The sequence below is a fragment of the Harmonia axyridis genome, chromosome 1, assembly GCF_914767665.1.
Source record: "Harmonia axyridis chromosome 1, icHarAxyr1.1, whole genome shotgun sequence".
Taxonomy (NCBI): Eukaryota; Metazoa; Arthropoda; class Insecta; order Coleoptera; family Coccinellidae; genus Harmonia; species Harmonia axyridis.
Genome location: NC_059501.1, coordinates 10788612 through 10899057, shown reverse-complemented (window position 1 = coordinate 10899057; position 110446 = coordinate 10788612). Strand labels below are relative to the sequence as shown.

The following is a 110446-nucleotide window of genomic DNA, read 5'->3' as shown; positions in this document are numbered from 1 at the left end:
AATCTGCGATAATTTCCTATTTTTATTAGCGTCTAATGTCAAAGTTGGCAGGCCTCAACGCAAGATCTTACATTTTAGACAAAAACCACTTAAACGGCAATTTGAATTATTACATTATTCTAGATCTAGATAGTTTGTCTTTTAAAAAATCAATGAATTAGAGTTATTGAGTTAAAATATGGGAAATTACCTAGGGTCTTCCTAAATTGGAGGTACAAAGAAAAATGAGAGATTCCTTGGATACAAAAAAGTCCTATAACAATGGGTCAGCTTTGTTTTCGAGATACACAGTATTTCTCCTTTTTTGTGTTTATCGCATCTTTATGAATAATTGCTACATATAGGGAAAATAAGCGCCAAATTAAAAATTCATTCACTCATCACAGCTTACTGATTAATTTTTCATGATAATTTGAATTTTCCTCAGGATTATTAGAGAATTGTTTGAAAATTTTTCTCGAAATCGGTAGAAGATTCGACAAAACTACAAGAAACCAAAAAAAATGTACTACTGGACCAAAGCTTCTTTCTTTCTAAATTGACAGTGGTCCACAAAAGAAAAAGTTCTGGAGGAAAGAAGGGAGCAATGTTCTAGAAAAAATACCACCCTGTAGATTTCCATTCAAAATAAGCTTATCACATGATGGAAACTTTAAATTGGAATATCTATGCCAAATTTGAGTTCAATATCTTGTGAAGGGAAGGTGCTATGCGAAAAAAATTGAAAAAAAATCAAACTTTAACACCCTTTATATCGAAAACAAAGCGTTTGTGGGTCTATGTTGATACAAATTTTTTTCTTAAAATGTTCCGTGGAATCTGTCATTTCAATTTGTACCGGGTTTTTCACTATAATTTGACCCCCCTTTTACTTTGTTACTAAAAGAGGTACAAAAAAATGTTTTCTACAGAAGTTTCACGAAATGAACTAGTGTTTTTTAAAATGATTTCACAAATGAAATATATACAGAGTGGGCAACATATTGATTGCAACTTCATTTTTTCAAATGAAACACCCTGTATATTTTTCTATATTTGACTAGCTCTTTTCCCCCGACTTCAAATATATAACATATGTTTGGTCTAACTCTTTTATTGTGAGAACCACAGAGTTTCAAATTTTAAGATCCACCTGGCAAGATAAGTAATCAATTTTCAAGTGGAAGGCTGCGATAATACAAAATGCCTTTTTTTGGGTGATTTGGATGCAACTCCGTATGCTCTCTTATTTTTATTGTTATTCACATAAATATTTCAAATTTTTCCGCTTCTGTGTAGTGAATATTCGATGAATATGAATATGACAAACGACTGTTAGATATCGTTGCTTACGAGATAACTCAAAAAAGGCATTTTTCCTACAACTGCTATGAAAAGTAGCGTATTCTGCATAGTTTACTCAATTGCAAAACTATGTATTGCGCATACTGTGGGAAATATTATTCCCCACGCCACTTTGCCCACACCTCCTTTGGTAGACCAATGAAATTGGGTTTTTGAGTCGTTTCTATGGAAACGCAATAAATTAGCACATACTGTCAACGAAGGTCATTTTGATTTGAATCAAGTCCATTACTTGAATTATTGAAATTTGTGCAGTTGTAGGAAAAGTATAGTGTGCAACATGTGGAGAAAGTCCTTTTCTCGCTCGTGTGTTTGCGGCACTCGCCTTTCAGGCTCGTGCCACAAACTTCCACACTCGCGAGAAAAGTTGGACTTTCCCCACTTGTTGCACAATATACTATTGCATTAACGCAGCCTTCCACTTGAAAACTGATCACTCAGCTTGCCAGGTGGTTCTTGAAATTTGAAACTCTGTGGTACTCAGAATAAGAGAGATAGGCCAAACATATGTTATATATTCGAAATCAAGGGAAAAAGAGCCAGTCAAATATAGAAAAATATACAGGGTGTTTCATTTGAAAAAATGAAGTTGCAATCAATATGTTGCCCACTCTGTATATATTTCATTTTGTGAAATCATTTTAAAAAACACTAGACAATTTCGTGAAACTTTTGTAGGAAACATTTTTATGTACCTATTTCAGTAACAAAGTTGAAGGGGGGGTCAAATTATGGTGAAAAACCCGGTACCTCCAATTTAGAAATTCCCTGTATATGTGTGTCAATGAGAGGAAGACCTGACAAAACTCTTTGCTTTGCCTGTTGTTCACAAAATACAAAAAATTTGCATTTCAATATGACGATTCACTGAATAATTTGAAACTGAAAATTTTATAAACTCAAAACTTTGTAGAACTTTAGATCTTTCTTAGACTTCAGAGGGTGGTATGAAAATACGGAATAACCTATATGAAGATTTATCATACAACATGATGCCACCCTCAACGAAGTGTCGGAATGTTTACTAATGATCCAATAGAGATACCTTCTTCAGTATTCATTATCCATCCCCCTTGTCATCTACATCTTGAACAGCGTTTCTCTAGTTGATTGACGTTCCAGTAGATTAACGGGTTTAATATTTAGGGGATAAATGTTTCATTTATTCATTTCGCACAAGAGCTATTGTTTTGACATTTAATCAACACAAGAGAGTCTTTAGGAAAATGAATTATTCTATGCTGTCAGTGTTGATGAATAGGTAGCGATGATTCTTGAAGTTTTCCGCTGCATTTATTATTCAGTTTACTTGGTTTTAATTTACGTTTGGTGTTCGGCATCGCAAGATTTCTTCATCAGATTACTTTTAGGTGTTTCGAATACTGATTAATCTGAAAGTTTTCGAGAAAGAATAGGGTAAAAAATTCTTTTAGTTTCTTTTCGTTTGTTTGATTTTCTATTTGGTATCGTGTTCAACAACTCCAATTTCAATTAAGAAAAGGTTTTAATACCCTTTGGTATTGTAACATCGCCATTTTTCAGTTTTTATTTCGCCTTGATATCTTGATTGGTTTTTAAATATTCAATAGTTAATGTCGATTTCCAATAGGGAAATATTTATCGGAACACCGTTTAAAAGAGGCTTTAACTTTTTTATATTTCATATTCATATTTTTCTGATTTCTTGAGAAAAATCAGAAAGTAATCAATGTTTAAATTTTGATCAATGTTTAGGCAAATGGTGCAACTGGCCATAATGCTTCTATAATTAATTTCAATTCGATTTTAAATACACTGATCAACAATTGCTAGGGATCACTTATGAACTTCTCTTCATTTGTATTTTTTTCAAGTTATCTCGTGAATATCTGTACATTATATGTTCTCTAAGGAAAAAGTAAGATGTTTTGAGTTGATTATATCAAAGTCTTCCTCACTTCATCGGCTCTTGTTCACAAAATCGATTATTATCTGTAGGCTGTTATAGGTGGAGTGAAAAGCAATGTGGTATTTGTTATTAAATCTGTTTTTTTCTCTCGTTCAAACACATAAGGTGACAATAATTGAAGAAATGAGAACAATATCAGCTTATCAGTCATGCCGAGAAGACGTTTGGCTCCTGTGCAACTGGACCAAATCATACGGTGGATACAGGAAGGTTTGTCCCAGCGAGAAGTGTCCCGGGGGTTGAATGTTTCGCAAAGTGTCGTGAGTCGGGCTTGGAATAGGTTCATCCAAAACGACTCAGTAGCTTATGTTCATGGGGGAGGTCGGCAGCGCAGTACAACAGCTGCCCAAGATCGTCTTTTGATCCTCAATGCTAGGAGAAATCCCACTTACCCGGCGTCGCGGCTCAATAGATCACTGAGAGTTGCAACAGGAATTCTAATTTCGAACCAGACTGTAAGACGACGACTACATGTTCGTGGTTTGAGAGCACGTAGGAGGGTACAACATCCCCGTTTGAATAGGGAACACCGGGTTCATCGACGGCAATGGGCAGAACACCACCATGACCAGCCAGAGATATCACGATATGATTATTGAACCCATAATTGTTCCGTTTGCGGCTGCCGTGGGCGAGAATTTCATTTTAATTGACGATAATGCCCGTCCACACCGTAGTCGTCTGGTTAATGAAGCGCTAGAAACTCATGCTATTGATAGGATGGACTGGCCAGCTCGCTCTCCAGACATGAATTGCATCGAACATGTCTGGTTTGAGATGTCTAGACAATTGTCAACCTTAGAACAACCGATCAATAACCTGGAGGACCTTTCTAACTCTTTACGGGATATTTGGACGAATTTGCCCCAAAATTTTATAAATCGTTTGATCGAAAGTATGCCTCGTAGGGTAGAATGCTTGAGACGAGCTCGTGGGGGACCAACTAGGTACTAGCTTAACCGAAACTTCAGCCTTCTTGTGGTTTCATCATAAAATTTTTATGTTATTCAAACACAGAATTTTAAGTGTTCCTAATAAAGTCTCTTTTTCTCTCCAAATTTCCTTTTTTTCATTCTTTCCTCAAGTGAACCATATTATCAACTGAAAATACTCTGATATCTGACTAAATATATAATCTTGGAGCGAATATTTCAGAAATAAATTTAGAACAAGTAAATGATCTCTATCAATTGTTGAGCAGTGTATTTTAATGTAGGCGAATATTGTCAACTTGCATTTTCTCCTTTGAATTTGATAAAATTTCAGTTCAGCCATGAGACCATCAAGAATCCCTTGGATTCTACTCGTACTAACTTTTGCATGGATGACTTCCGCTGCTTCGACCACAAACCAAACCTACATAGAGAACGAGAATTCTCTTTGGTATGAAATTGGAGAAGTAACAGGCATGCTACTAAAAACGTGCCTTGATGTAGCCGCCACCACGAAAACAAGAATCGAGTTCTCTGATGTCTTCCAAAATTGTCTGAGACGTAAAAGTTTGCTTGTTCTGAATAGATCGTTAAGGGCAGACGTTATAAGTGTCGGCAATGGGATTCAATTGGTGAAATGTAGAGATGCGAATTTGACGCAATTCGACAGGTGAGCGAGATAAGAGCTTTTCGTGTTTCCAATTTTTCTTTTCCACTCTTCACTCGGCAATTGAATTTATTGCAGTGAATTTTTTATATTCGGGAATACGATGAAGAAATATTTCGAAACCAATTTTATGTTTCAAGTCTTTTCGACTCGAAATATTTCAGGGTCGGTCCTGGGAACTTTGTTTTCTTAATAATTGAAGAATTACCAATCCGATCGAACTGAAATGTTCCGGCAAAATATCCTGATAATTTAAAAAAAAATTTGTAAGCTGAAGTGACAACACTTCTTTTCACTTGAACGCTAATAGAAAATTCACGTGGACTTCAACTTTCAAATTCTGAGGATCCTATCATTGAATGATTAAAAAAAAGAAAATAATTATAAAAAAATCATGGGTCTCTTGTGATTTCGAAATTATCTTCTTAAACTGAATTAATATACAGGGTGGCCATTTGAAAACGAAACAGACGAGATTACAGACGAAATAAAGTTTTTCGATAGAAATGCTCGGACAGGTCGATTTCTGTTTCGAGAGGGACAACTTAAGATGTAGGTTTCGGACGCATAGCGCTTCAACCCTTGCTGCTACAACCCCCACCCCCAATTTTTGAATAGGGAAGATGGGGTGAGTGATACCTCAATTTAAAGGTATTTTTATACTGATTTCAGCACAGTAATTGTTTTTTCATTTTTTGCATTAGTTCTCGAAATATTCATGCGTTAGTTAGTTAGGAAGGAAGCCACAGTCATGGTTGTTTTGAAGCTCAAAATGTCGATTTTTCACAAAACACTACAAGTGCCATGAAAACGCCACTTCATTTTCAAATACTTAGTTAAGAATATTTCGAGAACTAATGCATAAAATGAAAAAACAATTACTGTGCTGAAATCAGTATAAAAATACCTTTCAAATGAGGTATCACTCACCCCATCTTCCCTATTCAAAATTTGGGGGTGAGGGCTGTAGTAGCAAGGGTTGAAGCGCTATGCGTCCGTAACCTACATCTTAAGTTGTCCCCTCGAAACAGAAATCGACCTGTCCGAGCATTTCTATCGAAAAACTTTATTTCGTCTGTTATCTCGTCTGTTTCGTTTTCAAATGGCCATCCTGTATATTTTTATTATTTCAAAACTACTTCGATACCTTTATTTAATTTTGAGAATTTTCAAATGAGGTTATACATTTTAATTTCAGATACAACGGTAGAGGTCGTTTCATAAGAGATCAAGTGGATTGGAACAACGAAGTTTCTCAGAAGCTGTACGATTTATTTGATACACATGAGCTAAAGATCAATTTAAACAGTGATGATGAAGTACAAGCAAGACATAGAGGTAAATAATATTGGTCTTTGAATTGTGGTTAGGCGACAAACATTTAATTTTGAGCCTTTGAAATTCGAAGATTGGTTTTTCGTTCATGAAAAAAGTTGAATTCCATATGCAAATGGAATTTATCTATTTAAAACTCCCTTCATTTATGATAATGTCATGTATATCTCTTAGTGAAAGCACATTCCCGAACTCCAATGTTTGGTACATTGTTGTCTGGAAGAGTATTGTTTTTACTACTACACCTTTTACAATTGTAGTTTAGAAAATGAAGTTCAGAAAAGGGAACAAGTATTTCATAATAGGAAAGTATAATTCAGAAAAGAAAATTTTGATTTCAGAATAGTTAATTTGATTTCAGAAAAACGAAATTGAAATTCAGATAAGGAAGTTGGAATTCAGAAACATAAAGTTGTAATAGCGAATAGTGAATTGAATTTGAGAAACATCAAATTATATTACCGAAAAAGAAAATTGTATTTCAGAAGTTATCAATCCAATTTCAGATAATGTGTTATGTAATTCAGAACAGAACCGAATATGAAGTACCAGTACAATATGCAACACAGGTATTACATAGATATGACTACCAGGGAATTGAGGTATTGAAGAAAACGAAAAAATCTTGAACTTAAAAAAAAAGCCTCGAGGTAAACACCGGTTGATCCTGAGCCTTTTTATGGACTTGGAAAAGACCAATATAAGACAGCGGTCCAACAATGGGAATGGGGCAATAGAATAACCCACTGGAAGAACACTCTTGGTCTTGGTCAGGCAAAGAAATTTGTGGTGTTTTCACTGACATAAACCAGGAAGCTCTTGAAGTTAATACGAGCTGAGTTTTTCGTAATGGTGGGACTGCTGACAGGACACTGTCGATGCAAATCCGTTTTGTACCGCATGATTTAGTTAGCAGATGAGATTTGCGATATCTGTGGAAAGGAGATGGGTGTGGACTGGCCTAAGAACCACTCAGATGGAAAAGTCTATCCTGGATAATCTCGGAGTAACAGCCAAGGCTTCAAAGGATGTCCTCGGCTCCGCTAACAGTATCAACGGCCTCCTTGGATTTGTTGAATAGGTATAGGGTTAAGAATAACAGATCAATTTGGTCACAGTTACCAAAAGCTAAAAGAGCCGCAACGATCCCGATTATAATAATATAACCTGATAATGATAATACTATGTATTAGGTACGATTCATTTTCATTGATTTTGAAGTAAAGGGTGTTTTTTTAGAGCTATAGAACTTTAAATTGCAATAAAACAACGATGGATTATTCGATTGACATGAATTTTATTTATCCGCAAGATAATCTTGTGGCATTACATTTTAAATATGATCTCTGGCATATGACCGTCACGGCTGGCTCGGATGTAGTGCCATCTGGACGTCCAATTTTCGATAACTTTTTCCAACATTTGTGGCCGTATATCGGCAATAACACGGCGAATGTTGTCTTCCAAATGGTCAAGGGTTTGTGGCTTATCCGCATAGACCAATGACTTCACTTAGCCCCACAGAAATTAGTCTAGCGGTGTTAAATCACAAGATCTTGGAGGCCAATTCACAGGTCCAAAACGTGAAATTAGGTGGTCACCAAACGAGTCTTTCAATAAATCGATTGTGGCACGAGCTGTGTGACATGTTGCGCCGTCTTGTTGGAACCACAGCTCCTGGACATCATGGTTGTTCAATTCAGGAATGAAAAAGTTAGTAATCATGGCTCTATACCGATCACAATTGACTGTAACGTTCTGGCCATCATCGTTTTTGAAGAAGTACGGACCAATGATTCCACCAGCCCATGAAGCGCACCAAACAGTCAGTTTTTCTGGATGTAACGGTGTTTCGACATACACTTGAGGATTATCCACACTCCAAATGCGTCAGTTTTGTTTGTTGACGGAGCCATTCAATCAGAAGTGCGCTTCATCGCTAAACAAAATAAAATGGACGTAGTGCGCGATACGTATTCCGCACAGAACCATTATTTTCGAAATAAAATTGCACTATTTGCAAGCGTGGTTCAGGCGTGAGTGTATTCATGATGAATTGCCAAAACAAACTGAGAATAAATCACTTGACAGCTGTTAAATCGGTCGTCATCTTGAACAGTAATGGCAACTTAAAGTTATATACCTCGAAAAAAACACCCTTTACATGTTACCAATTCAGAATTACAATTTCTTATTTCTGAATTCCAAATTATCAAATCCCAATTCCAATGTATATTTGCTGTATTCAATATCTTTTTTTCTGAATTATTTATTGCTATTCTGAAATATAAATTACCGTCTCTGAATATAAAGTTCTTTTTCTGAATTGCAAATTTTCTATTCTGAATAACAACTCCCCATTCTAAATTCTTCTAAAATTCAATTTGATTTTCTGAATTATATTTTACGCTTTCTGAATTACAATTGAAAAAAGTGTAGTTACACAATGAAGTATTATTATAAAACTTTTAGTATAAGCTAGAATCTATACTAATCAATTATCTGCTTTTTATACCTTACAATTTACCTATTACTTTTTACCCAAACTGACCAGCTTATAAAAATTTATTTCCAGATGACACCGTCTTTTCTCAAATTTCAGGCCGTCGACGGAAAGACAACATGATGGTATCCTTGCTTGTATTCGCCATAATTGCCGTTGGTTTGATAGTAATTCCGATGGGCTTCCAATTCCTCGCCGTGCTCGGAGGAAAAGCCTTGCTTCTAGCCAAACTGGCCCTTATACTCTCCTCCATACAGGGTTTGAAGAAGATTGCGACCAGCAGTTTGAATTACGGCCTCTACACTCACCACTCGGCGCCCGGAAATCCATGTAAGTGACTGGATTTTCTTCCGGACAAACTTTCCGCCCGCGGGCTACATCTGTCTAGAGCGATTCAGAAGAGATTACCGTGCAGATGGTATCGATTTCATCTTGAAGCTTTGTCCGCCTGTTGATTAGACGCTTTGAGGTTGGGGAATTTCACTTTGTCTTTCATGTGTCGCGTGTTTGCTATTTAGTCTATTATTCCAAGGCGACCAGACATCACTTATTATATTCTGGTTAACAAAATGTGTAGTACTGAGTGTGCTTGGTACACGCTACAATGAATATTCTTCAATACTTTGGCGAGGCGTTCTTAGATAATTTTGCGGTGTTTCAAACTGGGACTTTCATGGAATTGTCAGTTTGGCACTCAGTGTTCCCTACTTTACATGGTGTACCCAAATTGCAGGAACAAATGACAGATTCCACAGATCATTTTAAAGAAAAAAAGTCCTATAAAAGTAGGCTCGCAAATTCTTTTTTCCTTGAGAGAGAGGGTGTTGAAGTATGATTTTTTTCTCATAGCACCTTTCGTTCACAAGATACCTAAGTTAAATTCAGCATAAATATTTCAATTTGAAGTTTTCATTTTGTGATATGCACATTTTGAATACAAATATACAGGGTGATATTTTTTCTGGAGCAATGGCCGCTTCTTTCCTCCAGAACTTTTTGTTGGTGAACCACTGGTAGTCTAGAAAAATGTAAAATAAAACTTTGGTCATGTACGACACTTTTTGGTTTCTTGTTGTTTTGTTGTATCTGTTACCGATTTCGACAAAAACTTTCAAATAATTCTCTTGTAATCCTCAGGAAAATTCAAATGATTTTAAAGATCCAGTTATCAAGCTGTGATGAATAAAATAATTATTATATCTGGTACTTATTCACTTAACCTGTAGCGGAGATTACAAAAAATTCGATAAATTGGTTAAATCATTATAAAATTAAGGAAATACATCAAATAAACTGTATCTCGAAAACAAAGCGTTTGCGGGCCCATGTTTATAGGACATTTTTCACTCAATTATCCGAGGAATCTCTTATTTCTCTTAGTAGCTTCAATTTAGGAACACACCGTATTCACTTCCCAATTCCTTAACGCAGCATGGTTACTCTGCCGTAGAATGGTTCGGTTTATGCCTTAAGAGGAGCCGTTCTTCTGAGAAAAACGCAGTCCACGATGCCATCTTTTAGGAAAGAAATGAATCATAAGAATATGAAGCCTGAATTTGCACGCACTGTAGCACTACCTAGCTGGTAGATCCGCATAATTGCTTGATTTATCTAGTCGACTGATCCACCTAACATGCAGATCTATTCAGAATTCTAGATCCATCTTGACAATCGCTGTAACATTGTTGGTTTTGCCCGGTAGAAGAAATATATATCTCATATTTTGATTGCTGATTTTGTACATTCATTGAGAAAAACGAGGTTCTCAGTATAAGCAGAAGAAATGTAAACGATGCATCATACATTTTAACGTATGATAGAAGAATACAAACCTCAGCGAATACTCTGTCTCCCCATATGGGTGTAGTGATTGGTTTGTGTATTTGTTCACAGAATAAGCTGACATATGTATTTATATTGAAGGGCTTCTTCTTCATCCACACAAAATCTTTCCCATCCTTATGCTTCACCAAAAGTTGACTACATATAAATTAAATCTGAAATAAAAAGAGAAAACAATCAGAAAGGAGTAACAAATGAACCTATCTAATAGTTTCCATTAAACTCATTTAAAGTTAGCGTTTTGAAAAGAATCTGAAACTGAATGGATAGCTTGGAAACAATCATAAAATTTATAAATTGGACAAGTATTCTCCAAGTGCTAAATGGTAAACCACAGTGGTCACCAAACTCACATAGTGGGCTTTCAATAGAATGCCATTTGAAGAGAATTCTATTGCAACGACCTTGACCAGTCCTAAGTCGATTCCAAATACACCAAATTTTCCTAGGAAGATTGAAACCTGGAACTTTCTCTGAAGGATCAATGTTTAGACTTTCGTTGAAGACATTACAAGAACTCCATTCCCAACGCCAAATTTCCTTATAACTTTCATTAGATCGAAGGAAAGTTTTAATCCATAAAGGTTTGCGTGACTCTAATCTGGCAGTTTTAGTATCTGGGAGGTAAGATTCAATTGGAAATGAGTTCGGGTGGAAATGAAATTTATCCCAAGATTTCTTGACTGCAACCTGTTTACGAATATGAGGCGAAAGTACACTGGTAACCAATGTTAAGGTGTAGATCTAATAGTTTCATTGATAATTCTCATAGAAACGTTAAGCTGTTCAACAATTTTATGAACAGGACCACCATCGAACCAAACAGAACAACAGTAAACTAGCTAGTGTGGATATCTTCATAGTAAATATTAAAGGGTGTTTTTTTTAGAGCTATAGAACTTTAAATTGCAATAAAACAAAGATGGATCATTCGATTGCCATGAATTTTATTTATCCGCAAGATAATCTTGTGGCATTACATTTCAAATATGGTTTCTGGCATATAACCGCCACGGCTGGCTCGGATGTAGTCCAATCTAGACGTCTAATTTTCGATGAATTTTTCAAACATTTGTGGCCGTATATCGGCAATAACACGGAGAATGTTGTCTTCCAAATGGTCAAGAGTTTGTGGCTTATCCGCATAGACCAATGACTTTACATAGCCCCACAGAAAGTAGTCTAGCGGTGTTAAATCACAAGATCTTGGAGGCCAATGTACAGGTCCAAAACGTGAAATTAGGCGGTCACCAAACGTGTCTTTCAATAAATCGATTGTGGCACGAGCTGTGGGACATGTTGCACCGTCTTGTTGGGACCACAGCACCTAGACATCATGGTTGTTCAATTCAGGAATTAAAAAGTTAGTAATCATGGCTCTATACCGATCACCATTGACTGTAACGTTCTGGCCAAAATGGACGTAGTGAGCGATACGTATTTCGCACAGAACCATTATTTTCGAAATGAAATTGCACTATTTGCAAGCGTTGTCTTTTGTCTATTGTCTATTGATGATGAATTGCCAAACTAAACTGAGAATAAATCACTTGACAGCTGTGCAATCGGTCGCCATCTTGAATAGTAATGTCAACTTAAAGTTATATACTTCGAAAAAAAACACCCTCTACAACAATTCAGTACGAGACATTTTTTCAATCAGAAAATAACTAAAGATTAGTGATGGTGGGACGATACTCTATCCGGACGATACAGAAAAGATTACCGCTCGGATAGTATCGATTTCATCTCGAAGTTCTGCCCGTCTGTTGATTAAACACTAGAGATTCGGGGAATTCCATTCCGCTTGGCGTTTTTGCGTCGCGCGTTCTCCATTCAGCGTTTGTGACGCGTGCTGATGACTTGGCGGCGTGTTTGCTGATGTTTCTGAGGGTCTAATCCTTCGATGAATATGGAGGGACCGATTGATGGGGAAAATATGTGTGGGTTGATGTTGATCTGTTTGGAGAACTCAATAGAATGATGTTTCGGTTATTCCGTTTCCGCTTCGCGATTTTAAATTGAGATTATTGTGAAAAATATCGAAAACATTTTATGTTACAGTGAAGATGAGGCTGATTTTGATGATCGTTCGGACAGATGTACTCAAGGGCAGACAATTTTTTTCATGCTAACCATTATTGCACGATCCCATCTTTATGTATTACATGTAGATATTTTGTTTTGTTGGTTATTTAGTGACTGTATATTTCATTTATTGCTGTTTACTTGTTTAAATTCATCATATATTATACTGGGAAACGGAAATACTTCACAGGTGCATAGGTGGCACCAAGGCGGACCTGGAGATACGCCATTTATTGGGTCTTATTCTCTTCGTAGCCGAGATACAGGGTGTTTTATGAATGTTGCCCGTTTCTTTCTGAAGCCATATCAAACGAAGCACCCGGTATATTTTCTTCATATTTGGCGAATATGTTCCTAATTGAGAACCCAAACGTATCATGCAATAACCGCCTTGAAAATCAGGGCCGGGTTAACAAAAAATTATGAATCGTTTGAATCCTCGTAACAACACCCTGAACATCGCAATTTTGAAAATCTGTTTTAATATTCGGAAACACCACTAAAAACTAAACTGAGACCTGAACAAATTTTCGCGCAGAAAGTTTTACTGAACCAATTTTCAACGTAAAAGTGAAGTTTTTAAGAACTTGGATACCTGAAAGTGGTTTGAAGTGACTTTTAACAATGAATTATCAAAAATATTGAATCCAAAATTATTTCAAGATTACTTTCATAAACAAAGAATGTTAGCTGTGACTACTTTGATTGATACTCCGTACTGAATTTAGGTTATTTTGAAAATCGAAACTATGATTTTTAATTCGAAATACCGAGTGAGATCTTTGAATCAGGAATAATCCGGTCCTAGAATTTTGAAATTAATTAATATCTCCCTGACTCGTTTCCAGCATGTGCCAATAACATCACAAGTTTCAATAAATCCTGCCGATAAGTACGATTCTGATGATGGTCTCAATATTTAAATATATGAATAAGAGAACTAACCCTGTAGCTTTCTGAGGAAAGGCAGAAATCAATTTTTAATAGTCAATCCGTACTCCTCTAGTCCTACTCTACCTCCGATAAGAGTATGCACAGTTACTCCTGGGACGCCCTGTATGAAATGAGAATTGGCGATAAATAGTATTAACGATTATTTTGAAAATATTCGAATTCACATCTAAGGTATAAACTGATTCAGCCTGAAAAATAATTCATCTCGGTTGTAATCACCTCTTCCCACCAAATCTAATTAATAGATTATTCGAAATTTTATTGGTTGATATGAAACACAACTTCGTTGATCCAGATTCATGCGAATTTGATGAATTCCATAATTAGAGGCGAACAGAATCTATAAAATGTGACCTGCATAATGTGTTGGTTGAAAGCACTTAGTAGCACGTTTCCGGTTATGTAGTTAGGCACACTTTCCGGGTTATGGCTTTATTCCGTGGGTGGATGGGTGTATAATAAAGTTGAAATTAGGTTATGGTTAAATTTAATATTGCATGTTTTCGAATGAGTATTTCGCATTAATTTCTCCGGAAAAAGTTTATGTGATTTTTAATTTGTGGTTTTGTGAACAATCCTGAAATTCTGTCATGACATACTTCTTTGAAGCCCAGAAATAAGGATGATGAAATATATTTGTTGAAGCAATGGTCACCTATCAAGCATGGAACTCTGATGATATTGTTGTTGACAGTTATTCTTTCATCGAATCAAATTCAAAAAAATGTGACCTTCTCCTTAATATTTTTCCTAGTGTATCAATGAGAGTCAAATAATATAATCGAGCTCCATTTGTGCTGCTATCATTACTAAATTATTATTGATGAAGGATTGATAGAAATTATATGGTGACATGTTGTACATAGGCGTACAACTTCGCTTTCGCTGTTTTTTCCGAAATTCGAGGCTTTATTTAAAAAACTGGTTATACATTTATGATTCAGTATTGTCCATAGCTGGCCACTACTTCCTTCGATCTTTCGGGCAGCGTACAAATCCCGCGTTGAAAAAACAGGTCATCTTTTGAAGCGATCGACGAATCGATACAATTTTTTACTTCTCTTTAAGACTGGAAGTGATGGTCAGCCAGGTCGTATGACACGATCGAAACAAGTGATAGTCGAACAATTTCCTCGTTTCTGAATCATTTCCATGAGTTTCAGGCGTTTTGAATTGACTTGTTGCGTCACTTGTACTAAGTCTGCATCCTTGTTGCGTTCGACACGAGTCTTGATCAAGAAAATCCTTCAATTCTTCATCTTCGAAAAACTTTCTCTCTTCCACCGCCATGCTGATCTTCGAAGTCAAAATCACCGTTCTTGAATCGTTGAAACCAATCTAAACACGTTCTTTCACTAATAGCGTCCTTACCATAGTCATTTGAAAGTATTCGATGAGCCTCAGCGGCAGATTTCCTCATATTAAAGCAGAAAATTAAAACCTCCCGCGCTACTTACGGCTACAGTCATCTATTGCTAAACGGAGGAAGCAAAGTTGTACAACTAATTGTCCGATTGGACTAAGCTTTTCTTAACTGAAACCATTTTGATATTTTGTTCTTATACTCTTTTCGATCAATTCTAAGGAGACCTTCTATAGAGTATTAGTAAATCGGACAAAATCCTTAGTAGCTTTAGCTATAACATATACAAGTGGTTAGGTGTAATCAACTAATAGGAAATATAGTACTAATGAATATAAGAACTAATTTGTAATATATTTTTCACATATATTTACAAATGATAAGTAGGCTTGGTTCGCACTATGTAACATTACAAAGAGCCAAATTTTCAGGGCACTATGATAGAACATGGACTAGCCACCCATCAACAACTCATGACTCAGCTCAAGGAGGATATTACAGCAGTCATGAGCCTTATAGCTATTTTCTTCATCCCCGAATCGATGAGGAATAGTGAATTTCAATTACTACTATATTGGAAAGGAAAACCTTCTTCTTTTTTGGTTTTCATTTCTCATAGAAGACGATTATTACAAGTTAGATCTTTCCTCTTATCAACCGAATGGTTTCGATAAAAAAACAGAATAGAAAAAAGATTGGATAACTTCGAATTTTGTTTGTCATTACTTAATAAGAATCTAGTTGCCTTCCAGTTCATAATAAACACTTTATGTTGTTTTTTATTTCATAAATGGATAACTTATACGTTTCGAAAAATTGTAATAAATACTAATCTTTCTACTAAAAAGGTATTGAAAAGTTATAGTGAAGTATTAATACTCCATTGAAACTGAAATAATGAATATTTATTATGATAAATTTTGTGAAAAAAGTTTATGTTTCCAATCTTTGGGTCTTTATCTGAAAAAATTGTAATGTACAAAAAAGCGTCAGGTATCCATTTATTGTAAAATAGAAATCAACACGAAGTGAGGGTTATTAACTAATTCTACGAAAGTCTGATAGAGAAGGCTATGAATTCTACAAAACCTAATAATTCATAGAGCTCTTTAAAGCTCAATTATTTCTCATCCGAATGAAAATTTCATGAATTCTACTTCTACTTATTCAACCTTCACTGACAATACATCAAAGACAAAACACTATGTTAGAAGTCGAGAGAAATTTGATGTAAGCTTCTCTGGGAAGATTTTCTGATCTGAATACCAATAAACCGACATCAATCCGTCACTGAGACTTAGATGAGAGTTAATCGAGGTCTTCACACCTTAGAAACCAGGTCACAACCGAATAGAAGCATTTTTACGTGCTACCCATGAATAAATGCTTTCTTTGATTTAGCGGTGGCTATTGAGGTTTTATATTAGTTGAATGTAAAAAAATTCTCGATTCAGAATTGTATATGCGTAATTTTAAAGTTTAAATGAAAATGTTCGCGAACAATTATTGCTCATTTTAGAGAGAACACAACAATTTTGAAATTTTTATAAATAAATGTGGGATGTTCATTAGTGTAACTTTATTTTTAGTTGTATAGTTAGTGATGAAGTAATATATGATAGATTCTAAGAATATGATGGAAACATTTTTCGATTTCCTTCAATGCTCAATTTATTATTTTATGTGTGAAACCAAGAAAAAATATTCCATGAAAAAAAAAATTCTTTCTACGAAATTGAGAAATTTGAGTTTTCTGCGCATATTGTGTTTGGAATCTGTAAAATGATATTAAGAAAATACATGAAAAAATATCAATTATAATCAAATAATAATCAAAAAAGAAATACCAATCTCATGTGAGTTCGACGAATAGGTATAATGAAATTCTAAAAGCTAACAATAATAAAATTTTTGTATTGTTATGTTTGGCATTTAGCATGAAATTCATTCGAAAAAACTGATTCTTGAATATATGCAGAATTTCACGAAAACTCTTGAGCTATAGATAAAAAGTAATATTTTATTTCATCATCGAAAAGGTGATTAATTTAAGGCATAATTCACTTTTTTTATGTTTTTATTTATTACTCTTTTGAATATTCTTATCATGAAAGTTGTGTACAAAGTGAATTATATTTATTTAAGATGTATTGTTATCGTTCTGAATCAGTTAGTGACAATATTTATTAGTCAATTTTTATTGTGTTATTTATTGAAGTTATTTATTTTAAAATAGGAAATAAAGTTCATCAAATGAAGTGTTAGATATTTATTTTACATAACTATTGTATACAGGGTATTATTTGGAATTGAAGTGTTTGTTGAATTTTAAATGATTTTTATTTGTACTTACTCCATAGTCCATATAATTTTCACATATTAATAGAAGAGCAAAATAGTTCCTTCCAACAATTATTAATTCTGTTAATTATTTTAATGATTCGATGCTCAGTTTATTTTGTCCAATTGAGAGTTTCTATTAACCTATATGACAATTCGAAACTATTGAACAGACATTACTTTTCAATCTTGGATATCAAGTTATGTATCACATCACCAATCTAGAGGCACCTCGTAGCAAAAACAAGATTCCACATGCACCTGAGCACTCCACTACTAGTTCTCGCACACACAAAAATGAGGTGTTTTTCAATAAGGACTATTTTCAGGGGATGGAGAGGAAAAGTGGAATTATCCCCATTTTTCGAGTAGCGGAATGTCGCAAGGATACAATTACCCTCAGCCTCACCAAGACCCGATGATGTACCACAAAAACTCCTATAAACGAAACGACGATGTCTGAAATTACAGGATGATAACAATAAATTATAACTCGAAAGACAACCCTCAATTATGTAATATTCATTTTGTAGGGATGTCGAATTGTTGTTACCTTTCCTTGAATAGTCCTTTTAAACTCATTTTCCAGACATCATCCATATAGATATCACCTTAGCTGGTTTTGTGCGAGACAGAACACAAAAATCTTTAAATTGCCTATAAAATTCTTCAGGACCTGAATTCACATTTTTTTTTCAAAAAAATCACAATAAAAAAATTTAAATCCTAAAAAGACAACTAATTGTTTGCACACACGTCTGAAAAAGTAACTTTCAAAAGCGTAGATAACTTCTAGTAACTGCACTTTCAGAGTATGGCCATTGGTGATGTTTGTCTACTGAACCTTGAATCACCCTGTAGATGCATTTTTGGATCTCATATTCGTAAAAATCTTTCAAGATGATGGATTTTCAAACACAAAATTCGCTTCCTATATTTCGTTCAAAAATTTTCAATCATAGTCTTTCTTTAGGATGACGAAATTGAATTCGAATTATTAATCATTTTATAGCGAGTCTAATCTGATAAGTTGGTCCATTTCAAGCATATTATTTTTGCGAATTAGGCACATATCATCCAAATGATGAATGAATCGATGTGATATTAAATAAATGCCCAAAAATTTTAATAATCGATAATGAATAGAGGTATGAAGAACTAAATTCACAACTGAGTAACTGAAATTGGATGGATAGAGCTTAAACACGGAAGTTTCTGATCAACAAAGCTCTCATTCATTAGTGACCTTTGAGCGCTCATTTCTTCCTCTTCGCCCTGTCCATTCTATCGAGTGATTAATTTCCCCTATGCTGAGATGTTACCACTATTTTTTCAACATGATAGAAATTCTAACTGGGTCTCTTTCATCCGTATTTTTTTAAGGTAATGAAAGCTGGTCCTCAAAATAAAGAGCGAATTTTTTGCATCGAGGGTTAGGGTAATTCTATATGCATACTGGGCTGGTAAAATATCACCCGAAAAACGATAACGAGCACTCGAAAAACCAGTGGCAAAAAATCAATAGATTTTATTCTTTTATTTTGTCGGAGAACAAAAGGTGGTATCCGGCTTGATAGACATTGAGTGTATTTCGAATTATATCTTAATGGAAGTGAAAAGGAGATGTTTTTTTTGGTCGAAATATTTCACTGTGTAATATTTAGTAATCTTTATGAGTAACTCTAAAAATAGCTTTGCTATGTTAGAGCTCATCTTGAGAATTAAGATTCTGCCGTACACATCGGAATAATCCAATGGTCGATTAAAAAAAAATAGAAAAAAATTGAACTAATTAAAAATTCACTTGTATCTGGGTTTCTGGTCAGTTGGAAATTAAAGGAAATGAAGAGGCTAACATATTTGCCAGAAAAGGAGCCAAACTCCTTTCACTGATTCAGAACCTTTTTGTGGTATATAGGTAAATGTACCTACAAGAAAGATTTTCAGGAGAAAGAAAAACAATCTTTTGCCAAAGTGTTTCTCTTCAGTTTTCTGGGTGGATCATTCAAAAATTTTCTTTGGAACTTTGATACTGCGTGAACGAAGAATTACTTGGATCTCAGCAAGAATAAGCTGCACCTACTCAATGGATTCCTTACATCACTGAATGAGAATGAGTCTAGCAGAAAACGACTAGTGCAGATTCTGTGGAGAGGAGGAAGAAACTCCGGATCACCTGGTGACAGAAAGTTTTGCTATCGTTAGCCAACGCAAAAATGCATTGGACAAGAGATTTGTTGAAGTGAAGGAGTAACCTTCTTGGAGTGAAGAAGTAACCTTCTTGGAGTTATCCTAGATACTGGAGTTCATTAGGACTCTGGAAATGGGGGGGCGAGCTGTAGACTACATCGACTGAGGGTCAATAAGCAATTAGGTCGTGCTGCAATGAAATCGCCCCAAATCTAAAACTACTCCTCTTTGAAATCACCCGATAAAACATCACTTTGTTTTTTGAATCACTCCCGATCGAGTTCTTGTGTTCGTTTTTTGCTTCTTTATTCTGTTCAAATGAAAAAATAGTATCATTTACCAATTATATAAATAGTACTAAGAACAACATTGTCATATCGAAATGTCAGATGGAGGTTAACTTTGAGAAGTATGATGATGTACTTCAGCTTGAAAAGAATCAAACACTAAGTGAAAAAATTTCGAAGAAAACTTTTTCACAATATCTAATTTATACAGTTTCATAACGTTTCAGAGGGTAAGTTCAAAAAGAAGTACCTTAGCAATGTTTTACGCTAGAGATATTGATTTATATGTGATTTTTGCTTTTATTCATTTTAAAGAGTTCGTCAATACAGTCCTTTTTATTAATGTTTTCGGATTGAAAAAATAGATAACATTTTTATTGAGTGGATATATGAATGCTGTAATTTTCGGTAAAAAAATTTTTTTTATGAATTTTCATTTAAAAGAAAAATATAAAAATTCTTGCCAAAGGCTGAAATTCCGGTTTTTATAAAATTAAAAATGAAGACGTGGAAATTAATTGGATTCTTGCATGTGGTAGAAAAGGACGATAAATTAAGGGGACGTTTGAGATTGCTTCACTTATCCTGAAAAATAATGGAATATCAAAAACGCTTAAGGGAGAGGAGTAGGTAAACTTTGGCAGATCAAGAGAATATCATGTGGAATGAACCCCTTTTGTGGAATTTCATTTTTTCAGTACCTTTTTTTTGATTCCTACAAAAACAGACTATCAATCTGAATGAATGATCGATAAAAAATAAAAAATTGCCACAATTGTTTTAACCTAGAGACCACCTAAACACTTCTTGTGATATCTGAGTGTTCATCAAGTAGATTGACTACTTCCAGCAATTCCAGGTTTTTTTCATTGAGTCTAATCAAACTAATAGGTCATTCTGTAGATGAACAATAGCTTATTTTACGAATTAAGAAACAAGAAATCTCCATTCGAAGTAGTTATCCAGTTTAGATCCATTATGGTTCTTCAGAAAGTACAATAAAACGATCAAAACAATTCTGTGGCACTTAATCAACTGCTATAAACACTTTAATCTCCCACTAAAGTAATTAAAATACTCGAGAGTCAGCGACACCCAACATTTTCATTCGAAGTTATTCTTTCGTTGGATATAAATTTATGGAAATGATTTTGTAGAAGAAATTCATTTTGTGGTGTTTATATTGTCCTACGTTGAACTTGTTTTTAATGTTTTTTGGGTTTAGATGATTTGAATTCTCAACCTGAAAACACTTCAGTGAAATTCACTACAAGTAGATTAGACGAAAAAAAATCTATTTTGGGGTATTATTCATAATTAGTATCTTTCTGAATACCTTAAGGAACTATAAGAGTTAAATTGTATGTACCGTGTTGACGAAATTATTTGTTATATCGTATTCATCCTCTCAGCTTGACAAAACAATACTTTAATTTTGAAAAGCTGGTTACTTCATTGAAATCGAAAAACTGAAAGGTATCAATATAGCATTCTCGATGAAAACAAAATTTTGTCGACAGTGTTGATCTTGAACATTATTTATAGCTGCCAAGAACATATATAAATCAGAAAACTTGACAAAAAAGACTGACATGTTATAAAAGCACTCCGAAACATTGTTCAGTGATTAAACGCTTTATAATGCAGGTAAGTATTGGGATAAATTTTTTTTTGTGATGTGACATATATCTGAAAAAAATAGGAGAGCACTGACCTGAAGTCAGGAGCTTTTATGCGCTCATTCATGTGAAAATTGTTCCTTTGGATACCACATATACCTATATAATCGCGCATGAATGAATGAGCGCCCTTCTTTTCACATACCGAAGGAGAAATTTGGAATTTTTTGTCATTTACACTTGATGCTCAACCTGAGTTCTTCCTCAAAGAGTTATCTCTACATATTATACCGAGTATTAAAATTGCTGAAATCGTTTCCATATTGGAAAAACTTGAGAAATTTTCTCGCCAACCTATTACCTTTCCGAATCCAAAATTCTCTATTTGAACAACCCAAAATCATACTCATTTTCAAGATCATATCATTCAAATTTTTTTGTCGGAACTTTGAACATCCATGTCATTTTCCACGAACGAGGCATGTGGAGAAAAATAAGCGGGACAATATGGCTGAAACAAACACAATAAATTCTTCAACAGATAACGTCCACATAAATCCACATTAATGCAAAAGAATTCCTTATGAAATAACAGACAATGGCGATCTTTCTATCGAACAAGCCAACGGTAAATATTATTAACTCTACTCGTACGTCCGATCTTATCTCTTTGTCGTATTTACTAGCGTTCCTCATCTACGTTTAAAATTCTTTTTGTGTAGTGCGTTGAAGAAAAAGTGCTGAAAATAGGATAAACTAAAAATAGTAAGTAGATTAAATGAAATTTCCTTCAAATATATGTAGAGGAATAACCTAGTAGGTAGTTGTATTCACACTAGAAATTCTTTGTAATGGAATCAGGAAAAGAATTATTATTTTCATTTCCTCTTTCTTTAATTAGTTGCATTTCAACCTACCTCTTATCCTGTAAACTCTACAATAATATACTAGAATTTCTATTTATAGAAACACCTGGTGCACAATTGCACAAGATCAAACTTTACAACACCAATAATCAGAATAAGGTATTAGGAAAAGATTAAGTAGTCCACCTATGATTTGAAATTAAATATCATACCATAAGAAGGTTTCAGCATATAGTGCTGGCAAGTCAGTATCTCAGGATTCATTATCAATATCTTAGAAAGAAATGTATAAAGAATGCAGAAAGTCAATCGGAGAGAGACTTTTACCGCTGTCCCCTTCCATAAACATTGAAAGTCAAGAACAAACAAGAGAAGAGTACATCCGCTATCTCAGCAGATCTCTGCCTGCATCATATTCTTAGTATATTTTGATTAAGGCTAATCCTTTCGTGAAAGCTTTATGCAAATTAAGAATTGTCATTTTGTGTATTTCCGTGATCAAATTAATGAAGCATCTCTCAGTTATACTACTATACATATATACTATACTATATATCCAAAGAAACAAGGATATATAGTAAGAAAAACGGGGGTGATGGAAAACCTTGTGATCAAGGGGGAATTCAAGGGGAGAAGACCCAGAGGTGGACGGAGATAGATTGAAGGAAATGACCAGGCACTCAATACACGAAGCAATACATCCTGCACAAGATAGAATTGCATGGAAGTAGTCAATTCAAACACAAACTAGATAGTATCACTACACCTTCACGAGGGCAAAAAGACTGGGAAGGAAGGAAGTACTCCCGTGAAGAGAGCTGTCAGCGGTTGAGTGATTTGTTTTTGCTCATCCTGGTCAACATGTTCCGCTTGTTCAAACAAATTTGAATATTTTTCATCGTTTCGAGAAATCTGGTTGCATTAACGTAAACAGGTTTGGTGGATATATTCTTAGAGAAAGGATATCCAACGTTATTTTAGAGAATACTCATGAACTAGTTGAATAGTGGAACAATAAAACATCTGTGTAACACTATATCGAATAAACGAGTGTTCTTTTTCAATGGCGAAGTGGGGATGGTCACAGTTGTGGCCTGCTCCAGCATTACGACTTAAATATTAGTCAATCTACAAGTGTAGCATGGGTTACGACAATTCTTTTCCATTGTATGCGAGGAATTTATTTGCGATAAAGAAAGACACAAAGAATCTTCTCTCTAAAAATGTGTTCTCAGGTTCTTTTTCACGAAAATTGATTTAAAAACAAATTAAATTCTACGAAAGCAAGAAATATAATGGGAAACGAAAACAAATTCAAATTATAGAATGGTAATTTAGTGGTCAATCGATCGAAGAGGCAATAAATTACTTTATTGTTAACTTTAAAGATAGATCGATACCTTCAGGTTCCGCTATTTCATAAGTAATTACGAAATTTGAGAATGGCAGGTGCTTACAAACATGCAGTAATTGTACTTAAAACCATCAATGAAAATCATCTGAAAAATGAAGGAGAATTCGTCACCTTTTAGGGATGGACAGAAATGGTCGAACATTCAGTATTCAGTTCTCCTAATAGATCACAGGTTTATCATTTATAAAATCATATAGTATTTTTCTCTCCTATACTATGAATTTTATGAAACCCAATAGCGAGTACATAGGTTATCACTTTTTCTTCAAAAATAACCTAATAATATCTCTCGGCAAAGAAAAATCCAAATGAGTGGCGTCAAGTGGCCCTTTACAAGTCTTCCAGTCAATAGTTTGACTTCGAGCAGCTTTATCGATATGATAAATAACTATCATCTCCACTATGTTGTCACTCGATCGACTAAATTTCTTCATAATCAGATTTCATCTTAGATGTACCTTATTCTCGTTAACGATGATAGTTTAGTTTCTTCCTTGGATTACCTACCCCCTTTAGGGAAGTTTAACCATAGCGTGTTTGTACGAATCTCCAGTTCTCTAGAAAAAAGCAGTCTGACCTGCTGGAAGGGGAGTTCGTACTGTTCATTGGGATATTGTTTGGATTTGGAACAGCAGTGATATTATAAATATGTGGGACATATTAGGTTAACTTTGGGTGAAGTATGTCGGTATTAGTTTATTTTGTGCTTATTTTTGATTTCTGTTATTTTGTTTTTTTTTTGTTTATGATATGTAGGTATTCATATAAGTATTTTGTGGTGACTTTTATAGGATTGAAAGCCTCTACTCTGTATTCAATCATAAAGTTTTCCTGATGACAATTGATTCACACTGTATATCAACATATATTTAAGTTACTTTCTCTTCATTTGGGAGTAAAATCAATGCTACTAAATCCGCTACAGACATAATCCCACCGAACTAAAAAACTTTTCATCCACAGGATTTTGGCTCAGAGCTGTGTATCAGCCATACTGAACATGATCATTATCAGACAGTACACAAAGGTTAAAGTGATCAGTTTGAAGATAATCGACGTATTCCCTACGGAGGACCCTTAAGGAACACTCACACGAAGAAGAAAAACCTCATTAAGCTCACGCAAGACAGCGACTGAATATTCAATCAGCCCCTAAACAGCATATTGCCCCCTTTAACGTTGGCCCCGCAGAATTATTAGTGAATTATTAGTGAATTAGTGCTAGATAAACAGAGGCGACGAACATGAAGTAAACAGCGTAATTCTCACTACACCTATTTGTGCTAGGCGCTGATTATGAGATAAACTGTTGGTAAAGAAAGAGCATCCCTATAACATCCTCGTAGCGGAGGGGTGGTTGGTTGGCTACGGGGCGTCGGGGCGCTCTATTTAAACGCCGTCGCCGGCACGTTTAAGCGTCACTGTGCGTCGGAACTTGTGAGGAATATCCGGAAAAGTTCCTGCCACCTGTTAGGATGAACCATCGGCGAAATGTTGCAGCAGTAGTTTTGGTAACTTGTTGGCTGGTCTTGGCGGTGGATGGTCTGCCTCGGACCGGTCGGTTGGAGGTTGGGGGAGCCGCTGGATTGGTGAGTATTGCGTTCGGACTCATTTTTTTTTTTTCAAATTTTGTCAGCGGCTTCGACCGCGCCGTTAGTATTTTTTTTACTTCAATTTGACTGAGTTCAGTATTTACGAATGTGAGCTTTTATCAGGTATCCCAAATTTGTTGTCTAGTGAGGATATATCAGAAACCTTTTGCGCTAGAATAGTTATTTATGCAACAAGTGCAAAAAGTTGCTCGAGTTGCATACAACATTTTTTCTACGTTCATGCAAAAAGCAAAAAATGATTTATTGAGGTGCGGCACTAGTTTTAGGAAAATGAAAAGCCCAACTTGAATACTTTATTATTAATATCGATTTGCATTGAAACAGGAACTAATACGTTACGAACAATTCAACTCAAACTTTATTTTTACCCTCAATGTTGAAAGTGAATGAACGATTGTTGCAATTTTCAATATGAATATTTCGTAGTGAAGTACTTTTTAAATCCACTTTTTGATTTGTTACTGCTGTAAACGTACTAGTACTTGGTAACTGTACATCGTTATTTCCTTCAGGCTGAAATATTTATTTTGCAACACTGAGTTTGTTTGACAGATGAGTGCAATAAAAACTTTATTGCACTAGTGCAATAAAGAATTTCTTTTTCCACTAAATATAGTTCAATAAAGTTTTGCTTTTTGCATGAATGTAGAAAAAAAACGAATAGCACTTTTTCAGGCTCGATTTTTGAGAGAATTAATTGTGTGGAGTAAACCGCAGCCTTATAAATTTAGCTGTTTTCAAGATATGAGAGAATATTGGGAAATGACGTGAAATGAATAGTACTCATAACTTCTTCAATATTGAAGCTATAGACAAGAAACAAAAATATTCTTTAGTCATCGTCTTTCTTCAGAAGAAATTGGTGTAATCATTCGTTTTCTGTTGCTATTTCTTCTGAAACTATAATACAAACGCTACAAAATTTTGTACGAAGCTTGAAATTGACCTTTTAGATACAGGGTGTTTCCAAATTAGACGTGAACCTTGAAGGACGTGTAATTATGACTCATTTGCTGTCGCTTCAGCCATTTTAGATGATAACCAATTTATATTTGACTTCATGTGATTTTCAAAAGGTTTCTCACCTTACTTCATTTTTCGTCAATTTTTTCTGCGTTGACCAAATTTTGTTATAATTTTGGATTATTTTCGTGGTCAGTGAGAAGTCCGGATCTAACACTGTTAGAATCAATGAAGCAGCGAGAAGATTGTGAGTAAATTTCAGGCGGAAAGTAACAACCGAAGAAAGGAAATGAAGAAGGAATTTGGCAAATTTTTAAAATAATTTTGTTATTCATAAATTGTAGAATTCGAAAGTTGCATTTTAATTCAAATTAGAAATGTAATATTATTTTCTTCATACACCAACTTTCAAATCATACTAATTCTTATTCAACATCTAATACAGCATAGTTTTGCACTTTTCATACATATCATATCCTTTTCTGATGAACTTAATCCAAAATTTGAATCAAACTTGGTCAATGTAGAAAAAATTGACGAAAAATGAAGAAGGTGAGAAATTTTTATTGAAAAAAGTACATACCTCGAAAACTGTTGATTTTTGGTTATCAATAAATGTTGCTGAACCTACAGCAAATGAGTGATACTAACATCTCCTTCAAAGTTCAAGTCTAATTTGGAAACACCCTGTATATCGAGTGTTCCAAATGCGCTGTCTAGTGGGGAGATTTCAGAATCCTTTTGAGCTAGAAAAAAATGAAAGCTTCAAATAAGGGTTCAATTTTTGACAGCATTAATTGGGTGAAAACTGCAAGCTCATATAAGTGCAACTGTTTTGAAGCTATAAGAAAAAACAAGTTATTATACAAACTTGTGTTTTTTCCAAAAAAAATTTTTATCAGAAATAAAATCACTTTTTCTTTCTCTCTCAAAAATATGTAACAAGATATATAAACTTCTTATCAAACTATAAAAATCATCCAAAATTTCAGTTTCACCCGGAAAATCAACCAGGTGTTCATCAATCTATGATAATCTGTGACCTTCAGATAATTAAAATAATCGGTGGTCAAGAATAGAATATTTAGGAATTCGCTTTTTTCATGCTCTCATATTTTGTGATTCACTGAAACATATAGCCTCTTCACCGAATCATTTCACTCAGAAATCTTTTGGAAATCATCCCAAAACAATAATGAAATGATCAAAGTAGTTTTATATCAATCTCAGTTCTTTCGGCTCTGTGGCTGCGGCAATATTGAGTATTTTTTTTCGATTTTATTCTCAAATTTTATATGGTTCTGGTAAGGGGATAAAGATGAAATTTTGCATATCGCTGGAAACTGCCATTTTATCTCTAAATGCAGCTTTGAAGTAAACCGGAGAATACAATTTAGTCCATATTTACGGAACCTCTAGTCGGATTTTGTCCGTTACCCCGAGAATTTCCTTCCCATTGTTGAAAAATTATATTTAGTACGATATTGGCAAAACACATTTCGTATATTTATGGAATCAGTTTATGGAGTTTTGAATATTTCAAAATTCGATTCCTAAATTTTTAGTCTTCAAAATTGATCAATCAAGTTCTTCAGCTGTAGGATTCAATGCAATATAATGTTTCATTTTTGTTTGAAATTTCATAAGAATACATACAAAAGTTTCGGAGAAAAACATTGGAAGGCGAATGGAAAGACTGATTTTCATTGGGTTTTCCGATTCTACATATTCCAAAACATAAACTGTGAAAATTTGTAGAGGGTTGAGATAGTTTTCTTCTTGACTGATTCCGAAGGTATTTCAATGTTTCCTTTGAAATATAACCAGTATTTGATTGTAACTAATTTCTGCCAGAAGCTTTAATGCCTTATTTTAATCCAACTGTGATATCGCAGGTTCGATTCTCGAGGGAGAATTTCTTTTTATTTCATAAAGCCTCTTGTTCAGATAATTTGGTTAATTCTAAGAGTTCGTGGATTATAATTCACTATAGTGTGAAATATGCAGTATTGTTTCAATCGTCACGAATGAATGTTCTCTGGCAACACTCGAAAAAAAGTCCTCCTAAACTTTTTCAATATATAGTTTCGTACGGTTTCCCACAACTACATTTTCCACTTAAATTCGATCTGAGAATCTTCCCCTTATTTATCCTTGGAGTTTCTGAACGTCGGCGAGCAATTTTCCACAAGTTTTTCCGCTGATCAAATATTGAAAGAGTTATGAACGTTGTAACTTTTTGTACCTTTCAGCTCTAAATATGTTTCGATCAGGTTTTTCATTGATACGGGTAGAGTTAGTTTGTTCGTTTCCTACGAGTTCCTAAAAATTGAACTTTTTTGTTCCGCTTTAGGTTTAAGTGGTATGAATTTTGAATGGAAAACAAGAAAAAAAGAACTACCTTCTTTTTCTTGAATTATTGATACCTGCAAAGTGTAAAGCAATCGTCATGCTACCTTTTCTTTATAATTAGTGCTCCCATTTTTCTAACATTGACAATTTTAAGAACCTACAACTCTTCGTCCATCGCATTCCGGTACGTTTTAATTTATAAACTTACGATTGTGATGTTTTTATTTTATAATTGTCCTAAAGAAGGTCTTAAAAAATGATCGAAACGTTGACTAATAGAATGAGATAACAAGAATTTTCCTACAAACCTTCACACAAACATTCACTATTTCAGTACATCGGAAATTAACAAAATCGTGAATACATATCAATAAAAATAGGGTGGAGCATATAGCACATTTTAGAATATTTCTCAAGGAAGACAAGACTAAGACAGGTAAATATTTACAAAGAGGGGAATTTCTTTCGATCGTTACTTCATTCATGTAGGTGCATTTTATTTTATAAGACTTAGGACAAAATGTATGGCGAATAAGGTCAAGTTAACATAATTTTGGAGTGACAAAGTTTAGGAATGATAAAAATATTCAATTTCGGGTTGGTGAAGCTATCACCAATAATAATAGGCTCTTCAGAATCGTAAAAACTCAAGCAAAATATCGAAAAATACCTGGTGTTCTTCAAGAGTGTAATTGAGACATTAATGAACTAGCACTCAAAACCTTCTGACTTCTCGTCAACGCTGTCCCCTTTACAGTTACAAATGGGTCATGCTGAATAATCCACTATCTCATATAGTGCAGCATATTTGTTTATACAAATACATATTCATTAAATTCTGAAATGAGTGTCATATATAACCTATATAAAAATATACAAAATACTTCTCTGTAAAATATGAGCCATAATATTCAGATGATATATAAGAATAAGATAATAAATTAGGATAAATGAGGATCCCAATCGATATGTCGTATCAGATTTAAGGGTGTTATAGCGCTATAAAATGAAAGAAGAATATAATCCTTTATTCGAAACATAAAATGAATAATATGTATATCGGTTCTCAGAGATTTATGGAACGAGTAATATCGTTTATTGTGGGGGGAGTGGATGACATCCATTACAAGTAACCATAGACAGACACATAAAATTTTCACCCCCGAAACTAATAAAGTGAAGAAAGCTCCACTCGTTAAGGAAAAAGGGATTTGATGACCCTAGGTCAGTTAACGTATCTGACATGGACAATGTGGCAAATTTTTTTTGCACGTTTGTTTCAGAGGAAATGTTTTTCGCCTAAATGTGACGTCCAAAATTCAGTTAAATAACTTTGGCGTTGGATAGAACAACTCTCTTCATGAAAATAAGTTCGTATAAAGATATATCCTAACAAGCTTCGTTTTCGAGATACAGGGTGTTAAAGTTTGAAAAAAAAACAGTTTAATTTTTGATAATATAATAATAATAATATTGAAGTTGAAGGATGATGTAATGTTTCGAATTAGGTGAGTGTCTCTTGCCAAAATTATTCAGTGGCGTAGATATAGAGCTGCGATGATCCCCTTTCTATTGGACATTTTCACCACTGTGTATTTTTGAGTAAATTATTGCATCTCTGAAATCAACAATCTATAATCCAAGCGCAAATTTAAGGAGAAAATGTATAAAAATAAATGAAAGTACAAAAATTGACGTAGTCTATTATAACGCTTTCAGATGGCATTTAGTTAAACATTTTTTTGAAAAGTTTGAAAATAGTAATTTACGTATCAAGCCCGGAAAATAGGGTTTTTTTGGACTAATAGACAAAATTGGAATAGAAAAATTGGAAGTCTGTGAGTCCAAAAAAACCATTTTCGGGCGTGTTGCGTACAATATTTTTTCGGCAACCGTGTAAAATAACACTATCGCTGCCGCTTTCCATATTTTATTGCGATTGCGATCAAAAAACATGCAAATTTTTGACAACTAATTTCATATGAACTGTCAGCCGTTATCTCGGTTGCTATGGATTTTATGATTCTTTTCCGGCCTTGTCCGGGAAGTACGTACTTTCCGGACTAGGCCGGGAAATGCTACTTTCTCAGAGAAAAAGCGTCCGGGAAGTGAGCACTTCCCGGACGGTTGCCGAAAATATTAATTTACGTAACAATACCGGAAAATAGGGGTTTTTTGGACGAATATACAAAATTTCAGGACTCGCTTACGCTCGTCCTGGAAGTCCGTGAGTCGAAAAAAACCATTTTCGGGCGTGTTGCGTACAATATTTTTTCGGCAACAATGTAGAATAACACTATCGCTGCTGCTTTCCATATTTTATTGCGATTGCGATAAAAAAACATGCAAATTGATGACAACTAATTTCATATGAACTGTCAGCCGTTTTCTTGGTTGCTACCAAGATTTTCATAATCATAATGACACAAACGACGTGATTCTTTTCCGGACTAGGCCGGGAAATGCTACTTTCTCAGAGAAAAAGCGTCCGGGAAGTGCTCACTTCCCGGTTGCCGAAAAAATAATTTTTGCGAGAATTCTCCTTAAATTTGCAATTGGATTTCTGAAAAATGAACCGTGTTTGCTTCATGAATTTATTTACCTAAAAATCCTTCAATTTATATTTAGGATCGAATAAACTTCAATTTGAGCTTCAATGTCATAATTTTATGAGTCCCATTTATTCTCATCGAATTCCTAAGTATTGTAATTCCCGTGAAAATTTCTCCTATTGAAAAAAATCTTATACTTTCTATGAATGCTGATTATTTACTCAAGGATCATAATGGACATATATTAATAAAATTATCACAAAAGATTTTATGTACTATTCCACAGAGATGAACGAACATATAGATAAATATAGATGTAATACTAATATTTGTTGAAATTGTGACTGAGAAAATAGTTATACAAGATAGAAAAGTCATACCGTCTGCTTCTAGTTGACAAATATCAATAGTCTGAATAATCTTTGTGAGAAATTTGTCAGTGAAATATTCCATGTTAGTTGATTTTCGGTTGGTTACAGGTTTAAGGACTCAAGATAGTTGTGTACCTATATTTGAATACGAATGGAAAAAACTTCACTGAAATAATATCCCTTTTCATAACGATATGCATTGTTAGCCTTAATATGGTCGTACAATATGTTAAAAAAGTGGGTTGATATAAGGTTTACCATTCTACCACCTCCTGGATGTCAAAAACGGCTGCCAAATTGGCTCTGATGAATCTGCAATACATCCTATTTCAACAGTGCGGTGCACATTCCTTTCCATACATAAATGAGGATCTCGTCTTTAACCACGTCATCTCCTCATCCATCAAGCATGCTCTTACAGAATTTGGATTCAACTTTATCACAATAGACAATCGTTTCTATTCGAGGTCCCAGCTTTCCGTTTTCTCACTTTGTGCTTCTGAGCTAGGACGAGGAGGGTGGTATCAACTTAGTTCAAAACTTCTAATTCGGCGATGAACAGTTCGCATTGCATTAGGCGTTCTATACTCTACAACCTATTTTGTCCGCAATCTTGTGAAGAGGAAGTAGTTCCATTGAAACAGTCCTGTATCTGTAGGACTTCGCCATGTTTAACAAAAAACTAATAATAAGGCCTAACCAGTAAAAAAATTTTTTCTTCGATATCATATTATAAGTCAACAAAGCCATCTTCAAGAGTGGTAAAGGGTGTTTTTTTTAAAGCTATAGAACTTTAAATTGCAATAAAACAACGATGTATTATTCGATTGACATGAATTTCATTTATCCGTAAGATGATCTTGTGGCATTACATTTCAAATATGATTTCTGGCATATGACCGCCACGGCTGGCTCGGATGTAGTCCAATCTGGAGGTCCAATTTTCGATGACTTTTTCCAATATTTGTGGCCGTATATCGGCAATAACACGGCGAATGTTGTCTTCCAAATGGTCAAGGGTTTGTGGCTTATCCGCATAGACCAATGACTTTACATAGCCCCTCAGAAAGTAGTCTAGCGGTGTTGAATCACAAGATCTTGGAGGCCAATTTACAGGTCCGAAACGTGAAATTAGGCGGTCACCAAACGTGTCTTTCAATAAATCGATTGTGGCACGAGCTGTGTGACATGTTACGCCGTCTTGTTGGAACCACAGCTCCTGGACACCATGGTTGTTTAATTCAGGAATGAAAAAGTTAGTAATCATGGCTCTCTACCGATCACCATTGACTGTTACGTTCTGGCCATCATCGTTTTTGAAGTAGTACGGACCAATGATTCCACCAGCCCATAAAGCGCACCAAACAGTCAGTTTTTCTGAATGTAACGGTGTTTCGACATACACTTGAGGATTAGCTTCACTCCAAATGCGGCAGTTTTGTTTGTTGACGTAGCCATTCAATCAGAAGTGCGCTTCATCGCTAAACATAATAAAATGGAGGTAGTGCGCGAAACGTATTCCGCATAGAACCATCATTTTCGAAATAAAATTGCACTATTTGTAAGCGTTGATTCTAATCATGATAAATTGCCAAACCAATCGCTCTGATTTTTTTCAATAGAAGAACCCGTTTATGCTACATATTTCGAAATGGCTGAAAATTACCATTCCTAAAATATAGCATACTAGATATTTTTCTGAAGTTATGTTCACCTGACCTAACATTTATGAACCTTTAGGGACGATTGAAAGATATAATATAATAAAAGACGTTAGGTCAGGTGACCAAGCCGGCCACCTGTTTGGACTTTTAAAATGACTCAAGAAAAATATTATGATTATCAAAAAAAATTTAATAATGACTGAAAGATAGGAGTTTTGGAGCGTTCGTTTCAATAGATATCACATCATACTGAGGCGATGCCAGAAAATCAGACAAAATCTCACATAAATTCCTGCGGAAAGATAACGCGTAAAAATTACCACGCACCCAATTCAACCCTATAAACTATTTATTTACTCAAGGATAATCTCTTCAGGCCTCTATCCCGTTAATTACAATCGACTAATCATCACGTCAGGCTTGGCACGTTTCACACGTCTGGATCGAAATATGCCATTTCTCCTTGTTTCGGCGGCGGGTTCCAATTCCGCCGATACACAGCGCCTCTCATCAATCTAGTGGGGTTCCGAACACAACCAATATCCAGATAACAAAACGTCCAAATATACTCTGAACCGATTATTAGCAGTCGCTAATCCGGAAATAAACACCAACTGGAATATATGAAATATCTAGGCGTGTGCTGATTGCATCAGTGATTTGAACGTATGAGTTTTGGTTATCGTAGTGGGAGTTATCCCTGATGAATTGATCGAATCAAGGGGAATATGGAGGGGTTTCGGAGTTATCAGCCTTGGCCTAAGGAAATACATTTGGTCTGGTTGAGGAATTCTACAATTGTGTTTTGCGAGGTTTGAGTTAACACGCTTGAATGTAGAATTAGTTATCTGGTCAAAATTATGCACGAATGTTATTCTGATTACAGAGTATACATAGGTCGAGGATATACAAAAGATGTGCGATACTAAAAGGTGTTTTTTTAGAGCTATAGAACTTTAAATTGCAATAAAACAACGATGGATTATTCGATTGACATGAATTTTATTTATCCGCAAGATAATCTTGTGGCATTACATTTTAAATATGATTTCTGGCATATGACCGCCACGGCTGGCTCGGATGTAGTCCAATCTGGACGTCCAATTTTCGATGACTTTTTCCAACATTTGTGGCCGTATATCGGCAATAACACGGCGAATGTTGTCTTCCAAATGGTCAAGGGTTTGCGGCTTATCCGCATAGACCAATGACTTTACATAGCCCCACAGAAAGTAGTCTAACGGTGTTAAATCACAAGATCTTGAAGGCCAATTCACAGGTCCAAAACGTGAAATTAGGCGGTCACCAAACGTGTCTTTCGAGAAATCGATTGTAGCACGAGCTGTGTGACATGTTGCGCCGTCTTGTTGAAACCACAGCTCCTGGGCATCATAGTTGTTCAATTCAGGAATGAAAAAGTTAGTAATCATGGCTCTATACTGATCACCATTGACTGTAACGTTATGGCCATCATCGTTTTTGAAGAAGTACGGACCAATGATTCCACTAGCCCATAAAGCGCACCAAACAGTCAGTTTTTCTGGATGTAACGGTGTTTCGACATACACATGAAGTTGTAATCGTGTATCCTTCTGTTTGTATACCATCATTTCATGCTAGCATACAAACTGAGCAGTTAACTAGCCACAATAGTTCTATGAATCTGAGACTCGAGTCAAAACTGAATCTGAGGTTTCGAGCTGATGCTACGCTGGGAATTCTTTCACCAACTATCACAGGACAAACCTGATTTTCAAGACCTTCACTACGACTCATGGAGCCTCGAGACAGCACAAATTGTGATTTGTTGGCATTAATTTCAAAATTGTGTGAAATTTAATTATTAGGTTCACACCAATATTTCTATTCGCCTAATGGGCATCATTCGAGCTGAAATGAATATGAAGCTGAATATAATCAGCATATCCTTGACTGGAACATGATATAAGCTTTGAGAATAGAACAAACACCATTCTATATGCAGGCACCACAAGTGAAATAATACTCTAATAAAATTTCACTCAAATCATACTCGAATCGATGGGATCAAATAGATGAAGATAATAGGAATACAGCTGTAACAAGGCAATTTGCGTTTTTTTGTGCTAATGTGGGAAATTTCCCACACGAAAAAGCTATTCCAAGAAGGTTTTATTTCTGAGCATAAACTACATCATCGTTACTGATGTGTGTCCTACCCTTTCGATTATTGCTGTAGGGTCGTCAAGGCAAGTTCTCATGTTGTTCGTTATTTGGGATCTTTCAGGACAATTGTTCAGAGAAATAGTTCATCGTTATTTTTATTGAGGGGCTTCTCCAACCGAAGTGTCCACAAGAAGAAAGTGTCATGTTCTATAAATTCGAAAAAAGCGCTTACTGCGTCTCAGGAGCTTCCGAACGCTCGCTCATGCATGCACCAATGGTGCTCTTGGAAACCACAGGTACCTAATATCAGTGACATTTCTTCTTCTTCTTCTTCAGATAGGTATCTAGCCGATTCGGATATGTCAGTAGCTAATCGAATTAGTTCTGCTGAGCATTCCCCAAAACAGTTTATCAGGTTTCGTAACCCGAGATTCTTCTCTTTTTCACTGACTTTAGATGTTGCAAAAAATCTTTTTCTTTTTCTCTTTCAGCTATTCATTATCCACTCCTGAATGAAAGCCTCCTCCATACTTTTCCACATTCGTCTATCTTTGGCCTGACTCAGCCAGTTTCTACCTGTTATCTCTCGGATGTCGTCCACCCATCTTCTTTGTGGTCTACCTTTACTTCTCCTGGTCAAACGAGGTCTTAATTGTAGTGTTCTAGTGTTGAAGTGTAGAACACTATATATAGTTGTATGTTCTCCAAAGGAGCAATTGCCGTATTAATTCACGAGCGCTCGAAAGCTCCTGACTTCATGTTAGTGCTTTTCTCATTTTTTTTTACTACATTAAATCGGAATTGATCCGATTGGATTTCGCCAAATGCCATCAATTTCTAATTTATTCCGCCCACTCATTCCATAAAACTGTGAAACTCAAATTATGATCTGGTGCCAGATCTGTAATTCCAGAGGTGTTATTTCGTGATTGAATTGGAGCTTAATATTAGTTTTGGTGTGTTTACGATTGGTAAACATTCTAGTTAGGGAAGGTTGGATGAGATTTGAGTTTGAAATACATACTGAAGTTTATTGAAACATTGATTATTCAGTTTCCAATGGATTTGCTGCATTTTCTACAACTCCGGGCAAATGCACTGCCAGAATTTTTATTTCGTTCAGCGTTATGAATATTGATGTGTATGTATATATATACGGATATATCTATGACGTGTCATTTTCGATAAATTTTTTTGATTGGACAGAATAAGTACGGCAGAATGAACGGATTTTCCACAGAATTAGACTGTCGATTTAAAATATTGCTGGTAGATAAGTATATAGGGTGTTTCATTGGGGAACGGAAATACTTCACATAGATAGTTTTTAGTGGTGTTTCCGAATATTAAAACAGATTTTCAAAATTCCGATGTACAGGGTTTTGTTTCGAGGAAACAACGATTCATAATTTTTTGTTAACCCGGACCTGGATTTTCAAGGCGGTTATTGCATGATACGTTTGGTCTCTCAATTAGGAACATATTTGCTAAATATGAAGAAAATATACCAGGTGGTTCATTTGATAAGGCCTCATAAAAAACGGGCAAAATTCATTAAACACCCTGTATCTCGGCTACGAAGACAGTAAGACCCAATAAATGCGGTATCTCTAGTACCGCCTTGGTGCCACCTATGCACCTGTGAAGTATTTCCGTTTCCCAATGAAACACCCTGTATAGAGTTGCACTAGTGGATCAGGGCTTTCCTCTCCAATAGAACGTACTAAGTGAGAGTGGCAGACGTTCATTCATCTGAGGATGATTTCGTGTTCACTGGCACACCACAGGGATCAGTCCTGATTACATAAATGGATCCATCTTTTTGCAGACGATACTAATGCGAGGACTTTTCAGGACGATTTGTGGCTGTGGAGGATTGGTGTCGAAAAAGGTTGTTGCCACTGAAGATCAGCAAATGCCACGTTTTACACTCAGTTTCAATATGTGGCCGGTGGTCAATGCTTATCTCCCGTTGATTACTATTTATAATGGTCTGGCCATCATTGTGTCCTATGATTTGAGCTGGTCTCACCATGTTATTTTATAATTCTGAATTCATGAGTGAAAACGCCTAGTATCTACGTTTATCAATAATAATAATAAACATAAATAAGAAATGATCCTTGACGTCGGCCTAACGTCTTGGCCACCAATCTACGTTGTTGTCCAGGAACGTATCGCCCTAGATGCCCTATGTACAATTTTATTCATAATAACACATTTTTCATAACATAACCCCGAAGCTTGAAGGTTTACTTGGAATTCGAAATAAAATTTTATTATAGGTTGACATAGTCTGTGGGTTAGCAGAAAATAATATACCGTTGCATGAAATTTGTTTTGTTCATGGACAGCTCGAACCTAGACGGATGCAATATAAATTTTCATTATTCCACCCGTTCATGCATAAAACCAAATCTTATGCACCAAATGGGTTGGACATGAAAGCGAAACGGGTTGATATCAGGATTATTAAATTTACCCAGGGTAGCAAACATCGGATAAATGTATACGCAAACAAATAATCGGCCTTCTACATATGGACATACGATATAATTATCTGTGTAATCGCCTTGTTGCCGAACTGAAGCAGGATAAGTCTAATGCTTGTTAGTTCCTGTTTGCAGGAGTCAGTTCATTAAGTGGAAAGGGGTAGGATTTGGATTATTGGAAATGGGCGGATCTGTTGTCCTGAAACAGCAACATGTGTCCTTTCGTAATTGAAGCAGAATTTGGATTTTTTTCTTCGCAATATCCACTCAGTGAAGACAATTGTATCAATTTGAATTCAAGAGTCTCCTCGACTTTGTGAGGTGATTCAAGTTCAGTTTTTACTTTCAATGATATAATTTTGGAAATCGAAATCGGATTTTGGTACAAAAATCAGTTTTTGAAAAATTCATATTTACAGAAATTCATTACGAAGAATGAAGATGAATTTTAATGTTTTGTTCAATGATTATACTAAATACCATTCGACCGAATGACTTCAGCTCCATTATTTTCTGAGTTATTACCAATACTGCCCTCCAAAAATTATGCTTATGTGTGCATATCCCTTTTTTCATCACTCGCTCATGATCTACTCGTATTTTTAGTAATTTCGCTGTCATTAGTTTGATTCCGAAGAGGTAAAGAACTTTCTTTATGGATGAAATTGCTGACGAAAATAATATAAATTTATCAGGAACAAAATGGCGAAGGCGCCGGTTACGCGAATTTTTAAACAATTTGGATTTTAGCATTATACTATGGCATTCGGTATTGTGTTGAAGAACTTCACAAAGTCAAATGGTCGAAGAATGACAGGAGTAGTGATATATAAAGACGAAAAAAAATTATATCCTTTTCAACCCACTTGTTCGTTGTTTAGACACAAGTATTCACAGTCTAAAAGCCTGTGGAAGAAAGAAATAGGAAATACGTATGTTTCACATTTTTCCATAAAATAAATAAATTATATATACTTGAAGTCTAATACTTTTGAAGTTGGATAGAAGTGATGAACATCAAATTTTGTTGAAAAAGGAAAGAATCTAGGAACTGAATATAATTTATCGCTGAGAACTGTTATTTAATATGCAAGTCAGTCTGTGGACGACCTCAAGAGATTAAATCGTAGCACATTTTGATCAAAGTTGCCTATTACCTACAGTATACGATTGGGGTAATATACAGGGTGGCCACTTTTTCAATGGGATTGTATTGGTAACTTTTAAATCATAAGAGTTAGAAGGTCGGTCAAATGGAGAAAAAGTTGCATGCATAGAAGCATTATCAAGCAGTTCAAACAAATCGAGATTATCAGGGCCGGATTTCGAGATATCATAAGAAAAGTAAATTATGTCATTTTGATTTTTCTTTTTTTCCCACTTTATTTCAAATATTATCAAAAAATGTTACAGGAACTTTTTATTCGACAGTAAATTATCCTCAATTTGACGTAATCAGATTTCGTATCCAACGTTTCGTACTCTGTGGGCCACCCTCAACCTCATTTTTTTCAATACGGACCTGCATATTTTATGACATTTTTCGAAATAACTTTTAACGCTGAATTCAACGATATATCATACAATACATATTTCATTGTGAAAACCTGTGAGAGATAACACGTTTCGGTGGTGCTCCAAGATTGTTCGATTTATTCAGAGTGTTTTATCGCAAGAAAATTTCATTTTCTGTTCTATGTGATTTACAACTTCCACAATTTTTGATCGTACATAATTTGTATTGATTCCTTCAGGTATTATCTGTTGATATTGCATTAATTTGGATTATATTGTTTATTTTGAATCCTCGTTACCTCGGTTTTCAATTGATTCAGGCCTGACGCTCTGCATATGTTTCTTGAGATAATCTCGAGCACATTCTAAGGGGAGCCATACCCGATCTGACTTATTGTTTATTTTCACCTGTGTTTTTGATTCTCTGTTTTCTTTCATCCTATTCTCATCCTAGGCCCACCTTGTACGTTTATTTAAGTCTCACCGATCGGCCTCGGCTGAGTGAAGCGTGTATCCTTTGTTTTTCATCCTTTTTTTTTTTATTATTCGGAATTCGATCATCCTAATAATGTCCAGCCAGCAAAGCAATAATCCCCGTCCGCTTCGGAGTAAGACAGGTGCAGCGGAGTCCCAAACCACTGGTTCATCGAATCAGTTGGACATGGTTTTGTCCAGATTGTCTATCCTCGACGGTATCGCTAGAGATATTGCTGAAATTAAGCAGGCACAGAAAGAGCTTTCAGATAAACTGAGCAGATGTGTAAGAAGTGTGGAGGCACATGACAAAATGTTGAAGCAGCATGCGTCATCATTGCAGCAAGTCAGTGGTGAGCTCAGTGTCCTCAAAACTTCCCATTCAGTTCTGAGGGAGGACGTTTCGGGGTTGAAGAATCAGTTGGGATCAGTTGATGTTGTGGCGTTGGAGAAGGCTAGCCTTATATTGAAGAGTGAAGTGTTGACCTTGAAGGATATCGCTGGTTCATCCATCTCGGCAGCGGCAGCTGGAACCGATGGCTCTTTATTGTACGTTAATCCAGTCGAGTTACTGGATCGTGTTAAGCGAGCTAACAATCTCATTATCCGAAATGTTCCTGAGTCAGTAGATGTTATAACAGATAAAGCTTTAATTCTTGATATTATTTCGAAGATCAGGGACGGCTCACCCTGCGATATGATCGCGACCAGAAGACTCGGTAATTTGCGACAGGGGGCGCCCAGACTGGTTAAGGTAGAGTTTTCGAACCCGGCGGTACCTGCCAATATCCTACGTCATAGACGGGTTCTTGCTGCCTTTGAGAACTACAGGAGGATTTCAATAGATGATGATAAGACGCCACTTCAAATTAAGCAGCTTCAGGACCTTCGCAAGGAGCTTGAAAGAAAACGTTCTTCTGGGGAGACTGACCTGACTATTAAATACAGGAAGGGAATCCCTTCGATAATCAAAATACCGTCCTCAAAAAATTGAAGTCTAACTTGATTACGTTACTACTTACGAATATTGTTTCTATTAACTAAAAATTCAAACAGTTATCTGTCTTCGCTTGTGATCGTGTTGGAATCAACTAACGCATGATTTTGTTGGAGCTGCGTCGGTGAGCGTGTTCAAGAATGGGTTCGACATCTGGTGGACAAGAGTTCTTGAATAAAGTCAAATATATTTTCAAATATCGGATGTTTCAATATGTGTTGTTTTTCCTGAATTGTTTTGGTGTTATTTTTTCACATTAGGTTTTATTTTGTTAAGAGTTTTATAGTTTTATACTCAACTCTGTATCCAATGTAATAATAATAATAATAATAATAATGTCATTCAAAGTTGATTTTCAGGTGATTTTGACCCTCATCCAAATTTAATGGTGTTTATGTAAGAAAAAACAAGTCTATTAACGATATCAATGTTCTGACCCAAATTCAATCGAACCCAGAAAAAAAATCGAGAACTGTGGCCAGTGAATGGAATTTTTCAAAAACTGCTGGTAATAAATTAGTCAAGAGACGCGAATACAATGATTTTAAATTTTAATACCAAGCCTTGCAAAAATTATATCGTAATGATCTCAAAATAAAGTTCGAATTTGTAATTTGTTTCAACGATTCAAATGACAAATACAACAATAGTGATACGTCGCGAGAAAATTGAGAATGTTTTGGAAGGTATTCAAGGAGACCAAACAAGCAAATGTATAAGAAGTATGGGTTCCAGAACCGTTAAGTGCATTTTACAAAATGGTGGACTTTTCGAACACTTACTTTTTTATATTTACTTTCGAATAATCATTTGATTTTTCTTTCATTAAATGATACTTTCGTTTAATTATTATGAATTGAAATATTCAAATGATTATTATAAAAGAAGAACCAAGAAACCAGTATACTGGTTTCTTGCTTTGATTCTAATATGTTCCATTTAGTTCAAGATGGGTAAGTTGATTTTATTATCGAAATTTATTGCATATTGCATATTGTTAATTAAACTAAATGAAGGTAATACAGATCCGACCCGAAGAAAATTGGATAAGGGTCAAAATCACCTGAAATCTACTTTGAATGACATTGTATGATATATCGTTGAATTCAGCGTTAAAAGTTATTTCGAAAAATGTCATAAAATATGCAGGTCCATATTGAAAAAAATGAGGTTGAGGGTGGCCCAGAGAGTACGAAACGTTGGATACGAAATCTGATTACGTCAAATTGAGGATAATTTACTGTCGAATAAAAAGTTCCTGTAACATTTTTTGATAATATTTGAAATAAAGTGGGAAAAAAAGAAAAATCAAAATGACATAATTTACTTTTCTCATGATATCTCGAAAACCGGCCCTGATAATCTCGATTTGTTTGAACTGCTTGATAATGCTTCTATGCATGCAACTTTTTCTCCATTTGACCGACCTTCTAACTCTTATGGTTTAAAAGTTACCAATACAATCCCATTGAAAAAGTGGCCACCCTGTATAGATACCTCACTTCAAAGTTTCATGAAAACTTATTAACATTATTATCGTTCTTTATGCGTTCCACAGGATAAGGTGAGATAATATCTAATCAAGATCCTTACAGATGGATGAACTGAGAAAATTCAAGATTATTGAACTTCTGCTTCTCTCGTTTCATGAGGTAGCCTGGGGAAATTATTAGCTTTTCACCTTCCATAATGAAACTACCAGTTTGGGATCAGTCAAATAAGAAATCTTCATCGTTTTAATGTTAGTAAAACATTTTTTCATGATTACAGACGATATTTTATGTGGTGAGGACCTCCAAAATGATTCGAGGTTATAATGAAATAGATAGTCTAGTTCCCATTTATGAATTTTGAGCTGAAAATGAAAATCTCGAGAAGGTTTATATTGTCGAATAATTCAATAATTTTTTACAGGAATTTAATTCTTATAAAGCGATATATTGAATTCAGGGATTAGAAAATTAATAGTTGCGGTTAAACAATGTAATCCTAATGATATTAAGATCCAATTTTTTTGGGTGTACATGCTATAATTCAATCTTTGAGTTTGACGTTTCAACTGAAAATAAATACACTTTTTACTTCGTTAAAAAATTTAAATGTATAGATGGAAGTTCATGGCAATTAATTTTGCGATGCTAGCATGTCCTTCATATTTCTAAATTAATTTTGTCACCGAAACAAAAGCAGAATGTTTGGCTGGATAATGCCCACTGAATCCACTAGTTCTATTTAATTAGTTACTGATTATTGAAGTAAATATAACCCAATTAATATTCTCTACGTACAATATAACAGCAACCAATATTCATTAATCTATCCTCAGTAAGCTCTGTGTGTGGAGATAACAGAATTATTTACAAACTATGTACCTTTAATTCATTATCGTTGCGATTCTACAAACTTATTTGAAACATGTTAGAGATTGTGATTGTTTTACAAAGTTCCAATTGAAGAGTTTGCCGAATATATAATTAAATTGATTACGCAGTTCACGAACGTATCGAAACGAAATTATTGAATTTCTGACTGAATTGAGCTGGTTTTCCTGATAATCAAAACTCTGCAAGGAATTTAACGGTAAGAAATAACTATGCTTTCGAAGTAAGCTATCCTAAGACTCCCAGGCCTTCAATAAAAGATTATGGAATTATGATTAATATTGACGAAAAATTCTTTCTTGGGAAAAATTTGAGTAGGTGTTGTGAGATTGAATATTGACATCGAATTCAAGAATGTTGATTAAATAAAAATATTTTGGATTCTTCTCCTGCAGCCTAACCTTAGGAAATGTCTCTTTCTCAAGCTCCCGGTACACTCAACGGAAAGATGAATCTATTAGTTTCCGCCTTATTAATGAAAAACTGGCGTATATGTAGGACATGCTTGAGGGAAGGCAACTTTGACGTTATGCTTAAATGATCTGTTATCTATCCGAAAAATGAATCTGGATCATATATTTTTCCAGTTATTGCTCGATTATCAAACTGCTCTTTCAGAAGCTCTAGAAATTTGTATTGTATCTTCATTATGAATTACTTTGTTATCTTCATTATGAAAGAAAAATGGACCAATTGTATCTATGATCACAATACACACCTAGCAGTTACATTTTGATAGGGTTTACGGACTTTTGTCTTGATTATTGCTTAAATACATGATTCCTAATGAAAATAATCTATGTTTATTTTCGATTTCCCTAATAGACTGGATTCACACATGAGATACCCTTTCCATCCTGCATCTGAATGTTTTATTTCACTAATGCAATTGGATTTGGAATGATAAAACAGGATGAAGAGGTTGCAATAAATTTTATGTACGTCTAGTTATTTCTTCATCCGCTCATTATTCACTATCTTCACCACACATGAATTTCATTCATTCCGATAAGTGTTTTCTCATCAGTTTGAGAGCTTTCTTGCAACTACAATGGCAGTTGGACAAAAGTAAAAACAACACTCGGAATATCGTTGAAAAATGAGGAAACTACTGACATGAAGTTGAGAGCTTTCTAGCTCATGGGTCAATTGCACCCTTAGATACCACATAGCTATATGTAGTTATATCCGAGGGTGAAGTTGGAGCATGGACGAAAGAGCGTTAAAAGCCCCCGACTTCACGTCAATACTTTACTCCTTTTTTTTAGATATTCTGATACCGTTTTCTATGATTCTGTTTACACGATTAACATAATAATTTGCTTTATGTTTGAAAGTGTTATTTTATATTTTGAAATTTCAACTCAGGGGAATCGGTTGAACTGAAATATTGGGTTTTTTTCTGTATTTTCCTGAAGTTCTCTATGATTCTGACGCTATCAATACAAAATTCTGCACGAAGCTCGAAATTGGTATTCCTCATATATGCAAGTGAGGGCACAATAGACAATTGGGTCGCAGTGCAATGGAACCCTCTCAAATCTAATCTAGTACCTATGTACCGGGTTTTTCACCATAATTTGACCCCCCCTTTAACTTTTTTTACTAAAAGAGGTACAAAAAAATGTTTTCTACACATGTTTAACGAAATCGACTAGTGTTTTTCAAAATGATTTCACAAAACGAAATATATACAGAGTGGGCAACATATTGATAGCAACTTCATTTTTTCAAATGGAACACCTTGTATATTTTTCTATATTTGACTAGCTCTTTTTTCCCTGATTTCAAATATATAACATATGTTTGGCCTATCTCTCTTATTCTGAGTACCACAGAGTTTCAAATTTCAAGAACAACCTGACATGCTCAGTAATCAGTTTTCAAGTGGTAGGCTGCGATAACTCAAATTGCCCTTGTTTGAGTTATCTCGTTGGCAACGATATGACATATAGTCAAATTGCCAACGAGATAACTCAAAAAAGATTATTTTGAGTTATCGCAGCCTACCACTTGAAAACTGATTACTTAGCTTGCCAGGTGGTTCTTGAAATTTGAAACTCTGTGGTAGTCAGAATAAGAGAGATAGGCCCAACATATGTTATATATTTGAAATCAGGGGAAAAAGAGCTAGTCAAATATAGTAAAATATACAGGGTGTTCCATTTGAAATAATGAAGTTGCTATCAATATGTTGCCCACTCTGTATATATTTCGTTTTGTGAAATCATTTTGAAAAATACTAGTCGATTTCGTGAAACTTGTGTGGAAAACATTTTTTTGTACCTCTTTTAGTAACAAAGTTAAAGGGGGGGGTCAAATTACGGTGGAAAACCCGGTACATATAAGTGAAAAGTGGTTTTGAATCACGAAAATACTGCGTATTCATTTTCCAATATTTCTCTCGAATTTTCCATGGTTCTGAAGAGATTCTGAAATTTTACAGGAAACATGAAATTGTCATTCGATATCAACACTTAAAATCTTAACTTCATCGGTTCTGTGGCCACGGAAATATTGGGTATTTCTTTTCGATATTCTTTTCGATTTTTTCAATGATCTATTATCTATCTATCTATCTAATTTTGAAGGAAGCTAGAAATTGTTGTTTTTTCATCCTAAAATAAATTTTAATTCAAATCGAATCTATAGTTCTGAAAGTAATAGGACAACAACATTTCGAACTGTCATATTTACTGAACTAGTTGGTTATGAGATCAAGATAAATGTTTATATACATACAAAATTCTTAGGAGCACCATGACTAGAAGCTTAATGATATTTATTTTCAGGTTTCGAATACTGACAAGAAGTTTGAGAGTGAAAAGCGGTTGTCTGTTAACAATCTACCTCCTTATTTAGCACTTCGTTCCAAGAGGTCCAGTGAACATATAGTTACAGGTAAATAAAAACTTTATTTCCCAGTTTTTATAAATTCATCACACTGACATGAAGAATCATGGAGTCATACCAAAAATTGAATAAATTACATCTTTTCACGACCTTGAGGTGATTAATTCATTGACTATCAACTTTTGAACTTGGCTACAGTAGAGACTAGTGGCTTGTTAATGCGCTACACAAGGTAATGGAAAGAAGGAACCTAAAAACAGGAACGACTTACATGTGTCTATCATGCATTCGATCCAGACTGAAAAACTCAACCAAGACTGAAAGACAACCTGACGATCGAAGCTGTGTGAGTAGTTTAGGAAAAACTGACGATATGCAAATCGACAGTTGTGATCGACAGATAGTCTTAACGATCATTTGATTGTTGATGCCACTATAGAATAGATATTTAATTATGAGTACAAAAGTTCCATTGACTCACGTCTCCAGTCAATTTTTCACAAGAAGCAATATTTATCAAGACAAATCCTTAGGTGCCACGATATATTGTTCCAGTTCATTAAGTTTCATGAGATGTAAGTTCATTGTCTGCTATTCTGGGACAATAGTCGCCTACGCTGCTTCAGAATTTTCCCAGGATGCGATTTATTCTCATCGCTTTCCACTTCGTTTTTGTAGCGAATGTAATCGTAATTTGTTAACTGCGTGGGGAATAAGTTCAACAAACAGTTGATTTCTTTTTTTAAGAGTGGAGGTTAATGAATTGGAAATTAAGTCAACACTTACCAGTTTGTTTGGATTTTCTCCACTTTTACCCACTGAACTCAGGTTGAACCTCGGGTTGAACCTAAGATTCACTTCTCAGGTCAACGTTGGGTTTATTTAGATTCCATCTTTTTCGATATTTTTCTCTTGACAATGAATTGCAATTTTATGAATTGATTCTCGCAGCAAATTCAAACATTTGCACAATAAATCAATAGTGATCATTTGAGAACAATGAGAAAAGCACTTACGTAAACTTAGAAGCTTTTGAGCGCTCATCATTCTTGCACTAATTATACCCTCGAGGACCACCCCATTATGTTTATATGTGGTCTTCGAGAGTGCAATTGGCGCTTGAATGAATAAGCGCTCAAAAACTTATGACTTCACGTCTGGTTTCCTCAGTTTTATTGTTGTTTTTCCTTCATTTTCTTAAGATTCTGATGACTTCCATGAAATTTTGAAACATTGCTGAAATTGTTTTTCTTCGAATACACGTAAAATTTCAACTAGATCGGATCAATTATATATTATATATCACTAGAGTATAATATTTTTTTTTAAACTTTTTAAATTTTCTAATATTCTGATTAAACTATCAACATACAAATTTTACACAGCTTGGTAAATCTCAATTCGATTAGATTTGTAATCACGAAAACATTGGGTATTTTTTTACAATATTCTCCTCGAATTTTCTATGGTTCATCTTAAAATTTTGCTGGAAATATGGAATTGTTATTTCATATTCACATCGTCTGTTCTACGTTAACGATAATATTGGTTAATTTTCCTTCGATATATGTAATCTGATTTTCCGTTTAAGGAAAATTGTCTGAAAATTGTAGAAAATGCGAGCAAAGTAAGAATCATTTAAATAAAGCGCCACCCGACTTGTCTCGATTTATAATGGAAATTTTCAGCTTTGTTCTCAAATTTTAATGAGCTCCATTATTTACATCATCTAGGGAAGTACGACTTCTTTCAATATTTACATCAAATTTTGAACGAGGTAATTTTTGTTGAATTCTGGGAGAAGAAGTCTGAAGTAGTCCAATTCTTATTTCCCTGGAATTTCATTTCCGCTCTTCTTTTCTATCCTTTTCACACCTAATTTCAAATGATATTGACCTTGGAGAATCCATTATTTCCACTATTTCGTTCCTCCTTCTGATTTTCCTTATGTTGAATTTCAGGCAGAGTGTATATTCTCTTTAGGAAAAGAACGTCTTTTGGCTCTACCATTTTTTCTGGAACCACTCAGGACTCATCAAAATACATTTTTCAGTGACTTCTTTTGACAGGGGATATTTTATTTTTTATTTCTCTGCCTATTGGTTGCTCTAGGTGCCATAGGCTGAGCTCAATGCTAAAATTTTCAAAAATATAAAAATCTGAAATTTTACTTCCTTTTTATTTGCTTTAAAGATGAATGGATTGTATTTTAAAACGAGAAGGATCAATGAGGTATAGCAGTTTTATTAATATTAGTTTGATACTCCCGCACTCTTCCACCAGGTGATCGAATTCCTCCTGAGATTTTGTATCCCAGGCAATCTGTAATTTACGCCGGAGAGCCTTAAGTGTTTTATTTCTTCTACAATCATGTCCCACACATGTTGGATAGACGAAAGAACGGAAGATCTGAGTGGGTAGACATTGACTCTACCTACTATCTTCGAATCGCTCTATAGAATGCCTTGCAATGTGAGGACGGGTATTATCCTATTATAAAATCTGGTCCTTTAATTTCTGAAGGCATATAAGGATATGGGGATCTACCACTTCATTACCATATGCATCATACATCAGCATCGGATGAATACGAACTGAGACATGTTTCCATAAACAATGGCTCCCCGAAGCACAACAGTATGGTGCATATGGCACTCAACAAAAACTGCACATTGTGACGTTTTTTACGTCTACTTCTATCATTCAACCATCGTGCAATTTCAAGCAGAAGGGATATTCGTTACTTAAGACCATACAATGCTTTTCACGTCCCAATCAGCGAAAGTGCAAAAAGTGAGCTATAGGAGTGCAAAAGGTGCTCTATAGAAGTGCAAGAAGTGGTCTATAGAACACAAAAACTAAAGAATTGCATCTACAAACATTCTCGAAATCGATTTAACATCGCGAGATATACGTATACCTGATAATAAAGATTGTAGCAACAAGAAAAAGTCAAAATTTCCAAGACTATTCCGACTATTAGCTTATTTAATTATTAATTATTAAAATCTTCAACTGGTTGAAACTTCTGTCAGACTTGGCCAAAAATTTCACTACCTTCTAGGTGTTGCATTTCAAAGGTTAATGATTATACAGGGTGAGTCTTTGACTTGTACATATATTTTAACCGAAGATTCTTGAGGTCAAAAGAAACACTTTTTTCATTTACCATTTTTTCCGATTCGGCCCTGTTAAAAAGATATAGCCATTTTAAATTTTCATAATGAGCTAATTCACCCCTGGTAACCGGAACACCGAAGTTTTCGCAATTATAAGATATACAATTTGAAACTTGGAAATAAGCTACTAAATTGGAAAAACCATCATAAACTCACTTTTAACATTCCATTTGTTGAGAAAGTAGTATTTATAATACAATAAATGAGTTATTCCAATTTCACTGACGATAAAGATTAAATATTTTTCTCTTGATTTTCTATTTCATTTGCGATAATCATAACGAATTGAGCTCGCTACCACCCATATTAGCTTAGCTCTGATATTCATAATTCATATCCATTCATTTATTATATCGCATTTATAATATATCGTTGTTTATTTCAATATCGTAGAAGAATTGCAATTTAACCTTACATTCTCAAATAAATAATATTCATCTGTGACAGTTCTAACACAGACTAGTAGTCTGTGGTTTTAAGTTTGAACCTCAAATTTCGAGTGTTGCAAATTTAAACACAGCAGTTCGAATAATCTATGTTCTAACTTCTAACCTAAAATCTAAAATATTCACTTACAGTCATAGACCTAATATCCATTATTGGATATTAGGTCTATGCTTACAGTTTACACTGTTATTGTCTTATGATATTTGCATAAAATGAAAATCATCGAAGATTTGAAGAAACCCAACAGAATATTGAAGTTCCATACATATTTTCAAGAAATTTAAAAACAATTTCCAAAATAATTGTGTGGATACAAAATAAATAAGTGTGCATTCTGATAGAAAGTAATTCCTTTATGAAATGAAGCATTTGATTTGTTCCAACTATCTCATAAAAATAATGATCTGCTTTAATATTTTTGGAGCCATCAGTGTGAAAATATGGAAATGAAGTTTCATGGCTCTGTAATCAATGGAAAATGTTAGACTCCACTTGTAATCAAATTTGTTCTATAATATGTACCTACATTATAGCCAACTCTACTACTTGATTCTTCTTGATTTTGCCATTGAAAATAAATGAGAAGTATTCAATATAAATATCCACAGTTGAATATCCTGTTTCTTTCAACTCACCTATTTGTTTTCATATTAAAACAATTATGGCACTCTTGGAAGTATGTCAATCATATGCTCTAGGATGAATTTATGGAATAGCAAAAGAATAAAAGTATTTATTCTCAATCACATGAAAATTTGTCTAGTATGTACTTAGTGGTATGTTTCGATGTGGGTTTGAATGACCCTCGAAGAATACAGTATTGTTCGATAGCAGCAGTCTTTAGTGGGTTATTGACTGTTGTCATTATAATGGGACTATTTTGTGAAAACTTTTTTATGGGAAATCTGGACTTTTCAAAATAGGATGTTGATTTTAATGAAGTATCTATTTATTATAAGAGCTGTGTCAAAGCTCAGTAATTTGTAATCAAATAGAAGAGTTGAGGTGAGCTTATTCAAATAACTTCATTTTCAAACCAAGTTGGCTAGTACTTCAATTCTAAAATCTGAGACATGACATCATAGTAAATATTCATTTCTGTGGTTTTTTTCCACAACAGAACAGAGTTGCATTTAGCCAAAGTACCCAATTTTTCGAATTTCACAGATAATTTTTTTTTTTTAAGATCAACTTACTCGAAAACGGCGCTTTGTAGGAGAAAATATGAAGAATACTTTTATTTTCCAAATTAGCCAAATATTGTTCAATGAACGTTCAAATTACTTTTAAGAGTTGGGTTCTTCGAATTTCTGGTATTTTTATGTGATGTAATGTTCATAATGAAGAAACTGAAAGATGTGTAGGGAATCTTGTGTTCGGAGAAGATGTATCACATCAAGGAATAGCTATATTTCAAAAATCATTTCGTTCAATAGAACCATTTAAGAGATATAGCTGAAAATCACATTTTTTTATCGATTTTCAACAGCCTGTATCTTTGTAACCGGGCCGAATCGGAAAAAACTATAAAGGAAAAAAGTGTTTCTTTTGACCTCAGAAATCTTCGGTTGAAATATATGTACAAGTCAAAGACTCACCCTGTATATTATTGTTATTCCCCGAATGATTCCAAGGTTTATTATTGATGTTAGTGAACATAAACACAAGTGTCTGATATATCATTAGATGAGACGTGATGTCTGCTACTAATTGGAGACAAATTGTATTGATAAGTGAGGGTTACCTACTGGACGATTGCAAGGCATGCAGTCGTGTAATGAATTGATACTCTGATAATCACTCGTCAGAATCAATCGATATTAACCATATCTAGTCAACACATATAACTGAGGGTCATTTTAAAGCTTTATAAAAAGATTGTACTGTTGTACTATTTATTACTACACAAGTAATAAAGGGTGTTTTTTTTAGAACTATTGAACTTTAAATTGCAATAAAACAACGATGGATTATTCGATGGACATGAATTTTATTTATCCGCAAGATAATCTTGTGGCATTACATTATTGAAATGATTTCTGGCATATGACCGCCACGGCTGGCTCGGATCTAGTCCAATCTGGACGTCCAATTTTCGATGACTTTTTCCAACATTTGTGGCCGTATATCGGCAATAACACGACGAATCTTGTCTTCCAAATGGTCAAGAGTTTGTGGCTTATCCGCATAGACCAATGACTTTACATAACCCCAGAGAAAGTAGTCCAGCGGTGTTAAATCACAAGATCTTGGACGCCAATTCACAGGTCCAAAACGTGAAATTAGGCGGTCACCAAAGGTGTTTTTCAATTAATCGATTGTGGCACGAGCTGTGTGACATGTTGCGCCGTCTTGTTGGAACCACAGCTTCTGGACATCATGGTTGTTCAATTCAGGAATGAAAAAGTTAGTAATCATGGCTCTATACCGATCACCATTGACTGTAACGTTCTGGCCATCATCGTTTTTGAAGAAGTACGGACCAATGATTCCACCAGCCCATAAAGCGCATCAAATAGTCAGTTTTCTGGATGTAACGGTGTTTCAACATACACTTGAGGATTAGCTTCACTCCAAATGCGGCAGTTTTGTTTGTTGACGTAGTCATTCAACCAGAAGTGCGCTTCATTGCTAATGGACGTAGTGCGCGATACGTATTCCGGACAGAACCATTATTTTCGAAACAGAATTGCACTATTTGCAAGCGTTGTTCAGGTGAGTCTATTCAAGATGAATTGCCAAACCAAACTGAGAATAAATCACTTGACAGCTGTAACAGTAATGCCAACTTAAAGTTATATACCTCGAAAAAAAAACACCCGTTAAAAAGGCATAATTTATAACTATATGAATGTGTACACAAGCGCAGCTAGAGGCGGGTTTTGAAGATTTGTTATTTGATGTATTTGGTTGTAATTCGTGATTCAGAAAGACTTCCATCCTATATAAGAGGAGTAGTATGAGTTTTTTAAGTGTCTAAATTTTTCTCCGAAAAAAATGCGTTATTTAATGATATTTGAGTTGTGAAGTAATGGATTTCATTACCTAACGCAAATGAAACAAATTCAATGCAAGTATCTTCAAAATGAAGCAGTCATCGAAAATGAAAAATTTCATATTGGAGGTAATTTTGAAGCTATATGAAAATAGTGTACTGTTGCAAAAAAGATTTTACATGAAATAAAATTTTTTCCAGAATGTATTTTCATGACTTCCGACGAAGGTGAATTCTTTCACAAAGCCAATGTGGCTGATGGAAATGTTTGTGGTATTTACATACTCGCTGAGCCTAACCAGAGAGTAGAAATCAGGTTCAGCTACTTCGATGTACCATGTTCAAATGGTGGTCTTGTAGCGGTAAGTGGAGATTAAATGTTTAAATTTAATATTGACCACTTTATCCTAGACTGCTAGAAAAAAATAGCTCTCACTTTTTTGTCAATTATCGTTAAATGATGTAGTTCCTTATGAATTTATGTTGATTTGATTATGTCCTTTGTTGAAGGTCACCTAAGTTTTATTGTTAATGTATTTGTATATTCGAAAGTTCAACACGATCGTATGTGTAAAAACGTAAATATTGGTTATTTAGTTTACAATATTCTTCTTAGTTATCATGATGTGACCAACTTCAAATTTCACACCGAGCATGAATTTCTTATTTTATAATAACACTCGAAACTTCAACTGAACCTGAACCTTTTCAATAAACTGACATTTATGACATTCAATGCTCTTCTATCTCATGAGGGGTAAAGTCCCCTAGAAAATGTATCGACACCGCAACATCCTCACAGGCATAACGGCCCATAAATTAAACTGTTCAACCATATTCAGAGAGGCTTATGGTGTAACAATTCCCATATAGAAGACATAAAAGTCTCATATTAAATATCGATCACGAGTGGAATGTAAAGAACGTAGAACACGATCTTATATGAATTGTACGATATGAATGGGAATCCTAATGTATGTATTCATATGCATATTCAGCTCAGGGACTTAGCAATGAACTTGACATATTTTCATGTTGCGAAATGATGGAGAATGACCTAGATAGGTTGAAGAGGTAAAAGGGCTGTGTCGGCTGCAAGTTGCTAAAATGAAAGCTTTCGAAATTCTATTCGATATAAAATGAGAACTTTTATCGCTCTCTAATGGTTTTTCAGATCGGATGTATTTCGTCGAGATCTATGGAATAGTTGTAGTAGGTAAGTGGTGGAATAAAATTATAGAATGAGAAAGGGCTGCAGTCGAGTTATTGGAAATCTGTTATGGGAAATACAACAATACGTTGCGATGATTTTAATGCGCTCTTGAGAAGTTGGTCACTTTGGATTAAATTGGATCAAAACATAACATATTTGATTATAACAAAAAAAAAAGAAAGAAATATGGAACGAATTGTAGTCTAATATCGAAATTTTGTCAATGAATCATTACATAGGCGTTCAACTTTGATTCCGCCGTTTTTTTAACAACTTCGAGGCTTTATTACAAAAAAACTGGTCATACATTTAAGATTGAAAGTATTGTCCATCGCTGGCCACTACTTTTTCCCATATTTAGGGCAGCGTACGAATCCCGCGTTGAATAAACTAGTCATCTTTTGAAGCGTGTGCCTTTGATCGAAACAAATGATAATCCGAGGAAGCAACGTCTGGAGAATACGCAACATGGGGTCGAGCATTGTCATCACTTTTTCTCTCGTTCTATTGCGGCAGTTTGTCTTTCAATGCTCGGCTCAAAAGCATTATTTGCGTTCGATAACAATTGCCTGTGTGTGTGTTTCTGTTGGTTTTAACAACGCATTATTCACTACGCTGAGCTGGTCTCACCCTGGAACCGTGAATATTCGGTTTGGACGTCGACGTGGAAGCATGGCCGGGATATCCCCATGCTTTTCTGCGCTTGGGATTATCGTATTGAACCCATTTTTCGTCCCCAGTCACAATGCGATGCAGAAATCCCTTCCGTCTTTGCCTTGCAAGCATCTGTTCACGAGCAAACAAACGCCGTTCAACATATCTTGGCTTCAACTCGTACAGTAAGTAATGCTTCTACATCTTCAAAAACCTTCTTTTTCTACTACCATGCTGGTTTTCGACGTCAAAATCACCGCTCTTGTAACTTTGAAACCAATGTCGGCAAGTTCTTTCATCAATAGCGGCCTCACCATAGGTATTTGAGAGTATTCGATGAGTCGCAGCCACAGATTCCTTCAAATTGAAGCAGAAAATTAAAACCTCCCGCAAATGACGAGAAGTTGACTCGTATACTGACATGTTTAATCGAAAATAACTGAAGCAGACACAAATCGACTAATATTTTGAATGCGTTATGTTAACAAATACCTTAGCCTATTGTACTACATCAACGATCTCTTTATTTCGACTATCATTTACCGCTACAGCCATCTATTGCAAAATGGCGGAAGAAAAGTTGTACACCTAATAAAATAATACCAAATTAATAATCATCTTTGGCATAAGATGACAGATACAATTTTTTTCTAACTACATGTGATTTTTCACTTGAAATTATTTCAATCAATCATTGAAATTGTGAAACATTTATCGTTAGTACGTTTTCATGAATTATTCATTATTACAAGGTTGGGTACAATATTTCTCTGAAAGTTATCATGTTTGTTTTTGCAGGTTGGTGAATTTTATCAACTTAAAGTTAAGATAAATCACCCTATTTATTTTCATGCTATTTTGAGCATCATTCATGTAGTACACTTCGATAGAAGCTCGTATATTTATGTGCCAGTGTAAGCGAACAAAATGCGTTTTGCTCAACGGGTGGCAAATATTTGGGACACTTTGTTAAATTTATAGCCTTGTTATCGACAAGGAGTTGATGCCGATGTCAGTAAAGCATCGACCAAAACAATTTTTTGGAGTAGTAAAGGGGAAGTCAGATATTACTTCTATTCGGTTCGATACTTGTTGATCCACAAAATTTCTCATAAAATTATCAAATTATGATGCAATTTTAATTTAACCGAGTACTCTTCAGAAATATTACAAGTTCAAGAGCTCCTTATATTAGGAAGGCATAAGTACTATGGTTCATAGCAGCCAACCAAGGACATGCTATATATTATGATCTAATCTCTGAGGTCTTGATTTTCTCAATAATTCAGAGAGCTTCCCAATTTTAACGAAACGTTTACTCAGAAATTTTCTGGTTCAGTGATTCTGCAGTATCTACCCTATAATTTTATGTATTGGAGAATACACGACATCTTCTTGAGGAGTTTTGGTGAAGTTTTCCATGAGAGATAGGATTTTTATCATCAATTCACACACATGACGATTTTAGTGAAAAATCTCATCGTGTTAAATCAAATATTCAATTTAATCAGCCTTGCCGTTCAGGCGAGTCGAAATAAAAAGCCTTCAACTTGAAATTTTGAGGTTACATTAGGATCTCCCATGTCGTTGTTCAAACTGGTAATCAACAAAACCCGAATAGGGGTTCCCTGAATGTGCTAGTTTGGATTGCGGAAAATGTAAGAGGAATATAAAGAACACTTCCTCGACCACAAAACTGACGAAGTTGAGATTTTGGATATAGATTTAACATTAGAAATTCAAATAACGATACTTGAAAACATCCAGCTGATCAGAAGTGGAGAATTTCAGAAGAATATTTGAAGAAAAATACCCAATATTTCCTGACAATAGATCCGTTTAGGTTCAGATTCTGCATGCACTAATAAATTGATACTTTCAAGCCCTAGCAAAATTTTGTTTTTATAGCATCTTCGGAACAACTCAAATATCAATAAAAACCTAATATTCCAGTAACAACAGATCTGACTGAGTTGGTTCAAGCAATTTTCTGTCGAAATCGTTGTCAGAACTATAAAAATTTCAAGCAGAGTTTCGAAAAAAAAATAAAGAAAGCATGACATTGCAGCCTTTGAACACTCGTTAATTCATTCGCCAATTACTTCCTTGGAGACCACAGAACTGTATAGAATAAGTGATTTATAAATCATTTGACGCTTGAATGAACAAACTCCCATTTTTCGAATTTTGTGCTGGTAACGATATTCATTGTAACAACAAAATCAGAAATTGTAATTCAGTTCGATTTGTAAGCGGATCCAAGCGGTTTCCAAGTACCAGAGGAGCCCGTAGATCTTCTCCCAAGACCCAAAATAATCTCTTAAACCGACACGGTCCATCTGTATAATTACAATTACACAAATTACCTATTTGGTTTCTCTGTTAATTGCATGGCTCCGTTTCGATGATTGTTCTCTATTCATTACATGGTTTGAGAGGATCATATATAACACTTTACCCATTAAGTTTCGAGTCTAACCAGTTAAAACACATTTTTTCATTGTTCCCCCTAATTTATTTCCGTGGAGCACCTTTTAACCATTGTTTTTGATAGATCAGAGTGTAAATAACACTTATTAAACCATTGCACAGCTTGCACATTAATTTTTTGCATCAAGAACAGTGTTTCATTAAAACAAAAAACTGGCTGTTATCCATTTTTCAAACAACAACGAATGTAGCGTCTCTACACCTTCAATATCTTGATCCAGAATTATGTTCCAAAATTTGCCACGCTGCTTTTGACCAGCAATCACATAGTCCCTAGCCATTTACTGAATATTTTTAATTCCTAATTTCGCTGCTACACAATTGGAGATTTCTTTGGCGATATATTCTTGAGCCAAATCTCATAGATGCGCCCTCTCTCAAGGGATTACGGTGTTTCGTCCCGAGATCACTGGTGGACTCTTCAGTTTGGCAATCCAGCGATATCTACCTAAGAAACCCTTTCACACTATCGTGGAGAGGTGGCTCTGCTGCAACGCGGTGACCCCCATAAAGCCACCGGGGCTGAAGTAGACTGTGACGTGACACCCATAACGACACCTCTCGGCCAGACAGAGTCACTACAATTCAAACAGTAACAAATCATCAGTAATTTTCTTCATAAAGAATGAATCAATCTTGTCTCGAAAACTGTTTGAATCGTCTCTTTTTCAACCAATTGAGCATCTTCAACGAATGACGTGAACATTCTAAATGTACTAATTGCTATCGTTTTTTCAGTTTGTTGATGGATGGGAATTGAACGGTGAATTGTTCCCAAGTCCCTATGACTATTTGCTTCCTGTCGAAGGACGATTCAGAGAATTCTGCGGCGAGAGGAAAATCAAACAGACCTTCGTGAGTTCTTCGAATGTAGCTCTTATCCAGTACAGGATGCCACATAGAGGTTCCGGATTCTCGATCACTGTCCATTTTATTAGGAATCCTACACGTGAGTAAACAAATTTTATCTCAATGATTGAAGTGTTCCTCTACTCAAGGAAACGATGTAGAGGCCGTAGAGGGCTTACCAATAATCATTTGAAGTGGTTTTAATGGCAACAATTATTTTTTGACATTTCTTATGTCGTATATGTCCAGTAGGTTATGTCATTAGTTCATGAAAAGATGCTTGAACAACGTTTAGAAATTGTTTCATCAAAATCAATGCTCATTTGTGATATCTGAGAGAAGAAAGTCGACCATTCTGAAATACTCTTCGGTTGAAAATATTTGAAATTTTATTTTGCAGACTTTGCGCTTCGAATACTTAGTTTAGAAAATATTTAGATTTGAAAATTGAGCCTTGGAATAAATAGATCGATCATGTATCAATATTTCACAATGGATTCTTTATAATCTTTGCCATTTTTCTTCTTCATTATAAAAGCTTAATCTTCTGATGTTTCTCTCGATCTAAGGACTAGTTTTTGTTCAGCAGAAATTCCAATGATTGATTCCATATACAGACGGGTTCGTTTTGGTTGTATCAAAAGGCAACAATTCTGAATATTTTCGATTTTTCTTGTTTGACAATTTTTCGAATGATTGAATGGGAAATACGTTTATGATGCTTTCTATTATTGACTATTTGAAAAATATTTGAAGGATAGCCTCTATGAGAACTTTCTCACTAAAATGGTAGGAGTGAGATAGTTAATGAATAAATGTTCCCACAATATTTTCAAAGTTGAAAATTTTTTTCCTAAATATTTAGGATTTATTTTTCTGGTAGTCAAAATTTTTCGAGAGCTTTTTCATTTGACAATCTATTATTCACTTCAATCACTTCACATTTCATTTCACATAACACTGTATAATATGTAATAATATAATAATGTAATATGATCCCTGTTTTTTGTTCTTGGATCATTCGAATGCAATACTAACACTGCCGTCCAAGAGTTGTAGATATATACCAAAGCTGTATATTTTATTTCTTCGCTCCTAATTTAATTCCTGGCTGATAGCAGCCTTTCTAACACGATCAATAATTGAATGAGTTCTTATTAGATTTGACGACTTTAATCGAATGAGCTGAATTTCCTTTTGGTATTGATCTTTCATATAAACAACTACATATTCAACAGGCGTTCGAAGCCTATATTCCATTCGATGAATAGAGATCATTTCTTTTTGATTGGTTTTTCACCCTCACAGATTATTCCAATCCAGAGCCTCTGTTGTTGAATTCATTGTGTTCAGATGAAGTTATCATCATATTTTCGTTTTGTCTCTTATTTGAATTTAAAAGAGATTCGCGAATTGAAAATTTCAATATAGCCCAAATTCAACTAACGTTTATCTGTTAGTGAAGTATAATAATAATAAATAATGAAAGGTAAACTCCAAATAGCAACCCACGGTAGTAACTAAATACATGATGAAAAGTAATATACAGGGCGTTTTATTGTACTGAACAAAGATTATATAGGTAGTCGTGGAGTCATTTTTGTTTTTCCAAACTTAAGTAAGATAGTAAGACGTTTGGGGTATGAAATACTCAGAACTATCGAACCTCGCCCTCTATAAATGTTAAAACAAGTATAATCAAATTTTTATTCAATAAAAGTCTTTTATTATCATAATTATTTTACATGGTGTTTTATGTTTTTATTCAACGATATTTTGTCGAGTCATGTGTTGAGTTATGGGTATTATCTAAAGTAACTACTACAATTCGTATAATAGTGCAAAAAGTATATGGACGTTATTATATCTACTTCTTGTATAATTCTGTATATAAGATAAAATATTTCTGATTTTATTTTAGCTTGCAACATCCTGCTTCAAGGATTTGAGGATGTTTATACATTGAGGAACTACGAGAAAAGGTCGAATTGCAGCGTTAGTACCTTATTTCCATCTGCTGTGAGAGTAGAGGCTGTGAATGTTGGAGTTGTGAGATCAGACACGAGGAGCATGGAGATCGAAACAGGAATAATTCACAAGGTAGAATTATTTTACACATACTGTTAATATAAGATAGAGAAAACTATTAAATATTTTTTAGTGTCAAAAGCGAGGATTAGATGATTTTGTTCAAATTGGTGGCTCAACTGGACTTGACAATTCACAGATGATTATGGCCGATACAGTTTGTGGATTGAATTCAAGGCCAGGTAAAACTATTCATTTCTTAGAATGAATGACTTACTGATTGGAATGTGTTTCCTGTAGGTCCCTTCCATAGAAATAAAATTAAATATACATATAAAATATGTACCATTTTGAGCGCTCCTTCACCGAAAAAAACCATAAACCCAGTAACTTGAAATTTTCAGTTTAGGATTTTAAATTCTTTAGTTCTTAAGAAGGTACTTCCTTGAAGTATGGCGAATTCATTAGGTACTGCTCTGAATCATACAAATAGTTTCAGAGTTATCCGAAATTTTTTTTTGCTTTTTGCACACTGGCGATTTTTAGTTCTTAGAATTTTGTTTGATGCTGTTTAAGCGAAATAATGGCTATATTCCCGAGGCAAAGGTTCGAAATTGAGTAAGTTATGAAGAATACGTTACTTTTCATAGTAGTTGTAGGAAAAGTATCTATCTATAGTATGCAACATGTGGAGAAAGTCCTTTTTCTCACTAGTGAGAAATGTTGGGCTTTCCCCATTTGTTGCACAAGATACTATTTTAGTGGTTAGGCCCTGCACTCATGCACTCATTGAGTGTTCAATGATTCCCATATTTCACCTATTGTATTATCACGACCTGATTAGTTTATTATTATGAGTGCCAAAATGGTGAGCAATTCGAATTTTTCCCCCTTATTGATACAGTTTTCAAGAAATTCTGTATTTCTCTTGATCTGTTTTTTAAAATTTATTCATCTAACTTTCTCGTATTTTTTTAACAACTAGGTAAATTCGAGGAAATGATTGCTTGTGGCACAACAACCATACGCTTGGTATCCAGTGGAGCATTCGACAACTCTGTTACCATACGTTTGAGACAACTGCAAAGTGAAGAGGACTTGAATAGTTTCATGAGTGTGATGTGTCCTATGGAAGATATAAAAAAATAGGTGAAATATTATTATTCACCATATTTTCAAAAAATATATCTATACATAAATATATAAAAAGGAATAATTGAGAAATGCATAAGTTTAACAGTTGCATTTACATTCAGGTGCGAAAAAAGCAACAAGTTTATATTTTTTAAACTTTGAAGTCTCATTGTCGTCTTATTTTCAGTTCAATTTTCGAAATTCTTTCAGTGAACTGTAGATGAAATTATTAATTTAGAATTGTATATTTAATATTCTGTTGAAAGCTGGCTTATTAGTCGCTATGCAGTATTAATCAAAAGTTTTTTGCTTAACCTTAATTTTGAAATATCCTGTTATTATTTCGTGATAAAATTTTTACAAATTGCCAATTCTCATCAAGAACCATTTCTTCTCAACATTTTGTTTTCTAAATTATGGCTTAGTCACTTAGTGCTAAAGTATAAATTTCAAGAAACAGTTTACCCAATTCAAAGAAATGAGGAATTTCTTAAGATATGGCTTTGCTTAATGTGCCATCATGTACGTGCAAAGGCTCAGTTCATGAGGAGGCCGCAATATGTTGTTCAGTTATAATGACAATCTATCAGTTCAAAATTCATTTATGCAAACTCATTGAATTCAAGTGAAGAATCAAAACATATCGATTCAACTGTAGCGTGGATAACCAAAAGGAACGTTCTTGTTTTAATTTAGATTAATATTGTTTCATATACCGCCTGTAAACATGAGTTCATACTGTCGATTGAGTTTCGAATAGCATCTTGAGGAAAATTTCATTCCTTAAAGTGAATCGTTGATAACTAATTCAAGTCTCTTTTAAAAATGAACTAGTGTACTTGAAGCCATGAACCAAAAAAAGCAAATGTTGAAAAGAAATTAATCTTGGTTATTTGAAAAAATTTGACCAGGAAAAAATTCCACAGTACGTTTCAAAATAATTACAGATTATTCAAAAAATTTTGAGGATCGAGCTAAAAATAAGAAAACAATGAAACTTTAGAAACTTAAATATATCACCTCGGTGCGTTTTTTCTTGCTCCTGAGTATAAATGCATGTGTAAAACTAATGCATTTCACAATTATTTAGCTATTTATTCAATGAAATTTCGCATACATCTCAATTCACACCCATTATTGGCATTCAGATGTTACACTTAATTGTGAATTTTCTGTTACAGATGATGAATACCAGCAACTAATTCGAAGACAAGAAATCAATTCGTTCATTATGACTTACATAATGTTTATCAGTTCCAAATATTATATATTTGTTAAATTGTAGATGACTTCTATTGGTATATAATTAAAACCATAGGTAACTATATGACTTATATCATTTAATTTGAGGAATAAAGAAGATAATACATACATACACATTGTTCATTCTTGCTTATTCCTTCGAAGTTATAAATCATATCCAGGATTTACAAGTAATCGAAACAACCCATTATTATTTTTGAATAGGTTTGAAGCCTTTTACGTGAAATTTGTTGTGAAATGTCTACCTGAGTTCATTCAAGGCAACAATAAAATTATGTTTGAGTAGAAAAGTGAAGACGAAACTTTTCCAATATTTCCTCCTATGTCCTAAAACATTCTAGTTCACCTCTTATGTAGCAAAGGGTCATTTTTCAAATTTTATTGTCAGGTTTCAATATTGATCTAATTGTGGGAAGAATCAGAGCTTAATAATTATTAAAATCTTTACAAAAGAAAATCAGATTCTTATTATTTTTCTGTTTCGTAATTCGATCCATGAAATAAACTTTTGAAAACCGGTTTTTCCAATTCTCAAGAGCCTCGCAATAAGCACTATTAGTGATGACGTCACACTCCGCCATTTTTAGTTCTCTTATCAGTGTTCGGAATCCAAACAAACAAATTGTCATTCAAATAAGTACGTTGTCGTTGAAGAAATTGGCTTATTTTGATAAATAAGATTATTTAAGGAACGATTTTACTATAAATTGATAGACAGAAGGCACGAAGTTAATGCCGGTAAGTTCAAACTTGAACTTCAACTAATAAACACGGCTTTTTACAAAATCTGAGGAATGATACAGGATTCAAACTTACTGGTATTAACCTTGTTCCTTCGGTCTATTGATTAATACTGAAATCGTTCCGCAAATACTCTTATTTATGAAAATAAGCCAATTCCTTCAACGACACCGTACTAATTTGAATGAAAATTTATTTGTTTGGATTCCGAACACTGACAGGAGAACCAAAAATGGCGGTGTGTGACGTCACACTAATAGAGCGTATATCTTATAGAGACATGAATGAATTAAAACCATAAAGGCTCATGATGATAGTCAAGGCTCAGTTTGACGGTGATTGTAACTATAACGATAGAACTATCGTGATAGTGCGACAGTGCTGTTACCACAGTGCGGTAGTAGCTACCAAGTAGTTTATATGCTGGTTGTCCTTGCGATAGATTATCACGATAGTTCTATAGGGAGAGTACAAATATAAAACAGAAATATAAAATTTTTCATTGGTAATCGCCGTAATCAATTAAAAAAAACACAAATCTCCAGATTTAGCCTTGTATTTAGCTGAAATGATTTTTAAAATGTGAATACTTTGTGAGATCTCCCAAAAAAACGGAGTTTGAGAGATTTCAATAAATATTCAGGATTCTCGACTTCATGCTGGATTTTTCTTTCGAATTTGTATAGGTAAGTCAATGTCTTAGAACTTCTGATGATTTCTGACTATCTGAGCCCAAATGTGGTAGATAATTGTTCACATTCTCCGTTTATCTGATTTTGTGAATTTATTCAAAAGGCCCAATACAGATCTTTGCGATGTAAATATTTCATTTACTAGAACCTTCAATTTGTATATTTATTTCGATTTGTATCCTCCGGAGTAAACGAACGTGAAATCCAAAAGATTTTTTTCATTATAAAAATACAATACTATAAATGAAACAATTTAGGACCTGGATTTTGTATTACCTCCTAACAATGATTGGCCTGAGTATTGGGAAAAAAATAATTTTTTGAATTATTACAAGCTTTAGCTGTTTTTATGGGATTTTCATTCTATAGATCTATGCCCCATTCGCCATTTTTAGGCTGAATTTGAATGAATTGTCGTCACTATGTTTTATCAAGTTACGTTAATCTTTCGCTACAATCAACGACATCTACAGTCGTTTCCACGAACTAATGCGGGCTGCAAGTTGCAACCTACTCGGAAAATCAATCGTATATTACAAATCTGTAGTTTTCTACCTTTGATATTCACTCTATCGCGATGTATTCGAAAGTTATCATAGATGGTTCACAATTCAACGTATTATGTTATGATATTTATTCAAAAAATCATTTTTATGATTTCACATAATCACCGAACTCTGCAAATTTTCAAAAAACGTTCCCATATTCGAATATGTGTTAGGAGGCATATTACACAAGTATTTGAACAGAACCGAAAGTAGGTACGTTGAAATTTTCTTTTTTTATACCCTTTTTTTAGGATATGAATTCCATTCATCAATAAAATTTTTTCATATTCTAGTTTTCGAAGCTTAATGATAAATTAACCCCTAGTACATATTATTATGATTCGAATTTTATTGGAAAGGCTGATTAAACATCAAAATCAAACCAAAAGTCCTCGTACTGCATTATAATCAATAAATATAAAATAATAATTGTTCATACAAAATGCATATTGCTACTTAATCATAATTACTGTAATATAACTGAACAAAATTCCTACCTAAACAAGAGGAGCTTGCTCAATAGAGAAATGAAATAACAATCGAATTATCAGAAGCGACATTATTGCCTATTTCGCTATCCATCCAAAAATCATTTATGTCAATCGATCATTACACTGATTCCACTATGTTTTATGAATAAATTCCTATCAGTATCAACAAATTTTACATTAACATAATTGGAACATTTCATTTTTTGGTAATAGATAATTTCTGGTTCATGAAATGAATTCAATTCGCAGATTGACAATTTTTGGGGATTTTCGGAATCTGAGATAGATAACAAAGAGAAATATTACTACCCTACGTACCCTAGATCGGTAATATCACAATATATACATATAAAAATTTAATATACTCTACTAAATCGAGTGTATATAGACCTGGATCTCTTCCATTGCTTCTGGTTATCCATGTTTTTATACAAAGTTGAATAAAGTCCTCATTTTATCCAATAAAATTGTGGAAAGTAAAGAATGGGGTTGTTTGGATGCTTCCTGGTTTATCTGAAAAAAAATTTTCAATATTATATTGGAACTTACTCTACTCATGCCGACTATAATTAGGAAAATTGAACGGTATCCGAATTTTTTCCCTAATACGACATTTTGCACACTACAATCATTGTAGCATATGTGTCAAGTTGCCTCATTCAGTTGAAATCATATACCATTACATAGCATTCGAAATAGCTCTTCAGTCCTGATTCATATTGCTTAAACATTCGAAAAAATGTTCCACCGGATATCCACCTAAAAAGGTGTCAAAGAAATGGATTTTCCAATATTGGAGTCAGAATTTTAAATAAATACGCGTGTTACAACAAACACTAGGTTCGGATAGTTTTAGAATGAAGAAAAAATGAATAGAAAGATATAAAATTTAAAATCACGGCTGACATTATCAAATATTATCACAAAAGAAATAAAAACAGGATCGTATATTAAAAAATTTACATTCGACATGAATTCTTTCGTTTGCTACTGTTTTGAAAAAAATGTACCATTCAAAGTAAAATTGAATTCATTGAATTGAATTTTTTTTCATTGTAATAACAGCATTTTTTTGAAACGTGTAAAAACTGTAGCTTTTGAAGTCTGAAGAAAACACTCAATAATCCGAGTACTGCCCAGAAAATTTCAAAGTAACAGAAATATTTTGAAGGGGGGTATGATGTGAAAACCCACAAAATTCAAACAAGATTTCCAATTTACGGATATTAGAAATTTAGTTCAATTTTCATGAATCACACTGTATCTCCGAAACTAACAGTCTTAGAAGAAGCTACTTTTCTGAAGGGCCTGGATGACCTACATTACTAAGTTAAGGCTAACCACTCATCTTACATCTGTATAGCGCTCTGTTCAGTGTAGGAACACTCAGAAAATCATCGAAATCATAGAAATATATCCTTCTGCAAAATTTAAGTCATCTTTATACGTCAGATTGATATTTTCAGGTTACAAGGGATATTATCGTAAGTAATTGCACAAGTGCATCAAAATTACCGATAATTTTGCATGACAGCGTGTTGTCATAAAAACTGCATGAGTTCATTTTAATTTTTGGAGAAAGAGCCCGACACCGAAGGTGGAGGGCTCTTTCTCCAAAAATGAAAATGACCGAATGCAGTTTTTCAAGGAAAACACGCTGGAATGCAAAATTATCCGGTCATTTTGATGCACGAGTGTAATTCGGGGGAATATTTCCCGAATAAACTGTTACATTACCTGTCAAACTGATTTAGAATGGAATTGCCATAGATTCGAACTGTGTAAGATGCATAGAAACTAAGCATCTATGAACAGAACAATTATCGCAGTGCAGTTTCGCTTCCTACAATGCAATTATCGCTGTAATTTTCGATAATTGTTCTCCAGATACATAGAATTTTTGACAGGAGGGAAATATTCCTTGAGAATTTTTTGTGTCTGTATGGATGATGTTCAAGAGAACTCTCCTATTTTAGCTTTCCCCGAAAATATACCTGCATATCAATAATCTAAAAGGCTCACTTGTTATGGATTTCTCATATTTACTTAAATTCATCCCTGTTTCGCCGTTTGGTGTATTCATGTTGGGAATAATGTCAGGATCTTCAATTTTATTACAGGTTCTGGCTCATTTTGTGCTATGTTACAAAGGAAAATGCCAAGTGAAATCTAGATATTAAGAAGTCCAACAAATGGATGTTTTGTGAGAGAGACAAGATTTCTGTGGTAAAATTTTTATTCAATCTCTAAAATGAGGAAAGGTATTTAAGATTTGATGATTATGGATTCTATATAGGATAATTTCTCCTCAATGATTTCATTTTGGAAGCAAAGCCATCGGAAACATTCATTATACTCAAGTGTATCTTATTTATTTTATTGATATTAATTCTTTATTTTCTAGATAAACAATAAACGATATGATGTCCCATTGGTCAACTCTCGGATCGAAGATCGAACCAAAAGCCTACTAACATATTAAAAATGAACACTTTAAGAACATTTTAATAGTTTTGATATAATATCCCTCAATTATGTATCATATATAAAAGTTTCTTGTTGCAGCATTTAGTAACAAGATGGAATTTTTTATTGATCACTCAAATTGTTGATGAATCCACCAATTGATATGCAAACAAAAATGGCCATTCAATAAAAAAAGGGGGAACTTCAGAGGAAAAGGAACTGTTGATCAAAATTTAAATCCGAATAGGTACATAATGGATTAAAAGTGAGGTTAATACTTTTTCAAATTATAATTATACTACGATCTCAAGAGGAAAAGAGAAAAGCAATGTGTACGATGAAATAGTATAATGTGCAATAACTGAGGAAAGTTCAACTTTTCTCTCGAGTGAAAAAAAAGACTTTGTCCACATGTTGCACACTTAGAGAAAGCTTGACCTATGTGGAAAGCAAACCTGAAATATCAGCTAGGAAGTTTATTTTGGAACGTGCTCCTCATATTTTTCATTGAATATTTCGACCAAGATAATACCATCAAATGTGAACATTACATATAGTTATTGGAATTCACATAAATTCACAAATTCAAAAGGAAAAAATTCTCTTTCGCCAATACAATGATATTTGTCACAAATCGATGAAAACCATGGTCAAATCGATTATTCATATGTTGTCAGCAGAGAAATATTTGTGCGTTAATTTCGAGAGTTTTTGAGGTGAAAATTGGAAGTTTTTTTTTGCATTTTGTATTGGCGGCTGTATAAGTGTATCCACGTGAGTTTGGGTTAAATTTACGAAGAATCGCTTTTGAATAACCGATTTTTTCCTTTTTCTATATTTATTTCCGATTGAATATAAGATCTGTTTTCACATCAATTAGATATCAGTAAACATACGTTGTCATTACATGTTCTGATAAGCACATTGAATCGGTATTCCCTGAAGAGAAGCACACACGTTGAGATATCACACAATTTCCTAAAGGGAAGTATACACGTTGATATTTCATTGTACTCATATTGTATTTATATTCTTATAAAAAAAGAACTGTAGAGTTAAAGGTACCATCCTCTGTGATTATCCTCTGTGGGTTGTTCCTCATCTTTTCCTAGGCCTACCTGTGTGCGTCTGTTGCGGAGTCTTTCTGGTCGGCCTCAGAAAGTGAAGAGTGTTGATCCTTTGTTCTAATTATCCCAATTTCATATTGATTTGGCTTCACTGTTCAGGATGCCTACTTATTGCTCAGTTTGCTCAAAGAGTGTGGGAGCTAAAGATAATAAGATAACGTGTACTATTTGCTGCCGTACATGTCATGGACAATGTGTCAACTTAAAATCTGAAGATATAGAATTTATGTCGGAGCATAATGAAAAATTTGTATGTCCCTCGTGCCAGGGCAATATCAGAAAACTGCGTAGCAACTCATGTAGTGATGGCAGTTCTCAGTCCGCTGGGGTTGAGAGAAAAACTGGTCCCTTGGCACTCATTCTGGAGAAACTATCTAAACTTGACAAAATCGCGCAGGATATTGAATTGATCAAGAATACTCAGTCAGACTTATGTGAGCAGCTGAAAAAGTGCTCAGAAAAAATCGAACATCATTCTGACCTGCTTCATGCGCAGGGAGTTGCGATTGCTGAGTGTCAGTGTAATATAACGGACTTGAGAACTGCTCAAGAATCCGTAGCGGATGATGTGATGGAGCTTCGTATGAAGGTCTCTGACATTGGAGGTCAGATGGCTGCTTCCGCTGTAGTTGCCGACGGTATGGCTGTGGGCCGTCCCGAACCATGTGGTGCACGGGAGATGATTGAGAGGATAAAGAGGTCATACAATATTATTGTAAGGAACATACCGGAGGTGAATGATACGGAGGATGCCGTAATCATTGAAAAACTTGTGAACGAGATTGAAAAATCTGCCTCTAATAACATCACAGCTATATCTAGAGTTGGTAAGGTGAAGAAATCTGCTGTTCCCCGTCCAGTAAAGATTTGTTTCAACAATTTGAATACCCCTCTCAACATTCTGAAAAATAAGAAGGTGATCGCCTGCAGTCCTGTGCTGAAGGGTTTCCGCATTTCCGACGATAAATCACACGAACAGCTTGAAACTCTTAATCGCATGCGAGATGAACTCAAGAGCAGGATTGCCGGGGGTGAGAAAAATTTAACAATCAGGTATATGAGGGGCGAGCCTACAATTGTTTCCTCTACTGCACTTGACAATTCTCCTCCAAAAAACTAACACTACCTGAAGAATGGAAGATAATGTATACAAACCTGGCTTCTCTATCGGCAAAGAAGAATGAATTAATGGTGCTTGTTGATGTTGCTAAACCTGACTTTGTTATGATCACAGAGACATGGTTAAATTCAAACATCCCTGATGCTTCGTGTAATATTCCGGGATATGTCATTTACAGGTGCGATAGTGTTACAACTCCAGGTCATGGGGGCTGCTGCATATATATTTGTGTTAATATTATAAATAAATACTCCATTGTTTCATATTCTTATCCTTCACCTGGTATAGATAATATTTTCCTTGATTTGTCTACGTCAGATTTCTCCATTACGTTAGGATGTGTTTATCGTCCTAGACCATGTCCGTACGACTCCTTCTTGTTCAAAGCGATTGAGGATTTATCGAACTCAAAGAAGAATGTTTTCATTGCAGGCGATTTCAATTTAAATGACTTGAGGTGGCCCGTCATAAATTCACCATCTAATGCCTCACCCTCAGCTGGGTTCCTTGACATGATCAATAAATGTCATCTCCAGCAGCTTGTGGGCCAGCCTACGAGATTTCGCATAGGTCAAAATCCGTCAATTTTGGATTTGATTCTTGTGAATGACAGAAACTTGGTATCCTCCTTGGACTATGAATCACCAGTGGGCAAATCAGATCATGTTGTTCTGTACTCAAAATTACAATTCTATGTGAAGAATAGGTCGTCAATGTCCAGAAAGAAAATAAAGATCACCGATTTTCAGAAGGTTGATGAGGAACTTATGCTGGTTAGCTGGGGCACACTCTGGGATGCTAATGATGTCGAGGATATGTGGAAAAAGTTGGAGCATATTATTGTAGAGACTGTTGAAAGACACACACGCTCGGTCACAGTGAGGCAGAATACGGTCAAACCTTGGATCGACGAGGAAATCATTCGTCAAATAAAATTGAAAAAATCTTTGTGGCAACGCTATATTAGGAGTGGGCGTGAAGCTGACTTCGATATCCATAGGCGATACTCAAATAATCTTTCTCTTACCATAAAATCAGCTAAAAGAATGTTCGAGTCGAAGTTGGTGTCAGGTAGTGACAAGAAAAGTTTCTTCAAATATGTCCGTCAAACATTTAATACCACTGTTTCTGTTCCGGTAATTCGTGATGAATCTGAAAATCTTTGTGACGACCCTTTGAGTACTGCTAACACCTTTGCTGATACTTTCGCTCGTGCTTTCTCAAGAGAGCCTGATGGTGCTCTTCCACAGATTGCGACCCCCAGTGCCCAGCTATCTTTTGAGTCTGTTGATATAACTCCTGAGGCAGTACAACAAGTCATCGGATCCTTCAAGACTGGCACTGCACCTGGTGTGGATGGCTTATCTATGAAGCTATTTAAGAGTTGCGTGAGATCTCTTGCTTGCCCACTTTCTGATATAATGAAAACCTCTCTCACATCTCACCGCTTACCAAGTTGTTGGACAATGGCATCTGTAACACCTATATACAAGAAAGGTGATCGACTGTCTTCTGAAAATTATAGACCTATCTCTCTAACTTCAATAGCCGTTAAAGTAATGGAGAAGATCATTTCTAATGCTATGCTGCCCTTTTTAATGTCCAATAATATCTTACCTCAGGGTCAGCACGGATTCATTCCAGGTAGGTCTATAATCACTAATTTGTTGGAATGTCTCAACGTGTGGACAAAGGCTGTTGATGCTGGTGAATCGGTTGATGTAATATACCTTGATTTTGCCCGTGCCTTCGATCGAGTTCCTCTGAGAAGATTGTTGCATAAACTGTGGCATGTGGGCGTTCGGGGCGATGTGGTCGCTTGGATTGGGAGCTTCCTTTCAAACAGGAAGTTTTCGGTCAGAGTGGGCTCAGCTAGGTCTACAATGAGGGATGTTTTGAGTGGCGTGCCTCAGGGTTCAGTACTGGGCCCCATTCTGTTCCTTGTATATATTTCGGATCTGCCGGCATCTATGAGTTCTCAGTGTTGTTCATACGCGGACGATACAAAGCTGTTCAATTGTCCAACCCATCGTTCTGTCCTACAGGAGGATCTCAACACCCTGGCGAGGTGGTGTGATGACTGGCTGCTTCCGTTAAATGTTCAAAAGTGTAAGGTGTTACATTTAGGAAAGAAGAATCCAAGACTTTCTTATTATGTTGAGGGGCAGCTGATTGAAAATGTATCCGCTCACAATGATCTGGGTGTGATTGTGACGGAGGATCTGTCATGGAGTCAGCATATAGCACACTGCACGAGCAGAGCAAGAAAGCTTCTCTATCTCTTCGGGAGGTCCTTTGCTGGTTGCGATCCTATGACTGCAGCGCAATTGTACAAGACATACATTCGTCCAGTTCTGGAGTTCGCCGGTCCTGTCTGGTATCCCTGCCTCATCAGGGATGCTACTCTACTAGAATCGGTTCAGCGGAGGGCCACCCGAATACCGTATGGCTTTGTGCGTCCAGATTATGAAAGTAGGTTAGCCCTAATGAATATCTCCAGGTTCTCGTTGAGGAGGTTGAGGGGCGATCTCATAATAACTTATAGATCGCTACATAGTCTCTTCGGTTGTGACCTCAGTCATCTTTTTGTGCTCAACTCAAATAATCTCAGAGGACATATGTTCAAACTCTCACGTGAGAGATTCTTTACCACCACCAGGCAGTACTTCATCTCCAACAGAGTATTCGAAGTTTGGAACAGATTGCCGACCGAGATAGTTTGTGCGCCTAGTGTGAACAGTTTCAAGAACAAACTTGACTTGTGGGCCTCACAGAATGCACTGTGTTTGTGAAATTGAATTGTGTTTTTTTTTTTTTTTGTGATCTTTTTTCATTCAATAGCACGAATTTTGTTTTCATCCCTTTCTTCTTATAATTTTTTTTTCAATATTTTTGTAAGCTTGTAATTTGTGACAACATTACTTATTTTTACATATTTTAGAGTTTATAGGCTAAGCCTCAACTCTGTATCACGTTATAATAATAATAATAATAATAAAATCGAAATGACTGTGTTAACGACTTAAGTGAATGAATATATCATGCATTTTATGCTCTTGGTGTATAGTATTCTACGAGGTATTCTATTATTAAATTATTGTACATTTCTGTGAATGGTTAATTCGCGGACGATTCCAAGATATTCAGAAAAATTTTGAATTTGTCAGATCGCAACCCTTTACAAAGAGTCAAAGAGATCTAAATGAAGTTGAATGAAGGTTTGGGATGAATGTTTTTTGATATCAAAAAGTATCTTGTTGTCAACTGCACGCGGAAGATAAATTCAATACAAATCAGTTATACAATCAGTTCACAAATAATTGTGCGTAAATCAAAGACCAAAGATTTAGTTGGCATGTTCCAACCGAATCTAAAATTCAATAGTCAGTTGGATTCTCGACAGGTCAGTGTTCTGAATAATATGAGCTACCTAGAATGTGATTTTGTCAAATCAATTAATTTAAAAGTTCTCAAATAAAATTTGAGAATTATGAATACGGAACCTTTTCTATTAATACCAGGTTATTTAACTGCCATAATCTCTATGATGCATGTGTGTAATGAAATGATAACAAAATTTTATGAGGATATTCTAAATACTGACATAAATGAATTCGTAGTAACTTTGTTACTGATCAAGAGATGGCGTTATGGCTTTCGCGTCACTCTTAATTTAGACCCGGCGAATTTATAGGGGTGGACGCGTTGCAGCAGAGTCACCTCCACACCAAGGTGTGAGAGAGTGTATTTTAGGCAGAGATCGCTAGATTGCCTAACAGATGAGTCCACCAGCGACATCGAGACGAAACACCGTAATCTTCTTTAGTTTTCTAGAATAGGATATTTTTCTATTCTGCATTTGTGATTACCTGTGATGGTGTTTGTGAAGAATTGAATAAAATAAATAAATACATTCTTTGTACAGCGACAACTTGAGGAAGAAAAGTTAAAAGAGATCCATGCTAAGCCAAGTCGCCAGAATTATCCTGAACAAAATCTAGTCAGGAAACACAACAGTATTTTAGACATTTTAATCTCAACTAACAACAGACAGAAATTCGAGCAAATGTGCTGCTCCGTTCTCTACAGCAACCTCGCAGGATACACCACGATAACTGAAACGAAAAGGAGCTGGAAATATCTGGAACAACCCGGAGCCATCTGAAATTGATGAGATGCCCCGGAAACTATTTATATTACCGATTTCCAGTTCACACGGTTCGGATTTCCCAAGTGCACAGCGGGATGCACTCGGGTTCAGTGAAAGCCATTTGTGTTTCGAGTGGGGACAAAAATTGCCTTACCGCACAATCCTGCGTATTTCCTGGAGTTTTCCAGGCCGAACTCGTAACAGCTGGGATAGCCTTTCCTGTACGGGCTCTCTCCGTCCACGTTGCCGCTGGAAATTGAAAATTGTGATTTATACCCTTCGTATATGACCTGGAGAAAAGTTTGGATTTGGGTTGTTACCTGGGTCCGTAGTTGCAAACGTAATATTTGGTGAATCCCCGCTCTGGGCTGTGGTAGAAGCTGTATCCGCATCCGATGAGGTTGGTGTTGGCCCAGATCATCTGAAAAATGTAAAATATTCAGTTCGGGAATTATAGAAGGAATACCACCACGTGGCTACTCTATTTAAATAGAAATTAGAGATATTTCTTCTTACAAATTACCGATGTTTATGGAGTTTTTATATAATTTCTTGGACAAAATTTACATGGGGGAAAATCAATATTTTTGATTTACGAAAAAAATTGATGATATGTACAGGCTGGGCAAATTGCGATGTTTTAGCACTACAACTATTGAACCAGAGGATATAGAAAAAATTTGATACATTCTCGTTCTCTTTTTCATGAGAGGAGAATTCATTTTTGGCCAATTTCTTTTGTTTCGAGTTATAAGCGAAAATTGGAAAAATGGCGATATCTAAAAATATTTATATCTCCACTAAAACTTTGAAATTAAAACGTCATACAGGCACTTTTTTAAATATTTTTCAACAGGGTTTTTAATTAAGGAGCTATGACCTAAAGTTCTGTTTTTTCAAATGGAAACATTAGATTTCTGTGAATCTCTCTGTTGAAACAGTCGATCATGTAGATCTTTTCGTTATTTCCGAATCCATTTTGAAATAAAAAAATTACAAAATATATCTTAATTCCAATTCTGTAGAAATTATTTAGAAGCATAGAAATAATCAGATCGACGGAAGGACACTAATCTTGTTATAGGAAGCTCTTCTATACTCATCAACAGTTGAAACTAAAGAAATATTGGGACTCTTAGAAAAAGAAAGGTTCTTGACCATTTTCTATTATTTATATTGACACAAACCATACGATGCTATACAATTTTGGAAGCAGGAAAAATTAAGTTTTCGAAAAATGTCACATCTAGTGTTTCCATTTGAAAAACATAAATTTGTGGTATACCTTCGTTGAAACTCTATTAATTCTACGTAAAAAAGTGCCTGTATAATGTTTTAATGTCAAAGCTTTATCATCAGTATTAGCGGAGATATAAATTCTTTTTACATTTTTTGCTTATAACTCAAAAACAAAAGAAGCAGGCCAAAAATGAGTAGTACTCTCATTAGTTCCCCAGAAAAAGGAACGAAAATGGGGTATCAGATTTTGTCTATCACCTCTGGTTTGAAAGTTGTAGGGCTAAAACATCCCACCCTGCACTTTGTAAAAAGCACATATTTTTAGAATATTCGTGATAAAAAACCTACCAAAAATCATTATAAAAGAAATAAAATTATAATTTAGTGAAAGTCGTCTTACAGTGCCGCCCTAATACCCCTCAAACATTCGATTGTTTAAGGTAATATAAAGGTCAACGGATTTATTATCTACTGCTCTCTGCAGCTATCTTGTTCTATTACCCAATATCCACCGGAAAAATCAAAATTTTCCGACATTTTTTCTAGACTTAGAAGAAAGACCAACTAAAAAAGGGCAACAGATTTTTATCTACTGCTCTCTGCAGCTATCTTCAACTATTACTCAATATCCACCGGAAAAATCAAAATTTTCCGACATTTTTTCTTGACCTAGAAGAAAGTCCAAACAGCAGAAGCGAAACCAATTTGAATAATTGCCGATGTCAAAGCACAAACTTCGGTTCGGAGTATACCGGACGGCCAAACCTCTTGAAGATACCTCGAGTGCAATGCAAATATACAGATTCCATTCCAATTATTAAGCATCAATCAAATGAAATGGCCAAGTTTATTCTGAAGAGTTACCACTCCGGCTGTGGAATTTTATAATTCGGAAAGTTTCCAGTGAATCTCCTGATTGGACACTGCATTTAATTTTCCACTCACTGTTATGCATTCAGATTCAGTTAATTTCCTTGAGAGTTTTTCATATTTTCCCGGCGTTCAGTTGGAAGTTGGACTTTGCCGGAAGATTCTCGATTAGATAAGTGAATATCTCGGTAACATAGAGCATTAGCATTTCCATTTGTTGTTCTAGTGGTTAGTGAAGGAAATGGAAAAAATAAGAGAAAACAGTTACCATGATCAGAATATTTTGCGTGTTCTTTTTGTAACACCATGAGCTTTTTCACTAATTATGATGAGAAATACGATAACCATCTACAAAAGTACACTCACCGTGTAGCTAGTGTAGTGTTGAATGTAAAGAGGTTATGGTGAAACTTAAAAAATAAAACCATCTATTAAACGGATCAAAAAGTTGGAAATCATTGAATAGACTAGAATAATGAAATAAAATTTCATAATGATTGATGATTACGCTGATCTTCATCAGACCTCTTATCAGAGCAGAAAATGGCCTCGAACGATAAAGTTCGATTTAGTACCCCTTCGAATTTGGATTCAATATAAGAATATTCAGATTCATTGTTAATCGCGTAACCATTACTAAAGAAAATTTAAAGAAAATAGCGGCAAAAACCTACTTGATATTTAGAAATCAACAAATCTCATAGAGATTGCATCATTTGATCGAATCGTAGAGAAATGTTCATAATAACAGTTTCAAGCTTAATGTAGACTTTTGTGTATATGCCATCACCAAAATCTTAAAAATTCAAGCAGATCATTGCAAAAAACCTAATATTTCCGTGACAACTGATCGTATCCAGATTTCGCGTGTGAATACGAAATAAAAGCTTCAATCTCCAAGCGAAAGTTCGTGTTGATTTCATCATTAGTAGAATATTCAAGCACAATATCGTAAATCCATCATTTCCATAACAACAGATCCGATTAGAGGCATTTAGAGTACAGTGCACTTTGCATGCTTATGCATCGAACCGATCCATTTTTTGGATACTTGAACACAAAACTTTCTTCAAATTTCAAGAAAAATGTAATACTTTTTTTTGGTTGGCTATGCAGATGAATTTCAATATAAAAAGTTGATAGTTCAAGCCCAGGCTCAGGACAGTTATTTTCTTGTTACAGAGGTCCGTTTATTCACCATTTGGCAAAAAGTAGTGCGTCCAAAGTTGTAATGGGATACTGTATCTAAGCCTACAGGAAGCACATCATGTTCATTCATCTATTCCGCAACCATTAAGCGGATTTGGTCCTTGAACGAATCAAATGATGTATTGGTATCTCAAATTACTCAGAAAATTTCAGTTCTCCAGGTCTTTTCTTTCGAAAATTATAATGTTTATGGCTTACAATACTGTGACATAATTTCAACATTGTTTTAAAATGATAGATAGGTATGAACCAACACGTAAAATGAAGATCATAAGATTTCTCACCTGAGCATAATGTCCTGCACCTGGGTGAGACTGCTTTCCAAATCTAAATTTCCTCACTTCATCAAACCACTTGTGTATTGCTCCTGGAAAGTCAGATTCCAGTTCATAGTAATCTGTGGGTGTTTTTGTTGTCCACGTTGTGGCTGTATTCTGTCCCACCAGGAACCTATCTGTAAAGGGATGAAGTTTGAGGAGGCAATATATAGCAATATAAAGCAGTGTGGTATCGAAACGAATCGAACGAAGCCGACAGAGGAATGAAAAAGTGCTTGAAAAACATAAGAACCAAAAACTATATTTCCCAAGGACTCTCCAAAAATAAAATGCCCGAAGTTAGCACTTCTTTCAGTCGGATAATATGCGCCAGACTAAATGAGCAAGAGGATTATACATATACTGACTCGAAATAACAAAGATCAAAACGTGTTTAATGAGCTAAGCTTATGCTCAATTTGTTGTTAATTGCACCCATTGATATAATGATACATAGATGCCCCCTTGGACGGTCGTGTAGTTCAGAGCACACAGTCCAACAGTGAAGAGAATAATATTAAGGTATGGTTTATCTGACCATCATCATTCAACCTCATTTATTTCAAGAAATCATTTATATCTTGAGGTTATCATCAACCGAAGAATAAAAGCAAATTCTCAAAAATTGTGGATTCATGATTTGCATATCCATTTCACAGAAATGTAAGACAGAAGATCGACAACTGCTGTTCGACTTCAATAATTTTGAGGAAACATTCATACACTGTGTCCGTAAAGTATGGAACAAATTCATTTTCAGCTAAACAGACCATTTTAAGAAATGATCCAGGAACACGTCGATTTTTTATTTCAATTTACCGTAATTTAAAATAATAATATAATATACAGGGTGAATTAATTTCGAGTGATGACTCACCGTAATTTTTTTTTAATGGAACACCCCCATTTTGTTTCAATTTTCCGATTACTCTAGCTGAGCTGATTCTAAAAATGTATCACATGTTGATTTCAATTGGTACAGGGTGGACAAAAATACAGAAGTTTAGTGTGCTCATAAAGTAATAAAGAATGTTACGCGTTACTTTATGAGCACACACAAAACTATTGTATTTTTGTCCACCCTGTACCAATTGGAATCAACATGCGATACATTTTTGGAATCAGCTCAGCTAGAGTATTCGGAAAATTGAGACAAAATGGGGTGTTCCATTTAAAAAAAAAATATGATGGTGACGTCATTCCTCGAAAATAATTCACCCTGTATATTAGATTATTATTTTAAAATACGATAAATTGAAATAAAAATCGACTTGTTTCAGGATTATTTCTTAAAATGGTCTGTTTAGCTAAAAATGAATTTGTTTCATACTTTACGGACACAGTGTATGGTACAAGCAAAGCGCTACTTATAATAACAGAAAATGAACTCTAATTTCTCCACAGCACCCTTGATCATGAATTTAAATGAACGCTTGTTATTATAAAGTCATAATCAACCGAAAGAGAATACAAATTATCGAAAATTGTGAATTGATGGTTTGCATATCTATTTCACAGAAAATTAAAAAATCAATGAATTCAGGTGTTGGAATTCAGTGATTTCAACGAATCATTTATATATTGTAGTCATAATCAACCAAAAGATAATATTAAATTTTCGAAAATTGTGAATTGATGATTTGCATATCCATTTCACAGAAAAGTAAGAAAGAAGATCGATGACCTGTTCGATTTTGATATGATAATATTTGGGAAACATTCATATATTGCAGTTGTAATGAATCAGAAGATACTATTAAATTCTCGGAAATTGTGAAATGATGATTTGCTTATCCATTTTTAGGAAAGTAAGAAAGAAAATGATTTCACCTGTTGAGATCACTTCCTTTGTGAAATTTGCTAGATTGGCCTTCCTTACCCCCTTGGTGCTCTCAAATAAATGTTAGTGAGATGAATATATTGATTGAAGTTGGTGAATTCTGTAAGATTTTTGAACAATAAGATCAGCTCAATATAATGAACCAATACAAACAGAGGCTGATTGGGTCCTGGGCCACAAGGTGTGTCTCAGCTTTCTGTTAGAGTTCCTCTCTCTCTCTGTGTATACGATATCTACTTATCATCAGATCACTGCTTGCACCCCCAGTAGCTGATCGAACCATAGAGTGCTAATACACTACCCGAAACAGATTTTCCACCTGACAATGCCAAAATCGATCTATCGCTCCTCTCAAAATTCCAACATTCCTCGATTCGGCTAAACTCAATGGTTGTAGGTATCCATTATAAAGACCCGAATTATTTCAACTGACTTATGGAAACCCGTTTGGCTCACGCTACGTTTTGAAACAATAGAGAGACCGAAACGGAAAGAGAATGCATCCTGAAGTATATAAAGCGGTTAGGGTTGGGAATTAATGGCCGCCATTATAGCGTTGTATTAAAGCTGTTGGCAAATTTTCTGTTGAACGAACACTTTCATTTTCATCCCGTCCCTGCCACGGTAATTTTCTTATCGTGTTCTCGCTTTATACAGCTGGATGTCTCAAGGTTGCCGAAATTATTTTGAATATTTTCAGTTCGTTTGCTTTCATTTGAAATTTGAAAATTTCACCTCTTTCGAGTACACTTAATTTCATATTTTGAGTGAAGTAGAATTCAAACTATTGAGAATTGGACAGTAGTGTTTTCAGCCTCAGCTTTTCACAATTCAGGCGTCAAATGAAGAGTATTCTCTCTCAAATGATTTATTACAGTAATTCTTTTCCTCTTTTTGCATGTTATATATTCTCTATTTATTTTATACATATTTTTATATTTATATTCTCTATTTGTTTATTGTTGTTTTTGTATTAATAATCTGTATTAATTCATTGTTGTTTTTATATTCTCTATTTATATTATCAAGAAATGGCAGCCATACGAGGTTGAGTGTAAGAATAGTCTCCGACTAAACTCCGCCTCGGCATGGTTAGTCCAACATCTAAAGATATCATATGTCTTTCTACATATTTCATTGAATAAAGTCGATTTATCTACTCCTATTGAATTATATATTCATTATTCAACTGCTTTTGAGCAATTAATAGTATCTATTAACAAACATCGTTAGTTATAATAACTCACTACTATAACTATAACTATAATAAATCGGAAAATATGGATCTGTGCTTCTAAATACTTCTGTGCTTCTATTCGATTGGCCAAAAGGGAACATTCCATTATTGTTATTGAGGGGAGGAATGTCCGAGGAAATGTCACTCTTGACGTTTTCAAATTAAGTTGATATCTAATTATTGTGAATGTTTTGCTGAAAATGATTAATTCAGATAGTGAAGATGAAATATTATATAGGTATACATTTCCAAAGACAAACAGCTAATGTTACCATATAGAATTAATTGCCCGAAAAAATATAAAGGAGTTTGAAAAATCATTGAGTCATCGATTACAAGGAATATTTTTTGGTATATTTTAATGCATTCTTATAGGCAACTATTAAGGTTTTTCAATAAAATTCTATATCTGTACTCAATACTGGATTCGAGCTAGCCGAAGCTAGTTCGATTGTGATTGGTGGCACTAAGTTTCCATCTCTCTTGTACGGGATCGAGCACATATGTTTATTTCCCGTTCCTTCTGTCTATATTCTAAGTCTGTATTTTTTTCTTAGTATTTATTGATATAGTCGTAGATAAAGTATAGTATTCAACTTGCGGTTATGGTTATAACTAACTTGATAAATTACAGCACTCGCCTGCGGCTCGTGCTGCAAACATCATCTGCGTGAGTTATGACCTACATTACCGCTCGTTGAATAATATACTATTATTATAATTTCGAAATAATTAAAAGACTTTCATGATTCTAAACTCAAAATTATGTTCTGAAGGCTGCATCCGAAAATTTCGACCTTAATACTAAAATTAAAAACAAGATAAGCAAGTAAATATTATTTTTGGCTTCATTACCTATGTGCCTGTAAGCATCGTGCCTTGAAGCAGAACAAGACACTGCCCATTGCTGTGCTTTAGCTGCTAATTCATTGTCCCATTTCTGAAAAATAGTGTTTTTGAAATGAGTTCATTTTCAATTCATATTTCATATTTTATTATTGAATTTTAAAACGCAATCGATCAAGCATTGACGAATTTTGACAGTTCCACCACTATCCTTCAAGTTTCATAATTAGTTTAATTAATTTTTCAAACTGAACCTCATTTTCACTCGATTAACCAACCTCATAGATGAGTCATTTTCCTTCAATATCTCAGCTGATCAGACAATTCTGAAAATTTCATCCTCAGAGGTTTCAAGTAATAATGGCAATACACTCAAGTTCAACATAAATCATGCCACTTTTTCTATTTGATTGGAATTTAAGTTCGAATCCTATCAAATTATTTTATTTTCTTTGATTGTTTAATTGTATCATCTAGCCTTCAATATATGTTTTTCTAATATTATTGATATCATAATTGAAACAGGTTCTATACCCATTTGATTGGAAATTGACAATTTCAGTATAACATTGTGTACCCACGGAGTTTTGAACTTATTTTAAGTTCATCTTCAGTTATCTACTGAAGGTTATACAAATAGTACAGATTATTTATGTTATTTCAGATACAAAGAGATAATAGAAAAAACCCACATCTACTGTTATATGCATTTCACTAGACTCAAACCACGCAAATGATTCACATAACTTTCACCACAATATTATATAAAGTTAACCACAGAACTGAAATAGAAACCATAAAAACAATAGTTGCAATCAAACAATCAATTATAGAGAATTCAGTCAAAAAACTAATGGTTATCCCACCTTTGCAACACATTGTATAAAGACAATGATCACCCTTTCCCCACAAATGACAAATTATACATATTGTATCAAGAGACATGTGACGTAACTATTTATAATCCATTGAAATTGTTAAGTAAGTGAACAGAAATTATGAATGAACAAACAGAACACTGCTCAAATAATAAGTGAAATTCTAGGTATTCACATAATTCTCCGTCTCTATCTGATTTTATAGCCCTTTTTTGGTTTTTATTTTCAACTTTTTGTACCTGAATTCATAAAAATACTCTGTACCATTTATAGAACCAGTGTTAAAAGATGAACTTGAAATAAGTTCGAAATTGTTAATATCCAATTTTATTAGTAGTAAAAACATATAAAGAGCATGAAACTTGTTTTTATCAAGATACTAAATTGTAATGGCTGAAACAGTTGAATAATATTGATATCTTTTTTTCTTCGATGACGGCTATCTAGACCAGTCCATTCATTTCCCGAAAACTAGGTCAAAAGAATCCAATCAAGCAAATGTGTTGGTATGAGAATGCTATGCAAGAAATCAATCTGTCTGGCTGGAGTAATCAAAAGAAAAAAATCTGGACTAATAACAAATATACATCCTCCAACATTTCCACTTCAATTTTCTCAGACGACTGGCCGAATATTGGAATATCCCGTTTCAGATAACCTTTTCTGAAGTTATAAACATGGAATGTCGATTTCGCCAATACACTCACCATCTCAATCATATTGGAGGCGGGGGGTTGACCATCTATCTGACCCAAGGCAACGGCCTGTCTCATCCTGTTATGTACATCCAATATTATTCGCTTTTCCTGCTCAGTGACACCATCGCCTCCTGTGATGGATCGGAACAAAAAATCAGAGCATCAGTCATATATCGTTCATTTATTTTAGCAATGTCATGAAGTCTGCGATAGAAGGAAAATATTGTTGCCTGTCAAAAAAGTTACGGAATGAATTTTTAGATTCATTCAGGTCGTTTCAATATTTAATGATCAATTATGATTCATTCAAATTTTGGCGAACTCAATTTTTATATAACACGAGACGACGAAAATTGAATCGAAAACAAGCAGAAACAATTCTTATTATGAGTAAAATAAATTGGCACAAACGGCAACCTAGCAAAGGGTAGAAAACATAAATTATTAGAAATTTTTTGTATGAGTTTACAAGGTGTATACATAGGCGTACAGCATTGCTTCCGCCATTTTTTTTCCAAAATTCGTGGCTTTATTATAAAAAACTGGTTATATATTTATCACTCAAAGTATTGTTCAAAGCTGACCACTACTTTCTCTCTTCTTTAAGACTTAGACAGCGTGCGAATTCGGTGTTGAATATACCGGTCATCTTTTGAAGCGATACAATTTTTTAATTCTTCATAAGACTGGGATTGTTGGTCAGCCAAGGCGTGTGCCATTGATCGAAACAAGAGATAGTCCGAGGGAGCAACGTCTGGAGAATACGGCGAGTGGGATGTGACTTCCCATTTTAACGTTTCCAAGTAAGTCTTGATGACTTTCGCAACATGGGTTTGAGCATTGTTATGCTGTAAAATCACTTTATCATGTCTCTTGTTGTGTTGTGGCCGTTTGTCTTTCAATGCTCCACTCAAATGCATAGTTTGCGTTCGATAACGATCACCTGTTATTGTTTCAGTCGGTTTTTACAACTCATAATACAAATACTGAGCATGACCTTGAATTGAACCGTGAATATTCGGTTTTGCCGTCGACGTGAAACCATGGTCGGGACATCCAATAATTTTCTACGCTTGGGATTATCGTTATAAACCCATTTTTCTTCTCCAGTCACAATGTGATGCAGAAATCCCTTCTGTCTTTGCCTTGCAAGCAGCTGTTCACAGGCAAAAAACGCCGTTCAACATCTTTCGGCTTCAAATGGTATGGCACCCAATGTCCTTGTTTCTGAATCATTCTCATGGCTTTCAGGCGTTTTGAAACGGCTTGCTGTGTCACTTCCAATGATCCTGTCAATTCTTGTTAGTTTGACAATGTCTTCATCAAATAATGCCTCCAATTCTGCATCTTCGAAAACATTCTTTCTTCCACCGCCATGCTGGTCTTCGACGTCTTAATCACCGTTCTTGAAGCGTTTGAGCCACTCTCGGAACGTTCTTTCACTTATTGCGGCCTTACTACAGGTATTTGAGAGCACTCGATGAGCCCAAGCTACAGATTTCTTTATATTGAAGAAGAAAATTAAAACCCCTCGCAGATGACGAGAATTCGGATCGTAAGCTGATATGTTTAATCGAGAACAACTTTATGATGTAGACACAAATCGACTAATATTTCGATGGCGTTATCTTCAAAGATAACTTAGCTTATTGTATGACATCCACGATCTATTTATTTCGTCTACCACTTACCGTTATCTATTACAAAATGGCGGAAGCAAAGTTCTACACCTAACAGATTCGTCATCACTGACGTCATGGCATTGCTGTCTTCCTTTGATATTTAATTTGATGTGAATATGAAGTTGAATGAACAAATTAAATTAAAGGATATATTTTCTAGTAGAAAGTTTTCAGCTGCCTACCTTATTGTGAAATCATTATGATCCACGGAATTGGCATGTTCTGAATCACAGTTATTCACAGAAATAAGTAAAAATGTAGACTGTGAAAAAATATTTGAATGAAATATTCTTCTTCAATTTTTTCTTACTAGAAGTATACATAAAAAGGAATTATTTCACACGAAAGAATGAATAGAATACCTTCGACAAATATTTTTTCGATTACCCTTTTTGTTTTCTCCATAAGTTCCCCCAAGTAAATCGTTAATCAATATGGCGGATACTTACGTAGCATTGTTCTCCCGAAACACGCCAAAGTGAAGGGCAAACACAGCGATATCCCAATTATGGCAGTGGCTAATGGAAGCCTTCTAAATGTGTTCAGGTCAAACATGGTCCTACAAAGGAAACAAATACATTTTTAATAAGATTTAATCGGCCTTTTCATTCATCATCAAGGACGTCGATGGGTCCTGGCAGAATTAAAAATTTATTGGTTGGGATACAGTGAATAAATCATGAAGAATTAAATGTGCTTGCTGATGGAGAGCCAGCATGATGGAGATGGGAACATATATGTAGTGTGGATAGCCTGAGGACTAGCCTGCGGTTCCGTGTGGTCCTCGACAGGAATTAATAATTTTTCTTCTGAAGGAATGGAATGGGTAGGAGTCTAGGGAATATCCAACAATGATCTACGTTGCCGTCAACATAATGAGATCATAATGCGTATAACTCGAATGGCTTGTGAATGATATATTCATTCGGAAAGAATATTTCACTATCGAAGAAAATTATGAAATCGAAAATGATATCGCGTGGTGGCATAGACTGATATTGTAACATTGACCACTTGGCAATAATTGTGAGACACCCCAGATGAGGTGCTTTCGTTTATTTGAGGATTTTTCAGCCCAAAGGAAGGTTTCTGTTGTTCTGAATCTCCACGGTTTTTCTTCTTTGTGATATTTCAATCACAAGGGACAATTCTTTTCCTAATTTTCCAAACCCAAGGGGGGTTCGAGAATCCCAACACAATTCCCGCTTATAAATTAAATTTATATTCGGCTAGTAGTGAATGAAATCTGAAACAACATACATATCTCTTCTAAGTCTCGCAAATCATTGAAAATCTTCCAGATAATTCTTTGTGTTCTATTCTCTAGATACGCGCACCCGTAGCCGCTTCATCGGCGACCAATCACTTACGATGAGTTGATAAATAATCGCGTCTTTGCTAATTCCAGTAGCTAAACATGAATTGAAGTGTGTTGAATTATCGCAGTATGTATAAAAAGGCGAAAATGTACACAATTTATTATAATTTTTATTTTTATCAAACAGATATTTAGTCAACAACTCTCATACAAAAGAGAAAACACTTCAGAAACATTGATGACAAGTCCGAATTTATTTTAACTAAATTGATAATAACGACACTTTCTGGTAGAGCTTTCTACTCGTTCAACACCCAGTTTGGTGAACAGAACTGTCCCCACGAGTTCGATACACTTCATGGTGTATGAAGATATTTTTGTTATCATCAACAGAACCATTCATCTTTCGATAAGTTATTATAAGGTCACCTCACATTTGATGATCAATAAAACTTTTAAATCTGAAAATTTCGAATGTATCCTCACTTACTCACAGAAAACCATTTTACTTGGTTCTTTCTATTTTTTGAATATTCATATCATTAGTCCCTCATATGTATGTTTATGTATATGTAAACTTTGATGATGAATATATGTTATGTTATTATTATTAATGAACTGACTCTTCCGAAAAGAATCTTCATCGCATAACGTTAAATCTGTTCCAAACGCTAGCGGTTAGATACCAGGTAGGTGAATAATGCAGGGCCAGAGTATTCTAGAATTGGTCGTATGAAAGTAGTGTTTGGACGTATTCACAAGAAAGGGCTCTTTACATTAAATACAAGATCTTCCAGGACTTAGAGGGGACAAAGAGGGAGCACCATCTTCTCAGTTCAAAACGAAATAAGAGATATTTCTTCCCACAAATCTCCGATTTTTATGGAATTTTCCACATCATTTTCTTAAACATAGATATACATTGTAAAAAGTAAATATTTTTGATTTGTACACCGTAAAAAGTTTGGTCATCGCAAAATCGTCAGAGGGAAAATGAATAAATACCAAAGTTTATCTGATAATCAGAAAGTCACGTGGTGGTAATACCTCTTAACATATTCCTGAATCGAATGCAGTCAAAAATAAACGACAGCATCGTAATATTCAAAAGGATCCAAGGAATAAAAAATAACCCCGAATTAAGAACCGGAAAATCTGAATACACAATAAAAACGCATCATTTATTGATGAAAGAACACTCATTTCCGTTTCTGGAACACGGCGGATCCGGGAGAAAAAAAATGTCCTCCATTCATCACACACTTGAAGAATACGCCTACGATTCTCCTTTTGTTCCAGCAGGAACAAAGGCCGGAAAAAAGGGCACTTAGAACATCAGTTCACCCAGTCGGGAGATGAATAATAAAGGGAATCCTGTTTATCTCATCTGTTCGTTGCCTACATCCTACTACAGTTGTTTAGTTTGCAATATTTGTCTTTGCTCGTCCCCGATCTCGAGGCGTTCCGACGACACCGGCACTCAGACGCCGGTTTTCGAAATGAACCGACGCTATCCCTACCGGATTCAATTTTCACGACGTAACACGGTTAAGAGACTGAATCGTGTCTGGAATATTGACTTTACAACTCATAAAGTTTGGATTCACCCAGTTCTGTGCCCCCCTCCAGGCATTATACGGGGTCTGTGTTACGGAACATTTGGTTTTATGGCTTCCTCCCATATTTTCCCGGCCGGACGAAGGGGGAATCCTGATTTGGTGTTACCTGGGAGATAGATGAGGAGTTTGATTGATCCTGAATGGGTACAGGCAAAGAGGTTGTTTAGTCAATTTTGCGCGCAATTTTAATGTCAAAGGCTGGCCCAAAGTCCTGTGCTTAGTACTCCTAAGCAAGGTGTTTCGAACATTTTTCGAGAAGTCTTAGTGTAATCTCCAAAAATTCTCCCAAGCAGCCGGGCTCCAAAGCATTTTGTGTGACTACTGAGACCAGAAAGGAGTACTAAATCTAATATGAGAAGAATGCTAGGGGAGGGTGGGGCAACTGAGACACCTTAAGGTTTAACGAGGTATAACTTTTTCAAAAATGCGAATAAAACAATGTTTGTTGATTGAGACACAACTTTAGATACCTATTCAATACACAAAACACACAAAATTAACAAAATAATAATTCTTAGGTGAGAATTTCTGACTTCAAATGCCTCATTTGCCCCATATCGTGGGGCAAGTGAGTCCTTCGACTCTTTGTTCATCGATACGCTATATTGATACACATTTTTAATTGTTCATGAAAATTGTCCCAATTTTTTTCGTCATATTGTGTTTTTTCTCTTCATCTGATATTGTTGGTGGTTTCCAGGTAATTTTCTATTTTGCCCTCAGAGTTTATCCTCTTTTCCTCTTTTGGTCCAGCATTCTCAAAGTCCTTATGACTACTTTGGTTCTCACTGTTTTTGCTTTTTCTTTGAGCTGGTCTTTATAGGATGAATTTATGATTATTTTAGTATAGTATATCCAGAGTCACTTGGAGGAAGCTGAATATTTTGATCAAACAAGGTTTGTCCAAAGTTCCAGAAATTCTTCTGGGGCCAGTGAATATAGTGCCTTTCAAATACTTTCAAATCAACCCCGGTATTTAATGGATCGCAGTATCCACTTCAAAGGGACATCTTTGTTTTCATGGACTAGTTCAAGTGACTTTGGATATACTATACGCGAGAATCACTTGCCCCACCAATGTGTCATAAGGAGTGAAATTAATGTTTTGCAAAGTACGCTTATGTTTGGCAACGTTCTAAATATCAAGCCTAATAACATGAGTTTCATAATATATTCTTTGAAATATTTAGAATTTTTCTATAAATTATGAAAAATCCTTGTTTGATTCACCTGAAATATAACAAGACAACAAATGTATTACGATAAATCTCCATATCTACTTAAGTTTCACTATTTTTCAAAAAGTTTTTCATTGATACCACAAGGTAATTGATTCACTCCCTCGTTCACTCCTGAACACAAGAAACTAAAGATGGCATTTTCCTAGGTAGTCGTGTTAAGCCAAATAACGTTTGACTCAGAGACTATTTAATGATTTCTCATTACATCACAAGACATGAATAACACTGTAATGAAGCAGTGAAAGGCTAACGCCCTGACTGATGCGAAAGGGATAGACGTTCAAAATTCAAGAAATCTTAGCAAATATATGATTGATATGGAATAAATAGTATTTTCAATGACCTTGAATCGCTTGTCAATATTTTCTGTATGGTTTTGATTTGAAAAACAGTTTTTTTAAGGACATAGAAACTGTAATCAGTGCAAACTATTTTAGGGATTAATCCTTATCTAAAATTAAAGGATGCCTTTTATATGAACAAATTCTCTCAGGTCTTTCTTTGAAAGTTGTACGCTTTCAAAATTAAAAAAAATATTTCTGTTTCTGTCTTGAAATTGCTGAACAGTTAAATGGCATTTTTGCATCATAATGAATACGCAACAGCCACCTACTAGATTTTTTCGATTTCATGTACAGAAGTTCAGTTCCAGCAAAATATTATTTTCTTCTTTTTAATAGGAAACTATTACTTTCTATAACACAGACTTGAATATTGTTCGCTTTGAATCGTTATTTTCAATAATCATTTTTGAGTTGAGGAATTTTATTTCGTTAAAAAGTTCTATTGAAAAATGTTGCATGTTCAATTCCTCTGAAAGAAAACAACAAAATTCGAGAAAATATACAATATTTCAACAATGAAACATGTTTTCGACAATTTAATTTTTTTTTTAATTTGGAAGCGGGTAACTTTTAAAGGAAAGGACAAAGTGATTTTGTTTATATAAAACCCCCTTAAATTTTTGTGAAAGATTCGATTCCTAAAAATTCTCATACTTATTTGGTAACACCTTGTATTTTGATGGTTTGATTGTGTATAAAAACACATCTTTATTATGGATGTGGATTTATTTTCATTATTGATTTTTTCCTCTCGAAATGGTTTCGTGATCATTATCATTATCAATGATTTTTCTACAAATAAATCTTCATTACTCCGATATACAGGGTGTTGTTTCAAGGATACAATCATTTCGTGATTATTTGTTAATCTGGACCCAAATTTTTCTTATGGTTTTTGGGTGATTGATTAGAGCAATAAATAAGGAACATGTGTGCCATCTATGAAGAAAATATACTAGGTGGTTCGCTAATTATGACCTCCGGAAGAAATGAGTAAAATTTGAATAAACTCCCTGTATTTCGATTGCAAAGACTGTGAGAGCCTAATGATGTAGTATACTGGAACCAACTCGGTGTCATCAAAGTTTTCCTGTTTCCCAATGAAACATCCTTATTAAAAAATAAAGATATTTTATTATAATTATTATCGTCGAAAAGAGAGGAGTAGGACATGGATGATGACATTTGTCGGCTACCACGCTGACCTCTCTCGGACCCCTCAATCAAACAGTCGAATCTTTCATTAAAATTTCGGTCCGTTCCTCTGAGATTATTATAATCGCGCAGCTTCATATTTATGAGCGGTTTTGATTGATGATCTATACCGTTGAGATGAATGGATCACCTTTGGAGTGCTTCCAAACATGGGCGGCTTTGTCCAGTTTAGAATGTGCGAAATGTTTCAGACTAATTATCACCTACGTCTTCACCTTCGTCGGTTTCGATTTGATTGAAGACAACTTCGAGTTGCGAAATCGATTGATTGGGATCAGTTCGATTTGTGTTATTGTTATTTATTCAATCACAGGGCGGGTCTTTGATTCTCTTAATTATGCAGTAGAGACGACTTGATGAAATGTTGTGGAGGTTGAGAATTTATATCCTTGAGATAGTTTATGAAGAAATTTATGTGACCTATCTAAAATTTTCTCACTTCATATAGGTACTGAAATGTGTAACATTTAGTAGTAATTTCAAAAGTGATTGAAACTCTTTTCTGCGGTAGTAATATAATAGTATATTCTAAAACAAGTTGCAGAAAAAGCTCCTATTCCAACTGGAATGCGAAATTCGAAAACGGGCGACAAAGGAGCCTGTTTTTGAACGCATGAGTGTTGGAATTGCCTTCTGCAACGAGTATTAGACGATATTTTCTCTATTTCAATCAAGTTTTGTGAAATATTGTCTAAATGCAATGAAAATTCAGATTATACATCCTAGTGACTTTAGTATTGTATCTTGGCAGTTGGTGTACCTGTTACGAAAATTGACAGATTACGGAATTTGATTCATACGTTTTAAATTTTGAAAAAATTTATGATTATCCATTAAATTCGTGAATTGAGTCTGACGAAATCGATTTAACACCAACAGAATCAAGAAAAATTGCGAATGATGTTGCAAATCATTTCACTATATCCAAAGTATATTTTATTGACAATTGACCTGTGTTGAAATTTGATAGGATCGGAAGTCAGTGTTAACAACCACAAAACAAAAAATAAAACTGAAAAGGATGCTGTGTTTAGTTTATTATAACACTATTTTCAGTACTGTGGTGAACTCATTACGATACTGAAATAGAGAGATGTTTTAAAAAAGGGGACCCTTCTCCATAGAATAGGTGAAAAACTGAAAAATAATTGGGGTTTGCTTAGTAAACAATTTTCGTAACGACATCCGTATTCAAGATAGAAAGAGTTAGAGAAAAAAAATGTAAACTCATTGTTTTCGCTGTAGGTGCATTTATCGGAATTTTGAAAATCAGACCAATTTCAGACTGGAATTTGCGTTTAGGGTGGTTCGATTGTTTCGACTCCATAGGGAAATCCATATAATTTTTAAAACGCTCTGTATTCCGTTAACAAAGACAGTCTGAGCCCATAAATGTGGTATAGGTTTTTTCAATCACAGCCTGAATATCTGGGCAGTTGCTAATCTGAAGCTGTCACTTTTCGACCAGTGAATGTAAGCCATTACTAAAAATTAAACGGAACAATCTTCAAAAACTCATTGCAATTGTTAAAATTCGCTATAAAATTTTGGGGTCACAATTAGCAACTAAACTACTTCTTCCTGAAGCATCTACTCAGCCGGCAATAGTGAAACTTGAGTTGTTGGGACAAGTTAGTGCTGTGAAGAATCAAAAGCGTTTGCGTCGCTCAAGAACAACTTGGAATAAATCTGGTGTGGCCCGTAGTGTTGAGGAAAACACGAAAGAGTTATGATTAATGATTTTTTCATGACCAAAATTGAAAGATATTGATGTTGACAACATTCATATTACACAAGACGGAACTACGTACCACACAAGCAACTAAATAATCGCTATTTGGCAAGAAATGTTTCCTGGTCGTGTAATTTCTCCAAGAGGTGATTACAGTTGACCACCGAGATCTCGTGATTTAGTACCTCTACACTTTTTTCTTTGGTGCCAGATGAAAGATAAGTTCTATGCTAAAGCTCCACAATCGATTCAAGACCTTAAAGATGAAATTCGTTCGCAAATGTGCGAATTGTCATGAAAAATTCTTTGAAGAGGATTTGGTGCTGTAACCGTGGCGACTATTTAGCTGGTATCATTTTCTAACGTTAATGGCAAACCTTTCTCTTCACAATGAAATGAGCATTCATTGATTCCTATCAAACTATCTCTACTCGTTTTTTAAAAATCAAAACAAAACTTCTTGGAGAATCCATTATATCTAGAACCATTCCAATATCCTCTATTCGCATTTTTGTTCACATTTTTCAATGCAAATAACACTATAAAAGTTAAAATGAAAATATCATAACTGTCATTCAATTTCAAATGCTATACAGGGCCGCGCCATGACATTTTTGCGCCCCGGAAAAACAAAATTTTGCCGCCCTGCTCTGCCTAATTTATCTCAATTTTCTTTGGAGCAGCCTCTGTATTCCCCTCAGGCATCTTTTCTATTTCACATGAAATTTTATTTTTTAACTCAAAATCACCTTGTCAAATTCATCAAAGGTCGTTTTGTCGATTTCATCAAAGAACATCTCGAATTGTTCAAAAGTACAACTCTCTATGAGTCTATAGTAAAAGGACGACGTTGTTCTCAAAGGTGCATTTTATTAGGTACCTATTTGTATTTTCATAACTATAGTTGAAAGCACCTATCCGCTTCAAAAAAAATTGGCTGCTGGTAATTTTATTATTTTACTACAAAGAGTGGAATTTTCACTAAGAAAACATTTTTGTCTCAAAAATTTATTTTTTGTTTTATTAACTGACTCCGCCCTTAAAATTTGGCGCCCCGGTAAAATGTCCGGTTTGCCGGTCCTTACGGCGACCCTGCAACTATAGACCGAGTCAATCAAAAATTCGCAGTCGTTAAATATCTCCACATATTGGCGAAATAAATTTCTGACAGGACAATGTCCCTTGTAAGTAAATCTTTTAATTTTAATAGAATTACTTTTCTGCTGAACGAACTGACCATTTTATGCTAATTAAATCAATTATCTCTCCTCAAGGACAGTAAAGAAAAAATTTACCGATATGGTATAAACAGATGCCCTGTTTGGTTCCGGTCAAGGAACATCCAATCATCCTGGAGTTGTATAACAGCACAACTTTAAAGCCATCAATTCATGCCTAATTATTCAAATTTATATACACGGCGGTATAGACACATCTAAGTAGGTATTAATTATCGCCAGTAATTGATTCTCGGTATAGACGCCGACTACCGACGTAATATTCGGCTACTTCAATTCCTGAGATTCTTCACCGGAGAGAAAGTTCTTGACCGACATTATGATAATTATTATTAGTCACTGGGATCGTCTCGCGATGATCTCATTATGGTTTACCCTTGTGCTGTGTGGATATCGATCTTTTTGTCTTCAACGTTAAAGGACGATTCGCGAGTCTAGATACAAGGTGTTTTATGATTTATGCAGATTCAGACCGGTAAGAGCGGAATCGGATTCGGTTCAGCGATTTATTAGGATTCGATTACTGATCGAAGTTTTGGTATACTTTGATATATTTTCATTTTAATTGAGATTGATATTGTTTACATTTCCGGTTGGCGAAATCTCTCACTCAATATGTCACGGACTGATGCACAGTTTGTTTATATTATATTGAAGGTTGCATTTGTTGTTTGAAAAACGAGTTTCGTTGATAAAAAAACTTATTTTCGAAAACACAATACTGAATGAGCCAAGCCATGGTTTTATGAGTGTAATTCAGACTAAGCTCCATCGACAACATTGGTCAAAAGGTGAAATACTGACTTTGAACGTGACCGAAAAATGATCATGATGGCTAAAACTCTGCTTGTTCAAATTCGGCAGTTTTATCAGAAAACATCCATAAAAGTCCACGAAATGGTTTTGGGCAATTGTAAATTGAATAAAGTGATGGAGTTAGAGATATCAGAAGGCAGATTATTCACTATTTTGATTATTCTTCAGATTTGTCCTTGAGGAAGCTTTGCTGTGAATTGAGTGCTGCGCTTGATCACCGCTGACCAAAAACAACAATGTATCTTCGATACCGGACGCTTTTCGGAGCTGTTTAATTAGATTTTTGGATTCAATATGTCAAAGTGAATGGAAAATGGATCCATCAATTCACTCCCAAGTGAAAGAGAGCCTGAGTTGATTGAAAAGTTCAAAGCAACCAAAATTTTAAACACCAGCTAGCAAGGTTATGGCATCAGTATTTTATGCATGGTATATATCTCTTCCAGGGCTCCAATACCAGCCCGCCAAATCAGTAAGGAACGAGGAAGAAATGTTAATAACATAAATATGGACTTGGCAATAATTCTTAAATGGGGATCCAATAACTTGGTGGATTTCAATGCAGACAAAACACAAGCATGTCTTTTCTTTAGAGAGGCCGATCTCAGTATGCCCAACATAAGCTTGTCAGGAGTAACTATACCTTTGAAGTCATCCATCTCGATGCTTGGTATTACTATGAGCAATAACCTTTCTTGGGAAGATCACGTGAGATCAATTGCCAAAAGTGCATCCCAAAAACTTGGTTTTCTGTTTCGTGCTAGGAGCTATTTCACTTCTAGTCAGCTACTTATGATTTATAAGGCACAGATCCGACCTGTCTTGGAATACTGTTCCATACTGTTTGGAGTGCGGCACCTAAGCATATTCTGAAACTGCTGAATTCTGCCCAAAAAAGGGCAATTCGTCTCGTCGGTGATGCCTCGTTAACAAACTCGCTCACCACTTTGGAACACCGTAAAAAAGTTAGCGATCTGTCTCTATTTTATAGATATTTTCATGGGCGATGCTCTTCTGAAATATCAACAATCGTTCCTCCTTTGGCAGTCTCTTCGAGGTTAAACCGTCAAGTTCAGTCTTCACACCCCTTTGTGGTCGCGTTGGAGACCTGCAGAACATCTCGTTTTAAAGACTCGTTCATCCAACGAACAGCAAGGCTCTGGAACACATTGCCTAGGGAGGTGTTCCCCGAGGCATATAACCTTCATAAATTAAAAAAAAGACACCAATTCCTACCTTCTTTCCCTTGGTTCTCACAATGTTCTCTGAACATTTACAGGATATCTCCTTTCGTGGGAACCAGAACATAAAAAAAAATATTGTTCAGTCTTATATCATCAAGCCATCTTCTCTGTGGTCAGTGATTTCGTCATTTTTTCTCGGTATTTAACTGGAACTTCCTATGATACTGATGAAATTGTCAACTTGATGAAAATCATATGATATATTTTGCTTGAATTCCCTATGGTTCTGATGACGCTATCAACACGAAATTTTGCAGAAAGATCAAGTTATTATTCAGACTATGCATGAAAAATTTCATCTCGATCAGATTTGTCGTCACGAAAATATTGGGTATTTCTTTTCCAATATTCTTCTTGAATTTTCCTTAGTTAAGATAATGAGATCAGTTCGATATTTCTCATGATGCTGAAATTTCAATTTTTTGTAGTCAGGGAAATATTAGGCAATTTCTTCTTGAATTTTTTAGAGTTCTGGTTACGCGATCAACATGAAATTCTAAATCAAGCTTGATATTGTTATTTCACACCAAAATGCAAATTTTCATCTCGATCGAATTTGCAGTTTTCAAATTAACCGGAAATAAAAACTATGAACTGTCATATACCAGGTCAGATTTGACCGATTAACGAACTTAACCGAGATTCGACCCTCCCCCAAAAATTCCAAGTTTTTAGATATTTTCATTCGGGAATTATCTTCTTTACGGCCGGCTGGTCAGACACATTTGATTTCAACCACGAATTCATTATACGTGGTTCGAACCTCGTCGTTTAAGATCATCTTTGACTCAAAATTCGAAAATTACAGACATCGTGGAATTAAAAAGCGATCTCTTCAGGGAATGACTTCTCAAAATTTATTCCATTAAGTTTTTATTCTCCTTAATATTATATGAACAACGATGTTTTAACGAGATATATGTACTGACCTATCTCCAACATCGTTTAAGTATTCATTTAACTCTCTGTATTCACCGCCAAGGTCCCGAAGATTCGGTAAACAGGTCCATTTTGTACATCCGAAAAAGGACAAAAGAGCCCGAAGCAACCTTTTTCCGGCATCGCCTTAATCGATACTGAATCAACGCTTTCCGGTTCACCTAAAAACCTTGTACATAATAAGAAAACCGCATTATAATTCGCTTTGTATAGAACCCGCGGGAATGGTTCCGCTTATAACAAGATTCATTACCAGAGATAAAAATCTTTCGATGAAAGAGCCAAGCCGCTACGGATGCTTCGCATCCATAATCGGCATGAAAATATCGTCAAAAGAGGTTTGGAATTCATTAGGTCATCGACATTATATTTATTATCATTTGTCGACCGACGATCAACTAAAATGTGGTGAATAACAAAGATATATCTCGAAAATTTTGGCACAAATTTCAATTGTGTGAAAAATTCTTGAAAATTAAAAATGTCTAGTCGATTTTGAAAAGAACAGTCATTCGATGATTTATCATTGAAATGTATACAGGGTGAGTCTTTGACTTGTATAAATATTTCAACTTATGATTCCTGAGATCAAAAGAAACACTTTTTTCCTTGCATTTTCCGATTCGATTTTTTTTCTTTGATGACTTTGATGGAATTGTTTATTCAGAAATGATTCATCGAATTAATAAAAAACTATAGGTATTCCGAAAGTCATTTCCTCCGATTCCATTCCATTTTCGAGATTTAATTAAAAATTGCAATTTTTCATGGAGTTTCAACAGGCTGTATTTTTCCAACCGAGCCGAATCGGAGAAAATAGTAAGGAAAAAAGTGTTTCCTTTGATCTCAGGAACTGTTTGAAGTAAAAGTAAAGTATGAAGTAAAGGGTGTTTTTTTAGAGCTATAGAACTTTAAATTGCAATAAAACAACGCTGGATCATACGATTGACATGAATTTTATTAATGCGCAAGATAATCTTGTGGCATTACATTTTAAATATGAGTTCTGGCATATGACCGCCACGGCTGGCTCGGATGTGTTCCAATCTGGACGTCCAATTTTCGATGACTTTTTCCAACATTTGTGGCCGTATATCGGCAATAACACGGCGAATGTTGTCTTCCAAATGGTCCAGGGTTTGTGGCTTATCCGCTCAGACCAATGACTCTACATAGCCCCACAGAAAGTAGTCTAGCGGTGTTAAATCACAAGATCTTGGAGGCCAATTCACAGGTCCAAAACGTGAAATTAGGTGGTCACCAAATGTGTCTTTCAATGAATCGATTGTGGCACGAGCTGTGTGACATGTTGCGCCGTCTTGTTGGAACCACAGCTCCTGGACATCATGGTTGTTCAATTCAGGAATGAAAAAATTAGTAATAATTGCTCTATACTGATCACCATTGACTGTAACGTTCTGACCATCATCGTTTCTGAAGAAGTACGGACCAATGATTACACCAACCCATAAAGCGCACCAAACAGTCAGTTTTTCTGTATGTAACGGTGTTTCGACATACACTTGAGGATCAACTTCACTCCAAATGTGACAGTTTTGTTTGTTGACGTAGCCATTCAGCCAGAATTGCGCTTCATCGCTAAACAAAATAAAATGGACTGAGTGCGCGATACGTATTCCGCACAGAACCATTATTTTCTAAATAAAATTGCACTATTTGCAAGCGTTGTTCAGGCGTGAGTTTATTCATGATGAATTGCCAAACCAAACTGAGAATAAATCACTTGTCAACTGTTAAATCGGTCACCATCTTGAACAGTAATGCCGACTCAAAGTTATATACCTCGAAAAAAACACCCTGTTTATGTTGAAGTCAAAGACTCACCCTGTATATAATAAGAGTTAAGTTTCGATTTGATCGTAATGGCTTTCAAATTGAAGCTTAGTAAAAGGACAGATATGACAAAGGATGATATTAAAACAAAGGTCGGACAATGTTGGCACCGTTTGGCTCAAGATAGGGAAAATTGGAAAATTCAGGGGAAGGCCTATGTCCAGGAGTGGATGCATACAGGCTGTTGAAGAAGAAGAAGAAAAAGACAGATGCTGAAAATAGTTCGACTTCTTTAAAATCAAAATGTAGCAGCATAATGTGAGTTGAGTTTACCTAAATCAAAAAGTGGAAGACTTATGGCTTATGGTGGGTTTCATGAAACTTTTATCGTGGTGACTTGCTATATTGAATAATTTCTGTGTTCAATTTGAGTTGATTTTCGACACTTCCATAGATATTTCAAACTACAGTCAACGAGTTGATTGGTCAATCAAAGTTTTACGAAACCCGTCGTTAGACAATTGACTAGACAGGGGCAAATCAGCAAATAGGAAGTGTTAATAACAGAATTTGAAAGTCACTGAAAAAACACGGCTTAACGGAGTCTGCAAGGAAACAATTTGAAGAGAACTGAAGAGAAGAGGTGAAGCAGATTGTAAGAAATGTTCAAAATATCCTCCAAATCAATTGGCTTGAATGCTGAAATGGTACCCAGCTTTAGGTAAGGCGTATTTATTCTGCAAATTATAAATAATTTCGAAATTGAAGGAAATGATGTTACACCGAAAATTGTCCCGACAATGTGATATTCAAGAAAAGGGTCTAATTGGCTGATAAAGTTTCAGTTTGTTGCACGCTAGAAACTAGTGGGACCTACAGGCATTATGTTAGACAAGTTAGAGACGAAGCTGTGTTCAGTGAAAGCTACATTCACAACTACTCAACAAAATCGGTTGATTTTATACACCAAAATCATGCTAAAGATGATAGTATGTTTTGGCCAGGCTTAACTATTCATCTATGCGAATTTGACACTCAAAACGGATTGAAGGCTCACAACATCTTTGTTGTGTAAAAAAAAACAATACCCCAAATTAACCACAGGCTCGGCCAATTGAAAACATTTGGGCTATTTTGTCTAGAGATCTGGAGGCTGGGAATGAAAAACAATTAAGGCTAGTTTTTATTGAAATTCGAGATATTTATCAAACGGTCCAAGGCTTGACGAGAGATGTATCCACAACTCAGCATATTGTTGACCACCATATGGTTCTCTTCATTCACATAATTTAAAATAAAATTTTTGGAGTTTAAGAAACCCTTAATTCAACCTGTTCTGAAAAAAAGTCCTAAAATTATGTTTTTTTTTTATTGTATGGAAAAATTTGTGTCATAAATTTTGAGACATAGATACGTCAACATACACTTAACTACGTTTTGTTATTCGAAGATTGTTGAAAAATGAATATTGATATTAAAGCCTGCCGCACATTTACTACTATTGGATCCGATAGACTCAAATGATTCCAAATCGCACATGGTTTCACGTCTTTTCTCTTAATTCACACTAGTGAATTTTGTACACTTCCGCAAGCATACGATTACTTCCATCAGTTTTGACTACAAAACTGAATGAAGTAATCGTATGTTTGCGGAAGACTGTACAAAAGTCGGATCAGACTTTTAAAGGTCCGATTGTAGGGCGCACTGCTCTTGCATTCCAGTTGGACGTCCGATCCGATATCTGATAGTAGGTTTGCTATATGTTTTTATAAGGCTCGGTGCACACGGGCGATTTAGCGGACCAAATAAACCAATGGTACGATTCACACATGAATTAAATCGCGAGCACACCACAAGCCGCCGGCAATCGCCAGGGACTGCTTGATCGCCACGATTTCACTGCGAGAAAATCTCGCCAGCGATTAAGCAGTACACGTAAATGAATGGACTAGTTTAGTGATGTTGATAATACTATATTCGACACGATAGAATTAAAATATAGAGCAAAACTGATAAATCAGTGAAAAAAATTTGAAAATCCATCAATAAATGACTGAGAAATAGATTATTTGAATTTACATATTTTAGCGCGGAACGTCTTTGGTCTCCGACTCGTCTGTGACGTCACGCCACTTGCCTGTGATTGCTACACCATAAATTACGTTTAAATACTTAGCCGCGTTTAACTCGAGTTTTGCTTTTATGTCACCCTAATGGAAGAAGGCTTCGTGAAAGGACAAAGTGACAATTTGCCTAAAATAGATATATTCGCAGTGATGGAGTTTTTTTCTTCAAATCCATCTTATGTCAGTGCTGAAATAAAAGGAGTTCAACTTTTCAAGTAAGTATCTACTTTTGAGTTTGCTTCATCATGGTTCAACTTAGAACGATGATTTATTTAAAAGACGTTTCATAAACAGTTTGTAGTTGAGTACTGGTTGTTGAAGTCTATAAATGGCAAAACCTATTTATGTGAGGAGTAAAAAGTAAAAAGAAAAAAAAGTAATTTATATGTATGTATATAGTAAGTTATTTCAGCCATCGTGTAACGAACAAAACACGACACGAACGGCACAAGTGATTGTACACCAATGAATTCGTAAGCACTCTGCGAATACCAGTCGTCTAGTGTGTGACGTCACGCCACTTACACGTACTATGAAATTATTCTTCCAAGCGCAACTTAGTCCCATAACTTTTTCATTTCTTGAGATATTTCAATGATTCCATCAATGTTATTCCACATTTTTGTTTCATTTCACTTAAATTTTTAGAATTAATCCTTAGCAAAAAAATGAAAACTAGTCCATTGCATGGTTCACACGGCCGATATCTAGCCAGATGCATCCCTACTGGCAGGAGACGTAGCGTGAAAACATCGTCCGAGTGAATCGAGACTCAATTTTCTGGACGATGTGCTCGCTGCGAGATCGCAGCGTGCACGCGGCGAGACGATCGCTCGTGTGCAACGAGACTGAAGGCTTCGACAAACCAACGCGGCAAGTGCGAATATTCGTACTGCATCTTATTCTGGATTCTCCTTATTCATTATCGATTGATGGTTCGATAATTGATATAACTGGTTGTCAAACTATCAATCGATAATAATGAATTAGTAGGATCTAGACGCATGCGGTATGAATATTCGCATCTGCTGCTTTGGTTTATAGAAGCCTTAAACCTATAGGTGTTGGTTTCCGACATTCGGATCCGATAGTAGGCCGGCTTTAGCGATATTTTTCAATCCGATATTCAGAAAGGTCTGGTACAGATGAGCTGCAAAGTAAGCAAATAGGCGATAGCTATCTGCGTCCCATGTGCATCGCTCCGTTGCTCCCGATGTATATATTTCTGTCTATCCGGATTGAAAACTATCCTGGTGTTTCGATTACTTCGCACCTCATGTGCACCGGAACTTAAGATCACTGATATGGTCGACGCTCAGCGAACATGACCTTCTAAAAAGTCGGACCGACAAAAAAGTTGCTGCATGCCTTTTTCCACCGACCAGAAAGTTGGTAGGACAACTGAAGAGGTAGGTTTTGTTTATTACAGAACATACATCAGACAGTTTTGTCGACACAGCGATGCCAGGTTTTGGGGATTGTCTTCTTCAGGAGAAGGAAAATTCAACGAAACAGGGAAACTGAGGACACTCAATGTTATTCTGTAAATTCTTATGAAGTTTGAAATGGTTAGTTAATATTATAATCAGTATAGGTACCTATTATTAATAAAAAAAATTGTGCCTCTATATGTGCATCTGTTTTCATTATGACGAAAATGCTTCAAATAAAAATCCGAGGAGTTTTATGGAAAATCTGGCGTCATTTGATAGAAACTCTATGGTGGGATCGTACTAATCAGTAGGATTATAATTTTATGGTCAATCAGTAGCTTGAAGATTGGTACCCCTCTCTTCCCCTTGCTATATGGGAAGGCAGAGGTACCGATAATTTACGTATCAATGGATGATAAATCAGTGGGATCCCACCACAGAAGTGCATAATTTTGACAAACAGCATAACATTGGTATTGTTCACCTACTTTTTGGTCGACTGTTGGCCATGTATTTTATTCAACGGCAAAAAGGTCGATAACTGGCTGTTGGTCATGTGTGTTCGACCTCACTAGTGAAGGTTTAACTTGCACCGCGAGTCTATGGTCTATTGTCGGTCCTTCAAAGCTTTCCCTTCTTCACTTCCAAAACAATTTACAAATAAGATATCGAAAGAAAAAAAACACAACTCTTTTGTTGTATCCAGAAATAAATTAGCGCTCATCACGAAGCTCATTCTATAATCCTATTGAATATCAACAGACCCACCCAAAAAATTTGATAGATTTTCAAAAAAAAAATTCCCAGATTGCTATTTCAATGTATTTTCGTAAAAACAAAAATAAAACTTGTTTGAGTATGTTTAGTTTTTCTTTCATAAATATTAGCTCAGTTATGCAAAATATTACCTTAGTAACCTCATCATATCAATTGCTATAACAAATTCTCAATTAACATTGAATTTCAATATATCATTGCATTTCCCCAGATTCCATGAAAAATCGAATTTCGCCAGTTCTAGGAGAGAATCGGCAAACTTGACATCGTTGTATCGACTAAACTGTCCGACATGTTCATTGTAATTGAAAAAAACGAAACGTACCTCTTTTTTGGGTCGGTGAAAATATGAATGATGCTGCAACTTTTTTGTCGTTACGACTTTTTAGAAGGTCATGTGCTTTACTATATGGTAGTATCTGGGTTCGAAGCATCCAATTCTTCACTTGTACTTTTTTAGATTTTGTAAATTTTGTTTCCTTTCTTTGCAGAACAGTTTTAGAATGTAAAATTAATTTAGTATCACGTACCGGTTAATATACTCTGTCAGTATATATTACCTCTGTGACAAACTATGTTTATTTGTTGAAGTTCTCGAATAAACTTTATTATTATTATTATATTATATTTACTGGAATGTTTTCCAGTTCAACCTATAAATTAGTCGTTCGCTAACTGTCCTGTGCGTGAGACCGAATCGGCACAAGAGACTAGTCGAAAGAGGTTTCAGAATTCATTATGCTAAAATACCTCTTAATCAATAACTCAAACATATTGGATTTCAATCCCATGTTCCATTAATATTTTTTAGTAGCAATAACTGGTTAAAGGAATCGTCCTTGAAATGTTAAATGAATAAGCAACTACAGCGCGGAATTGGAAGATTTGCGTTCTCACAGTCAATGAAATATTCGAACTGCATTTTTTGAATTCATTATTTTTCATACCAGATTTGTAATTGACCTTTTTTCAGTTTCCCGGATCGAATAAACAAACAGGATTTATTGCTCTATTGGTAGATTCCAATATGGTAATGGTATTTAAACAAATATTATACGCATTCCTGGAATAGAAGATTTAAGGCAGCCATTTTATCATCTTACGTAAATTCAGTATGTGTGCAAACGAGTCAATGTCCTTGTATCTTTTAACCCTTTCACCTGAATCCTCTTTTTTTAGCGATCGCGCTCGTTCCCCGAACAGAGTGCACTTTTATCTTATCACGATGACTATTTTTCGAATTTTGAGTCGGGAATGGTCTCAATAGGTAGATTTCAGCTGTCTGATGAGCAAACTCGATAAATCTCGAACGAAAAGGTCTGAAAAATTGAAATTTTCAGTGTATAATATGATCTGAAATTCTGTTGGTGAATACGTTCTTGATCAAAATTGTTTTGAGTGAATCTAATCTAAATCTGACTGGGGCTCTGTAAATATGGCCGTTCGAAATTTTACTTAACTGATAATTTCGAAACTGCAGATTCGAGCATATTTTTGAAAAAAAAATAATTTTTTTGTGTATTTTATGTTTTATTACTAGATATGTAGAGTTTGCAATTCTGGAAGCTCAGTTATGGTGCAAAAGAATAAAGATGGTTTTGATTTTAAGAAGTTTTATTTTCAGCTAAGAGATTCCGATAAACTTAACAGTCTGACATTCACACTTCTTTCTATCAAGTGTCAACTTAGGTTAGAATCCGTGTACTGTGTCAATGATCACAGAATAGGAATAATTAAGCCAGATTCACACAATTGTTATATCAGCACACCCCTTCAATTTTATGAATCTGACAATACAACAAAATATTACAATTCAGTTACATTTAACAAATTTCTAAAATAACAAAATTTCACTCGAGGCAATGCTTTTGTCAATACATCTGCCTGTTGATCCTCTGAAGGAATGTATTCAAGTTTAACTTTATTTTGAGCAATACAATCACGGATAAAGTGATACTTTACATCAATATGCTTACTTCTATTCATTTCTAAAGTAGACGCAATTCTAATACAGGACTGGTTATCTTCGTGAACAACAATCGGTTTATTTTTCACAAATATTTCCAACAGTATCTGATTTATGAATAAACTTTCCATTATGGATGAGCACAAAGCAACATACTCTGATTCTGTACTTGATAATGCAACTAAATTTTGTTTCTTAGTTTTCCATAATATAGTATTATTGTTCATTTTGATTAAAAATCCTGTAATACTTTTTCTATCATTTGGATCATTCGCATAGTCTGAGTCTACAAATGTATGAATCTGAATATCTGATTTATTTTCTTTTACAAATTTTAGTCCAAAATTTCTAGTCCTATTCAGATATTTAAGAACATTTTTCAAATAATGCCAGTGATCCTTTCCATGAGCATTTTGAAATTGACTAAAATAAGAAATTGAGTAGCACAAATCTGGTCTTGAACCTAACATGACATACATCAAGCAACCAATTAATTCCCGATAAGGTAAATTTTCTGAACATTTGTCATCTGATGCTAAATATAGTTTTGGTTGCATAGGAATATCACTACCTTTACAATCATTCATGTTGAACCTAATTAGAACTTTATCTATCAACTTGGTTTGTGAAATAAACAATTCATTTCGAAATTTACTTATTTCTAATCCTAAAAATGTCAACGATTCATTTTTCATTTCAGTCATTTTAAATATTTCTGACAATTTATGCTTTATATAATTTATATCTTCCTCATATTTTGCAAAAATGATCAGATCATCCACATAGAGTAACAAATATATACCTTGAGGTTTAAAATACAAGCACGGATCTTTCTTTGATCTTTGAAAACCTAAAGTTATTATTTTATCATGAAACGTGTCATTCCAACATTTCGGGGCTTCCTTCAAACCATAAAGGGCCTTATTAAGTTTACATACCAAATTATTATTGTTTTCATTTTTAAAACCTGGTGGTTGGTGCATATAAACAGGTGATTTTAACATACCATTCAAAAAGGCTGACTTTACATCCATTTGTAGTATATGTAAATCTTGTTCTAAGGATAATACAAGTAACATTCTTATGGTCACCATTCTTGCAACTGGTGAATAGACATCTTCATTTTTCAAACTTTGTAAAAATCCTCTAGCCACTAACCGAGCTTTCTTCACAACTTTTCCATCAACCTCCTTTTCGCGAAACACCCACTTTGAGTCTATCACTTTCACATTACTTGGAGGGTCTACAAGTTCCCATGTTTGTTGTTCTTCTATGTTCTTCAACTCTTCTTGGATAGCTTCTTTCCAACCTCCTCCTATAGATACGGCTTCTTCATAAGATGTAGGCACCTCACCTGGTAAATATCCAACAGACAAAGCTGCTAGTAGTTCAGTTTCATCATCGAGATCATAGTCAAGTAATCGAGCTGGCAATCTTTTGTTTCTTTTACCCCTACCAATTCCTAATTCTTCTGTTTCAATATTTGAGTTTAGTGTTTTCTTGTTATCTTCAACTTCACATTCATCATTATCTTCCAAAATTCTTATAGTTTTATCATTTTGATCAGTAAGTTCCTTTTCTTCATTAAAAACAACAGATCTTGCTACAACTACTGAATTTTCTTCCATATCATATAATTTATAACCGTTATTACAATATCCAATGAGAATGGTTTTCTTGGAATGAGAATCCAATTTACCTATACGATTTTCTTTTGGTATATGTGCATATGCCACACATCCAAAAACTCTGATTTTATTTAAGTCAGGATTATATCCATACCACATACTTGCCGGGGTAGTGTTTTTAGGTATCGTTGATGATTCTAATCTATTGAGTAAGTATACTGAAGTGAGTAGTGCATCTCCCCAGAATATTTTGTCTAATTTTGATTCAAAAATTAAGCAACGTGACATTTCCAATATAGTACGGTTGAATCTTTCTGCAATTCCATTTTGTTCAGGATTCCTAGGTATCGTGTATTCAATCTGTATACCTTTTTGATTACAAAATGCTTTGAAGGTTTCTGAACTATATTCACCTCCATTGTCACAACGAATTCTTGAAATTTTTCTATTAAACCTAGAGCTTACTTGAGCTTCATACTCTTTAAATTTTTCAAGAACTTCGGATTTATTTTTCATTAAATAAACTTGTGAAAAATGAGTATAATGGTCAACAAAACTTACATAATACTTCATATTATCTCTCGTTTGGGGTGATATTGGTCCACAGACATCTGATGAGATGACTTCCAGCACTCTCTTTGGCTTCCGTTCATCAGTCATCGATTTGAAATGGGTTCGTGTCTGTTTTGCTTTCAGACAAACTTCACATAGGGATGTTGGTGGATATTTCGAAGAATGTCCCATTCGTCTATGCAGCAAGTCTTGGTCAACAGCAATGTTCAAACAGTCAAATCTAGGATTAAAACAGACTACATATAAGTTTCCTTTTAGATTTCCTTCTAAAACTATTGTATCATTACCTTTCCTGCATATCCTTACCTTTCCATCTTCAAATATTACCTTGAATCCTTCTTTTTCTATTCTTTTTACCGATAACAAGTTATATTCCAAGTCATCACTCTGTAGTACATCTTTCAGATTAAAATTTCTTCCATTCTTGTCAGTTACATGTAGGTTTCCACTTCTTGTAACATTTACAACAGATCCTTTCTTGGCAACATTTATTTGACAACTAACAGGTTTAATATTTGACAAATAAACTTTAGTTTGTTTATTTACTAAGTGGTTTGTTGCTCCTGAATCGATTATGAACATCAAAGTTTCATCTGTAACTGTTCTATCATTTTTGTTTGCAATGAACGATATTTCTTCATCTCTGGAGTCTTCACCGTTTGCAACATTTGCACTGCTTCTGCATTCATTCCTTTTGTGTCCATGTTTTCCACATTTATAGCATTTGAAGTTGAACTTTGGTTTTTCTTGTCCTCGAATTTGTCTATTTCCTCGTTTTTGAAAATTTCCTCTGTTACCATTTCCTCTGTACTTGCTAGTGAAAGCAACTGATTCTTTCTGTTGATCACCATTATTTCCTTGTCTGATTTCCTCCTGTAGCAACTTGTTTTTGACAAATTGTACGGTTACATCCTTTGGATTTGTACTGAACATCAAATCAATTGAAGTCGTTAATGCTTGGTAATTTTCAGGCATGGCTGCTAGAAGTTGACATATTATTTCCGGTTCTTCTAAATTTCCTCCACTTGCCTTCAAATCACTTACTATTTTGTCGAATTCCAAAAAGAAATCAGAGAGGTTACCTTCCTTGTATTTCATATTCCTGAGTTTTCTTTGTAGGTCCACCTGCATCGAGAGTCCTCTTCGAGTATATGTGTACTTCAAAGTTTCAAACATGTCTTTAGCTGTCTTCTTATCTTTTACCATTTCCAGCACGTCGTCTGCTAACCACTGTACCATAATGTTCCTTGCTTTCGCATCATCTTTCTTGAACTGTTGCAGTTGTTGTTCTCCTGTTGGTGCATTTTGTTCCAATACATTTAATGCATTATGCTGTTCCAGGAAAATCTTCAGACGGAATTCCCAGTTCGAGAAGTTTGTGCCATTAAAGGGTTTTAGGTTTGCTAGCTGTGAGTTTAACGTCGCCATTTCAACGTGTTCCAAGTTTTAATTCTAACTTGTTCTTTATTATACGCTTTTGACACTCAATAACTGTACTGGGCACATAACCTGTAGAGTTTGCAATTCTGGAAGCTCAGTTATGGTGCAAAAGAATAAAGATGGTTTTGATTTTAAGAAGTTTTATTTTCAGCTAAGAGATTCCGATAAACTTAACAGTCTGACATTCACACTTCTTTCTATCAAGTGTCAACTTAGGTTAGAATCCGTGTACTGTGTCAATGATCACAGAATAGGAATAATTAAGCCAGATTCACACAATTGTTATATCAGCAAGATATGCTCTGAATAAATTTTTTTGGTCAAATTTTGCTAGGTTGAGGTGGGGACATGTCTCACAGTCCTAATTATATGTATATGTGATTGTAATATGAGAAAAAAGGATAATTATTATGATTACTGTTTTGTTATAAATGGAATTTTGAGAATTTACAATCAAAGTGTGCTTGTTAATATGTTAATACTCAATATTTCCGTAAAAACGCATTCCTATGATTTGAGATTTGGTTTTGTATGTACAGGGTGACCCAAATTCGAGATGCTTTCAGTGAGTCCTGAAAGTATCAACTTAAATTCACCTTGTCAAATTCATGAAAGGACGTTTTGGCGATTGCCAAAAAAAAATCGTGTATTGTTTGAAAGAACGACGCTCTATAGTGAAAAGACGACGTTGTTCTTAAAGAATCATTTTAGTAACTACTTATATTTTCAACTATAGTTGAGAGTACCTATTCGATCAAAAAAAAATTGACTCGTAGTAATTTTACTAATTTACAAGAAAAAATAGTATTTTCACTATAAGAAAATGTTCTTATATCAAAAAATATGTCTTGTTTTATTTCAACTGACTGCGCCCCTAAAATTTGGCACCCCGGTAAAATGTCCGGTTTGCCGGTCTTAGTGGACCTGTTCAGAAGCACCCTTAGAGTATCCGAGGAATTTAACAGAAATAACTTTTTTTTATTCTACTTGTGTTTTCTGCGATTCTGGAGACGCGGTCGATATGAAATTTGACTTCGGTGTTAAAATTGCTTTTATGAATCTATGATACATGCAAAATTTTTTCTCTTCTCTAAGTTGGATCTCGTATCACTGAAATATTACATTTTATTTTCATTATTGTAAAAGAATATTCTTGACAATCTTGTCAACACAAAAGTTGTACGGAACTTGAAATTACCAACTCATTTTTTTCACGTAAATATTTTCTTGATATTCTTCTTGAATTTTATATAGTTTGGCCAGCAACATGAAATTTTGCATTTAGATTTGAATTTTCATGATTTTGTTCTACAACGAATTCAACTGTGTCATTGCATATCCGAATCTAGCCTGAAAATTTAGCTCTTTCCGTTTAGAGTTATCTCGAAGTTACCTCAGCTAGACGGGCGGACAAAAAATAATTTGATTACGATCCAGTTGTTGATCTAGATTGATCCTCTTGGATTAATAAAACGCAAGAAGAATTCTTGAGGTTCAAAATTAAATTTGTGAAATATGCCTGAAAAAGGCAGAAGAGCAGAAGAGACAAAATAATGAAAAAAATAGTAGAAACAGCAAACAAGAAGAAATAAGATCGAAAAAAACTCTTGGATTTTGAATTCTGGAAATCTAATTGAGAAGACATTACTTAATCAACATAAATTTTGCATTGGAAGTGTATAATCTGTGTAGCTTCAGAATATGGATCATTTTTGAAGAGTTGGTAGACTCAATAAGATAAGGAGAAATAGAAACACACATTGTCTAAAATAAGCAGTATTTCTAAAATCATCATAAAATCATTGAAATCAAAATGAAAAAATTAAAAAATTAAAAAATTCGAAACTGAATACATACTGGCAGCATACACGCCGTGTCCAATTACGAAAAACAACCACTTGTTCACACTGTCTGTCACAAGCCAGAACAACTTCGTCGCCACACTGTCTGTTGCGTTTGTGCTAGTCTTATTCACCTCATTGGCGGTCGTTCTAAAAAAATCGCGCTCCAATATATAAGTTCGCGTAGACCGGTAAGTCACAGGTAATGCCAAGGACGGAAAAGACCTATGTATCTCAAAAACCGCGGTAGGTAATTTCGGTCTTACAAAGGTCGACCTTGCACTACTTGTGAATGAACGCCTTAAATGCAGCAACATTGGATTGACTATAATTTTGGGTGGTCTGAACGGTGTTTGCGGTTCCGAGAAATCGAAGATGTGCGTGTAGGCGCAGCATTAAGTGGATTACGGGCTGTGGAATGAAGATAATTGTGATTTGGAGTGGATATGATGAAATGAGAGTATGAAGAAGATAATCAATATTGACTTTCGTTTGCATTGTTTTTTTTTTGACGCGTAGGTGTTGTAGTATGGGTCTCAGGTTTTACGTTTACTCACATGACTCAGTTCAAAATGGAATTGAGGAAAGTACTGATGTTAAAAATAAGATTTTACTTATTTAAATTCGTTATTTAACAAACCGGTAATACTTCGGTATAGTATATCCAGAGTCACTTGTTGGAAGCTGAATAT

The 110446-nt window shown here is 34.9% G+C and overlaps 3 protein-coding genes across 5 annotated transcripts; 2 read left to right on the top strand and 1 right to left on the bottom strand.

The window, feature by feature from the left end:
* Positions 1 to 4564: 4564 nt before the first annotated feature.
* On the top strand, positions 4565 to 17800 carry LOC123689020. Of its 3 annotated transcripts, none has more exons than XM_045627804.1 (4): positions 4565 to 4894; positions 6090 to 6229; positions 8829 to 9059; positions 17646 to 17800. In XM_045627804.1, the coding sequence occupies exons 1-4, from the start codon at positions 4566 to 4568 to the stop codon at positions 17777 to 17779; spliced, it is 834 nt and encodes a 277-aa protein (XP_045483760.1). In that variant the 5' UTR covers position 4565; the 3' UTR covers positions 17780 to 17800. The 3 variants fall into 3 exon arrangements, with proteins under 3 accessions (XP_045483760.1, XP_045483758.1, XP_045483759.1); XM_045627802.1 differs by having other exon boundaries at positions 8802 to 9059; XM_045627803.1 differs by lacking the exon at positions 17646 to 17800 and adding an exon at positions 15408 to 15543 and having other exon boundaries at positions 8802 to 9059.
* A 4215-nt stretch (positions 17801 to 22015) lies between these two features.
* Positions 22016 to 62424, top strand: LOC123689018 (corticotropin-releasing factor-binding protein). The gene is made up of 9 exons (XM_045627801.1): positions 22016 to 22177; positions 24656 to 25281; positions 46004 to 46112; positions 52887 to 53047; positions 57781 to 57991; positions 59813 to 59991; positions 60053 to 60161; positions 60905 to 61068; positions 62235 to 62424. Exons 2-8 carry the CDS (start codon positions 25168 to 25170, stop codon positions 61066 to 61068), a joined length of 1047 nt encoding a protein of 348 aa, XP_045483757.1. The 5' UTR covers positions 22016 to 22177; positions 24656 to 25167; the 3' UTR covers positions 62235 to 62424.
* Positions 62425 to 64688: 2264 nt separating this feature from the next.
* Positions 64689 to 110033, bottom strand: LOC123689017 (venom allergen 5-like). Its single transcript, XM_045627800.1, has 8 exons — positions 109771 to 110033; positions 84917 to 85026; positions 82795 to 82916; positions 81219 to 81303; positions 77254 to 77423; positions 73972 to 74072; positions 73806 to 73900; positions 64689 to 65301 (listed from the first exon to the last, which is right to left on the bottom strand). Exons 2-8 carry the CDS (start codon positions 85020 to 85022, stop codon positions 65243 to 65245), a joined length of 738 nt encoding a protein of 245 aa, XP_045483756.1. The 5' UTR covers positions 85023 to 85026; positions 109771 to 110033; the 3' UTR covers positions 64689 to 65242.
* Between the last annotated feature and the right edge of the window lie 413 nt (positions 110034 to 110446).

Bases quoted from the DNA above. Each gene is read 5' to 3' on its own strand.
- LOC123689018 (XM_045627801.1), top strand. From the start codon at position 25,168: ATGAACCATCGGCGAAATGTTGCAGCAGTAGTTTTGGTAACTTGTTGG. The intron at 59,992-60,052 runs GTAGAATTATTT...AATATTTTTTAG, and splicing joins AAACAGGAATAATTCACAAG to TGTCAAAAGCGAGGATTAGA. The intron at 60,162-60,904 runs GTAAAACTATTC...TTTAACAACTAG, and splicing joins TGGATTGAATTCAAGGCCAG to GTAAATTCGAGGAAATGATT.
- LOC123689017 (XM_045627800.1), bottom strand. From the start codon at position 85,022: ATGTTTGACCTGAACACATTTAGAAGGCTTCCATTAGCCACTGCCATA. The intron at 82,917-84,916 runs GTAAGTATCCGC...GATCCATCACAG, and splicing joins TTTCGGGAGAACAATGCTAC to GAGGCGATGGTGTCACTGAG. The intron at 81,304-82,794 runs GTGAGTGTATTG...ACTATTTTTCAG, and splicing joins CCTCCAATATGATTGAGATG to AAATGGGACAATGAATTAGC.
- LOC123689020 (XM_045627802.1), top strand. From the start codon at position 4,566: ATGAGACCATCAAGAATCCCTTGGATTCTACTCGTACTAACTTTTGCA. The intron at 4,895-6,089 runs GTGAGCGAGATA...TTTTAATTTCAG, and splicing joins AATTTGACGCAATTCGACAG to ATACAACGGTAGAGGTCGTT. The intron at 6,230-8,801 runs GTAAATAATATT...ATTTATTTCCAG, and splicing joins AGTACAAGCAAGACATAGAG to ATGACACCGTCTTTTCTCAA.